Source organism: Prionailurus bengalensis, chromosome D2, assembly GCF_016509475.1.
Source record: "Prionailurus bengalensis isolate Pbe53 chromosome D2, Fcat_Pben_1.1_paternal_pri, whole genome shotgun sequence".
Taxonomy (NCBI): Eukaryota; Metazoa; Chordata; class Mammalia; order Carnivora; family Felidae; genus Prionailurus; species Prionailurus bengalensis.
The window spans coordinates 70,681,664-70,802,100 of record NC_057351.1 but is presented as its reverse complement, the minus strand read 5'-3'; the positions used below and the strand labels follow the sequence as shown (position 1 = coordinate 70,802,100).

Sequence of the window (120,437 nt, the reverse complement as noted above, 5' to 3'; positions counted from 1 at the left end):
CAGAGAAAGATAAATATCTGATTTCACTCAGGTGGAATTTAAGAAACAGATGACACAGGGAAAGGGAAGGAAACATAAGAAAAACAAAGGGAGGCAAGGCATAAGAGACTCAAGTACAGAGAACTGAGGGGTGCTGGAGGGGTGCTGGGTGGGGGGGATGGGCATGAAGGAGGGCACTTGTTGGGATGTGCACTGGGTGTTATATGTAAATGATGAACCACTAAATTCTCCTGAAACCATTATTATGCTACATGTTAACTAGCTTGGATATAAATAAAATTAAAAAAAAAAATAAAGTAGGTCCAGTACAGTATCATGTAAAATGAATCCAGATCTCCAATTGTGAAACTACTTCCATAGACTGTCTTGTTCCCCAAAAGAGACTAATAGCTGAATCCTCATATTAAACTCCATTTACTCTTTGTATTCAAATTTCCAGCACCATGTAAAACCACAGAATCTGAAACTTTCAGACTTTTTTAATGTTCTGACTTGCTTCTCTACTTTTCCACAATGAAAAGGTCAACTTTGTGATTCCATAATTTCTATGTGTATTCTCACTATGGCTAGAATTGACTGAGAAGGAACTAAGCATCCAAGGCTCCAAACATGTACAAATCAGAAAAAGAACTTAGCAAAATAGTGACCATAAGAACACAAGGCTGAAAAGTGAAAGGATTTTGAGCAAAGCAGCATATATTTTTATCTAATAAAAGCACAAGGGCTCAGTTGTTTAAGCATCTGACTTCAGCCCAGGTCATGATCTTGTCGTTTGTGAGTTTGAGCCCCACACTGGGCTCTGCACTCACAAAGCAGAGCCTGCTTGGGGTTCTCTCTCCCCCTCTCCCTCTCAGAATAAACTTAAAAAAAAAAGGCACATCAATATTTGAACTTGTTACATGAAGAAAAATTCCATTTAATCTGGCTGACATACATTACCAGTAAAAGCAAAAAAAACCAAAAAACAAAACAAAACAAAACAAAAAAAAACCCCAAAGACCAAAAAACAAAAACCCAAAAAAACCAAAAAACATTCTTTGAGTTGGTAACCTCTTCTTGGTTAGGAGTCTGATACAAAATTACTAAATCATGGAAAATTTCCCAACAGAAACTTACAGGCTGGCAGGAAAGTCAGCTGGCCCATAATTCTGCACATGTTTTAGGAGCAACTAAGATTCCTTTATGTGCTTCAAGAAAAATGCATACTCTAATTTTTAACTGCATTTGTATTTCAGAAAATGTAAATTCTATCTACAACGAAGTCTAGATGGCTGCAGATTTGGAAGGGTATGGATGTTCTGTAGAAGCAGAAAGAGAAAGTCCCTTCCGCAGCTGAGGAGCGGTTGGGAGCCTGAGGATAGACTCTGAGCCCAAAAGGCCACAGGAAAAGAGATCCGAGTTGGGATGGAGACAGCAGCTCACGATCTCAAGAGTGGACAGGAAAAGAAGAGACAGGACCGAAGCAACAACAAGCCAAGGAACATTTATTAAGTGGAAGAGGCAGATGACGACAGAGCAAGGCATGTTTTATTACCAAGTATTTCAAACATACAGAAAAATCCAAAGAAACTCATGCATCTATCAACTAGATTCATCTGCTAGTAATATGAAGCCATATTTTCTTCAGTGTTACCTTTAAGTCCTAAAAATTTATATTCACAGTAGAAAATCCCTATGTATCTCTTCCCGATATCCCCATGAATGCGGTATGAAACTTCCACGCCAGACTTATTTAGTTGGGAGGAAGAACTTAGAGGGAAAAAAACAAAACTCCCCAACCCAACAGAAGAGTGGCAAAGCAAACAGAAACGGAGGCACAGAAGACAACATTCGCGATGAACACGCGGGGTGCCGTGCTGCCTCTAAGTCTAGCCTTCGTTGTTTCCTTTCTGCTAAGCGTGTATCTCCGGGACAGACTGCTTCTGAAAGAGAAAAATCAACTCTCAATATGCCTTATTAGAGACTCAATCACTCTGCTTAATTTCTAAAGTGCAAGCAAACCAAAGTGTACATTCAAGTCGGATCTGTTGCAGAAATGCACCGCCACAGCACTGTGCACGAGCTGCCGTGGCTTGGACCGCCCTGGACCAAAGCGAAACACAGCTGTGTGCACTCCCCTTCCGATACAGAATGTTACAGTGACTTGTGTGCTGAAGCACTTATTTATCACGTCTGAGCCACAGAGGACAGTCTTCGGTTCCTATCGCCACAGCATTCCTAGTTGGGCGATTTTACAGTTATTTAAAAATTTCTCCAATAAAGACTAAACACTTCAATTTTAAACACATTTTCTCTGTATCTAGGAAAAACATTTTAAAAGAGTGAATATTCGGGGCGCCTGGGGGGCTCAGTCAGTTGAGCGGCCGGCTTCGGCTCAGGTCATGATCTCACAGTCCATGAGTTTGAGTCCCGCGTCGGGCTCTGTGCTGACAGCTTAGAGCCTGGAGCCTGTTTCAGATTCTGTGTCTCCCTCTCTCTGACCCTCCCCCGTTCATGCTCTGTCTCTCTCTGTCTCAAAAATAAATAAACGTTAAAAAAAAATTTTTTTTTAAAAAGTGAATATTCAACTATACTTCCACCACAATGAAGTATGCTTAAGCAATCATGTATGTAATTTTTTCTTTTTTTGTTTCGGTTTATCCATTCATTTTGAGAGACAGAACATGTGCATGGGAGGGACAGAGAGAGACAGAGAGAGAGAGAGGGAGGGAGGGAGGGAGGGAGGGAGGGAAGGAGAGGGAGAGAGAATCACAAGCAGGCTCCGTGCTGTCAGCACAGAGCCCGACGCAGGGCTTGAACTCACGACCAGGAAATCATGACCTGAGCCGAAACCTATAATCAGACACTTAATCAACTGAGCCACCCAGGGTATCCTGTAATTTCTTCTAATATAACTCCTCAGTCTCATGTCCTTCAAAACTGACTGAATCTAAGGACACTGCAGCACAGCAGACAGTAAGCAGCAAGGAGCAGCAGAGAGGGTTCAGCTTTGAGCCTAAGGCCTGGTTTTGTGTGTATCCAGTGCAGCCATTTAACCTCTTTGAGCCTTGGCCTCATCTATAAAGTGGGGTCTTACTCTCTTTCCAGGACTACTGTAATGATTACGTATGCGACTAGATGTTCAAGTGCTTTTTAAATAATACATAAGGCATTATACTATATTCAAAATGTAGATAAAAATATGTATTTATTCCACAGTAAAGGAAAAGCTAGTTCAACTACTAGTCTTTAAATCACATCTTGGTTTTTTGTTTTTTTTAAACAATGTCTTCAATCTATGTAGAAACAAGAGAAAATAGAACTTTCATCTCGTGCGAGTTAGCACTCTCAATATCCTTACAAAAAAAGCCTATTACACAGGTAAAAATGAGATGATTTGGTGCTAGGACTGAATTCCAGAAGTCCATGTCACTGCATGTCTGTAACCCTACAAAATTATCAGGAAATTTAAGATTTGACTTTACGTTTTTTTTAAACTTAAGATCTTAGACTCAAGCACACACGACAGTAGTCAATACTGAAAGCGAGGGCATCAGAAAGGACTGAAGGCTGTAACTGCAATGGCAGATGAGTATTTATTAGAAATAACCCACAACTTGTAAAGAAAATCAACCAGGAGACAAAACTATTGCTCTAGCAGCGATGACACTCCACTCAGAATTCAGCTGTACTTTCTTAGGAGCAGAAACAAAATAACTGTACCTTCCCACACGGAGAAGGAGAGAGCACGTGAACTCACGGACAATCACCAGGCGCTCAGAGGTACCATCCCGTGAGCTACTTGCAAAAAGGTCTGACCCAGGCTGTGCTGTAGCCGACAAGAGTGCACGGAGTCAGAGACCCTTTGCTTTTGGCTGGAATTAGTAGGAAAGACAATTTCATTTTAATCAGAAATTCTAACTGACCTCTGATCACAAGGTACTTCTGAGGGCTACCTTCGAACAAAGCATCCCAGACCAAATAATAATAATAATAATAAAAATCAATCAATCAATCAATGTGGGGAAACTATTGTTCCAAACTCACCAATTATCATTGTTACACACTAGAATCACCACCAGGGAGTAGGCTTTGTTTTGAAATGAAATACACTATCAGTGAAGCCCATTTTCCATTCTTGGCCCTTTAAAACCTCTTCACAAAAAATGCTGAACATTTTTACCGCAACATGCCCAAGCGAGAGTTAATTTCACCCCTAAGACACAAAGAATCTGAGGTAAAGCTTTACCTCACAACAATTTTTACAAGTCCCTCCCCGCCATCAATAATGTAAGCATTCGGAACTGAACAACAGTGAGTGGTTACAACGTGAACACCCCTGGACTCAGTCCCATTAACGGCCAACTTCAGATCAGCAAATAAAACTTGGCAAGGCAACAAACACATTACAACCAGACCTCAAATCATTAGGTCGCAAAATGAAGAACAGCCTCATGACGTGGTTCATGCCATGAGTTCTACCCTGACATGCCTTGAGATGTCCCGTTGGTGGTGACGGAAGTGGTGAAAACATCAAATTTAACTTACTTAACTTCTCAACAATTTTTTCATTTCAATAAATTTATTTTGATTGGTTGGATTGTTTAAGAGGAAGAGAAGAATCTGTTCATGTTTTTCAACCTACGGGTGATAAAGAAATAGTATTACTTCATTTCTAAAAATGTAAGAAGTATAATTTCACTTCAAATAAACTCTACCCACCTGTTTCCGTAACTCTGTGCAACAGCAATTCATCCTACATGTCTTTTCTAGAAGCAAATACAAAAAGCCATCAGATCACACACACCATATGTAACAAAAACACTGACGAAACACTGAAAAACACTGAATTTACACAGCTCTGCCCCTTAGGCATGGGTTGTCACTGTCAAGGACCTAATCAATTACTTCTCATTTGGGCTTTAATATTTTCTACTACTGTGTCCTAGTTTTCACCAAATTAATGCCCTCATCTCTAGGATTTTAGGTCTTTTGCCTATCATATATGGGATAGCTCTTCAGCCGAGGGCAGGCCTATCAAGTAATCCTCTTGTGAGATATCCAGAAGATCCAATCTCAAAAGTGCAAACTCTTCTCACTTTGGTCAGGGTCGAAAGTAAGTTGGAAGTAATTCTGAATGCCAGACATTTCTAAAGCTCTCAGCATCAATGTATCAGCAATGCTGCTGAGCCTAAGCTAAGGAAAATCTGGACCGGGAGGCCTGCTTCCACCCAGTAGGTCCCCGTGCCACTGGATTGACAAAGGACAGGGAGGAGGAAGGGAATGTGACCACGCAGAGTAAGGAAAGACCAGGTCACCTACACTGATTACATTGCTTCTTAATTACACTTACATCTGTCATTAATTAAACTTGAAAACAGATACCTGTATTTAAAGCACTTTGCTTTTTAGATGTGATGTTTTTTGCCAGGCCGTAAGTCACCAGCTTATCAGCTATACTGACAGTACCATTTTCACAGCATTTCTCAACTGACACCATATGGACATTGTTGGTAATTCCTTTTACGGAAAGCATTACACTCTGATTCAGCATGAAATTTTTTAGTAGTTCTATCACTAACTGCGAGCAGTTTCCATTCAATTCTATTAGTCCTGGGGAAAAAACTGAATATTAATCAAGTGCCTTAAAAAAAAAAAAATTTACATACATCTAAAGATAATAAGCAAAGGGATGTCTGAGTGGCTCAACTGGTCAAGTGTCCAACTCTTCGTATCAGCTCAGGTCATGATCTTGCAGTTCATGAGTTCAAGACCCGCCTTGGGATCCATGCTGGCCAGGTGGAGCCTTCTTGGGATTCTCTCTGTCTCTCCCTCTCTGTCCCTCCCCCACTTGTGCTGTCTCTCTCTCTCAAGGTAAATAAATAAAAAGTAATAATAAATAAAATAAGCAAAAGCCTCACTCCAGCTGAGTTTAGGTATGCTTTGATGTACTACTGCTGTTGCATTAAAAAAAAAATCACTCGATAAATATTCATTGATCCCTATTGTTTATCGAGCACTAATCTGAGTCTGGAGGGCACAAAACAGAAAACAGTTGCTTCCAGGGACTTATGTCCTAATGGGAAAGGCAAACAATAATAAAGGTAATTTTCCAACTCTCTCCCTGAGTCAAAACCAAAGCAGACTAGGAGCCAATGAGTGAGCTATTATCTGCTGGGACCGCTGGGTAACAAAATGAGGAGTGAAAGTAAAAAGCTACGTTAGCATTTTTGTTCGCTTTCCTCAAACACCAAAGGAAGGAACTGAATATCAATGCAGATACAGTGCACAGTGAATTAGCCCGAATGGTGTCATCTGAATGTCTCTTGTCTCTAAGAGCCATGACAGAGCAGAGAGGCCCTCAGATAAGGGTCAGAAGGCCCAGTTCTCCCAGGCACTGCCACTTCTAGCTGTGCAACCTGGGGCCAAACACAATAACTGAACAACAATGGGCTAGCAATATAATTTTTGTGAGAATGAAATAAAGAATAGAAGATACGAAACTTTTTTGGTAAACTCTGCTTGATGTTTAGAAATCTGGGCAGTTATTGAAATGCCCATTTGACTCAGACATAGGGCTATAAAACAAAGGGAAAACCACACAGACATCTCAACCGGAAAGTGACTTAACTGCCTACCTTCAAGTGAACATTTAATAATTTGGAAAGGAAGCTCCAGGTGGCTGGTGGAAATTGGCTGCACTCTGGAAAAAGGCAGAGTTTCAATGTTTCCATAGTCTACATAGAGCACTTTCACATAAGCATCTGATGTCCCCAGAACAATGGCACGGTACCAGAAGTCATCATCTGAAAATATAATGCAATCTTAGGTAAGAAGGTACATTCAATGACTCCCTCCCTCCCTCCAGATGGTTATTCAGTTACATTTACATCACTGAAAATTTTTGATTACAGTCCAGATGAAACACAAGCATGACCTCCACTCCTTCCAGAGTCTACTAAAAAGACAACTGCATGATTAAAACGGAAAAAGCACAAAACCACAAGGATAGAGAACAAGACAGAACACAACACCGGAAGCTGGAAAGCAGATGCCTGAATGGAAATGAGGTAGCAGTGCTCAAGCAAAGCTGGCCTGGCCTCGGGGAAGCAAAGAAGCATCTTCATTTGCATCTCAAACCCCCAAGCCTGGACAATCAACCCATTCAAAGGCAGTAGTAAGGATGAAGCTGAACATCAGGCCTGGGTAAAGGAAGTGGACCTCCTTCCCAAGACATCGGAACAGACTTTAGTTTATAAATACATTTACACAGAACACTTATTTCTTAAGTTACTAAAGAGAACGATCTCTTTTATGTTCATGGGTTTTAATAAAGCTTCGAATGCCCTCTTCATTTCCAGCCAACTGCTCCTACTCAAGGGCAGAAGACTAGAGGTTTCTTCTCCTGAGAGGATGAACCAGACTACTGGACTCGGAAGCATGAGGCGGCGCAGAGAAGGAAGTTTGCCAAGAACAATGTCAGGAGAGCTACCCACTCCAAGCAGGAGACACCAGTCCCAAGTGAATGCACTTCAAGATTCTCAACAGCAGGAGTCCTGGTGAAATGGACGGGCCCCATCACCCTACAGTGAAGGCCACCAGAAGCTTCCAATCAGATGCCCCATTGTAAGTGAACAGCAAAGGATCACCAGACATTTGAAGTAAGCCTCCGACACGGTGGAGATCAGAACAAACAGGAACTCTAGGAATTGGGAGAAGACTGAAAATTACAATGATGTTAACATTCCCAGAGAAAACACCTTCCACCCTTGGAATACCAAGACATTATTAAAAACACACACTTGAGAAGACAGACAACAAAGCTACTGAAACTAGAGATGTGGTACCAGAAGTTAAAAACTCAGTAAGCTGGGAAATAAAATTGAGGAACTCTCTTGAAAACAATGAAAAAAAGTGAAAGAGAAAACAGGAAACTTAGCAGAAGAGTTTCAAGTCCAACATTAGAATATTTGGAATTCTTAAGAGAACAGAAAATCAAAGAAGGGAATAAAAAATTTTCAGAAAAATTTCTCAGAACTGAAGCTCACAACTTTCTAGCCTTAAGGGCCCAGCCACTTAGGAGCGCCCAGCACGACAGTGAAAGCCAATACTAAGTCACATCAGGAATTTCAGAACAGGATGAAGACATTCCTACAAGCTCCAGGAAAAAAAAACATACAGTTTGGAGAATCTAAATGATTCTTCTCTCTTGACCAGCAATAGCTACAGCTAAAAAACAGTAAAAGCGGACTGGCCTGTCTGGCTTGGTCAGTAGAACGTGCAATTCTCGGGGCACCTGGGTGGCTCAGTGAGTTAAGCGTCTGACTTCGGCTCAGGTCATGATCTCGCGGTCCGTGAGTTCGAGCCCTGCGTCGGGCTCTGTGCTGACAGCTCAGAGCCTGGAGCCTGCTTCAGATTCTGTGTCTCCCTCTCTCTCTGACCCTCCCCCGTTCATGCTCTGTCTCTGTCTCAAAAATAAATAAACATAAAAAAAAAAATTAAAAAAAAAAAAAAGAACGTGCAACTCTCAATCTTGGGGTTGTAAGTTTGAACCCCATGTTGGGTGTAGAGATTACTAAAAAATAAAAAATAAAAAAAACTCTTAAAAAAAAGAAAAAAAGCAATGCCTTCAAAAATTTAAGGAAAAGATTATTTCCAATCTAGAGTTTTAGATCTAGGCAAGCTATCAATTACTTGTTAGGGTAAAGCCTTTTTCAAACATGGGAGAACATGGGGAGATAAGAGAAAATTCATCTTACGTGTATCTTTTCTCAGCTTCTGAAGGATGGGATATATACCCAAATATTAGGGTAAACCAAACGTAAGGAATTCAGAAAACAAGGTGAGATGAGGGAGGGACAAATTTGGCCAACAAGGTCAGGTAAGAGACAAATCCATGAAACAAAAGGGAATCCATCACCAGCATGATGATGAAGGAAAAATTCCAGGGTGATTGCTCAGCCGTGAAGGACAAGCAGTCTAGATAGGAGGCGCAAAGGCCACAAGAACTGACAATATGATAAAAGCTGATAAAGTACACAAATGTTCACTAAGAGAATTTATACCAATGCAGAGAACTGGAGATAATCAGCGAAAGGATACAGACCACTGGTAACAACAACAACAAAGACTGCAAAAGAGATATGTAACCATGTATCTCATTACATCATGGTTTACTACACAGCTGTGAACAGTGTTTATGTAAAGTTCTAATAAAGTAATAAAGAATACTTATCTAACCAAAAATTACGATAGATTTCTATTAGAAAAAAAGGAAGGAGAATGTAGATCCAGTTGTCATACAAAAGGAAACAAAACTAAATGTAATATGGTTAACTGTAAATTTAAATTTAAAAATGAACACTATGCAGGCAATAGAGCAAAAACACTTTAAATTCATTGCTGACAAGGAGATGATGAATTGGCACTCACAAACTTTTGGCACATATGGACATTTCTTTAAGATACCCAGAGAGCAATATGCTTCTGGGACGTACAAAACAATTGACATCTTTTGACTCAGGAATTCCCAAAATTTCTGCTCAAGAATATTCACTCCAAGTGTTATTTTTATTCCTAAAAGAAATCTGTTAGCATGAAATATTAAAACAACAGGACAATGGTTAAAGTGTCCCTGATTCAACAAGTCAACTTTTCAATGCAGTTATTTATTTTTTTTTTAGCACATTCAGAAAGTTCTATAAACTTGCAACTCCTCCACATATAAATATGATATTATTATGTAAAACTGATTATCTGTAAGTACTGGTAGATACCTACCTATATCCTTACCTAAACATAATTCATGGTTATGGAACAGAACATATGAATTAACAAACAACCCTGCCTTTCTTAATTTCTCTAACAAAATGAAATGTGCACTTCAATAACAAAACACACAAAATTTCACGTAAAAGAGAACAAAATATTTCCCTTTAATATTTTACCTCAAAGACCCTTACTTGTGTATCTGGCACAGCACACATCTCCAATTTTCGGTCGGTAAGACAATCGACTATTCTGAGCACTGCAATATTCTCCCAATTCAGCTGTCAACACACACAGTCTTCCCTGATTTTCTGAAACACAAAAAAGCAATTTCCTGTGAGGAAATTTTCGGTGCTGTTTAGACAGTATACAAAAAGAATGTTAAATCGAATCACTTTAAAGACCCTGTTAACATTTACATGTGAAGAATCCACGAAACCACTAGTGGCCCCGGGTACAGGTGAGCTGCAGTGCTGGGCGGGAGGACGAGGGAAGCCTCCAGAGCGCTCAGTTCCACACCAGCATGGCCATACTCTACAGAAACTCATTGAGTCCCACTTTCACAATTTTCCCATGTAATTTTCAGTTAAGTGTGTTCTAGTTAATAAAACACAGTTCTTCCAATTCATCAGGATTCAATAACCCTACTTTCCACCTACACAGATTAAAGATGATTATTTGTAATGCTGGACATAGATTTAAAAGCCCTTGTTGGTATCACCACAATTTGTCGTCTGACAATTTGGACCTTGAGAGCTTGTTTGGAAGTTCTAGCAGGGGAGCACAGCTACTCGTATACCCTTGACCCAAGAACGGTCCTCCTCTATCGGGGAAGGTCGTCCTCTTTGACCAAGCGTGCAGCTTCGGGAGGGACGCACATGGAGCAGTGAGGGAGGAAGGGGACCCCTGCCTAGCCAGCCAGATCAGCCGAATCAACCCTGGCAATCAATGGGGTGACAGATGTCGAGCCAGATCGCCCTCACATCCTCGTTTGACAATTTGAAACAAAGATTCACTTTTCCAGCCTTCAAGTACCTGCAAATTGTTTTAAATTTGCACTAACTTGCACTAACTCTCTCTCTGACACTACAAGGATAAACTCAAATATGTTGAAAGAGATTCCTTAATATACACTTCCATGAAACAAAGAAGAAAACATTTATACATTACTTTTTTTCAGGATTAGGACCAGTGTAAAACATTTTTCTAAGTCTCTAAACTGTAGTAACACGGATTACAAAGTACACTTTCAACATATCAAATTTTCTTAACATGTTAGCTTTGTAAATACAATTCAAATTAGATAGTATTTTTTTTTGAGAGAGAGAGAAAGACAGAGTACGAGGGGGGAAGGGCAGAGACAGAGTGAGACACAGAATCTGAAGCAGGCTCCAGGCTCTGACTGTCAACACAGAGCCCAACACAGGGCTCGAACTCACAAACCGTGAGATTATGACCTGAGCCAAACCCAAGAGTCAAATGCTTAACCGACTGAGCCACCCAGGCCCCCCATGTTTTTTAATGTTTGTTTATTTTTGAGAGAGAGAGAGAGAGAGGGAGGGAGAGACAGAATGTCAGTGGGGGAGGGGCAGAGAGAGAGAGAGAGAGAGAGAGAGAGAGAGAGAGAATCTGAAGCAGGCTCCAGGCTCTGTCAGCACAGAGCCTGACATGGGGCTCGAACTCACGAACCATGAGATCAGGACCTGAACTGAAGTCAGATGCTTAACCAAGTGAGCCACCCAGCCGCCCCTAGATATCTGTTTTTAAGCAAAAAATTATATAGCAATTAAGGACACGATTTTTTAATATGAAATTTGTTATCAAATTGGTTTCCATACAACACCCAGTGCTCATCCCAACAGGTGGCCTCCTCAATACCCATCACCTACCCTCCCCTCCCTCCCACCCCCCATCAACCCTCAGTTTGTTCTCAGTTTTTAAGAGTCTCATGTTTTGGCTCCCTCGCTCTCTAAACCTTTTTTTTTTTTCCCTTCCCTTCCCCCTTGGTCTTCTGTTAAGTTTCTCAGGATCCACATAAGAGTGAAAACATACGGTATCTGTCTTTCTATGACTTATTTCACTTAGTATAACACTCTCCAGTTCCATCCACATTGCTAATAAAAGGCCATATTTCATTCTTTCTCATTGCCACGTAGTATTCCATTGTGTATATAAACCACAATTTCTTTAAGAGACACGATCTCCTTATAAAAACCTGAAGGTTGGGCAGGTGCTAAATGCAGGGCATTCCCTTCATGTTCACATTTGTGTTTGAGTAACTAAATGTGCCTTAAGTGTTATGACGGTCAATTCTTCCTTAAAACATTGAATAAGACAAAAATCACCAGCCTCCCCTCTCCCTCTTACTTCTTAAGGAATTCTCCAGAGAAGTGTTTTCATTATACAGTTAAAAAGATGCGCATCAATAGGTCTCAAAATTTGGTTTCTTACCTGGCATCTCATTTGGTAGAGCATAAAACAAGTATGGGTTTACGATTTCTAATACGGTTGCTTGCACAGTTTTATTAACTGGCAATTCTATTGTCCTCCACTGCTCAGCTGAAGACATGGCTGAAAACACAGAAAACAGATCTTGCATAAAACAGACTAAACTTGGTATTCTCTCCCAGTTACATATTCATTCAATTTATTCATCAACTGCTGATTATCAACATTCACAAATTCCTAACGTGAAAATCTGTATTTTCACAAAACAATCTATTCAATTTGAGGGATTTTGTATTACAAAAGAGTCCAATCTACTGACCTACTGCACTCCAGTGTTACTTCTGTAGTACATATAATGTAATTATTTTTTTCGTATTTATTTTTGAGAAAGAAAGAGAGTGTGTGTGGCTGGGGGGGTGGGGGGTGCAGAGAGAGGAGGAGACAGAATCTGAAGTAGGCTCCAGGCTCTGAGCTCTCAGCACAGAGCCCGACACGGGGCCCGAACTTGTGAACCATGCTATCGTGACCTGAGTTCAAGTCAGATGCTTAAACAACTGAGCCACCCAGACACCCCTATAATGTAATTCTTAAAACTGGTTGAAACTTTAGGGGACACATAATTATATGGTGCAAAATTACCTGATAAGTGACTACACTAAAAATGAGTATGGTGTTACATAAAACCATGTTTCAATAAATATTTTCATAACCTATTATTAACCTATTTCCACAAAGCATGTATTTCTACAGAAAAACTGCATCATTTGGATAGAAAAACTTTCATAACCTGTAAGAGCAAAGGATACATTAAATAACAAATCAAAGGTTTAAAAATGTTACCTTGAAGCCCCAGGGCATCAATTTGAAGATCATGTTTATTAACAGGCCTATTACTTCTCAAGCCTTTACATGGCGGACTAGTTTTTTAAGACTAGATGTTCTTCAATCAGAACATCACTGATTATTCTGGGGTAAGAAGTGGAGACATCGGTGAGCTCAATTCCCACTCCCTGTCCAGTGATTTCAACCACTCGGGCTTGGAGTTTTATCCCTGCAACACACATCTGAAATCTTGTGATGGCTTCTTTAGTCCAGTGTCTGTTTTTCGGCTCTATATCTGGCAAAGAAGAACGGCATTAAATAGGATTCCATGCCCAAGCTGCATTTTCGCTTCAACGGTGTCTGGGACTGGGTCCTTGTTAAGTACTCCATTCGGGTCAGCCATTTTGGTATCTTTTTTCAACGTTCAATTACATCTCTACATCCCCCATGCCCGAGTTACAGACACTGGCAGGTGTAAACATACCGCTAGGGTTTTGGGTCACTCAGAAACTTTCTTTACTTTCCCCACTAAAGTATCTTTACCTGGCATTTTTCCAACAGGCAAAAATGGGATTATTCTAGAAGCCACCATCGTGTTCTGTTACATACACAATGATGAGTTACACCAATTCTGCTGGTAGGAGATGTCAACCACACACCTTCACTTCTGCGGGCAGTGTTCTAGTGGTTAATTTCAAAATGTTATTTTAAAGTACTTAACCAAAAATTATTTTTCTGATAATTGTGGTTTATACCCTTATTTTTACAATGGTGATCCTCAAACTTGAGTGTGCATCTCAACTCTCTAGAGGGCTCGTTAAAACAGATTTCAGGGGCCCATCCTAGATTTTCCAATTTAGCAGCAGGTCTTGGTTGGGGACAGAGAATCTGTAATTTGAGTAAGTTCTCAAGTTGATGCTGCTGGTCTAGGGGCCACACTTGAAGAAGCATGGACATGAAACATGGTATTAAGAATAATCTGAAACATAGTAAGCAGAAAGAAAACACGCAAAAGGAAAAATAAAAAGCATCTGTGCTTCTAGACATGAGCACTATTAACATTTTGGTATCCAACCTTCCATAATTTTCATGTGTGTATGGAATGACCCACATACACATAATACCGATTTCTTTTATAAAGAAACCTTTGCAATAATAGTAGCTACTGTGGATATGATGCCAGGTAGTGTTTAGTGCTTTATATTTTTTATGTCTTTTATTCTTTTTTTTTATGTTTATTTTTGAGAGACAGTGTGGGTACCAGCATGAGCAGGGGAGGAGCAGAGATGGGGAGAGAGAGAGAATCCCAAGCAGGCTTTGCACTGTCAGCACAGAGCCTGACACGTGGCTCAAGCACATGAACTGTGAGATCATGACCTGAGTTGAAATCAAGAGTCAGATGCTTAACTGACTGAGCCACCCAGGTGCCCCTATGTCTTTTATTCTTAATGACTCCTTGAGGAAGGTACTATTATTTTCCAAGTGAGGAAACAGAAGCACCAGAGAGTTTAATTAATTTGCTTAAATTCTCGCACAGCTAGTAGGGAGCAGAGTTGGTTCCAGAGCCTGTCCTCTTAACCACAATACTATCCTGCATCTCTTATAACTTGTACTCTTCGTATCTGCTACACGTTAATGCCCGGGCAGCAAGGGCAAACACTTAAATCCGCCTGTGCAGGCCGGGGAGCCTTTGTCCTCAGCACCCACTGGCCCCTCACAGCACCATCTGAAGCAGGTGCTGAGGTTTTCAACCCTACAGGTCATCACTGAACCCATCCCCTGCCTAGCTGCCTGCGTTGTTTTGCTGCTATTAACAGCAGTATAAGGAACGTCCTTGTAGGTGAACTTTGTGAGACTCCAAGATCATTTCTTTGGGATAAATTATTACAAGTAAAAATGCTCAGACAAAAGGCAGGACTATTTGAAGCTCCTAAGAAATCCTGCAAAACGTCTTCAAGAGGACATATCAGTTTTCATTCCCATCTCGAGCCCAGAAAAGCAGCTGTTTCCCTCCTTTTAGCATCTACACTCAACACTCTGGCCAGCATCTTCAAAAGTACGTTTCTAAATTTTATAATATGAAGCAAGATCTTCTAGCTCACATGTTAAAATTACAGATGTTAATACTTAAAAGTACATCTACCCTAAGTATTAGAAGACAGTTTTGAAAGCTTATTCTGCACCATACCTGCTAACCAGCACCGTATCCCTTGACACGGAAGTTCTAAAAATTTTGATGGGATCATTTGGAGTTCATCTGCAGTAACTTCTTCCATGTTCCCATAATCCACAAAATGGACTTTAACATTTCCAGCTGGCAAGATTTCCTTGACTAATGCACGATACCAATTACCATCACCTACATTTAACACAAAGTTTGTAACACAGAACATTATTTCCTTTCTATTAACATTTGAAATTTTTATCTCCAAAGAAAAATCCTCTGCGTAAAATAGCTAATAAATCTGCTTTCCTTCTCCAGATGATGCCTCTAGTTTTCATTCAGAAATCCCCAGGAGAGTTATCAAAATTTGTTTTTAGAACACATCCAAATTTTTATAGCACACTTTAACATTAATCTAATATAAATTTAAGATTTCACTCATCACCTATCCAATAAACAGAGCGTGAAAGTGAAGGTAAGACTTAATAACCTTAAATGTTATCTGTCAATCTGGAAGTTTTATAATACTCTCATAACTAATGACAAACTGTTTTACTTGTTATTAGTAAAATCATATAAAAATAGTAGAAAAACTCATACGATGAAATTAAGGGGTGGGGCGCCTGGGTGGCTCAGTCGGTTAAGCGTCCAACTTCTGCTGAGGTCATGATCTCACGGTTCATGAGTTTGAGCCCCACATTGGGCTCTGTGCTGACGGCTCAGAGCCTGGAACCTGCTTCAGATTCTGTGTCCCCCTCTCTCTCCGCCCCACCCCTGCTTGTGCTCTCTGTTGTTCAGAAATGAATAAACATTAAAAAAATTTTTTTTAAGAAATTAAGGAGTCTCATAAAATATACTTCCAAACTAAGTATATACACAGGTGACCAGAAGAAACAATGAACCTGCAGTGAACCATTATCTAACTTACTTTAATATCAGAGATTGTGGAAAGAAAAGCATTTAATGAAATTTAACAAATGGAGGTAAGGAAGTTCCATTTGGAGGTTCCTTGTTACAAACAGAGTATTAGACATGACACTTTCTGCATTCATTTAGTCTTGATTGTGAGAAATACTTGCTTAAACACGGGGAAGAAAATACACATCAAAATATGGGCTCAACATCAGGAAACAAAACTTTCTATCAAAGTCAAGACTGTACCAACTGTAACTTACCTGCAAAAGGAGCACAACACAGTTGCCCTATTTCTGCTTTAAAATCATTGGGCACCTTCTGCTGGCAATATTCTGCTAACGACTTATTCAAATCATTGAGTTTCTTTAAAGCTGAAAATGCAATACACATACAGCATTTAATATTTAAAAAAGCATGCAGAACACAGATTTTTCCTTTTAAGTTGGAAATGTTTTGATCATAAAACCTCAGGTACATTCCCAAACAACTATTAAGTATACCAGATGCTTTTCTCTTTTTCTCATTAAAAAAATTAACTGGGAAAGTAAGTCGTAATTAGTTAAAGCTCTTGGTAATCCCCAACTATGGCATGGTTACCAGAACACCAGAGCACGAACTTGTGCACAGGGCTAAGGACAGAGCATACAAGCCTGTACACAAAGTGACACACAAGCTTATATGTCCTGGAGGAGAACATATAATGAATGACTGAGTGGATGGCACAGACATCTGCTAGGGAAACGCAGAGAGGTGAGCTCTGTGTGCTGCTTTTATAAAGAAATAGGACAGAGAAGGAGAGGTATTCCCAAAGAACCAGAAATGGCCCTGAGGCAAAGTACAAAATTAAGCAACCAAAATTCACCTGGTGGGAGCAGTTTGGCGAAGCAGGGAAGTGGAACGTGAACCATGAAGAACATACCAGCACTGTGCTGGGAAAGTACACACCATGGAGAGCTTTAAATGCTGAGTCAAGGGGTCCTGACACTACACAACAACTTAAGGGAAAGCAGCTGCCTTTTACGCATGTGGCAAAGGCCCCTTCACAGATACGGAAAGTAAACTATAACAAGTCAGAGCTGTCACCTTTCAGTTTAAGAAACACTACTGAAAATGGTGTGGGAAAGGCGTGTGTACGTGTCTGTGGGAATTAGCTTGGCCGGCCCCCTTGGGCGTACTCCAAAGCACGAGCACATGCATCCTTTGACTTAATAATTACACGGGAATTTGCCCGGACAACACACTCACAGAATAAAGCCAGAGAACACAAGGAATGTTTCAATAATAAGAGGTCGGATAAACCCACATAGTGAAACACCACATAACCATGAAAAGGGAAACAGAACAGCAATGCAGCATCCTGGACTAGACCCTGGGATAGAAAAAGGCCATTAGTGGGAGTAGAAAGAAAAAGGACATGTCCCCATCTCAGTTCATGACTAGGTGCCCATGTTGTTCTCTCAGTTGTAACAAACGTACCACAATTCTGTGAGACGTTAACTATGGAGGAAGCTAGCTGAGAGGCGTACGGGAACTCTGCACCATCTCTGCCACTTTTCTGTAAATCTAAAATTATTCCACTATTAGAAGTTTAATTTAAAAGACAAAAAGAGGGGCGCCTGGGTGGCGCAGTCGGTAGAGCGTCCGACTTCAGCCAGGTCACGATCTCGCGGTCCGTGAGTTCGAGCCCCGCGTCAGGCTCTGGGCTGATGGCTCAGAGACTGGAGCCTGTTTCCGATTCTGTGTCTCCCTCTCTCTCTGCCCCTCCCCTGTTCATGCTCTGTCTCTCTCTGTCCCAAAAAAAAATAAATAAACGTTGAAAAAAAATAAAATAAAAGACAAAAGAATGAAGAAAGGACCACGTGGGGACAAAAGCAAAGTGCAAACATCACAGCATTTACCGTGTATGCCTACACAAACAGAGACATATACATTCACACAAGCATATGCATAGACTACTTCTGAAAAGATATTCAGAAAACTCAGAGGGGACTGGGAAACTTCCCACTCTACACTCTTTTTGTAACTTTTGAATTTTGTACCATAGGCTTGTATAATCACCTATAAAAAGTAACTTTAAAATGTTCACGTCTTATGCTATACGAAATAGTGATCTACCTACCAGATAATTCTGAAGGGAAGGATAACAGATCTCACAAATTGGGAGCCAGACGAGCTTAGGCACCTAGTGTCATGTCCTCATTTGGTAGAGAGGAAAACCAAGATTTAGAAAAGCTAAAATTAACGATGCTTACCAGAATAGCTCAAAAGAAAAAGAAGGGAAATACAAGTGTAAGGATGTGGAGCAACTAAAACTCTCAAACTCACAAGCGTCATAATCATCACTTTGCAAACTTTCTGGCCTTCATTGATCAAAGCTGAAAATATACATACCCGTTAGGATAGGGCCACTGATTTCACTCCTGGGAGTATATTAAAAAGAAACGCATACACACGTGCACTAAATTTGGACGGAAATGTTCACACCAGTATCGTTAAACAGATCAGAAGTAGAAACAACCCCCTAAACCTTAAAAAGAACCTTAAAAAGAACCTTAAAAAGAAATAAATCCACAGTACATTCACATGGTGGAACACACCGGGGTAACAAGACACAAGCTACTGCCACACATGGAAATGAAGAACTGATCTCACAACCAATGTGGAAAAAAAAAAAGCAAGGAATACAAGAGCACACATTGTAGGATTCCTTATATAAAGTTCAAAACCAGGAAAAACTAATCTATGCTATTAGAAGGCAGGACAGTATTTACTTTGTTCATTCATTTTTGAAAGAGAGAGAGAGAGAGACAGAGCACAGCAGGGGTGGGGCAGAGAGAGAGGGGGACACAGAATCGGAAACAGGCTCCAGGCTCCGAGCCATCAGCCCAGAGCCCGACGCGGGGCTCGAACTCACGGACCGCGAGATCGTGACCTGGCTCAAGTCGGATGCTTAACCGACTGCGCCCCCCAGGCGCCCCCAGTATTTACCTTTTAAAGAGAGAAAAGGGTAGTAATCAGAGGAGAAACGAAGGAAACTTCTGGATTCTGGGAATGCTTTATTTCCTGACCTAAATGTTGATTATTCAGGGTTTTGACTTTCTGACAATGTGTCATGCAGTACTATTTATGCACTTGTATATATGCGTGCTATGCTTTAATATAATCAACCGTTAAATTTAATTTTCAAAAACAAATTTAGAAGACATTCTTTGAAATCTAACCTGGTTTAAATATAAAGAGAGCTTTCGAAAATAGAAATAATAGCTTAAAATGGAATAAAAGGCAACTATAACCAAATCTTTCTTGGAAGCAGAAATACCTACCCACTTGGCCCTTCTTGTAAAGACAGTAATTTTATTATTCATTAAACTCATCTCCAGTTATTATCTACATCAACGTATTTGTACAAAGAAATCAATGAGAAGAGTCAACTTACCATCCTCTTTAAGCACATGGCAATAAAATTCTCCAGGACTATATATCATGCAGACCACAACATCTACTGTTTGGTCAACAGTAAGTTCAACCCATGTCCACTCCAGTGGATTTAGTTTTGCTTCTACACCTAAGGGAACTGTGAAAATAAATGAACATTTTGCAAAACAAATGGTCAAAGTGGGGATGGGAGGTGGGGTCAGTGAGGTATCTGCATTTGAAGAAGAACTGAATTTCCAGTGACTTTCTTAGTGACTTTAAAGGAAACAATCAGTATTACAACTAGCCATAACTACCTCACTGAATTTTAAATTCATATGTCTGACCCTTCAGCAGCTAGTGACCCATAAATTTTTTTTTCAGCTCTCAAACACACTCATATGTATATAAATGAATGCCTGGATCAAAAAGACAAAGGGCACTTGGGTGGCTCAGTTGGTTAAGCGTCCAACTTCAGCTTAGGTCATGATCTCAGGGTTCATGAGTTCGAGCCCCGCGTCAGGCATTGTGCTGACAGCTCAGAGCCTGGAGCCTGCTTCAGATTCTGTGTCTCCCTCTCTCTCTGCCCCTCCCCTGCTTGTACTCTGTCTTGTTTCTCTCCCTCTCAAAACTAAACAAACATTAGTAATAATAATAATAAAGACAAAAAGACACTTAACGTCAACTTTTTTTTTATTTTTTTTTTTTAACGTTTATTTATTTTTGAGACAGAGAGAGACAGAGCATGAATGGCGGAGGGGCAGAGAGAGAGGGAGACACAGAATCAGAAGCAGGCTCCAGGCTCTGAGCCATCAGCCCAGAGCCCGACACGGGGCTCAAACTCACGGACCGCGAGATCGTGACCTGAGCTGAAGTCGGACGCTCAACCAACTGAGCCACCCAGGCGCCCCAACATCAACTCTTTTTGAAAGTATGAGAAGCCACATATACACACAACTGTCTGAACTCCAGCATGGGCATTATGAAGGAGACATTTTACTTACCACTGGCTTCTTTCACGATGCTGGGTTTATCCGTCAGCACCCCTGTCTCCCCCACAGCAAAGCCGGCATCTATGAGAACTTGGGTAACACTGATGTGAGGTGTCACAGATTTATCTAGAAGCTCCACCAGGGAACTATTTTCCAACTTGTCTGCCACTTTCACCGTGATCATTTTGTTCTGTACAATTTTTTTCATCAGACTAATAGCTTCTGGAGTCCAAATTCCTAATGATGGCTTTACTCCTAACAAATAATTTTTAAAGGAATGTTAAAATATTTCTTATAACAGGCACTTAGAAATTTAGCTCCCAATTTCCATAAAGTTAAACTTAAGGAATCTGACAAACACCAGACCCAGAAAGTCCCACCTGAGCAAAAGGATTCTCTAACCATGAAAATGAAGGCAAAATTACAAAGAGAAAATGGCTATACTTCTATGTAAACAAAACATAATTCCACTGATATGAAATGTCCAGAAAAGCAAATCGCTAAGACAGAAATTAGACTAGTGGTCACCTGGGAAGGTAGGATTAACTATCAATGGGCACAAGAAACCTCATCAGGGTGATGGAAATTTCTACGAGTGGATTATGGTGATGGCTACACAACTCGGTAAATTTACTAAAAAATCACTGAATTGTGTACCTAAGACCAAGAATTTTATGGTATGTAAATTATATCTCAATAAGTTAAGAAAGTCATAAACAAAAGTATAAAACAATGCAGGAAGAAATACGGTCCCTTAGAACGACACAAAAACATCTGTATCACTCACTCCAAAGGCACTTACAAATTAACCCAGAGTTACACCCAGTCTTTTCATAAAATAAGAGCAGGTAACTGAAGAAAAAATGTTCAGCCTCACTGGTAATAAAGTAATTGAAATGATTTCATTTTAACTTATCAGCATGAAATACAGAAGTGTCTACTTGGTGTACCAATTTGTGAAGTAATGGGCTCCCCGCTATATTTCTGGTAGGTGTGTAAATTATTTCTACCCTTTCTAGAAAACAATCGTAATATATATCATACAAAAAGAAACATACCTCCAACACCTCCATTTCACCTACGGAGGTGTCTTGTAACATAACTACATTTGCAACCTATGCCAAGGAAATGCTCTTGGATAGGTTGCAAGATGCAGTTAAAAGAACACTACTCGTAGCATGAACTTGGAAATATCCTTCTGATAATCGTATACTAGTTCAATTACAGTACATTTGAATAAAGAAGCCAATTTACTAACATGGAAAGCAGCCCCGGCTCTTGATGGGATAAATTATATTTACAGTCAAATTTTTCTTAACGTTTATTTATTTTGAGAGAGGGCGAGCAGCCACATGACCACAGGAGGGGCAGAGGGAGAGGGAAAGAGAATCTTAAGCAGGCTCTAGGCTCAGCACGGAGCCCAACACAGGGCTCAATCTCAGGACTGTGAGATCATGACGCAGGCTGAACTCAAGAGTCAGACACTTAAAATGACTGAGCCACCCAGGCGCCTCTACATACAGTAATTTCTAAGCACAATGTTCTTACTGTTTCTATAAGCAGGTTTTGCCCTACTTTATGTCATGAATCCACTTCTATGATGTCAATAATGCAGACTCTATAAATACCAAAAATACTCAATATTATGATACATTAAGTTTTATTTTATTAGAGATAGCAAAGTAGTCCTGTGTATTTCCTAAATGTTCTATTAAGGATTATTTTTTCATTAAGAGAAGTTATATCTTAACACATTCTTTTATCTTCTCATTGGTTTAACTTCATTTCTAATGCTCTTAGGGGTTTTGCTATTTTAAGAATATGGGGACCATAAAAATTTCATACCTGCCAGCACACACTTTATAGCTTGCATTGGCAATTCCAACAACTTTGGAGTTATGGGACAAAGTCTCGTCAAACTAAGGATTTCAAAGTTTCCATAATCTACATATCCGACCAGTACAGACTGCTCAGAAGCATAAGCTAAAACGGAGGCCCGGTACCACTGATCATCCTCTGAAAAAAGGAGAGACTCAGTCTCAAATCATTTTCCAGTACAGATATAAATACAAACTTTCCCTCCCAAATCCGGAGATGGCCATCTGTAGGCTTTAATACAGTATCAAGCTTTACGGAACAACGTATGTTGAGTCAACAGTGCTACTTCTGCCTACTGGAAGCCTTAAACCCCTAAAATCTCATCTTTCTGCAGGTCTTAGACCCCTCACTCACTCCATGGGCTGCCACCACTTACAACCGCTTCATCTGCCCCATAGACAGTTAACTCGCAGGACAGAGTCTTGTGTGTGAAATCACAACGATGCCTTGATCAATGCAGGAACAATTTGCTAAGCATCAAGCGGGGCTAACTTTACAACACCTGGCAGTAGGAGTCAACCAGACTCCACCAACCAAGGAACCAGTTTACGGGAAGGCTGCTAGGCTCTCCCCTCCGGCAGAGACGAACCGAACCCACTTAATACAGCTGTGCCGTGACAGCTCCATGCTTCTAGGCCTCCTGCTACTCCCACTAAAACCGGTAAAGACGTGATCCCGGGAGATTGCACATTCATGTACGGATGTAAATACAATTATCTGCACCAGTCCCCAAAACTAAAGGACTGATAAAACAATAAAAACTTTCTTTACCAACCACCCCCCCCCCCCACTGCAACAGGCCTTCCTCCCTTACGTCACACACTTTGAGTCCATTTAACTGGATGTATTTAAAACTGACTGGTGCACTTTAATACTCAAACTTTGAATGCAGCCAAACAGTGCAAAATGAAGATTGTTTGGGGTTTTTGGTTTTTTTTACTTCATTGTAAGTGAAAAAAAATTCAGGAATACTCTTTCCTCACCTGAGAACTGTGCACAACAGATATCACCAATGGTTGGATAAAAATCTGAGCGTGGAGGCACTTGACCACAGTACTCACTAAGGGACGCCTGAAGTTCAGCAAGCTTATCTGTAGATACAGATCACATCTTAAACAAAAGAAATACAAACCTACACATTATCTTCATTTTCGCATGCTGAGTCTCTTGAAGTGGGTTATACTGATAGGACAATCAAGAAAATTTGCTTACGTCCACTTTGTAGCTGTTGACAAAAGAAGTCTTCTGGGGTCTGAATGTGAGCAACCACACCACAGAACTCATCGCCTACATTCACAGTTAACACTTTGGGGATCAGATCACTTCTGTCTACAACAACTTTGTTTTCAGCTGTCATTTTTCCAACATCTTCAACATCACCTTAACAGAAAACAGAAAAACAAGGCATTTTGGTTTCATTAATCTAATTTTTGCAGTTTTTCAGGCCCAATCAGGCTCCTTCCAACACCTCCAGGCCTTAACACATGCCACTCTTCTTTCCCAGGACACACTCCCAATCCCCCAGCAACCTGATTATTTCCTGCTCAGTGTGCTGTCACGTTGAAAAGGCTTCCCTCCGAATCTGGGTTAGGTGTCCTTCCTAGGTGCTCCCACGGCATTTGCGTGCATATCCTCTATCACACCATTTTATAATCTCTTCTCTAGGTGTCTGTACTAATCACAGAACACCCTCCATGATGGTACCTCCACAGTTCCTCAGTGAAGCAAATACTGCCCAGAAGATGTTTGTTCCTTCCCCTGGATACCCGTGCAACACTTGCCATTATTACTGATGACTCCTTCCTAGAAGCCTTCACCCTCCTATTGCTCTGGCAATTTCTTCCCCATCCTCTATCCACCCATCCCATTGTGGTTTCTCACTTGATGTTGCAGGCCCCAGATCAATCTCCCTATTTTTTCCTCACTCTATACTCCCCCTAAACTACCACCAACACTTATGGTTTCAATCATTAGACCAATAAGTGTTTGGTTTTCTCCTCCAGATGGCAAAGAATTACTGAAAACTTTTCAGCAGAGCTGGCACACCAACACTTGTGTTTTGGGGATATCATATAGGCAATACTGTAAGAATACAGGCAGGAGACAAAAGATAAAGTCACAAGGTTGTTGCAACTATCCACAAATAGTAAGGATTCCTGAGCTAGAAAAAAAGAAAAAAAGATTTAAAAAAAAGTCACATACAAACAATATTTAGAAAGAACCATCAATAAAGACTTGGCAAAGGACAGGAGGCAGGGATAAGGTAGATTTAAAGATAAGTCGATTTGTGTATATGAAAGGATGCATCCAATCACAGCACCATTAACTGGCAATCACCTCTGGGTGAATGAGCAAGAAACAATGAAGTATGTCCACATCCAAAGTAATTTGTAAAGGAACAAAGTGAAGGCGAAAACATTGCAATAAACAATACATAAAACTAAACAATGAGAAAATAAAATGCTGATAGCAAATCTTCTTGGTTCTCTTGTTATACTAAATGAAAAGCCACACACATAATTAAACAAGTAGTAAAAACTTAAGAAACAACATCTTACCAGAACAGAATGTTATATCCCTATTTATTATTTCTAGAATAACCAAATAAGGAGGAAAAATTAAACTAAGGAAATTTTAGCTAAAACCCTTCAACTCAAAGTGTCATATTTAGTACTTCAAAATTTCTAGAATTGTTTTAATGTTTATTTTTGAGACAGAGTGAGGGGGGGAGGGAGAGAGGGGGAGGGAGGGAGAGGGGGGAGGGGGAGAGAGGGAGAGAGGGAGAGAGGGAGAGAGAGAGAGAGAGAACGCACGCGAGCGTGCAGGGAAGGGGCAGAGAGAGACAGAGAGACAGACAGACAGACAGACAGACAGACAGAGAATATGAAGCATGCTCCAGGCTCCTGGCTGACAGCACAGAGTCTGACGTGGGGCTCAAACCCACGAACTGTGAGATCATAACCTGAGCCGAAGTTGGACACTTAACCGACTGAGCCACCCAAGTGCCCCTAGTACTTTAAAAATTTCTGATACCCATCATGTCAAAGATTGATCTGGAAGACAGGGAAGGAAAACAGGCAGGGTAAACTAAAATTAGACAGGATGTACCACTGAATGAAAAAGCATCACCTTTTTTATATAAAGTTCAAAGAATGGTTATCACTTCCATTAAATCTGACACTGCAACAGCTCTGCCCTTTTTTGTTCAGTAGAGAAGACACTTTTCAGTACCCAGAGTCACTATACTGTTCAATATTAATCTGTATACTCACCTGGATCTGCACTCTGTTTCTTAGAATTTTGTCCTTCGGGTTTCAAGCCATATCCCATTTCTATGAGCACATCGTCTAAGAGTTTTCCTAAAAATGTTTAAGAAAATGTACCTCCATTGAGATATTACAGCAAGTATTAGAAGAAAGGCATAAATACACGAGTCACAATCATCTAGAGATGATCTAATGATCTAGAGATTATGGCTATTAATACACTGGTATATTCCTTACCAGCTCAATTTCTAAGTGCAAAATACAGTTTCCAATGCTCAGCCTTAAAAATTGAGACAAAATCCTCATCATCACTTGGCAGAAAATCTAATGAAAGTATTTCACTTCAAAATTCTGGATAACATGAAAGGTTTAGTTACCACCTCGCTGGTATGCTTAGTATGGCCACCATTTAGGAGAAAAAATAAATTTAGTGTTAAAATAGGACTACTTTTTCTCAGACATAAAGTATAGCCAAAACAAGGGTAGCCAGTGTGATATGAACTTCAAGTTCCATAAAATAACATCCAGAAGCCCAAGCTGTTAACATACACAGCAAAGAAAGAAAATAGATTTTATACTTAATTTCACAACAGGATTAAGTCAATTTTCTACCAAGTCACCAAGTGACGCTGGATCTCTAAAAGTAGAAGAGTAATAACTTGAGAAGTCACTTTTCAAACACACAGAAAGCCAGCACAGAAGGACAGGATTCCAAGGTGTTTCCATTTAGTATTCCACTTAAACACTAGGCATTCAAAGTCTCGATACTAAACCAATGCAGTTCTGCGAAGGTTGTTCAAGGAAAAAGCACTCCTGACACAAGCATGGACAAATTCATAAAGAGATTCTTGACTTTTTCCCAATAAATGAGTAGAAATCATGAATAGAGATCATAATGGCTATATCAAAAGGGTAACAGAGTTATCCCCAAACTAAGTATAGATGTAGCTTTTTGGCCCACCCATTTCTAGGAATGTGCGTCAGGTCTTTGACAAACTGCCAACCCCAAGCGCAGGGCCAAAGCCATCTTTTTATCACAACCCGAATGACTTCCGAGTGGAGCTTACTACTTGGCCTCACTTCGTGTTTTTATTTCTTCTCTGTGCAACAAGTAAAGACTAAATAACATATTAAGTGCTCCATCTAAAAAAGAAGACTTAGATCTTACCTGAACTTGGCAGCATAACATCCACAGCAAAGGTAACTACCTCTTCTTTTAAGATGTCGACAATCTTTATAGAGCAGTACTGCTCCATTAACAGTGATTTAATAGTTTTGATACATTCATTGCTCCAATTCCCCTCTGCTGGGGTAACACTGGCCACAAAGCACTTTATGGCCTGAAAGATTTTATGTAAGTTACTAAAAAAAAAAAAGTTACTATTTGAAAACGACTTTTTCTAATTAATAATGTGAATATAATTCATGCTGAAAATATACTGGAAATCTTCAAAAACTAACCAAATAAACAACTTTATAATTATTTGTCTCTTGTGGTACTCTAACCCACAGTGCTTTTCCTTTTGGGACTTCTTGAAGCTCAAAAATTCATGAAAGGATAATAATTATCCCTCACATACATATAAATTCAGGCTGCTTCCACACAATGTAATAAATACAGAAATGATCATTTTAGGGGCCCCTGGAGTGGCTCAGCTGGTTAAGTGTCCAACTCTTGATTTTGGCTCAGGTCATGATCTCAGTGATGAGATCGAGCCCCCACGATGGGGCTGTGTTGGGCGTGAAGCCTGCTAAAGATTCTCTCTCTCCCTGCCCTCTGCCCCTCCTCTGCTTGTGCTCTCTCTCAAAAAAAAAAAAAAAAGATCATTTTAAAAGAACTGATGGATAAGATAGATGTCCCTAAAAATGCGAAGTTTCTCATCTAAGTACTTAAGTAAATAAGGCCTATTAAATGGAGCCAAGAAAGCCAATGATTATCTACTTAGTAAAAGATGAAAAATATACCAGAAGGTGTTTTTTCCTAATAACAATCACAGTATAGAACAAGCAAATACAGTGCCCATCAAAATATTAAAAAGAGCTCCTTTGAGACACTTAGGAGTTTAGAAAGTGAAAAAGACTCACACATGGAGGAAATAAGTCGATGTTTCTATTGAGTTGGTGAATTCTGTTTACTGGAATTATTTCTTCATTTCCATAATCAATATATAAGACTTGTGCCTTCTTCTGCAGCATATCAACATCTCGTATTATTACTCTGTTCCAGGTCTGAAAGTGTAATAGAATGGCGCCCTGCTTCAGAACAGCGTTTCATAACCTTACGCCTGAAAACCCTCAGCCAATCTACAGAACACACAAAGGAAAGGCTACTGGTCTGCTGAGGCACTTGGTAGGTTAATTTTCTAGGAATCTGGCTAAGAAACCCCTAAATTTGTCTTTTTAGGAGACTTTAATAGGCACAACTCTTCCCGGGTTCTTCTAGCCCACAAGACACTAAGACACACTAATGCCTCCGCCGCAGAAATAAACACCATCCAGGACTCACAGTCTGCCAGTCTGTAACTGGCGACTGAGGAGCCTGTAAACAGAGCTGGAGGGGGCAAGGGCAGGAAGGAGGTCACCCGACACACCTGCAATACTGACCGAGGAAGAGAAAGAGGAGTGTGACCAGAGCCTCTTATCAAGCCATCAAATGCATTATTAAAAGCTCTGGTGTCGAGTTTGTATGAGCAAAGTAAATTAAAACATCATCTTAAATCATTCATTTCATCACGGGTTACCTGGTCAACAGTGTACTTGGCAACACAAACTTCCCCCTTAACAGGAATATAATCCTCTTCATGCACCGCATTTGCATAGGTTTCCTTTAAGCACGCGGAAAGTTGGTTCATGTATTCCAAAACTTCTGAAGAATATAACTGCACATAAAAGTCACTCGGGTGCTTGAATTCAGTAACTGTACCCTTTCAAAGACAGAAAAGGTGCAGTAGCTCACTGAGAACACAAGCAAATATGAATTTCTTAAAGTTTTATAGTAAGTTTTTAAAAAGGTTATTAATTACAGTTTTGGCAATCCTTACCAATTTCATCGGTTATATTTTGTAGCTATCTTATAAACTCAAACTGAAAATAGGAAACAAGGAACAAAAAGCTACAGTTCTTTGGATGTCTGTCTATATAAATTAAACAAATACCTTTATCTCCATGGTTTTCCTGAGTTGTAGACTTCTCAAATCAGAAAACATTATTTTATCAGCACAAGTGGCTGTTTCTTTAGTAAGTCCAAGAGGGTAGTGACCCTGGGTTAAAAAACAAACAAACAACAAAAAAAAAACCAAGAAAAAAAAAGTGAGTTATTTACATAAACACATGTTTCAGTGATACCGTGACCACTACTTGCTGGAATTGAGGCAAAAATAGCCTCTTAGGCTTCAACAAGAAAGTAGAGAAATAGCGTGTACTTTCAAGAGCCAAAAAAACCCACTGTCTACAGGCAGTGTACAAAGCACTGGGATCACCTAAGAATCAGGCCATAATGGTGATGATAATGTTGTGTTTATGAAATAAAAAGAGGGGCTTAGCGTTTTAAGTTCGTACTTGCTAACATTTTATAGCAATGATTATTTGAGGAAGTCAGATTTTTTTTTTTTTTTAAAGTAGAAGCTAGGACCAGCTAGAGAAGGCTAAAAATTATCTGTTGACATGAGCTGGACACTGTTAGTATTTTTCAGATTATGAATGATTTAGCCCATAGAGTTATCTAAATGGAAGAGTAGTATTACAGAAAAAATGCTCCTTTGGTCACAGAGCCCTGTATTAGGATGCTGTTACACAAAGCCAGAGAACATGTGCCTGCAGGAACTACAGGAGAAGGGGCTCTCTCAAGAGTTCAATGAAGTTACACTGAGACACAGCATTTCTCAAGTCCTTTGGGGAAAAGAGCCAGGCACACACAATGCTCAAAGACCCCCAACAGTCACCCAATTGATCGTTAAGATGTACAGATTTATTCAACAAGAAATTGTTTTTCAACGTTTTTATTTATTTTTGGGACAGAGAGAGACAGAGCATGAACGGGGGAGGGGCAGAGAGAGAGGGAGACACAGAATCGGAAACAGGCTCCAGGCTCCGAGCCATCAGCCCAGAGCCCGACGCGGGGCTCGAACTCACGGACCGCGAGATCGTGACCTGGCTGAAGTCGGACGCTTAACCGACTGCGCCACCCAGGCGCCCCAACAAGAAATTGTTTTTAAATAAACACTGGTGCAGGGCACCCGGCAAGCTCAGCCAATAGAACACATGACTCTTGATCTCAGGGTCATGGGTTCAAGCCCCTTGGTGCCTCACTGTGAGTGGAGATCACTTAGAAATAAACACTGGTGAAATGTAGAAATAAGGGGTAAATATTTTATTTAGCTTAAGTCCTCTTAATTCAATAAAAGTCATTCAAAGTTTACTCTAAAGGCAAAAGGTTTATCATACCTCATTTTTCACTTCCATGTTCTTAGTTTCAAAAGGTGATTTACTATCTTCACGTTTGTAGAAACTGAAATAAAGCAGCTGATTATAATACTTCTAGTACAGAGCCAATTAAGAGTAGGGGCCACAATGATGTTAAATGCTCAATCAACAGAATCCAGAAAGGGAAAAACAGCTTCTTCCAGAGAGAATCCCAGTAGTAACAAAGCAAAACAGTCCAAGGCTGGCTATGAAATGGTTTACCCTGTACGTGGGCTTGCCGCCTCTTTCAAAGCCACCTAATTAAAAGGGATATATACAGCCACAATCTCCCAAGTCCCAGCTTCCTATCTGCAAAATGGAGATAATCCTCACACGAGACCTCAACAGTTTCGAGGATCAAATGAGGTCATAGATGGAAACTGCTTTGCAAACTGGTAAATACCATGCCAGTAGGATTTTTGTATTTTAAAATCACAATTCGAGAGACATTGTGAGAGCTCTACCTCATCAAAATTCAGGAAAGAATACATGATTACATAAAAGTAAGGCATTCTAAAGCTTTCATCATTACAAACACAAACTCACTTTAAGTTCTAACTGAATATGTACCATCTAATAAAATTATATTCATGAAAACTCAGTCCTAAGTCTGTAGAGCTGTTCATTTCAGATTTGCTTTTATGTTTATGTTATACTTCAATAAAAAGTAACTTCTACCTAGTTGTTGCCTGCTTACCTCATTTGATCGTTACACTATCAAAACAAAAAAACCACCTTAGTTTTAATGAATAAGAAAATCGCGCTTACTTGTACTGAACGGGTTTGCACACGATGCTGTGTGCTGACCAGTCCCTTCTCTGGCATGCTGTGGAGCAGTAGTACGTCTGCTTACACTGTGAGCACCTCAGCGACCCTACAGAACACACCCCACAACCACATCGCCAGTGTTTATTCCAAGTATTTGTTGCTGGGAGCAAGACATTTTCAAAGACCAGACATATCAAACACATTATTCTATTAATCACATCAAGATCACCTGAGGGGCACCCGGGTGGCTCAGCCGGTTAGGTGTCTGACCTCGGCTCAGGTCATGATCTCCCAGTTCATGAATTTGAGCCCTGTGTCGGGCTCTGTGCTGACAGCTCGGAGCCTGGAGCCTGCTTCTGACTCCTTCTCTTTGCCCGTCCCCCACTCGCACTCTCTCTTTTTTTAAAATTCTTTTAAAGATTACTTGAAAAGGATTATGCTGTTTATGATTAGGTGTTAAGATTAAACTTTCAAATCCCTCTCAAATTGCAAATAGGAATGCAAAGATGAATATCAGAGGCAGATAACTAACCTTCCTAAAGTAGAGCCCAGAATACATGTTTTTTTTGTTTTTGTTTTTTTAAATTTTTTTTAATGTTTATTTATTTTTGAGAGAGAGAGAGAGAGACAGAGCATGAACGGGGGAGGGTCAGAGAGAGGGAGACACAGAATCCGAAACAGGCTCCAGGCTCCGAGCTGTCAGCACAGAGCCCGACGCGGGGCTCGAACTCACGGACGGCAAGATCATGACCCGAGCCGAAATCGGCCGCCCAACCGACTGAGCCACCCAGGCGCCCCTAGAATACATGTTGTTAAAAAAGCAATCAAAGGAAACAGAAAATGTGTGGCCATAAGAACATACTTGTGCAAACAGACTGATGTGGCTTATTATCTTGTGCCATTAAAAAAGTACAAAACAAAAAACTAATCAAGAGAATCACACCCAGAAAAACCCAGGAAGTTTTTTAGATAAAGTATTAAAAAATCCTATTAGTGGGGCACCTGGATGGTGTAGTCGGTTAAGCATCTGACTCTTGATTTTGGCTCGGGTCATCATCTCACAGTTCATGAGTTCAAGCCTCACATCAGGCTCTGTGCTGACGGCACGGAGCCTGCTTGGCATTCTCTCTCCCTCTCTCTTCCCCTCCCCCATTCATGCTCATTCTCTCAAATAAACTTTAAAAAAATTTTTTAAATCCTTATTAGTATACAGGCAGAAAAAAAATATGTCATCTAAAAAACCAAGACAAAGCACATTACGAAACAACAATAAAACCTGGCTGACTTCGAATGCCTCTTCTCTAAAAGAGATAGAAAAAAACACAAAGGAGCTAACTATGCAAATAGCCAGTAAGCACATGAAATACTGCTCACTGATCATGGGGGAAATGCAAGGTAAAACCACAATGAGATACCTCTATATACCCAGGAAAAGGGCCAATATTGAAAAGACTGACAACACCAAATAACAAAGATGTGGAGCAACCAGAATTCAGTACCACTAGGAACATAAAATGAAACACCTACTTTGGAAAATGGTTTGGCTGTTTCCTCTAAAGTTCAACATATACCTACCCTTTGACTTAGCAGTTGTACTCCTAGGTATGTACCCAAGAGAGATGAAAACCTATGCTTACACAAGGACTTGTGCAAAAATATGTAGACCGTTCTATTCATAACAGCCAAAGCTAAACACAAGCAATCCAGTGATATAATCATACAAATACTACTTAACAAAAATTACAAAGAACATAGATTAATCTGAAAAATATTATTCTAAATGAAAAAAAAAGCTTTACACAGAGGAGTCAATACTGTAAGATTCCATTTATACGAAATTCACAAGCTAGAAAACTACTTTATGGTGCAAGAACAACTGTGGTTGCCTCTAGCAGTACAGAGACTGGAAGGGATGATGAGGGAATGTTCTAAGAAGACAGAAATATTCTGTATCTTGATAGGGTCTGAGTCTGTGCATGTCAATATTATCACAAACAAAACTATAGAAAATAACAGGTGAAGAAGCATCAAGAGTGCAAAGGTACGGACAAACAAGAACTTTAAGATGTTGGTAGCTGCCGACGGTGAGATGTGTATATGGTACACACACACACACACACACACACACACACACACACACTACTGTTTACATTTAATAAATTTTAAACTTTCCATAATAAAAATATTTTTCAGGGGCACCTAGGTGGCTCAGTCGGTTGAGCGTCCAACTCTTGATTTCGGCCCAGGTCATGAAGTGATCAGTTTAGATCTAGAGCACATGAGATTGAGCCCCACACCAGGCAATGTGCTTAGCTTGGAGCCTGCTTAAGATTCATTCATCCTCTTTCTGTCTCTCTCTCTCCCACTCCCCACCCCTCTCCCTTGCTCCTGCTCTCTCTCCAAAATAATATATATTGTTTTCAAATGTGTGAAAATATAATCCAGACACCAGAGGGAAATATGCTTACCAAACAGGCCACATCGATGGCAAGTTGTTGATCGAAAAGGAGGTCCTAAGGATCTGAAGAGTGCTGAATTATTTATGGACAAGGAATTCCCAACCAACTTGTGCATTTTTTTTTGACTTTGCAGGAGGCACATTATTGCTAGGCTTCTATTAAGAGAAGAGAATAGCAATATTAAAACTTGGTAGTACTTTTTTTTTTTAATACTGTATTTGGGATTTCCTCTTCTGAGAAAGTAAGGTAGATGTACTTTTCCCTATTCCTCCCATTAAGTCCAACTAAAAAACCCTGGACGTTTATGCAAATAAACATAAGCTGACTTTGACAGAAAGCAGCAGACAGGCTAGGAAACTTGGGACCCAGAGAACAAGGCAATGAGTTTCTTGAGTTTTCCTTTTCTCTCATACACCCCAGACAGGGTGCTGGAGAAGCCAGCAACCCAGAAACGCCAAATGGTACAAACAATAAAAGCCCCAACAAAAAGTCTGCTCTCTTTAACCAAATGACCAGGAAACAGGCAGCACAGCAATACAGAAAACGTTCATCAATAACTGCTCTACCCTAAACAAACACCACGGAAAAAAGCTGTGGCCCTGTTCTAGGGTAGGGAGCTGGCACTTCATCCCTGGGGTCTCCCCATGAAGACCACATGGGGAACCTGGACTTCCACCCAGCAGGTACGAGTTCTCCCCCTCACCACCATTATTGGGGAAGTGGAAGAGAAGGCCTTGTGGACAATGAGGACTTCTCACCACCACTCAAGAGTGACGAGGGTCTCCAAACTCTCCCACTGCCTCCAACTCCCCACCCTGGCCCGCTTACTCTCTCCCCACTCTACCTGACTTCCACGTCAGTCCAGAGGCACTCATCACTCCCAGCCATGGAGGAGGTATCCCATGAGGCCCACGAGGAGTCAGGAACTCCCACCCTCACCCAGAAGTAAGGAAGAGCATCCCCTTGAGTGTCAGAGGTTGAGTAGGGAACCTGGACATCTACTCTCACCTGGCAGCACCCACCTTCCTCTGTGTCTGAGGAAGCCAGCTAAAACAAAGTTTAAATAAGATACGGCATTTCATTAACATAACGCCCCAATGTGCCAGGTTCAATAGAAAATACCTTGCCATACTAAAAAACAGGAAAATCACAACTGAATGGGGAAAAAAAAAAGATGTCAACATCAAGATGACAGAGACGTCTATTTGACAAAGACTTTTTTATTTTTATTTTTATTTATTTTTTTTTTTTAATTTTTCAACGTTTATTTATTTTTGGGACAGAGAGACAGTGCATGAATGGGGGAGGGGCAGAGAGAGAGGGAGACACAGAATCGGAAACAGGTTCCAGGCTCTGAGCCATCAGCCCAGAGCCTGACGCGGGGCTCGAACTCACGGGCCGCAAGATCGTGACCTGGCTGAAGTCGGACGCTTAACCGACTGCGCCACCCAGGCGCCCCCTTTTTATTTTTTTTAACGTTTAGTTATTATTGAGAGATAGAGAGAGACAGACTGTCAGCAGGTGAGGGGCAGAGAGAGAGGGAGACACAGAATCCCAAGCAGGCTCCAGGCTCCGAGCTGTCAGCACACAGCCCGATGCTGGGCTCAAACTCACAAACTACGAGATCATGACCTGAGCCGAAGTCAGATGCTTAACCAACTGAACCACCCAGGCACCCCTATTTGACAAAGATTTTATAGCAGTCATAAGTAATAAGCAATTATGAGCACACCTGAAACAAATGAAAAGAGTCTCAGCAAAAAAATGGAAAATATAAAGAAGAACCAAATGGAAGTTCTACAACTGAAGAGTAAAAGAAATATTTTAAATGCAATTAGCAGAATGGAGGGGACAGAGGAAAGAATCCGTAAACTTGAAGACTGAACAATAGAAAATGCCTAATCTGAACATCAGAGAAAAAACCTAGTGGAGAAAAAAAAAACTAAATTAACAGTCTCAAAGACCTATGGAACTATGACAAAATATTTAATATTCATGTCTTCAGAGTCACAGAAGGAGAAAGAAGGCAGAACTGAAGAAGTCCTGGGATGCCTGGGTGGCTCAGTCAGTTAAGCATCTGACTTCAGCTCAGGTCATGATCACAGTTTGTGGGTTTGAGCCCCAGGTCTGGCTCTGTGCTGACAGCTCAGAGCCTGGAACCTGCTTCAGATTCTGTCTCCCTCTCTCTCTGCCTGCCCCCCCAACTCTCTCTCAAAAATAAACAATTAGAACTGAAGAAGTTCTCAAATAAAAAAAATAGGGGCACCTGGGTGGCGCAGTCGGTTAAGCGTCCGACTTCAGCCAGGTCATGATCTCACGGCCCGGGAGTTGGAGCCCCGCGTCAGGCTCTGGGCTGATGGCTCAGAGCCTAGAGCCTGTTTCCGATTCTGTGTCTCCCTCTCTCTCTGCCCCTCCCCCGTTCATGCTCTGTCTCTCTCTGTCCCAAATATAAATAAACGTTGAAAAAAATAAAATGTCCCAAAGTCACATAATTTGGCAAAAGATAAAAATCAACAAAATCAAGAAGGTGAACAAATTCCAAGCCAAATCAAAAAATCCACACAAAGACACATCTTAGTCAAATTCTTCAACCTAAAGACAAAAAAGCTTAGCAGAGAGAGGGAAAGCACATCTTACCTATGGGGAAAAAATAATTCAGATGAGAATAGATTTCTCATCATATACCTGGAGAACAGAAGGAAATAGCACAACATTTCTCAAGTGCTGAAAGAAAAGAACCATTAGCTGAGAAACTTATCTAGGAAAAATATCCTGCAGAAAAGAAGAAATCAAGACATTTTTGAGTGAAAGAGAACTAAGAATTTGTCACCAGCAGACCTATCCTATAAGAATGGCTGGCTAAAGGAAGTTCTCTAAACATAAAGGAAATGATAAAGGAAAGAATGCTGGAACAAAAGAGGAGGAAGAACATATTAAACAAAAATACAGTAAGTACAACAGACTTCTAGAATAGAAGCATTTGTGAAGCAAAACTAAACTGAAAACAGATCATCAGAACTTTAACATCCCTCCCTCAACAAGGAATAAAACTAGACAGAAGATCAGTAAGAAACAGAAGAACTCAAGATCACCAACAACCAACAGATTCTGTTAGACATTTATAGATCATTCTGCCCAACCACAGCAGAATGGACATTGTTTTCAAATGCTAACAGAACGTATACTAAGACCATATACTGGGCCATAAAACAAACTTAAAAGATTTTAAGACATACAGAGGATGGTTTTCAACCAAAGTGGGCTCAAATTTGAAGTAGCAGTAACAAATAATCTGCCAATATTTGAAAATTAAACAATACACTTCTAAAGAACTCATTAATCAAAGAGGAAGTCTCAAAGGAAATAAAAAATGCTGAAAAAAAAAGAAAATATGACAAATCAAAATTTGTACGACACAGTTAAAGCGTTGCCAAGAGGGAAATTTATAGCACTAAGTTCATATGTTAGAAAAGAGGAAAAGTCTTAAATCAATAATCTAAATTCCCATCTTAAGAACCTAAAAACTAAGAAAAATAATGCTCAAAGCAAACAGAAGGAAACAATACAGACAAAAACCAATGAAATTAAAAATAAAAACTTGGGAGAAAAATCAATGAAACTAAACCTGGTTCTTTGAAAAGATCAATAAAATTGATCTCACAAGACTGTTCGAAAACTAAACAAGACAGAAATGATCAGTATCAGGAATGAAACAATGTGTATCTTACTATAGACCATGAAGACAAATATGATAGTGAAATACTTTGAACTCTACACATGTATATCTCATGATGTAGACAAAATGGACCAATTCCTCGCAAATCACAAATCACCACAATAGAACATAATTTGAATAGTCTTATAAATATTAAATAAATTGAAATAATTTTAAAACTCCTAAAAAATAAATCTTCATACTTACCTGGTTTTCACTGGCAAATACTACCAAATGTTTAAAAAATTAACACCCGTCCTATACAACCTCTTTTTCAGAAAGTTAATATTCCCTTTGCTCCCCAACCATACAAAGACAGTAAAAAACAGAAAATTACAAACATTGCTCATAAAAACAGATGTAAAAATCCTTCTCAAAATGATACCAGATGTAATTCAGCAATATATAAAAATAATTATACACCATGACAAAGTGGAGTTCATTCCAGAGATGTAAGGCTGGTTACGTTTATTTCTTTTTTTGAGAGGAAGACAGACAGCACGCAAGCACACACACACACATACGCAGAGGAGTGGCAGAGGAGGAGAGACACAGTCTTAAGCAGGATCCATGCCCAGTGCCCAGCCCAACGCGGGGCTCAGTCTCATGACCCACATCATGACCCATCATGAGACTGTGACCTGAGCCAAAATCAAGAGCCAGATGTTTAACTGAGTCACCCAGGTGCCCCAAAGAATATTTTAAAACATCAACGAAATCCACCAAATTAACAGTCTAAAGGATCAATTATCAATGAATGAAGAAAAAGCATTTAGAAAAACTCCACACCAGGGCACCTGGGTGGCTCAGTCAGTTAAGTGTCCAACTTCGGCTCAGGTCATGATCTCCTGGCTCCTGAGTTAGGGCCTACATAAGATCCTCTGTCTCCCTCCGAAGCCCTGCTTTGGATCCTCTATGTCTGTCTGTCTGTCTCACAAATAAACATTAAAAAAAAATAAAAACTCAACACTGATTCACAATAAAAACCATCAAAAAAGTAGAAATAGAAAATTTCATCAATTTGATAAGGCTCATCTACAAAAAGCCTTCAGCTAACATTACACTTAATAGTAAAAGACTCAATGCTTTCCCACTGAGTTTGGAAATAAAGCAAGATATCCATTGTCTCCACTCTTATTCAACACAGGGTTAGAAGTTCCAGCCAGTGCAATAAAGCAAAAAAAAAAAAAAAAAAAAAAAAGGAAATATAAAGCACATATATTGAAAAGAAATAAAATTGTTCCTCTTTGCAGAAGATAAAATTGCCTGTATAGAAAATACCAAGGTATGTCTAAAAAAAAAAAAAAAAAATCCCTAAAGTGACTTCAGCAAAGTCACAGGATACAAGAGAAACATGCAAAACCATATTTATATATATTAGCCATGAACATGACAACACATGGAAATAAAAAATATAATAGCATTTACAATCACTAAAAAAAAACCACCTAGGTGTAAATATAATAACATGTGCACAGAACTTATAAGCTGAAAACTACGAAATGAAAGAAATCAAAGATCTAAGTAAAAATGAAGAGAGAGATTATATTCATGGACTGGAAGATTCAACACAACAAAGATACCCATAATCCTTAAGTTGATATACAGGTTTAATACAATTCCTATCAAAATCTCAGCAAGACTTTTTGCAGATATGGACAAGATTATCCTAGAATGTATATTGGAAGGCACATGAGCTACATACAAGCTAAAACAATCATGAAAAAAAAAAAAAGCGTGGGGCGGGGGGACGCCTGAGTGGCTCAGTCGGTTAAGTGTCTGTGCAGACAGCTCAGAGCCAGGAGCCTGTTTCAGATTCTGTTTCCTCCTCTCTCTGCACCTCCCCCGCTCGTGCTCTGTCGATCTCTCTCAAAATAAATAAACATTAAAAAAAAAAAAAAGTGGGAGGAATCACAGTACCCAACTTCAAGACTTACTACATAGCTCCAGTACTGTATGGTATCGTGGGAGGAATATATAGATAGGTCAATGGAAAACAAGAGAAAATCCAGAATAGACCCACACAAATATGCCCAATTAACTTTTGATAAAAGTACAAAAGCAATTCAGTGGAGGAAATACATCATTTTTTAACAAATAGGGCTAGAGAAATTAGACATTAAAAAAAAAAAAAAATCAACCTTGACCTAAGTCTCACAACTTTAACTCAAAATGGACCACAAATCTAAATGTAAAACTATAAAACTTTTCGGGAAAAAAAAATTTTTTTTTTCCTGAAGCCCAAGTAGCAAGAGTTTCTAGACTGGACACCAAAAGCATAATCCATAAAAGGAAAAATAGATCAGGACATCATTAAAATTAAAAGCTTTATGGGGCGCCTGGGTGGCGCAGTCGGTTAAGCGTCCGACTTCAGCCAGGTCACGATCTCGCGGTCCGTGAGTTCGAGCCCCGCGTCAGGCTCTGGGCTGATGGCTCAGAGCCTGGAGCCTGCTTCCGATTCTGTGTCTCCCTCTCTCTCTGCCCCTCCCCCGTTCATGCTCTGTCTCTCTCTGTCCCAAATATAAATAAACGTTGAAAAAAAAAATTTTTTTTTAAAAACTTTTGCTCTGCTAAACACCCTTGTAAGAGAATGAAAAGACAAGCTACAGACTGGGAGAGAACATGTGTGAATCACAAGTTTGACAAAAGACTAGAACCTGGGATATATAAAGAGCTTTCAAAACTCAGCAGTTAAAAAAATAAACAATCCATATTAGAAAATGAACAAAAGGTATGAATAAACATTTCACCAAAAAGGATATACACATGGCAAATACGTACGTGAAAAGGTGTTTATCATTAGCCATTAGGGGGAGCACAAAATCACGATGAAATATCACCACATACCTACGAGAATGGGGGCGGTAAAAATACAACCACCACCAAATTCTGGTGGTGATGCTGGATGCAGATTTTCTCAGTGCAAACATACAATGGTATAGCTATGCTAGAAAACACTTTAGTAGTTTCTTAAATATGTGATACTGTATGATCCAGAAATTATACTCCTGGGCCTTTGTCCCAGAGCAAAAATAAACAAAAACAAAAAGCTTATGTTCACATAAACCTTGCATGTGAATATTTAGAACAGTTTTAGCTGGAAGAGTCAAAAACTGTAAACAATACAGATGTACTTCAACATGTGAATGTTAAACCATGGACTACTACTCAGCAATAAAAACAGAATTATGGATACAACAGCTTAGATGAATCTCCAGAGAATTATGCTGAGTGAAAATACCCAATCCCAAGAGGTTACATACTGTAGGACTCCATTTATACAACATCCTTGAAATGACAAAACTGTGGATGTGGATTAGATTTAGTGGTTTCCGTGGATTAAGGAAGTGGTAAGGGCAAGAGCGAAATGGATAGGACCATAAAAAAAGCATGCAAGGGAATGATGGAAATGTTCTGTATCCTGACTCTATCACTGTCAATCTCCTGGTTGTCCTATTATACAAAGTTCTGCAGCAAGTTAGCAAGTTACCACAGGGAAAAACAGGGAAACAGCTACACAGGATCTGTATTATTTCTGCATGTCAACTGCGGAGTTGCATTTACAATTGCATGGTAATCTACAATTACCTAAAAAGAAAGAATTGCTTTTAAAAGGTACTAGGTTAGGGGCGCCTGGGTGGCTCACTCAGTTGAGCGTCCGACTTTGGCTTGGGTGATGATCTCACTGTTTGTTGAGTTAGAGCTCCGCGTCGGGCTCTGTGCTGACAGCTCAGAGCCTGGAGCCTGCTTTGGATTCTGTGTCTCCCTTTCTCTCCGCTCCTCCCCTGCTTGTACCCTGTCTCTCTCTCTCTCTCAAAAATAAATAAACATTAAAAAAATTATAATTAAAAAAAAACAGGTACTAGGTTAAAGAAATGGAAGCTCGACCTTGACTAATACCTGAAAATTGAATAATTCTTCATTAACACAATACAAAGTATGTTTAGAATCTTTTACCCCAACAAAAACACAAAACAGAAAAAAAAAAAAAAGTCCTGACACATCACACTACTACTTACTTCTTTGGGTGGTGAATTGTTTGCAACATTTAATGGTGACACTGAGTTTCCTAGAGAGGGAAAACATAAAAGCCAAATATTACTTTGTTCCTAGAAATGTACAATACCATAATTAGATATTCAAATAAAATTATACCATAATAGCCTTAAAGGTACACTAAACAATCCTACTTTTTCCTAATGATAAAGGATTTGCCTGAAACTTCCTTAAATACCAATCTTCTTACTGTGAACTTTTCTCAATTCACTAAGGCAGCAGTTCTCAGACATTTTTGAACACCAGCCTCATTTACACACTTAGAAATTACTGAGAACCTCAAAGAGATTTTGTTTATATGGCTCATGTCTGTCAATATTTACTAATACTAGAAATTAAGGGGCGCCTGGCTGGTTCAATCAATAAAGCATGTGACTCTTGATCTCAGGGTTGTGAGCTGAAGCCCCACACTGGGGCTTACTTAATTTAAAATTAAAGCTAACTTAATTTAAAAAAATGTAAAAAAAAAAAAAAAAAGAAATTATAATTAGAAATTTTAAACTTTTAAAATTAAAAACATTTAAACATAAATTATTACATGTAGACATGATTGTTTTTATTTTTAAAGCAAATACATTTTCTAAAGCAAAAAAAAAAAATTATGGGTAGCACTGTTTTACATTTTTGCACCCATCTTTAATGTTTGGCTTAATGATAGACTCACACCTGCTTTTGCATTCAATCCACTGTGATATGTTGCTTTGATTGAAGCATATAAAGAAAACCTGGCCTCTCACAGACACATGGTTACAAAAAGAAGTATTTAACGGCCTTCTCAGATAATTATGGATATTTTCCTTTAATATCATGCCAAAACTCAAGGGGTAGGTAGTTTAAGGAGTAGCTGCAAGGTGGAATCTAAAACTTTTTCATAACGTGACACCGAAATCCACTGATTCATCTTGCACCTTGAGTGGATTTATACGTTTGCACTTTGATTCATGAATGCACATTCATTCATACATGTTTAACCTATACGTGACTTCGCAACATCACACACTGGTCATTTGGAAAAGACTGAGAAACTCTGAGTTACGCAGATCTTCCAAATGTGGACGATTTCATTTTACAATAGTGAAAACTTCACGTGTGTTAGTTAACATCCCTCTGCATCTCACGAGGACAGTCTTTATTTTTAAGTATTGAGAAGTTGTCACACAGAGTGGCAGATACAAGCTTCCTGAAATTCTCATTTTTGCTTAAAAGCTCGAATTTTATCATTAGCAACAAAATACTGTCAGGTGTATTCCTTGAGGAGACAGGCTCACTTTGTTCCTTTCTGAGACTGCCACATCTCTAGATCTGAATAACCAGAGTTTGTCATTCTTTTCCAGTAGAAATGATGTTCAAAGAAACAAGTTTCCATACAGCTCAGAACTCAATCACACACACGCTCTTCATACTTCGTTATGAAGCAGAAGCTGGGGATAATTCCCATTTTGTTACTACAAATACCTGTACACAAGGTTCAAGATTTCGTAATAACTCTTACTGCTTTGTCAAGGACGTACTTTAGTAAAACTGGCATTTCCACCTTTGTCTGTCTTAACTACAAGTGCATACCGATGAAAAACTCAGTGAGCACTAACCCAGGCTGGTGTCCCTACGTGGAGCTAACAAGCACCACTGGTTTACTCATCTTTGCTTTTGCACCAGCGTAAAGTCGGCACAACAAAGGCAGCAAATGATTTTTGAGATTCAGAAAATAGTTTCGACCTCTTGGGAAACCCCGTGCCAGAACTACATCACCATAACATTAAAAGATCGTATCTGAGGGGCGCCTGGGTGGCTCAGTAGGTTAAGCATCCGACTTCGGCTCAGGTCATGATCTCACAGTCTGTGGGTTCAAGCCCCGCATCGGGCTCTGTGCTGACAGCTCAGAGCCTGGAGCCTGCTTCCGATTCTGTGTCTCCCTCTCTCTCTGTCCCTCCCCTGCTCATGCTCTGTCTCTCTCTGTCGCAAAAATAAATAAAAAAAAAACATTAAAAAAAAAAAAAAGATCGTATCTGATACACATTCATCCAGGGCCCAGCCTCCTTAAAAACCAGGTTTTTAGGACTGAGGACTAAAGGGGAAAAAAAAAACCAAAAAAAAAAACACACCACCTCATGAAACAATTTAATGTATTAGCTACATTTTTGTGAGCTTTTGTATGCATACAATTTGCATAGTATTTTTAAAATATGGTCAATCTGTAGAGTTCCCATAAAAAGCCAGAGTACAGTATTTCCTTTCTATACTCCTAGTCCTTCAATTGTGGGGGTGGGAGGGGCTCCTCTGGAGATAGACATTCTCTCCTCAGGAATCCTTTTTGTGATGAATCTAGTCAAAGGCAGCTACTTGGCACCTGGTTTTTCCTTCTAGATTAATATTTAAATGCAAATACTACAAGGTGGCCATTTCGTTATTCTGTTAATAGCCCATGGGTGTGTAATTACATACTTGTGATAAGCCAAAGAAACCACCAGAATCAATAAGTATTAAACCTGTAGTTTCCACTTACCTGTTGGCAACGTTTTCCTGTCTCCTTTGGATCCAGTCACCTCTCTGCTGAGGCTATTAGAGTTTGAAGACACTGAATTGTCTTCCTGACTAGCCAAATACTGTTTGGTTTGCTCACTAAGCAAAAAATTGTTCTTTTTATTTCCATTCTCTGGACTTTTCAACCGGAAGTTAGGGTGGTTAGCATGTCCTCCAGGACTTCTTAAAGAATCACATGGTGGAAGCTTGTTTTCATTTTTCTCAAAATTAAATGGCTCTGTCATTTTATAAGTAGATGCCTCCAAATGATTTCTTGACATCATACTACGCGGCAATGCGACATTCACAGAAGTCTACGGGAAGAAGCATATTTACAAGGCAATTTTTAATTACAAAAGTAGAAGCATTGTAGGCCCAGGTGATTTCTTTTTATGTAACAGGTAATGCTCCTGAATGATTCCAAAGCAGAGGTAACTGTGATATCACAGCCTGGCCTAAAGGCAAAAGAAAAAAAACAATTCGATTCTCTATCGATAAGCACAAACTCCCAAGTTTCACACAATTCAACCACAGACAAAAAACTAACAACTCAAGAGACATCAAGAATAATCTCAGAGTTCGACACTGTTCCTTACTTTAAAAAGCTTTTGAAACGATAGAACTTTCACATTTTAAAAGAAATATTTCCAACTCAGTGCATGCAACTTAAAGGTGAAATACAATGAAGGGCATTGTTTTCATCGGGTCATTGCCTACCTTTCTAGAATCCCTCTACTGGCTCCTATTTAGATGGTATGACCTTGTATCTGCTGAGCCCAGCTCCCCAATGGCCACGCCCCTCCGTCCCCGCCTCTCTCATTCCCCAGGTTAGCTCCTTCCTTCCCAGACATCCTTCAGTTTGCTTCAGCTGACCTCCATGCGATCTGTTTTTCTTCCCAAGGCCTCTGCTTTGATCATCTCCAGCTGTGCTTCCATAAACTGTAACTTGTATCTACTGTTTTTCAGGATTATCTGCGTGCATCCTTCTCTGAAAAGAAGGTAGCATATTGTTGCAACGTGCCTCTGAAAAACCTCCATCCAGACCTTATGCTGGCTTGTTGTTTTTCTCTTACTCTTAAAGAATACTAAGTGTCCTCCCCAAGGGAAGTAATAAAAGTGGACAAACAACTTTTCTTTGTGTAGTGAGTTACCACCGCTTGTCTATTGACTGCAGGCAAAACTGCCTATCATCCCAAAACTGCTCAAAAAAAAAAAAAAAGGCCACAAAAAATTAAACTGATATGAGTATCATCTAAATGTTGCTTAACATTGTTTTAAATAGAAGATAAAGAAATAGCAGAAAAGTCCTCCTCTTGGTGTCCTAAAATGCCTATTTCATTTCCTGCTTTAAATTAGGCCTAGCCTAATCCATGACGATAGAGAAAAAATAATGAAATAAAAAGAAACACACAGGCACACTCAAAGGTGGGGAACTCTCTGAGGACCAGATCCTGGAAAGATCCCTAACACAAGGCCTGCAGATAGGCAGTCACAGAGAGAGATGCTGTAGCTGCCAGGGAAAGCACACCTACACCGAAGAAAGTTGGACGCGGTAAGAAATACCGTGGACACTGAGTTACAAAAGAGAAGTAACTGCCAGGGGAAACTGGGTGAGGGTAGGAATACGAAGTAATGCCACACACTCTGTACAAGAAATTTAAAGAATGTGCATTTCCCAGGGTGTGTGGGTGGCGTAGTCAGGTAAGTGTCCAACTGCTAGTTTCGGCTCAGGTCATAATCTCACGGTTCCTGAGTTCGATCCCCATATCGGGTTCCATGCTGACAGTGCAAAGCCTGCTTGGGATTCTCTTTCTCTGCCCTTCCCACATGTGCTCTCTCAAAAAAAACGGATAAACTTATAAAAAAAATGCATTAACACATTAGGGTAACTACTAGAAGAACAAAAACAATACATGAATTTAAAATTACTGAAGAAAAAAATAAAATTACTGAAGAAAAAAAATCTCAGTCTAACAGAAAAAAAAAATTCAAGCATGGTCAGTAGAAAACATCAAATGTGACAGAACCAAATCCAAGTATCAGTGATTGAGTCTCAATTAAAAGAGAAAAAGACTTAGGGAGAAAAAGATCCAGCTAAATGTTATGCATAAGCAGCAGAGATAAAAAACGAAATTATATAGCAATGCTGTAAATAACAGAACTAAAACACATGTTATGCAAACAACCAAAAAAAAAAAAGGTGGAATACTAATATTAATAGCCGATAAAAATAGAACTCAACTTCAAAAATATCGGGAGTGCTGGGGTGCCTGGGTGGCTCAGTCGGTTGAGCAACTGACTTCGGCTCAGGTCATGATCTCACGGTTTGTGAGTTCAAGCCCCACGCTGGGCTCTGTGCTAACAGCTCAGAGCCTGGAGCCTGCTTCAGATTCTGTGTCTCCCTCTCTCTCTGGCCCTCCTCTACTCATGCTCTGTCTCAGAAAAAAATAAACATTAAAAAAAATTTTTTTTTTAATGTCACGAGTGCCTTAGACAGTTGTCAAGATACAGAAAGCAAGTGGTGATATTTTAAATACCACGATGAATACAACCAAAAGCATTCATTTTTCCAATACTGGGCATATACTGGACTAGAAAGGCCACCCCAACGAACTCCAGAAACACTAATGCCATGTTCACTCATCACAGTACACAAACCTCCATCTCAGGTTTTATTTCCCAGGGAATCAGCCTACAACAACTACATTAGAAGATGAAGGGTTCTGGGGCTTTTTGTTTAAAAGTGGTAAAATATCACGAAGAAACTGATAGCAAACATGACTCTCTAAAACAAAAACTTATAAGAAATAGCAAAGAGGCCAGGAAATAAAGATTAACACATAGGTGAAAAATTCAACACCAAAATTTTTAAAAATGTGATAAATAGTAAAAACATTCGGATACTGTAGCAGACACTGTGATTGACCCAGAAAGGCCATCTTCTACCTCCGATTTGTCAGCTGGCACTAGAGACAACACTGGCCATAATCAATCCTCCTGAGGAGAACTTCCCAGAAAGCTCTGTCCTTTCTTGATGAACATGGACAGGTTTGGATAGCAGGAACCTTCACCCCTTTCTTCCTATAACACAATCAGGAAGCTTAAATAAGCAAAAGGAAGAACACACACTCTAAGGTTCGTAGACCTGGAAAGGCAGAGCACCTGGGGTCTCTGGCGATAACCTGGAGTCAGTATGTCAGCTCTGATCTATGCATAGACTTGCTATGGCATCAAATAAACCCATGAGTTTTCTGTTATTTGCAGCACAATTGATAGATACCAATAAAACATGTGAGCAAAAGTCATGAACAGAATGCATAAAAGATGAAGACTGGTTGATAAACATAGGGGTAAAAACATTCAACCTCATTTGTAATAAAAAACAAAAATTGAAATTAAGTAACTTATTTTCTACCCAGCATGAGCGTGATTAAAAAGGACACTCATTACTGCAGGGAATATAAAGTAATATGTTCTTACTGGGAGACAATTTGAATATACATACATACATACACATATGTACATGTATGTATGTCTCTATACATTCTTAAGATATCAATGTATTCTTAAAATTTTTTAATGTTTATTTTTGAGAGAGACAAAACATGGCGGGGGGGGGGGGGGCAGAGAGAGAGGGAGACACAGAATCCAAAGCAGGCTCCAGGCTCTGAGCTATCAGTACAGAGCCTGATGTGGGGTTCGAACTCCTGAACCGTGAGATCATGACCTGAGCCGAAGTCGGACACTCGAGCTACCCAGGCACCCTGAGATATAGATGTTTTCTTAAAAACATTCCTAGTCACTCATCTGGCAACTTTACTTCTAGAAATCATCCCACTAAGATAATCCTAAATAACAAAAATCCTATTTAAAATGATGAAAAATACTGGAGAAAAAAGTTAACTGTGATGCCATTACTAAATAGAATATTAACATTGCCATTTAGGGTCCTAGTTTTAAAAATATTGTGAAATGTGTTAAAACAGCAAATGAAAAATCAGAAACACTGTATATCCAATATAATGACTGGGAAAAAAAACAACCCCTGCATGTAAGCATGATCAATGAAATACATTAAATTTTAAAACAATGAGTGTTGTGTAAAGTAGGTTGACAAAGGAATCTTTTTCACTATATATAATTTTCCGAATTATAAGAATTACTTTTATAGAAAAAAGCATTTTAAAGATTAAAACATCTCTGGGGCATCTCAGAGGCTCGGTTGATTAACCGTCCAACTTCAGCTCAGGTCATGATCTCATGGCTCGGCTGGTGAGTTATACAGCTCAAGCCCTGTATCAGGCTCTGTGCTGATAGCTCAGAGCCTGAAGCCTGCTTCAGACTCTGTCTCCCTCTTTCTCTGCCCTTCCCCCACTCATGCTCTCTCTCAAAAATAAACATCAAAAAAAATGTAAATATTAAAATATCCTTAAAAATTAAAATATTACTATTACATTTTAATTGAGCCTATTTTTCCTAAAGTGTAGTTAATTCTAAACCAAGTAAAGGATCAAGTAATATTTAAACCACAAAAGTAGGGTATAGTCCTCTTCTCAAGACACCAGTGGGACCCTCAATACACAACATGTAACTCCCAAAATAGCCTTTCCTAACTTTGTCATTTAGTAAGGCTGACAGTCAATCCACAGTCAGTTACTTTCCACCCTGTATTACAGTTAGCTATAGACAATTATGTCCGTCTTCTAGGTTATTTTAAGTAGCTTGAGTGCAGGAACCATGTCTTCTTAAAACCATTAACAAAAACCCCCTGATTTCCCATAGCACCTACCATGGTGTTTTGTACAATGAAGTATTCAAAAGATATTTGAATCTTTTGATACAAAACTACTTAAAAGACACTGCTGCACTATTTTCATGACAATCTCGACAGGAAAAATGAAATTCATTATCTGAAATTACATTTGGCAGTCTTAAACAGAGAATTACATCATGTTATGAGGTTTTCTGAAATTTAATAGCAAAACCTCAAGTCTTACATCCACTCTTACAAACTCTAAAAATTAGCCAACAAATTTGACTTCAGGAACAACAGAATCAGTCTTAGACCCAATGTACAAGTGTAAGCAGCAAATAAAAAGGCGAAATATGTAGGTTAGAAAGACACCTCACTTGCCTCACCCTATTCAGGAATTTTCATTCCAACGCCCAGAGCAAATAGTGGTGAAGACCTGTTCTATAACTAGAGGCTTTTAACTTCCTTTAATTTTGGACAGCCAATTGTTCTGCATTCTTTTTTATAAAATAATTCACTCCCCCCCCCCCCCAATTCTGTTGCTGCCCTGTAATCACTACCTTTCAAATATCTGAGATGTCCCACCAGGTCAACTTTCCTCCAGGTCCTTCACCAGCTGATGTAGCACCTTCCGGAGTCCTCACAAGTCTGGACTTTCTCTAGTTCATCAGAAACCTTCATATAGACATGCTTCTTCTAACAGAGCACAGGACTGCAGATGTGAGCCAACAGCAGGGCGGCAGAATCATACTCCGCCTTACTTTGAACACTAACCACTTCCACTCATGCTCTAGCTTTTAGAGCGGTAGCCTGGAATTCTCTGAGTACATGTAAAACCTGCAGTTACCTAAAATCTTGTAGAATTTTTTAAAAAAGTGTTTATTATCGTATTAAAAATGCCTTTTTTGATTTACAATCCTATCGATTCTTCTTTTTTAATTTGAGAGAGAAAGAAAGTGCATGTGTGCACGCAAGTGGGGTAGGTGCAGAGAGAGAGGGAGAAACCGAATCCCAAGCAGGCTCTGTGCTCGATCCCACGAACTGTGAGATCATGACCTGCACTGAAATCAAGAGCCAGACGCCTAACCAACTGAGACACCCAGGTGCCCCTACAGTTCTATCAAGTCTAACACATGTATTTCGACATTAAAAAACACTTGTAAAAAACCTGCAATTATCCCTACTTGGCTTCATGCTGTGTCAATCACTGGGCATGCTCGAATCTGGAGTGGGCAGACACTATTCCATAATGCCATGCTTCCCAACCTCGGGCTACTGACTTCCGGTATACAGGTACAGAGAGGTATCAGACACTGTTGCAAGGGTCATGAGACCTCATAGGCTAATCTTACACAGCTGTAAAACAAGCAGTTTCCCCTATATACAATGTACTATTTTTTACATGCTACTGGTGGCAAGAATTTATAACCATTCCCAAATCCATAGTAATTAGTTATGTATTTCCTTAACCTAACACAAGAGGTTAATTAGGAGGGTCCCCAAATTTATGTTAAAGGAATCACTGATGTAATAAAAGAGCAATGGAATGGAAGTGACTACTGAGAGTTCTACAGGCAAAAATAAGGCCTTAGCTTTGTATTGTAAATTGTGTTCTGGGCTTCATGATTTGACATCAATAAAACATGAAGCTCCCTGAGGGGCAAGCCTTTTCTTTTACTCCCTTGGGATCCCGCTCCCCCCTCTTCCATGTGGCCAGGAGCATCCCAGCATACATCTGCAACCAGTGACAGTAAGCCTTCTCCTTCCTTCCCAGAACACTACAGCCTAGAGGCTAAAGTGAATTTTTACCACTGTGCATTGTCCTTTAATACCAAAAGTACTTGCAACAGATACTGAGCTGTGATTTTCTTTTTCTTCTCTGATGTTTGCTTTTGTTTTCCCCACGCATTCAGAGAGAATGGCTACTCAAAGGAAACGCTCGGTTTTAAAGCTGTGAAACCCAATGGTTCAGCAGAACACAAGTTTTAAATGTAAGCGGGTCAGACCCAAATCTGAGCAAAGGCTCATCGTCCTCTTTCAGCTATGCTATGTCAACCCCAATCACTTCATCTTCTTAGGATTCAGTTTCTGCAAAACGCGGCCAACCTTACTCACTTCCTCATAACACTTACCCATGAGGATTAAGTTTGAGAATGTGTGTTAAGACTTAGCACCGTGGCCGGTGCTCACAAAGTGCGTAAAAGGCAGCTATGATCTCGACTTTACTTTTATACCACTCCCACCAAGAACTTTTTCTACTCATGAGTAACTATTTTGCCCACTGAAGTAATCTGAGGTTTAAAGTATTCCTATGTCCTTATTCCTCCAGCTGAGTGAGGCGGACCTGGGCAGGTGAACTAACTTGCCAACCATCCCCTCCCCACACCCCCGCGCGCCAGAGCGAGCACCCTTGCACAGCGGAGATGAAAAATCCAGGTCTGATTCCTAGACCGTGCCGCTTCGCATTCAATACCCTTAGACCTCAATAAGGAAACTAGAAGCACCTTCTCACACTCCAGAGGCCAACCAAGCCAGCGTATTCATAGCAAGGACTCAAGTGCTAACTGTGATTGGCGTCCAGCAGACACGCTACAAACCCTCACCAAAGGAACCAGGGCTGGCTCGCCCGTATCCTGCTAAAGCCATGGCGCATCTACGTTCCCTACAGAAGGCAGGAAGTAGGGGGGAAAGTCTAGGCAGCGTTAAATGTCGTTTGCACAGGCAGCTTCGGGCTAAACGAAAGCAGTGACTGAATCCACAAACTAGTTTCTTTTGGCGACCAGAGAAAACAGCTCCTCGAATGGGATCCCAGGGGACGTTCACATTTTGGAGGCTCACGCCCGGAAGTACTATTTTCTAAACGTACGGCAGAGCCCCCCCTCCCCCCCACTTTGCTCGGGGGGGCTCAAGTCTCACGTCTCTCGCCCCTCCCCCACCACAACCTCCAACCCTAAACCTGCCCTTCCCAGCCAAGGCTCCGAGGGCCCCAACACCCTTCCATCCTCTCTCCACTGCCAGGCCCCTGGTGCCCGCTCAACGCCCGACCTCAACGCCTGACCCTAACGTCCAGCGCCCAACGTCCGGTCCCCAACGACTGAAGCCCCGAAGGCCTCACGCACTCCCTTTTCGCTCCGCCACGCGCCTGGGAACCCTGACCTGGTAGGAGGCAAAAGGGCCGCCGACCCGACCCGTCTCTGACGCCCGGCCGTGGTGGCGGCCGCCGGTGCCCGGGAACCCCGCCGCCCAGGTGCGCTTCCGGCATTCACCTCATCTCCGAAGTCCGGCTCGGCGCCAGAGCGGCGCCTGCGCAGTCCCCGCGCACGTGCGCCCCGCGACGCCCCCGCGCGCCCTCCGTGCGCTGGGGAAGCAGAGCTCTGGTCTCCCGGGCACGTCATTGTGCTTCGGTGCCGCGTGCTCACGAAGTTCTTCTGCGAAGACGCCGTAGCTATTGCAGCTGCTTCTAGAAATGTGGCCCTGCGAACGCGGACGGCGAATTTTGAGCGCAAAGACGCAAACCGACTCCCTAAAGGTCCCTTGGGTCGCACTAACCACTTAAAGTCTTGCAAGGTTTTTCAAATTAGTCCGCTACCTCTGCCTGGTCTTGGAAACTAAACACAGGTGGTCACTTTTTTCTTCCCCCCCAAGTGCACCTGGTTATGTGTTGGTGCTACTTAAATACTTAGAAAACTTTGTGGGGGGGCGGACTAGGGGCCTTTCAAAAAAATTAAGAAACCTGGTACCCGCCTGTAGTGATCACCAAGTTTGAACATTGCCAATTCACGGTGGATCTTGTCTGCATCTGTACCCCTCACACACTCCTGTTGTTCGGAAGCAAATCCTGACTTGTATCTTTTTTTCCTTTGTAATGGATTTTTTTAAAATTTGTTATTTTTGAGAGACAGCGCGCTAATGGGGGAGGAGCAGAGAGACAATGTGGAACTCAGGAACAATGAGATCATGACCTGTGCCGAAGTTGGTCCCTTAACCGACTGAGCCACCCAGGTGCCCCATAATGGATTTTTTTTTTTAGAACAGTTTTAGATTTACAGAATAAGTTGAGAAGCTAGTAGTTTCTCACATTAACCACACCCGGTTTCCCCTTAGTAGGACACATTAGCTACAATTAAGGAACAAACATTGATACATTGTTACTAAAGTCCAGGGTTTATTTAGATTTCCTCAGTTTTTACCTACTGTCCTTTTTCTGAGCCAGAATTCCATTCAGGATACCACATTTTTACATTTCGTTGTCATATCACCTTAGGCTCTTCTAGGTTATGGCAGTTTTTCCGACTTTCCCTGTTTTGATGACCTTGATAGTTTCCAGGAGTGAGTACTTGTTAGGCTTCTTGTAAGATTCCCCCACTGTCAGTTTCATGTTTCTCTCATGATAAGACTGGAGTTAATAGGTTTTTGGAAAGAAGGCTACAGAGGGAAAGTGCCATTCATATTGCATCATACCAAGTGTACATCCTTGGATGTGATTCATGACAGTTGATGCTTTCCACCTGTAGAGTGCAAGATCGCGTCCCTCAGGTCAAATTGTGATGTAATCAGGAAAGCAGCCAAGGGTATTGCAGCTAACGCCAGGTATCACCGAAACCAATATAGACTGGAAGTACCGAGGGGTAATAATCTGTAAGGCCTGGAAGAATCAGGAGCTGATAATCACTAGCACTAAAAGATACCTGCAAAGGCCCAAGATTGATTAAACTTCTCTTAAAAGGGAGCATTTCTGCAGCAAACTGCCAGACTCTCTGGGTGTTGACCTTTCCTCATCTGACCGCCTGCTGCCCAAGGCTCTGCCTGAGTGATCTCTAAACATAATAGAGACCCTCAACTTTTTGAACATATTAAGCAGTAGGTGCCTAGAGCTGGCCCAGAACCTACCAAGTCTTCATCTTAACTGTGTGCTCACACACTGACTTTGTTTTGTTCATTAACTTCTTATCCTTATCGTATCTCGTTTGTTGCATGACTTTATATCATACATGGTGTGATGTGGAAGCCAAATTAAACGCATAGAGATCTCATTGAGTTTAGAATCCTGAATCTCCTTTACGGTTACATTAATCTTGCTTTATGATGGAATAAAACTGACATTGTAGAAAGACACAATTCATACATACCTTTATAACATGCTTGCGACCCCCCCCCCCCCGACTGGTGGTGTTCCTCAGGTTTCTGTACTCTAAAGTTACTTTTGTTTTCCCTCTTTTGCATATTGTACACTTTGGAAGGAAGTCATTATACACCACCTACACCTAAGAAAGAGGAGTTATGCTTCCCCTCTTTAAGGACTCTCAGCACAGAGACCAATGTGGGACTCAATCCCACATATTGAGGGATCATGACTCAAGCTGAAAGCGAGAATCAGACGCTTAATCTACTGAGCCACCCAGGTGGCCCACTAATAATTTCTTAATATCATAAAATTTGTACTTAAAATTTCCAGCATCTCACATGATTTTTAATAATTATGTTCAAATCAGGTTCCAAACAAGATCCTCTATTTGTATTCAGTACTATACTTTAAAAAGAGATTTCCTTTTTTTTTAATTTAGTTTATTTTTTCTAACTTGTTTTGAGAGAGAAATAGCAAATGAGGGAAGGGCAGAGAGAGGGAGATAGACTCCTAAGCAGGTTCCATGCTATCAACGCAGAGCCCGACACAGGGCTGGAACTCATGAACCATGAGACCATGCATGAACAGAGCCGAAGAGTTGGACGCCTAACCAACTGAGCCACCAAGGCACCCCAAAAGAGATTTCCTTTTAATGATTTTCTTGCAATTTATATATTGAAGTTATGGCGGGGCCACCTGGGTGGCTCCATCAGTTGAGTGTCTGACTTCAGCTCAAGTCATGATCTCACAGTTTGTGGATTCAAGCCCTGTGTCTGGCTCTGTGCTAAACACTTGCTCAGAGCCTGGGGCCTGCTTCGGATTCTGTGTCTCCTTCTCTCTCTGCCCCTCCCCAGCTCACACTCTGTCTCACTCTGTCTCTCAAAAATAAATAAATGTAAAAACAAACAAACAAAAAAATGAAGTAATGGCAGTTTTTCTTAGATTCAATTTTGAGCACATCTCCTCTGGTAAGCATACTTCACAGGTGGTATTGTGTTCCTCTATTGCATCACATCAGAAGACACTTATTATCTAGTTGTGTCTCTTTGAGAAATACTAAAATTGATCTATCAGGTTCAAGTGTTGTCAGCCCCATCCATCTACTGTAAAGTTTTCCACTGGCTTTTCTTCTAATGATTTTAAACTCATTGATGATCATTAACTAGGTCCATTATTTCATCAGGCCTAGAAAAATGGGAAAAATCTATCTTCTGCATTTATTATCCGTTATTCTGTGAAGAACTTTCCCACACTATTTGAGATTCAGTTTGTAACAGGAAAGTTAGGATGTTTGATTTCTTTTATCAGTTTTCAGAATGTGATGATTCTTTGGCATCTTCCAAAGGTGGCCAAATGATGTTTTAGAAAATCAACACACATTAATTTTGGACATAGATGTATCAATCAGTTGCTGCTACCATTTTTGAATGCTTAATTGTCCTTTGACCAATGTGCATACCTTTGAATGCCCACCCCCTGTCCCCGAGTCTTTGACACAACTCCTATTATCTTCACTTTCTTCTTTGCTTTCTGATACAACCAACATGTCTTAGACTTTACTGTACTTTTCCTGCCCCAGACTTAGAAACAGTCCTTGATATCCAAGAGGAGCCCAGGTGACTCTTGGTGGGAAATTATATTTACCAATGATGGAGAATAAGAGTGTGCATTGTGTTGATCGTTGTTTCAGGCCTTTTCAGTGGACAGACTTTTAATGAAAAAACAAAAAATACCATGAGTTCATACTGATATTTCCAAATTCAAATTTAGGTTTGCATAATTTTTACTTAATTTCTTTGATTATGTATTGTATTTCCTTTCTCCAATACTCAAAATCTTGGTTTCAAGAAACGTAATTACTTTAATGCTTACTATTAATATGCATATTTCAGAAATAACGATATGAATGTTACTACTGACAATATGAGCTGTGAAAAAGGCCTAAATTTTTATTTTCTCTTGAAATAATATATCTCACTAGGAATGTTTGGTTGACTATTTTAAAGTTAAATCATTTCTTCACCGTTAAAACACTTTTAACTGCAGTGTGTTTCAGTGCACTATTTTCATTTAAGGAAGGAGGTGCTATTTCCTGTTGAAAAGGAAAGAGGAACAGAGTTACACAATGTTGAATTTTTTAGTGATTTCCACCCCAGTAGTTAGTATCAAAGAAGCTTAACAGAACAGGAACAAGCTTTGCTTTACAAACTCTAACATCGACAACTTGTCACAATGAACTATTTTCACTCATAAGTTGTGAATAAGGAGTCCTAAACCAAAGAACATCACTTCACTGGACAGTATAGGTTTGCAAAACCTCCACAAACTGTTCACCTTACTTACCTGGACCTGTTTAAGCAACTATTCAATACACTTTTCCCCCCAATACACTTTTGTTGCTAATATTTGAGCACCTCCCGCATGTCACTCCCCACGCTGCCTATAAGGACACCTGGCAGGCCGGATAGGACACTTCTTGCACTCAAGGCGCTCACAGCCTGGTGCCAGAGACGAACGCACCAAGAGTTTATTATTAAACAATGGCAATGAGTGCCACCCTGTACACACGAACGCGGTGTTATGGAAACCCCCAGAATCTCTCCCACGGATGAATCGTCGACGGGCAGTAGGCTGCTTCTGCTGATTCCTCCTAGGTCAGGTGCAAGGTTTGCGCATCAGAGCTGGGAAGTCACAATTTCAAATTCTCTTTTATTGCTTTATGCCCGTGACTAATATGAGAAGAGTCAAAAGGTGAGGTGAGCTTATATCCAATGAGCGCGTCCCACAGAAAGAAAGAGCAGGCTTGGGTCATAAGTGGCGCGAGACACAGGACAGGACTAGCAGGATCGCTGGCTAGCCAAGTCAGTTGGGGCGTAGGTGCCGAGTCTGAGCGCCGGTCTCAGCGCTTCAAGTGCAGGAGGCGGTGCTGCCCTGGCCCCGCCCACTGCAGGCAGGTTACACTGGCCCCGAGGTGCGTCGCGTCACACCGCCCGCGCCTCCCTGATTGGCTCCTCTAGAGAGCCCCGCCCCCTCAGCTGTAGTGGGGCCGGCTTCAGCGTCGCCGCCATCTTTGTTGATGTGTCAGCTCCGCGGGGGCTTGAGGAAACCGAGAAGGAGGGAGCGCGGCGTCGGTGTTGTCCCTTTTCTCTGTCTCCTCGCACCTCATGGTCTGCCGGTCCCCACTATGGAGAAATTAGGTCCTGAGCCGGAGCTTCAGCGGCCTCGGTAGGGGTGCGGCCTGAGGCTCGGAGAAGTGGGGTGAGTGCTTGACGGGTGCCCGAAGCGGACCGGGAGTCGTGGTGGCGGCGCGGCGGGACTGCCCACCTCCCTCGCGGCTCTGCGGGGCCCGGGTCGGCCGTCCGCCTGGCCTCTCGGGGACAGTGGAGGCAGGCGAGCGCTAGGGGGACAGAGTTAGGAGTCCCTTCCTCTCCCTGCCTTCTTCCCTGGGTCCCGGGCCGACTTGGAGAGACGGCGGCCCAGAGACCGGTGGGGGTCCTGGAGCCGTGCCTCCTGAGTGGTGCCTGGAGAGCAGTCGAATTTGGGCCGATTGCCTGGTCTCCCAGGGCGAACTGCAGCTAAGCCCCACCTGCTTGACGATTTTTTCATAGACTCAATCGCCTATTTCTCTTTTCGTCTCCAAGTTGACTTATGTTTACTGTTGTGGCGACTTTTTATCGTCCTGTAAACACTTGCGTTACTATGATTTTAAGTAACTTAAGATTTTTGGGGATTTTGGATGTGAAAGATACTGTTCTTGGTTTTTATGTTGCCTTTCTGCCAAGGACATCCAAGGCGTTTGCTAAACCTTGGCTGGTAAGGATATTTCAGATTTGTGTTTATCAAACTTGTAACACGGGAAAGGCTCTTCTACATGTTTCCTAGTACCAAGCCTAGGGGACAGCGCAGGTGTAATTAATGCTTAGCTGTAGCAATTTAACAGCTGTGGCTAACATTCACATCTTGGTTTTGTTTAAAGAGACCTGGATTTGGAGTCGGAGCATCAGGATTAGAATCTGCCCGTTTCTCTTGTTAGTCTTGTTACCTGTGGGAATTAGTTTAGTAAAAATAATGGCATACGGTACCAAGGCATTTGACAGTTTTCTCCGTGTGTGTGTGTGTGTTTGATGTTCCCTTGATGCCTAGTGTTTTTACTTCTTTCAAAATGATAGGCTGGAAGTTTTTGTAAGAAAAGTATGCAGCAGATCGGTGCACCAGTATTTCAAGAGCTGTGCTGGTAATCATTAAAAAAAGACTCAAGTGTATAGGTATGCTAATTGTGGGTGTAGCCTTACCAACTACAGGCTACACCTTCGTATTAGCCAGAGTTGATCTTGTGGGGAAAATTAAGGTTCAAGAGACATTGATAGTGAAACTGAACTATCTCCTTGTCAATAAAGTATACTATTCTCTGTGCACCTGCTTTTCAACTCTTTATTCATCATTACAGAAATAGAAAAGGGTGATGATTGGCCTCATTTTTTTCCTTTCCTTTTTGGTCTTTTTATTTTAAATTCAGTGAAATTACTGAGTAATTCACAAATCTTACAAAGAATTAAAACTCCTTTTTACAGTGTAATAGGCCAACATGTAAATACTGAAGAATCTACCTGGAAATGTCTGGCTTGTGCCTATATTCTTGTTTTTCCCTGGAAATGCATGGATTGTGTTTCTGTTGATATTATTCATTTTTAACACCTTGTCAAATTCAGAATACCAGCATATAAACCTCGAGATTACTTTAAACAGTGGAGGTTCAGAGAATGTCATTGGTGTTTCAGAGTTTTAACCACTAACATGAAGGGAGTAGTGTAGCCCAGTAGCTACTCTTAACCTTTTAGTTCCTTCACCCATAAATGCAAGACTTGGCCTTTAGTGCTATTCGATGACAGCATTCCTGATGGCTGTTGCTTAGTACACTTTTTACAGCTACGTGCTGACATCTCAAAGTGAAGGTAACTGTACTGTATATTCAGTCTTTACAAAGAGATAATAGGTGGAAGCGGCCTTATTTACAGGCCTTATTTAGAAAAATCATCTTTCCCTTTGAAGAATGACTAATCTGCATTAGTTTTCCAAATTCTTCTAACAGGTTCATGTTAATGTAAGAATCTTTGGTCTCAAGTTTTGTTTTGTTTTTTTTCTTTCAGTAAAATTTGGATTTTTCTTTTATCCCTTATCTCTAGCTTTAAATAATAAAGCTAAATTTTGCATTTCTCAACAACATTCATTGGGCTTAGGATATTGCAATGTTACATTTAGTATTCATTTCAGGGCAACACTAGGAGCATTGATCATTTGATTTTGAAATCATTTGTAATCTCATGATTTCAGACTTCTTTGAACTTATTTATTAGCTACTGAGATTTTAAAAATCTATTTGGGCTGAGGTGCCTGCGTGGGTCAGTCAGTTAAGCATCTGCTCAGGTCACGATCTCACGGTTTGTGAATTCAAGTCCTGCCCCGAGATCTGTGCTGACAGCTCAGAGCTGGAGCCTGCTTTGGATTCTGTGTTTCCATCTCTCTCTGTCTCTCCCCCCCTTTGTTGTCTCTGTCAAAAGTAAACATTAAAAAAAATATTTAGGCTAAAAAGTAAACAAAAGGAATGATATTGGGATGGAGGGGCAATAGATACAAAGTATCAATTAAACCTGGCAAAGGAAAATACTGATTGGATTGTGAGTATATTTGTCATTAGGGCACATGAATTGGTAATCTACTATAGGGATGATTATGTAGTTAGTACTAATGAATAATTTTTTTAGTGAACCATATCATACCATGTTAACTGAGCCCAGGCCAAAGGTGGTTTCAAAATTTAAACATTAACCAGAACGACTTAATATAAGGCAGACTTACCACTTACTTTTAACTTTATTAGTCGTCTTTTTTGAAGAAGGAACTATATAGGTCAGTCATTTTTCTTCCTCCCACCCTTCTTTTAATTTTCAGATTTGGAAAAAATTAGCTGAAAACTTTTTACACTTTCTGAGACTCAGTAAAGTTTAAATAGCTCTCTACAGATAGCTTCAAACTAAGATTTCTATATTAAAAACTTTCTGCTTTAAAACTTATTATTAGAGTTACATAAAATTGTATGGGTCTAAGATACTAAACTGATAATATAACATATGACTTAATAACGTGATAGATTATATGGCTACTTAACCTCTTTTTCCTGGAATCTTGATGGATCATAATTTCTCTTTCTCCTGTTATCCTGTCACAAGGTTTGGTATTATTTGGGGGACTCTTGCTGCATCTATTGCCCTGAGTCTGTCCTAATGTTTTCTTTTGTGATACAATGCACATAACCCTAAAATGTGCTCTGCCCTGAGTCTTGGATGCAAAGCTAAACAAACCCCACAAGGATACTGACCTTGGCTTCATACTCTTCAAGCTGTAGACTTAAGGCAACTTTAAAAATATTGTGCTATGTTTCACATAAAGGAAACTCAAAGTTTCCTTTATTAAAGTTAAATTTTTACTTACAAGTTTAACTAGAATGTGACTACTGGGGGTGCCTGGGTGGTTCAGTTTAAGTGTCCGACTTAAGCTTAGGTCATGATCTTGCACTTTGTGAGTTCAAGCCCTGTGTCTGGCTCTGTGCTGCCAGTTCAGACCCTGGAGTCTGCTTCAGATTCTGTGTCTACCTCTCTGTCTCTGTCCCATCCCCTGCTTGCACTCTGTCTCTCTCTCATTCAAAAATAAACATTAAAAAAAAAAAGTTAAAAAAAGAATGTGACTACTGTACAAAATATTTCTCCTTTTTGATAGAACTTATCTAGAGTTTTTTGAAATATCTTAGTTTTTAATCTTTTTTGTTTTTAATCTTTTAAAAGTAGAATTTGATTTGCCTTCTGTGAACTTCAGCGTGTGGTATTTTCATCATGTGAAAAAAGGTTTTCATGTTTTTTACACACGTTCCTTTCTGTCCTGTTAGTTTATTCTGTGTTTAAAAACTTTATCCAGGAAAGTGTTTGTATTTTAAAGGTAACATCCATCAAAAACCAGTTACTCGGGTTACTTGAGGATTGTGATCAGATTATGTTGGACTATGGATGCATCTTTGATGTTATTTATTGCTTCTGATTTTAATTGACTTATCAGAACCTTCTTAGAACTGGTCATATAAATTATTTTGTTCGTGGTGCTTTCAATGTGTATTTAGGAAATATGTGAAAAACCTTTCAATGTACTTTGCCTTCAAAGGACAATAAACCATTATATTTAAGAATAGGAGTGCTCTCACAGACTCAACTTGCTTGTCTTAGTGGATGTTATCTAAGAAATATACAGCTAGTATTACTTGAGACTCAAATGGTATAGTTTGTAATTTAAAACTGTGTAGTTTGTTGTAAATATTTATGCTGAACTGAGCCAGATTTTTCTGTTGAATTTAAAACACTTATGCATGTCTTCTATAGCTTCTGAGGGAACACTGACAGATGTTCATATTAAAATGCTATAAACAAAAAGAGTAAAAGATTTAACACAGAGCTTTTATATATATTGGTCCACTATACCAAAATGTAAATTCCCTAAGGGATGGATGTTTTCTTCACTGCCATGTACTCAACACACAGAACAGTATGTGCACATAATGCGTGCTCAGTCGGTACGTACCTGGTGAATGAATTAATAGTTTGGAATTGTATTTGTGACTTGGTACTTTTGTATGAGGCTTGTTTGATAACCTATTACCAAATATATGTGGATTGGATTCATTTGTTTTTGCGTTATATTGAGTAGGCTTAAGGTTTTTTTTATTGTTTATATTGCTAATTACTAAGAAAACAAGTACTAGTACTAAAAGTTCTTAAAGACAGTGTTTTTATTTGTAAGGCTCTTATATGGAAGTAATTTTGTAGAAATGAGAGGGTTTTTTTCATTAAAAAATAAAACAGGGACACCTGGGTGGCTCAGTCAGTTAGGCATCTGACTTCAGCTCAGGTCATGATCTCACAGTTCATGAGTTCGGGCCCCGCGTCAGGCTCTGTGCTGTCAGCTCAGAGCCTGGAGCCTGCTTCAGATTCTGTGTCTCCCTCTCTCTCTGGCCCTCCCTCACTTGCACTCCGTCTCTCAAAAATGAATAAGTGTTAGGGGCGCCTGGGTGGCGCAGTCGGTTAGGCGTCCGACTTCAGCCAGGTCATGATCTCGCGGTCCGTGAGTTCGAGCCCCGCGTCAGGCTCTGGGCGGATGGCTCGGAGCCTGGAGCCTGTTTCCGACTCTGTGCCTCCCTCTCTCTCTGCCCCTCCCCCGTTCATGCTCTGTCTCTCTCTGTCCCAAAAATAAGTAAAAAAACGTTGAAAAAAAAAAAAAAGAAAAAAAAAATTAAAAAAAAAAAATGAATAAGTGTTAATAAATAAATAAAACAAAGGTAGATAATGGTTGGCTTTAAGGCAAGTAAAAAATGTTTCTTGACCAGTTGCCTACAGCTGATGAGCTCCAGTAAGAGCGAAACCAATTCTCACTCCTGAAACAGTATTGAAGTGTGAATTGGTCCTGTAGTACTGTGTCAGAAACAGAACCAACTCGGGGGGGGGGGGGGGGGGGGGGCGGGGGGAGGAAGCTTCAACTGAGGAATTTTGTGACTGCTAAGGTTTAAATACAGCATTTTCCCCTAATGAGTAAGAGTTGCTAAAAAGTCAGATAACCTGTGTTATTTTGAACTCAAAAAAAGGAATAGATACTGTAATTGTAATCACTATATCTTTATATGTGAGTGTAGATTGGATTTGTACGAGCACTTCTTAATTAAAACAATTTTGTAAACCTGTGTCTAACTGCTCTTAGTCTATTGGATCCTCAGTAATTTCAATGACAATTCCCCTATCCCCAAAGAAAAAACTTGGACAGCAACCACACTGGCCTACATCTGTGTTGCCAACTGGAGGCCCGCAAGAGGACTCAGCTGACTGGTTCCCCCCCCCCCCCCCCCCCCCAGTTATCTGGTTAATTGTGGACATAATCAAGCTCATTGTACATAATCTTGTACAGTTACTTAATCTTTGCTTGATGGCTTTATTACATATATACACATAGATTTTTCTCAACACCTCTCCTTTTGTTGTGAAAGTAGTATTCATTTGAGCATCAGAAAATTAAGTTTGCAAACTAAGTGGTTACCAGATGTCAATTTATGTGAAAGGTCAGGGGCATATAGTGAACAACAATATAGAAAGTACTTGTCTTTTGAGGTTAAACTAAGCTTCCTTTAATTTATGGAAGGGTAATATGTAAAACAGTCTAAGCTGAGGTAATCATACAAACAGACTTATTTTTTTTCACTTAGATAAATATTGAGAGTGAGACAATATTTGTTCTGCGCTGTTCGTATAATATTACAAGTCTCAGATCATTGTATAAACTCAGTGGATCCCACCCTCATTGAGAACTGAACAACATTTAACATTTGCAAGAATAAATGTAAATATAGTAAAGAGTGTATGTTAGATTATTCATTATTACCATTATTATATTGCTTGGGATTTAAGAAGTTTGATTCACTTCAGAGTGAAGTTCCTCCTTGAAAGTACAAAGCTCATTTAAAAAGCTAGAGACTGTCCAGAAATGTCATTGGGAAGGCAGGGACTATGTGCTTGATGAGTATATACAAATGCAGTATGTTTTCATTTACATGAGAGATTATTTCTGTACTTACAATGAGAGAGAATTTGGAGGAAGATGTGGATTTAGAATTGGTCCTTTAAATGTAGTTAGACTCCGAATAGACTGAAAGGAAGGACATTTTCCATGGCAAAGCCATGGAAATGTTAATGTGTAGATTGAAGGAATCTTGAGTAGACTGGTCAGGGTGGTAGATTATAGTGAGGTCCTAGGATTTTAGGAATGTGTTGAGAGATAAGATTGGACAAGTAGTATGACTGGTTTACTGAGGAGGAATCACATTCTGAGGTATAAACGTGGTTTTAGTTTTTATTCTTAGGTCTGTAATCATCCTCTGTAAAACACCCCCATCCTTTTTACTTCCCTCTGAAGTACAGTCCCTTGTATGGGTTTGATGTTGTATCTTTCTGCCACTTTTCATTATCAGAGAAAACTTATTCCAGAAATTAAGATAGGTTTCAATTACTTAAGAAACAAAACAAGCCACAAAAAACATTACAAACTCCTTATTCTACCCGAAGAAAGGATAAAGGTGTTAAGTTTCCAGCTGCTTGAATTAAAGAAGAGGTAATTTGACTCTAAAATATGTCCCCTTTTTTTTCTCTAGCTAGCCCTTTTGTAGTTGGCCGAAGACCAGCCAGTCGAGGCAGAATTCTTATTATAAGAACCTCCAAAGAGGAAAGAGATATCCCTGGTCTTAATCTGGTTCATCTGGTTGCATTTGGTGGTAGTCTCTGTGGAAGTTATGATATGTGTGGATCTTCTAGGGTCAGTGTTGTAGCTCCCTGATCCCTTCTGCCATCGAGGGCCGGCTCCCTTCACAGGGCAGCTCCTGTTCCCTTTTGGCAGAGCTATTGTAGTACATGCTTCAACCCCTTTTCTGGATTGGGTGATACTTGACCTAGTGCTGTCTCAAGTCACTTGCACTTTTTATTAAGCTCTTTATTTTTTTACTTGGAGTTGCAGGGAAGACAATAGGAATGGAGTAAGACTGAGAAATCAACATTTCAAGTGTTAAGGTATGAAGTGATTACACCTGAATTGGGTTGCAGGTAGGGGACAGTGGCAGTAGAAAGGAAAGGTATAATTGGAGGAGACATGAAGTTGGTGAAAGAATATGAGAGCAAAGGAAGGGAAGGAGTCATGACTAAGAAAAATGATACCATTGACAGAAATCGAAAGGATTAGCTGGGAGTGCTCAATTATAGGAGCTACAATTTTGATTGGAGATTTTTAAACCGTTGTCAGTTTGAGGCTGTGGTGGAATATCCATTTGAAATGCCTACATTCAGATGGAGATTTTAATACCTGTACAGAGATAGAGTGAAGGCAAACAGGAATTCATTATCTGTAACTCAAGAATACTGGACTGAAAGTAACTCATGTGGATATCTGCTAGGAGTTGTTGGTTCAAATTTTCAAAGTGGATGAATTCTAGGAGGGAAAAAAGGGTGAAGACTGAACCCAGGAGAATATGAAAGCTGGATAAAAGGATACTCAGTATTTGCTTAGTGCTTTTCTCTTGACAAAGCTTTTCTCTTGACTGTTCTCTAATGATAAAACTTACTTGCACTGTGCTGGAGAGTCACAATGCCTTTGTATTACTTAACTCATTTAAATAGATTCTTTATCTGTTATCTGTTATTTTGGTCAGCTCTGACTTCACCTTCAGTTGCTATAACATTGGTTATGATGATTAAAACCACTTCATTAGTTTTTAAATTGATTTCTAAATTAATACTTCAAATTCAGCAGCAACACATTCACAAATTATATCTCACAGTGACTTACTTTAGGGAGAACTATACAGGTGGCTAATGCCCCTGTGTGAGAATTATTTTATCTTAGATTTTAGAATACAGCATGCTTATGAGGCCTTTATAACTTACTGCATTAATTTGTATTGTGTAAACCAAGCCTTTAATGCTAGTGTGGGCTTTGTCTTCGTTATATATGCAGCAAGAAAATGATAATTTCTATTTGGTGCTTTGGAAATACGTTATACAGATAGGTAATGTGTAGGATTAAGGCCAGCGTCTGTGCTAGTTGATGCCTCAAAGGACAGTCGAAACTAAAAAACAGAGTACTTAACAAACTGGTCCTCTTTTCTTAGAATTATTCTTCCCCATTTTCTACACTCCTAGAAGAATGTTCCTCAAATACAGTACTAGTTTTATTAGATCACTTCTGTACTTTAATGCAATACTCGAGAATCTACTGTGTGCTAGAAACTGTAGTATAATCAAGTATACAAGTCCATCATGATTTATGGTGTCATAAAATTCATTCTTGCATATCATTCCCAGGTTCCACCTGACAGTCTCTTATCATTTTTCAGAATCCCTGACCAATGCTTCCATCACAGACCGACGTGAATATATATCTTTCTGTTATTCAAAAATTTTATATTTTTGTTTTCCATAAATACACCTTCCATCTGGAATGCTTTCCTAGTTTGTGTCAAAACTATGATCTGCCCCCTTTTTTATCCAATCTTATATGACACTGGTAGCTCACCTACTCTATACATGCTTTGTTGATGTGTGACGAAAAGAAGTTGATGGTTCTTTTTCATCAAGATTGCTGAAATATTTTATATTTATCTGTCTTAGGATAATTTTTGAAATTGACTAATTTTCAGAAAATAACTAAAATAGTAACCCTCATAAACAGCATAAAAATGTATTCTAGTTGTTGAATTCGTTTTGTCAATGTTTCTTTTATGACCCGGGCAGTGCATATGGGCTCCGTTTGAGTTGCATTGAGCATTGTTTATTCTTGATGAGAATGTTTGAAAATCACCATGGTACTTCCTGGATTTTTGCCTGGATGAAAAACAAATTCCCGCCAGGGATATTTAACATCCAGCTTTAGGAGCCTGGGCTATAGATAGAGTTTTATAGATAGGGTTTTCCTTGTCAGTAAATTGTTATCATCGTTAGTGTGAGTTGTTTTATAATCTTTCTCTTCTAGTGAAATATTCCTTCAATATTTTCTGATAGATTCTTGAGAGTGTCTTTTGCCTCTCATGGAACTGAAGGAATTCTAAACAATTCAGTTGAATTCTAACAATTTAAACTTGTGTATTTTATACCCAACATCTCATAGAGGTGATTAAGGAATGCAAACTGTACCTGAAGTGAAGTTGTGTGACTGAATTAAAGGAGGAAAGGAGAGTAAGATTTGTAGCACCCTCCTGGTTGTGGCACACTTGGATTGCCTGTCTTATTTGTTGTGGGTTTTTTTCCCCCTTTCAAAGAGTTATTACTGGTAAATTTGTGGCCTTAATTATTTCATATCATGGAGTGTATGCAAATACATATGAGGTCATGGTTTACAAAACTTTTTAAATTTTTTACAATTTTGATGTTTTCGCTTTTTTAGATGTAAAACGAAGACCAGGAACAGATTTGAAGCAGTGCAGAGTGAAGTGGTGCCAGTCAGCATGTCAGAGGCAGAGCACATAGCCTCCATTTCCTCTGATAAAAATATCGGGAAAACATTTGAATTAAAGGAAGACTCCTGCAACTTGTTGTCTGGTGATGACAGCAGCAGCTTAGAAAATGAGTCTACGCTGCCATCATTAAACTTTGATAAAACTTTATGTCAGCCTAATGAACACAATCAGATTGAAGCACGGGAAAACTATATTCAGGATCATGGTGGAGGTGAGGATTCTTGTGCTAAAACAGACATATGCCCAGAAAATTCTGAACAACTAGCTAATTTTCCTGGTGGAGGTTTTACAGAGCAAGCTTCGAAAACAAATGAAACTGAGCAGACAGTGACACAGATATTGGCGGAATTGAGGTCATCTACATTTACAGAAGCAGCAAATCAAAAGACTTATTCAGAAAGTCCTTACGATACAGACTGCACCAAGAAACTTATTTCAAAAATAAAGAATGTTTCGGCGTCAGAGGATTTGTTGGAAGAAATAGAATCTGAGCTTTTATCTACAGAGTTTGCAGAAGAACACCGAGTTCCAAATGGAATGAATAAGGGACAACATGCATTAGCTATGTTTGAAAAATGTGTGCAGGAGAAGTATTTACAACAGGAGCACACCATAAAGAAGTAAGGTTTTAACATTTGCGTGCCCCCCCCCCCCCCCCCCCCCCCCCCACCGGTTAGGATTAAAGATTGAATTCTTCAAAGGAAAGTATCATCTTGGAATTCCATAATAGTCATGCACGTTGCAGTTCATCAACAAATATGTGCTGAATAATTGAGCAAATGTCAAGTTTGTCTAGTTACTTAATATATGCCTAAAGGAATAAATATTAATGTGAATTCATTAACGATCTAGAAATATTTATAAAGACAAGTTTTTTCAGTTTTGAAAGAATGTAGAGCATAATATTGTTAAAACTATGAGAAATTCAAAAGGAAACAAGAAGTCATGCAATTAAAAAAGATTTTCTTAAAATTCCCATCGTAAATCCATTGGTTTTAAAAATTAAAATTTAGAGAATTGCTTAGTTATCAGTAATTAAGAACATAGTTATTTTTAGACTTCTCTTGGATTGATAGTTAATTTCTATTTTAATGATGGTTTAATTTTATTTCATCTTAATATTGTCCTGTATTTTTATTCTAGATTTTTTTATTTAAGTGATGCAAATGTTTAGACAGTCTTTTATAACCTTTAAGAAAGGAAACCTTCTTAACCTTCACTAAAATACAGACCGATTCTCTTTTTTTAAAATGATACTTAAAAAAAATTTGGAATGGGAGATATATATGTAAAGAAAGGAGTGGAAGCAGTCTATATACTAGAGGAGGGTGACAGAAAAAAATATAATCCAAATATTGCTAGATAGGTAACTGGCTTTTAATGATCTCTTGCTTCCACTGTTTACTCTTCTAGATTTTTTTTTTTTTTTTAAGTTTATGTTGAGGGAGAGAGAGGGAGGAGGAGCAGAGAGAAAGGGAGAGTGAGAATCCCAAGCAGGCTCTGCCCTGGGGCTTGATCCCACACCCATGAGATCATGACCTGAGCCTTAACCAACTGAGCCACCCAGATGCCCCTCTTCTAGATTTTCTTCCTCAGTGGATCAGTCTTCCCCAAACCAGCTTACCCTTCATTGGTTTATCCAGTGAACTCGAATCTCTTAAGCATCCAAAGCCCTTCTTTTTTTCTATTTTCAATTTTTATTTTAGATTGTGACAAAATACACATAAGATTTACCATCTTAAATATTTGTTTTAAATGTTTATTTTGAGAGACAGAGGGAGTGTGCACAAGTGGGGGAGGAGCAGAGAGAAAGAAGGAGAGAAAGAATCGCAAGCAGGCTCTGCACTGTCAACACAGAACCCAACGCGGGGGCTCTATCTCCTAAACCATGAGATCATGACCTGAGCTGAAATCAAGAGTCAGATGCTCAACTGACTGAGCCACCCAGGCGTCCCCATCTTAACTATTTTTAAGCATACAGTTCAGTAGTGTTAGGTTTATTGTTGTGCAACCAGTCTCCATAGCTTTTTCATCTTTCAAATGTGAAACCCATACCCAAATGTGAAAAGCATACCCATTCAGCAACTCCCTATTCTCCTGCCCTCAGCCCCTGACAACCACTGTTCTACTTTCTGTTTCTAAAATTTATCCATGATACTTTATATAAAGTGAAATCATAGTATTTGTCTTTTTGCAGTTGGCTTATTTCACTTAGCGGGTGTCCTCAAGGGTCATCCGTATTGTAGCATCTGTCAGAAATGCCTTCCTTTTTATGTGTGAATATTTTATGTATATACCATATTTTGCTTATCCATTTGTCTGTCAGTGGACATTTGGGTTGCTTCCACATTTTGGCTATTGTGAATAATAGTACTGTGAACATGAGTGTACAAATTCTTCTTGAGACTCAAGTCTTCTCTTAAAAAAAAATTTTTTTTTTTTAACGTTTATTCATTTTTTGAGAGACAGAGAGGGACAGAGTGGGAGCAGGGGAGGGGCAAAGAGAGAGGGAGCCACAGAATTTGAAGCAGGCTCCAGACTCTGAGCTGTCAGCCCAGAGCCTGATGTGGGGCTCGAGCTCACGAACTGCAAGATCATGACCTGAGCTGAAGTCGGATGCTTAACCAACTGAGCCACCCAGGTACCCCGAAACTCAAGTTTCTTCTTAATACTACCCTAAAACTGGGGCGCCTGGGTGGCCCAGTCAGTTAAGTGTTCAACTCTTGATTTCGGCTTAGGTCATGATGTCATGGTTTGAGAGGTTAAGCCCTGTGTCAGGCTCTGTGCTGACAGCACGGAGCCTGCTTGGGATTTTCTTTCTCCCTCTCTCTCTGGCCCTTTCGTACTGTTTCTCTCTCTCAAATAAATAAACTTAAAAATACTACCCTTGGGGTGCCTGGGTATGGCTGCTTCTCATATCCTTACTGGACTGCTGCTATTATGAATAAACTATATGCTTTTGTGCTTAGACCTTCAGTGCTTTTACCATTGTTGATTTTTAGGGTAACTTAATTTCCTTTTGTACTGTTCTTTCAGACCCTTTTTATTTTTTTAATTTTATTTTTTATTTAAAAAAATTTACATCCAAATTTGTTAGCGTATCATGCAACAATGATTTCAGGAGTAGATTCCTTAGTGCCCCTTCCCCATTTAGCCCATCCCCCCTCCCACAACCCCTCCGGTAACCCTCAGTTTGTTCTCCATATTTATGAGTCTCTTCTGTCTTGTCCCCCTCCCTGTTTTTATATTATTTTTGTTTCCCTTCCCTTATGTTCATCTGTTTTGTCTCTTAAAGTCCTCATATGAGTGAAGTCATACGATTTTTGTCTTTTTCTGAGTAATTTCACTTAGCATTATACCCTCCAGTTCCATCCACATAGTTGCAAATGGCAAGATTTCACTCTTTTTGATTGCTGAGTAATACTCCATTGTATATACATACCACATCTTCTTTATCCATTCATCCATCGATGGACATTTGGGCTCTTTCCATACTTTGGCTGTTGATAGTGCTGTTAGAAACATGGGGGTGCATGTGTCCCTTGGAAACAGCACACCTGTATCCCTTGGATAAATGCCTAGTAGTGCAATTTCAGATCCTTTTTTTGAGATTGTCTCTGATGTGTCTTCCCACTTTGCTCAGATCTGGACTCTTCACTTTAATGCCCCTCTTGTAAATTGTGAGCTGTTGTACATTAAATAATAATAACAGCAAATACACGCTGTTGATTATATGCCTGGCATTTACATATATTAACTCATGGAATCACAATTCTCTGTCGTATGAACTATTCCCATTTTTCAGATGAGGTACCCGAAGCGCAGAGAGATTAAGTCAAGGTCACATGCTAGTAGATGCCAGAGTTAAAATCTGAGCCTAGTTACTTTGGCTTCAGAAGATTTTTTTAATGTGGTTATCTGAAATGAACTAGTTGTATTAAATTTATCTAAAAATATTAGGAATACAGTAGAAAATTCTTTTTGCCCCATCCTGTCTGAACAGTGGCCGCGCAGTAGACTGGGGTAAGCACAGTTGTGGTCAGAGGCCTGCTGTTGGAGAGTCCCCCTTCCACTTGCAAACTCTGTTTTGTGGTTCATATCAACCTTTCTGAACCAAACATTTTTCATGTCTGTGAGGGGGATGATATCTGATGGAATTGTTTGTACACATTAAGACATTTAAAAATACTAGATATTATTTTTAACTAAGTTCATCTTTGTTATACACATAATTTATTATTATTATATTTTTTTAACATTTATTTAGTTTTGAGCGAGGGACAGAGCATGAGTGGGGTCGGGCAGAGAGAGAGAGGGAGACACAGAATTTGAAGCAGGCTCTGGGCTCTGAGCTGTCCGCACAGAGCCCGATGCGGGTCTTGAACTCATGAACCATGAGATCATGACCTGAGCCGAAGTCAGACGCTTAACCAACTGAGCCACCCAGGCGCCCCTCACATGATATTTTAAATTCCAAAGAAAATGCTTTGTGACTCGGCTTAGCTCTAGAACAACTATTTTTTTTTTCTTTCGTCTTCATTTAATATTCTATAAAGAAAATTACTTTTCAGTTCCTTTGGTTTAAATTTTCCTGAATCAATCTATTTCCAAATGTCTTTGTTTACACATCCTTGTCTCTATTTTCTAACATCAGTATATTGTCCAAGGTCCCAACCAGAATTCTTAGGAACAGTTGTGCATCGGATGTGACAATTGGAGGGTTTGCTGCTCTTCACTTCTGCCTCGGTAAATTGTTTACTTGTGAACTATAGCCAGGATTCTTGTGTTGCAGGTAGTTTTCTGCAACAACTTGAATGTGTACCTAAACAAATAAATAATCTAAGTTAAACCACTGTGCCAAAAAGGCTTGAATAAACTTGCATGCTACATTCTTTTCCTTCCCAAACATTTGTGTGAATTGCTTCCTCACTGTATACCTGTGCTCTTCAGAGAGGCCTACCCTGCCTTATCTAAAATCGCTGCTCGAGTTGCTCTCTGCCCTCATGCCCTCCTTTACTTTTCTTAAGAGGATGGGATCACTTCCTGACATTTTATTATATGTTGTTTATTTTCATTTTCTCCCTTTGAATGTAAACACCGTGAGGGTGGAGATAGTTTGCTGACATACTTCTAGCACATAGAACGGTATAGGGGGGCTCCTGGGTGGCTCCATTAAGTGTCTGACTCTTGGTTTCAGCTCAGGTCACAATCTCACGGTTTGTGCATTCAACCCCCATATAGGGCTCTGTGCTGACAATGTGGAGCCTGCTTGGGATTCTCTCTCCCTCCCCCCCCCCCCCCACCCGCCACTCCCTTGCTTGCTCTCTCAAAATAAATAAATAAACTTAAAAAAAAAAATAGTATAGGTACATAGTAGGTACCCAGTAAGCATTTGTTGAGTAAATGAGCAAACTTCAAAGTAGGAGAAAGGCTTGGGCTGTGGAATTAGACCTGTAGCCAAATCTCAGTTCAACCACATGCTAGTTATATGACCTGGAACAAGTGCTAGGCTTCAGGTTTTTATTTTTTTGTTTTTTTCCATAAGACATAATAATTTCACAGACTTAATAATTTCATAATCCTGAACATTAAATGAAATAATGCACTTAAAAATTAACTTAGTAATTGAGTAGTTAATGTTAAGTAATAGCTGTTGCTATTCTAGGGGTGCCTCAGTGGCTCAGTCAGTTAAACATATGACTCCTGATTTCAGCTCGAGTCATGATCTCATGATTTGTGAGTTCGAGCCCCTCATGGGGGCTTGAGATTCTCTCCTTCTCTCTGCCCCTCCCCTGCTCACGGTCTCTCTCTTAAATAAAACTTTAAAAAAAACTTTGAGAAAATCTAAAATATTAGTTCTTAACTTCCTTAGAGGTCTTATTTTATAGTTCTGAGTTTGCAAGGTTTTGTTTATATTTTTCTAGGGGACTCAATGAAATTTCTGCTTCAACTTCTGTATTTTGTTTTACATATTTTTTATTTTATTTTTTAAATTTTTTTATTAAAAAAATTTTTTTAATGTTTATTTTTGAAGGAGAGACAGTGTGGGTGAGGGAGGGGCAGAGAGGGAGAGGGAGACATGGAATCTGAGGCACGTTCCAAGCTCTGAGCTGTCAGCACAGAGCCCGATGCGGGTCTCGAACTCACAAACTGCCAGATCATGACCTGAGCCAAAGTCGGACGCTTAACCGACTGAGCCACCCAGGCGCCCCTATTTTATATATTTTTTATTTTATTTCAACTTCTTCTGTAACTATTATTAGAATATCACTGAAATTTTCTTAAAATAAAAAGCAAGATTTTTCACCCTCAGCATTGTGGACATTTGGGGACATCATTCTCTGTTGGTGGTGGGGCTGTACTGCATTATAAAATGTTTAGCAGCATCCCTGATCTCCACCCGAAAGAATCCAGTAGCAACCCCCCACCCCTGATGGGTGACCAAAAATGTCTCCAGGCAGATGTCTGGAAGGGCTTTGCCCTGGATTATGAACCACTGATCTGGAGGAGTTCAAATACTGAAGGGATGAAGTGCATATTTGAGATACCCAAAGAAGTAAACTTAAAAGAATTTGGTTTTCTTTATAGGACTATATTTCACTTGATTTGAAATATACAAATTTCTAGCAAGAAGGTAATAGCCTGACCTCTAGATAATTTTTTTTTTAAAGTATAATGTATAATGAAAGGATTACTTAGGAATGTTGATGTATTTATCATAAGCACCTGTAATCTGCAGATAGATTCTGTTTCACATCTCCAGTTTTAATTATGCTTTACTTATACCACCCTTTTTATATTTAGGTTAATTAAAGAAAATAAGAAGCATCAGGAGCTCATCTTAGACATTTGTTCAGAAAAAGACAATTTAAGAGAAGAATTAAAAAAAAGAACAGAAACAGAGAAGCAGCATATGAACACAATTAAACAGGTAAAAAGACAAAAGTCTTTAAAGACTATACTTCAATTTATAAAGTAAATACATTCCTGAAAATTTGTGTATAAATTGAAATTCTTTAAGCTAAATTGTATTTTAAATGCAGAGGATTGATTGGTATATAAAGCATTCTTTTTTATGAAGTGGAAATTATAGCCTGATTTTTTTTCTCTTATGTAAATTTAAATTCTTACAAGACATGTGAGTGTATTCTATATATAATAGAGATCAGAGGAAAAAAAGGATTCAATTTGGTAGTAAGAAAGACTATTACCAATTAAGGGTGGAAGTAATATATACCTTAATGTTAGTATGTGGCATTAGAATATTTTTAAGCTTATAGTTTAAGATGATTCCATTCTCAGTATTATTGTGAACTATACTGTGAAGATTGGCTCTCCTGCTTCAGATTTTATCTGGCTAGCTGGCTTCTCCAGTTTGTCTTTCCTCTTTTTCTTTCCTTTAAAAAATTTTTTTAATGAACTCTGATGCACAGATTAGCAAATTGAATATTCAGACCAGTAGCAAAGCTGAGCTGCTCTTTATCTTTCTGAGCTGCTTCCCACCCCCCCCCCCCCCCCCCCCCCCCCCCCCCCCCCCCCCCCCCCCCCCCCCCCCCCCCCCCGTGGACAGGATTAGAAGCATTTTAGCCTTAAAAGTCTTTCCTTTTGTCTCATCCTTCACCAAAAACTATATAATGAAAATAATAGTAAACAATTCATAATAATAAAAAATTAAACCAAGATTCATTTGCTTATGTTTTGGTATACTTAGTGCATTATTACAAAGTGATTGTATTTGTACATTTTACTTAATCATTATTTTTATATGCTTTAGAGCTACACCACATGCAAACCAAACTTAGAATTTTAAAGTACGAGGGAGTCTTAATAAAGGGCTGAAGCCACATGTTGGTAGGCAGGTCACTGCTGATGACCAGAAACTTCAGATTGAATAGATGGGAGAGAACCAGAGTTGTTCATTTCATGAACTTGTTATTAGCCACATATAGCCACTGAGCACTTGAAAGATAGCTAGTCCAAATTAAGAAATGCTATAAGGTAAAACAGACACTTAATTTTGAAGACTTAGTATAAAAAAGAAGTAAAATCTCTCAACTTTCCATGTTGATTATGTGTCAAAGTGACAATACTTTGGATACATTAAATTTAATATTTCAGTTTTTGCTTTTTAAAATGTGTCTACTAGAAAATATAAATTATACTATGGCTTGTATTCTATTGGACAGTGTCACTCTAGGTAATTTTGTCATAAGGAAAATTAGTGCACGTGTTCCATAAGCTAACATTTAGGGATTTTTTTTCAACAGCTTTATTGAGATATAATTTACATACCATACAGTTCACCCACTTCAGATGTACAGTTTAATGGTTTTTAGTTGTACATCTTTTACCACCACAGTAAACTATTTTATCACCTCCCAAAGAAACCCCATACCCATTAGTAGTCACTCTTTATTTCCCTCTGAACTCCTTCCTTCCCCGAGCCCTAGGGAACAACAATCTACTTTCTATGTGTTTATCTCTTCTGCGAGTTTCATATATATGGAGGGATGTAACATGTGGCCTTTGTGTCTGACTTCTTTCAACATGTTTTCAAGGTTTCATCCAAGTTGTAGCATGTTATCAGTTCTTCATTTCTCTTAATGGCTGAATAATATTCCATCGCATAGATATATAGCATTTTGTTTGTCCTTTTATCAGCTGATGGATATTTGAGTTGTTTCTACTATTTGGATGTTAAGATAATGCTGCTATGAACATTCATGTACAGGTTTTTATGTGATCAATTATATGCTTTCATTTCCCTTGGCTGTATACTTGGGAGTGGAATTGTTGGGTCATATGATAATTCTATATTTAAGTTTTTGAGGAGCTGCCAGACTGTTTTCCAATGTGGCTGCACTATTTTGCATTCCTACCTGCAATGTATGAGAGTTCACTTTCTCCACATTCTTGCCAATGCTTGTTGTTACTGGACTTTTTGTTTTGTTTTTGTTTATTTAATGTTTGTTTATTTTGAGAGGGAGAGAAAGAGCATGAGCCAGGGAGGGGCAGAGAGAGAATCCCAAGCAGGCTCCTGCTGTCAGCACAGAACCCAACACTTGGCTGGATTTCATGACCATGAGATCATGACCTAAGACAAAATCAAAAGTCTGACACTTAACTGATTGACCCACCCAGGCATCCCTGGACTTCTTAATTATAGCCATCCTAATAGGTGTGAAGCAGTATCTCATGGGTTTGATTAGCATTTCCTTAATGACCAATGAAGTTGAACATCTTGTATATTTCTGGAGAAATACCTATTTAAATTCTCTGCCCATTAAAAAAGATTTTTTTTAGTTGTCGAGTTGTAATAGTTCTTTTATATTCTGAGTAATAAACCTATATCAGATATATGGCTTATAAATATTTTCTCCCATTTTTTGAATTGTGTTTTCACTTTTTTTTTCTTTTAAGATCTTAATTTTTTTTTTTTAATTTTTTTTTCAACATTTATTTATTTTTGGGACAGAGAGAGACAGAGCATGAACGGGGGAGGGGCAGAGAGAGAGGGAGACACAGAATCGGAAACAGGCTCCAGGCCCTGAGCCATCAGCCCAGAGCCCGACGCGGGGCTCGAACCCACAGACCGCGAGATCGTGACCTGGCTGAAGTCGGACGCTCAACCGACTGTGCCACCCAGGCGCCCCATAAGATCTTAATTTTTTTAAGTAATCTCTACACCCAGTGTGGGACCCAAACTCACAATCCTGAGATTGAGAGTCATGTGCTCCTCTGACTGAACCAGCCAGGTGCCCCCTTTTTTCACTTTTCTTGATAGTATACTTGAAACACAAAAGCTTTCAAATTTGATGATGTCCAATTTATCTATTTTTGTGTATGCGTGTGCATTTGGTGTCATATGCAAGATTCCATTGCCAAATCCAAGATCGTGAAGATTTACCCCTATGTTTTCCTTTAAGGGTTTTATAATTTGGCTTTTATATTTAAGTTTTAATTCATTTTGGGGCACCTGGGTGGCTCAGGCGATTAAGTGTCCGACTTCAGCTCAAGTTATGATCTCGCGGTTCCTGGGTTGAAGCCCCGCATTGGGCTCCGTGCTGAACACTTGCTCAGAGCCTGGAGCCTGCTTCAGATTCTGTGTCTCCTTCTCTCTCTGCCCCTCCCCAGCTTGCACTCTCACTCTCTCAAAAATAAATAAATGTAAAAAAAAATTAATAAAGGTTTTCATTTTGAGTTAGTTTTTGTGCATAGTATCATGTAAGGGTTCAGCTTTATTCTTTGTGGCTATTCTGTCATCTCAGAATCATCTGTTGAAAAGACTGTTCTTTGTTCTTCTTCCATTGAATAGTTTCGGCATCTTTGTTGAAGATTGTTTGATATATGGGTTTATTTCTCGAACCTTAATTCTGTTTCATTGATCTCTTTGTCTTTTGTTCCAGTAGTACCAACACTACCTTGGTTACTGTTATTTTGTAGTAAATTTTAAAATGGAGAAATGTGAGTTCTTAAACTTTGTTCTTTTTCTTTCTTTCTTTAAAGTTTATTTATTTATTTTGAGAGAGTGCCAGCAGGGGAGGGGCAAAGAGAGAGAAAGAGAGATCCCAAGTGGACTCCACACTGTCAGCACACGGCTGGACAGGGGCTCAATCCCACGACTGCAAGTTCACAACCTGAATGGATATCAAGAGTTGGACATTTAACCAACTGAGCCATCCAAGAACCCCTGTTCTTCTTTTTCAAGATTGTTTGGCTGTTCTTAATTCCTTACATTTCCATATGAATTTTACTCTCATGTTGTCAATTTCTACAGTGAAGCCAAGTGGGCTTCTGATAGAAATTGCCTTGGATCTGTAGATTCATTTGGGGTGTTTTACCATCTTAACAATAGTAGGTCTTCTACTTACATGGATGTCTTTCCATTTATTTAGATCTTTAATTTCTTTAAACAGTGTTTTGTAGTTTTCATAGTGTAAGTTTGTACTTTCATTAAATTTATTCCTAGAGTATTTATTCTTTCTGGTGCTATTGTAGATGAAATTATTTCCTTAATTTCATTTTCAAGTTGTTAATTACAACTGTATAGAAGCATTTAATTTTTGTATATTATGTCCTGTAACCTGCCGAATTCATTATTCTAGAAGGTTTTTTGGTGAATTTCTTAGGATTTTTTGAATATAAGATCACGTCATCTGCAAATAGAGAGTTTTACTTAATCCTTTCCAATCTGAGTGGCTTTTATTTCTTACCTAATTGCCCTCCCTGCCTAGACCTTCTAATATGGTATTGAATAAAAGTAGCAAGAATGAATATCCTTCTCTTTTTCCTGATCTTAGGGAGAAGGCTTTCAGCCTTTCACCATTAAGTACAAAGCTAGCTGTGGGTTTTTAACAGATGCTCTTTATCAGGTTGAAGAAGTACCTTTTTATTCCTACTTTGTTTAGTGTTTTGTGTTGTTGTTTTTTATTTTGCTCAGTGTTTTTTTGTCATGAACAAGTATTGAATTTTATCAAATGCTTTTTGTGTATTTATTGAAGTGATCATGTGTTTTTGTTCTATTGATATGGTACATTACATTAGTTGATATCTGGGTGTATAATGCCAGCCTTGCATTACTAGGATAAATCCCTCTGGGCCATAGTGTATAATTCTTTTTGTATATTACAGAATTGGTTTGGTAGTATTATATTTTCCGTTGACTGAGGATTTTGGTATCTACAGTGATAAGAGATACTGGTCTTATAGCCCTTTTTCTTGTCATTTCTCTGGTTTTGGTGTCAGAGTAGTACTGACCTTATAGAATGAGTTGGGAAGTGTTTCTTCTGTTTTGGGGAAGAGTTTGTGAATAATTGGTATTCCTTAAATGTTTGGTAGAATTTATCTGTGTAGTCTCCTCGGCTTGAATATTTCTTAGTGGGCAGGTTTTTGTTTGTTTTTTTTACTAATTCAGTCTCTTTACTTATTATAGGTCTCTTCAGATTTTGTTTTTTTTCTGTTCTTAAGCCAGTTTTGGTAGTTTGTGGCTTTCTAAGAATTATCCATTTAGTTCATCTAAGTTAAATTGGCCATAGTATTCATTCATACTGTTTTATTTCTGTTACTTCTGTAAGATCTGTGTGCCCCTCTTTCATTTCCATTTGAGAAGACCCCCGCCCCCCACCAGCTTCTTTTTGGTCAGTCTCCCTAAAGGTTTGTCAATTTTGTTAATCTTTTCAAAGAATCATTTTGTTGAATTTTCAGTTTTTCTATTTTCTATTTCATTAATTTTCATTCTAATATTTATTTCTTTCCTATTGCTGGCTTTATTTAGGTTTTGTTTCCTTTTCTTTTTCCAGTGTCTTAAGATAGAAATTTAGATTATTAATTTAGGATCTTCTATTTTATTTTATTTTATTTTATTTTATTTCATTTCATTTCATTTCATTTCATTTCATTTCATTTTAATTTAATTTAATTTTATTTTATTTTATTATTTTATTTTATTTTAATGTTTATTTTTGAGAGAGAGAACATGTGTGCACGCAGGGGAGGGGCAGAGAGAGGGGAAGACCAAGAATCCCAAACAGGCTGTGCACTGTCAGCGGAGAGCCTGATACAGGGCTTGATCACACGAACTGCGAGACCATGACCTTGAGCTGAAATCAAGAGTTAGACGCTTAACAGACTGATCCACCCAGGCGCCTCTTTTATTTTTTTAAGATTTTATTTTTAAAATTTTTTTTTTTTCAACGTTTATTTATTTTTGGGACAGAGAGAGACAGAGCATGAACGGGGGAGGGGCAGAGAGAGAGGGAGACACAGAATCGGAAACAGGCTCCAGGCTCCGAGCCATCAGCCCAGAGCCGGACGCGGGGCTCGAACTCACGGACCGCGAGATCGTGACCTGGCTGAAGTCGGACGCTTAACCGACTGCGCCACCCAGGCGCCCCTTAAGATTTTATTTTTAAGTAATCTCTACACCCAACGTGGGGCTCAGACACACAACCCCTTGATCAAGAGTTGCACACTTTACTGACTAAACCAGCCAGGCTCCCTGAGATCTTTCTTTTTTATTAATAGGGGTGTTTATAGCTATAATCTTCCCTCTAAAGACTGCTTTAGATACAACCCTAAAGTTTTGGTATGTTGTGTCTTTATTTTCATTCACCACCTTGTATTTTCTAATTTTCCTTATGATTTCTTCCATTAGTTATTGAGGTGTTAATTTTTACATATTTGTGATTTTCTCAGATTACTTGGCTGTTATTGACTCTAGTTTCATTCCATTTTGGTTGAAGAACATGCTTTATATGATTTCAGTCTTTCACGTTTATAGAGGTTTGTTTTATGACCTAGCATATGTTCAGTACTGGAGAAAGTTCCATGCATACTTGATGAGCATGTGTATTCTTCTCTGGTTGGGTGGAATGTTGTATAAATGTGTTAGATCCAGTTCTATAATTTTGCTCGTCTCCTATTTCCTTGTGAATCCTCTGTATACTTCTGTCCATTATTGAAGTATTGAAGTTTCCAACTATCAATTGCCTTCTTCATTTCTGTCAGTTTTTGGTTCATGTATTTTGGTGCTATGTTATTAGGTACATATATACTTAGAATTATTATAGATTGTCCATTTAACCATCATGAAATATTCCTCTTTATCTCTGGTAACGTTTGTTTTTTTTTTTAGTTTATTTTGCATCTTAGTATATCCACCCCTCTTATGGTTGTTTGCAAGCTGTATCTTTTTACATCCTTTTCTTTTAGTCTGAATCTTTGAATTTAAAATCCCTCTTATAGATAGCATATTGTTGGATCTTGTTTTTTTATTCCAGTATGATAATCTCTGCCTTTTGATGTGATTATTTAACACAATCTCACTTAATGTTGTTATTGACAGTGGATTTCTGTCTGCCATTTTTTCCCTATATGTATCATGTCTATTTTGTTCCCGTTCTCCCCTTACTGCTTTCTTATGCATTAAGTAAATATGTAACATTTAAATTTCTTTCATATTTTCACTATATTTTTTTATTTCCTTAGTGATTGTTCTGGAGCTTACTATATACATCTTACCAGAATCTGTGTCAGCTTTATACTTACTTACTTCTAATGAGATTTAGAATTATCGCTAACATTTACTTTTGATTTCTGTGTTTGATATATTCATTACTTCCTCTGTGTTCCTTTTCATTGTTTATATTTATTTAAAGTGTTGGTGGCCTACTTGGTATAGCTATGAAAATAACTGGAAATAATTTTCTTTTCAGTTAGAATCAAGAATAGAGGAACTTAGTAAAGAAGTTAAAGCTTCCAAAGATAAACTAGTAGCTCAAGACATTGCAGCTAAAAATGCAGTTCAGCAGTTACATAAAGAGATGGCCCATCGAATGGAACAGGTATTTTGCAAATCAATATCATTATTAACTTCATATTCTGGTGACTCTTTCTTGTTTATTATAAACTAACTTGTTAGACTGTTTTGAGTATCAGTGGTATCTTAAGAATAGGTAATTGATCTTTTTAAAAAATGCTAAAGCAATGCATAAATACATGCTAACTACAAAAATATTTTTAAAATTAAGGAAGTATATAGAAAAAAAAGTGAAAGTCCTCCTTCATTTGTACTTCTCTCTTCCTGCCCCCAATCCCTTTATATCCCACTCCTTGTTCTGTAGTAATTATTAATATTTTGGTTATGTATCTTACCACATACATAGGTATGTCACACAAGCTTATGTGTATGTATTCATATACTTATTCCTCCTACTTTTATTTTTATGTTTTATTTATTTTTGAGAGAGAGAGACAGCGTGAGCAGGGGAGGGATAGAGAGAGGGGGAGATACAGAATCTGAAGACAGGCTCCAGGCTCTGAGCTGTCAGCACAGAGCCCAACGTGGGGCTCAAACTCACAAACTGTGAGATCATGATATGAGCCAAAGTCGGATGCTTAGCTGACTGAGCCACTCAGGTGCCCCCTGATTCCTCCTACTTGATTGGAATCTTACTGTATATCTTTTTGGGGGGTTTCCTACTTAATTCATTTTGGTAATCTTTTTGAGCTGGTATATATGGATTTCAGAAGAGATCATTTTAAGTATTGTTTTTGTGTTATTATTGCCTGCACTCTTAAGTATAGGATCTTAGTCATCTTCATTTCTCTATTCATAAAACCTAGCATAATGCCTAACAATTGGTCCTTATGGTGAATTGAATCAGAAAGTGTTACCTGCCTGCTAACACTGTCAGTGAGATGGATCCTGTTCTTTCTGCCCTAAAGCTACTATCATAGGTAGCTTTCTGGAAGAACTTCAGCAAACAGTTGGTCCTCAACCTTTATTTCTGTGATTCTTTACAATATGATGATTTAAAATCTATGCTCTCAGCTCTCAAACTTTTTGTACTAATTGAAGAGAAATATAGAGGATGAGACCTTAAGAATTTGTTGGTTTTGGTAGACTCAAACGTAACTGATAATTAGAACCACGAAGCTTTTTCAAAAATGTATTCTTTAGAGTTTATTATATTTTCAAATAAAAACAAAATAGTAGTTGGATATATACAATAACAATTCAAACAGTAAAAAATGAGGCTTCTTCCAAACATTTTCTCCCATTTTCCCCCTTCCCAGAGGTAACCATTGATGCCAGTTTCCTGTGTATTTTCCCCAAATGTTTTTTGCCTAGACAAGCATGTGTGTATTCTCCTTCCTTCCATCCCCCCTTTTTAAAATAATTGGCAACATGCTGCATTCACTACTATGTAATTGTTCTCTCTATAATGATGAAAACTATAGGTGAAGTTATTAACATTAGCTAATGTATTGAGATTTAGCTATGGGCCAGGCCACGTTCAAAGCACTTTACAACTTATTTAATCTTCACAACAACCCTACGAAGTGGGTATTATGGTGTAGATTTTGGAATTCGTTTCATTTAAATATTTATAGATCTGCTTCATTCCTTTTTACCCCTACCTTTTCCTGTCAACTTTTTGAAAATTTTTAAGCCTGTAGAAAAGATGAAAGAATAGTAAAATGAACACTATTTTATCCTTCATGTAGAGTCACCAAACCTGGTTAAATTTTATTTAGAAGTAGATTCCCAGCATGAGTGTGCACCTGTTTACGCACACACAGTACATTCCCCAGTTTAATTTTCCAGCTTGAGGTTTCTCCATTTCTCGGACTGCAGGTAGAATGAATACGAACCTCAAACTTCCAAGAGGGTAGGCTTATATTATAAATTCTCAAGGACTTACAGCATGTTCCCTTTATACCCCCATTCCTGGATTGGGAAATGTCCACAGGGCAATGAAGAATTCAGGCCTAGCATACCATTCTGGATTCCTGCTTCCCTTAGCTTCTTGGGCCCTGGGGGTTTCTCCTACTTTGTTGTGAGCTCAACTGTTTATTAAAAGAATATTTGTTGTATTTCATCTAAATTTTTGGTGTTTTAGATGGGGATGGTTTATCTACCATATTTTGAGACCAGAACATCTTACATTTTATCTTAATTTTAACTGGCTATTGAATCCTATTGATTATCTTATTCATGCTTTCTATGTGTTTATCCAAGTCAGTGATAAATATCTTAAACTGGTCAAATCCAAAGACTTACTGGCTCCTCTTCCTTTATCTGTACCCTAAATGGACAGACTTTTTGCGGAAGCTTAAGCAATAGTTACTGTATGATCTTGTTTAATACTTCCAACAGTCCTGGGAAGTAGGTGCTGCCATCATCTGGGTTGAGACCTAGAAATGTGAACACTCAGCACCCCACATTATTCCTTCGCAGCTGATCCACGGATGACCGAGTAACAGGACATCCCTCGCATAGTCAAGAACCTCATAATATTTGACTTTATTTTAATTGTCTTTTTTCTGGTTTTTCTGCTTCCCATCTCTCAATTTCAGCGAAGCTACCATCCTGCCACCAGTTATCTTACTAATTTGTTTAATAAAAGGTTTGATTTATAAATCCTTTGGCTTCCCATTGCCTGTAGGATAAAATCTCAACTCATTAGCATGATAAGAGAAGCCCTTCTTCCTTTGAAGATTTAATCTCTAATTAAATCTGTTTCATAACCACTTCCCCCCACCCCAGTCCAACCAACATGCTAAATTTAAATCCTCCAAAATGTCGATATCCTCAAAAAAATTATGCTATTTTATACAACTAGGCATTTGCGCTTTTGTTCATGTTATATGTATATATGTTGTTTATATAACGTGTAAACATTTTGTTTATATGTTATTCATACCTAGATAATGAGCTTTTCTGGGACAGAAGCCACAACTTGTTCTTTGTGTTTCCAAAAGCTAATACATTATCTGAACATCAACTTATGAAACTAGACTTCTTTTTAAGTTGATATTATCATTAATTGCTTTTCCTAAGAACAGTTATTCAGTTATCTAAAAATATAGCTAATTCCGTTAACCAGTTCCAGCACAGTTTTCTCAGTCCTTGTCCACAATTACATCGTGAAATCCTCAGGGATCTCTGACATTCCTATTCCAATATTTCCCTTAATTTTTCCTGAAAATTAACAGGTTATTTCAGTGGGGGGGCGGGGCCCAATTGGACAATTTTGAAAAGTATTCGTATAGTATTCTGAGTGTCTACTAGATGTGCTTATCAGCTATAGCAGAACTTCATGAAACGTTCTTTGTCATGTACTTTTCATCAGACCATGGTAGCTTTACCTACATTCTCTTTAACGTTATATCTTCTTCAATTCAGTTATAGTATCAGTTGGTATTTACCACTAGATGCCAATGAAAAGCCCTAAAGTTTAAGGTTTCATCTTTTATAACATAAATATGTGTTCCATCATATTTGCAAGCTATGAGTGTAAATTTACTTAAATGAAGGGCTATCTGTAGAAGTTTTCATTGCATGAAACTTCAGAATATGGAGTACTGGCTTATATTAACAGAATTTTGAGAGTATATAGATATCACAATCCAATTAGGTATTTTTTTTTTTAACGTTTATTTATTTTTGAGACAGAGAGACACAGAGCATGAATGGGGGAGGTCAGAGGGAGGGAGACACAGAATCTGAAACAGGCTCCAGGCTCTGAGCTGTCAGCACAGAGCCCGACATGGGGCTCGAACTCACAGACCGCGAGATCATGACCTGAGCCGAAGTTGGCCGCTTAACCGACTGAGCCACCCAGGCGCCCCTAGATATTTTTTTAATAAGTGAAAAACTTTAGAAAAGTTTTTCATATACAAGAAATCAGATGATCATTCATTAGCCTACAGTTAGCAAGGGAGCTAAGATTTTTAGATTTTAGGAATTGTCAGGCATATAGTCAGGGTCCTGGCAGAAAACAGAAACTGCCGATTTGAGAATGTAATGAAAGGACTCTTTACAAAAAAGTATGCACAAGGTTTAGGGGACCCAAAGGAAAATGCGGGGTCTTGAGATGCTAGAGGAGCCACTGTTACTCTTTGGGCTAAAGGAATAAGGAGAGGGAGCAGGTAATGCAACTCAGAAGGGTTAGTTGTATAGTGTGGACACCTGACACAGACAGTGGCCTTCCGCGAACCTGTGGTGACTCTGGAGGAGCCAGATCTCACTCTTTGCCTGTAGTTCTGATCTGCCTAATGCCTCCCGTTGACTGAACCCAGCTGGAAGTATGAGGGCAAGGGAACTTACTGATTCGGTCCATGACAGTCATCTTCCCAAAGCACAGGGTGGGATAGGAAAGAGTGGAAGAGTGGATCTGGAGGAGTAAACGGGAAACCGTAACTATGTCAGCCAAAGTAAAAGGAAGAGGAAAGAGTAAAAGCAAATAGTAGTGATAGTAATTTATTGGCTGTATCTTTTTTCTATAATTCTGAATTTTTCCTTTCATTTAAAAATTTCATGACACAGGCCTGAGAATGTTGTGCAAAAAAACCCCAAAAAATACATTGGTGATATTGTAGAAAAATTTTATCTTATTATTTTTTTGTTATTTAAAATTATTTTTAAAGTTTATTTATTTTGAGAGAGAGCATAAGCAGGGGAGGGGCGGGGGGCGGGGAGGGGGGGGACAGAGGATCTGAAGCAGGCTCTGTGCTGACAGCAGAGAGCCCTACATGGGACTTGAAATCACGAACCATGAGATCATGACCTGAGCCAAAGTCAGATGTTTAACTGACTGAGCCACCCAGGCACCCCTATTATTTTTTTAATATTTGTTCTTGAGAGGGAGGGAGAGAGAAGGGGATGGGCAGAGAGCAAGGGAGATAGCGGATCTGATCTGTTGTCAGGGCAGAGTCAGATGTGGGGCTCGAGCTCATGAACTGTGAAATCATGACCAGAGCCAAAGTTGGATGCTTAACCCACTGAGTCACTCGGGTGCCCCAAGTATTACTTATTTTGATTGATTTTGATTTTGTTTTGCAAAAAAAGTTTTATTAATGCTGGATATTTTTTCAAAGGCCAACAAAAAATGTGAAGAGGCACGCCAGGAAAAAGAAGCAATGGTAATGAAGTATGTAAGAGGCGAGAAGGAATCTTTAGACCTTCGAAAGGAAAAAGAGATACTTGAAAGAAAGCTCAGAGATGCAAATAAAGAATCCGAGAAAAACACTAACAAAATTAAGCAGCTCTCTCAGGAGAAAGGACGGTTGCACCAGCTGTATGAGACAAAGGTATAACTTGGTGCTGTTGTACCTTAGTTGAAATGTATTCTTTTTGCTTTTCTTTAATCAAATAATCATAACTTAATGTGGTTAAGTCACTATTAAACATAAAGTGGTTTTTGTTAGTTTGCCTTCTAAGAATCTCATTACTTGTCTGCGAAAAGTCTTTGCTGGGAAAAAATGAGATTGACACATGTTTATCAAATAACATTTTCTTGACAGGTATTTTTTTAAAGTCCTCTTTTAATATCTATATGTTGAAGAAATGAGAGTTCTGCTTCAAAACATTTTATTTTGGTAAAATATATACATAGTATGATCAAGATGTAAACAATTTTTCAGCCAGAAGTATACAATTTGACTGAATCTCAATGTAACAGTTATTCATCATAGAATAGAATTTATATTTTTCTTGTAGAAAATCATGTTCTTCTTAGATGCTGCCCCAAAAGATTTAATTACTGAGCTTTTTAGAGTCCTTGCTGTTAACTAGCTGCCTCATGGCATGGTCTTATTTCTAGTGGATTATCATTTCTCGATGATGAATGTTATTTTTTTTATAAATTAACTTTTAGTTCAGAAATGTTGTCATTGTTCTCAGGAATTCTGGAAAAATTTAATTTGTATTTTGCCTGAATGCCAGCCAGTTGAGAAGAATCATGAAGGTGTACTTGTACTTGCAACGTATCTAGTTGGTTAAAATGTAAATGTTAATCATCTTATGTCTATTAATTTGATTTAGGGTTTTACTACTCTCTTAATCATTTGAACTTTAAATTAGGTTTACGGCTTGTAGGTTATAATATGCTAGCCCCTGAAATACAGTGTTAATTGCACTGATTATTTTGATGAGGCATAAAAGATACACAAAGAGTTGGTTGATTGTTTAAGTGAAAAATATGACCTAGTGATATTGTTTTAGGAAAGTGAAACTACTAGACTCACCAGAGAAATGGACAAATTAAAAGAAGATATCAACTCTCATGTCATAAAAGTAAAATGGGCACAAAACAAATTAAAAGCAGAAATGGATTCACACAAGGTAAGTACTGTAATGCAATGGAAAAATTATTAAAACCAGTTTTAAGAGCAAATGCAATAATAGTTAATGAGGCATAAAGCTTAATTTAGTGACTTCTGTGGAGTAGGTCGGGCCTAAATATTTGGTAATTGTGAAAAGGTATTTCCTTGCATGCTTTACATATTAAATTACACTATTAAATTTTATCATAAATTTTAAAAATATTAAACTTTGTCATTCATTGTTTATAAATCCAAAATTGATTTTGTTCTTTAAGCATTTTTTGATATCTATATTTAATATTAAACATTGTCAGAAATTTAGGGGAAAGAAGGGAGTCTGTGGGTTATTTATAAAAATTAAAAGTAAACTCTGAAAATTTTAAAGGGATGTCAGTGATGCTAAGATTCTTATAATCAAGAAATATAAATTCTTGTTTATGTGGTGCCTGGGCGACTCAGTCGGTTGAACATCTGACTCTTGACTTCAACTCAGGTCATAATCTCAGAGTTGTGGGATTGAGCCCCATGTGTGCCACCAAGTGTGGAGCCTGCTTAATGTTCTCTCTCTCCCTCTGTCCCCTGCCCCTCCCCAGCTTATATGCACCCTTGTGCAATCCCACTCGCTCTCTCAAAAATAAAAGAAAATAGAGGCACCTGGGTGGCTCAATTGGTTAAGTGTCGGACTTCGGCTCAGGTCATGATCTCGCGGTTCGGGAGTTCGAGCCCTGTGTTGGGCTCTGTGCTGACACCTGGGAGCCTGGAACCTGCTTCAGATTCTGTGTCTGTCTCTGTCTCTGTCTCTGTCTCTGTCTCTGTCTCTCTCTCTCTCTCTCTCTCTCTCTGCCCCTCCCCGACGTGTGTGCATGCACATGCATGCTCTCTCTCTCAAAAATGAACATTTAATACAATTTTTTAATTAAAAAATAAATATAAATTTTTATTTTAATAAGAGTATAATAAAGATTTTAAGAATGTTTCCATATCTGTTTACTATGAATATAATTGCATTGGTATTATGCCTAATGAGTATCATTTAAAAAAAACTAATATAATGATAAGTGATCCTAAAGGCTGGTATGTGATGCCATGATTTTAAGCACCAACTGAACTGGTATAAGAGTTAATAAAAATCTGAAGATGATAGATGTGAAGTAAAAGAACAACTTCAAAATAGGATTTAAACTGAAGAGCGGTATTATTTATAACAATTGCCAAGTTTTCAAAAATAAGATTAATGATATTGTTTAAAACCATAATCATAGGTTATCTCACTAAATAATTCTAAGTAGAACTGTTAATAACCTTTGGATATTTGCATATAATATTGTCAGAGAAAACTGTTGGGAGAAGTGTTGACGGTGGTGACAGAATAGAGAATGGCAGCTGTCCTCGAGTTCTGAGCTAAATGCTGATCCGCACAGGAGTGTTGACGAGCTACACAGGCAGAGAAGGAATTAGGATCGGAAATCCTTGCCGTTCACACAGGCAGGGCTGTAAATCATTTAAAATTTCCCTTTACTTTCAGTTACAGAATGAAGAATTAAAATTCCAAATCCTACATCATGATAATGATTTCCAAACTATCCAAATTGCTTCAAGATCTGAATATAATAGTGGGTCATATCTAATATCTGTGGCACTTTTCTCCTCATTATCTCTAGCCCTAAGGGATGGGATGCTGAAACCTATTAGAATACTAGCATTGGAGCGTGAAAAGTGAAAGGCTAACATTTGGTCTTCTGTGACCATATGTGTTAAAAAATTGGTAATAATAGATATTTAATGGCAGCTTTGAGGTGAGATGAAACCAGATACTTTGTAAGTAGGTTAGAGAATTAGTTTAAGGCTGACATAATGAGGTCACGTGGTATGGATTGCTAGAAAACGAAAATAAGCATATTGACCTAGTATGTGGAAATTAGAAATTAACCAGTTTTTTTTTTTAAGGCATTTATTAACCAGCAGGTGTTTAACTGGGCCTTCCTCTGTGCACAGCACTGTATGAAATAATATGGATGCTGTAAAAGCCATGGAGGACACAGTAATTGCTTTGAGAGAGTGTCTGGAATGGGATCCTGGTTACCTGTTATACGTATTTACCTAGTAGATGTGAGGTGGCATCTCTAGATCAAAGGATGCAAAGATTTAATGACCGTCTAGGCAGTATAGGCCACCTTTTAAATTGTGAACAAGAGCCAGGACTCTTGTAAGTTTTTCTCCAGGCACCCTTTCCAATTTCTAGTTTCTGCCCACCCAGTCCTAGGTATTAATATTGAAGTTCTGGATGTTACTGGATTCACTGTGATCATTAACCGCTGAGCAGGCCTCCAGAGGTATTACCAGAAACTAAGTCTTAGTTAGATCGGATAGCTCCTTCATCAGTAGAATTATCAATTGGATCAGACAATAGAAATAGTTTCACTTATTCCTTTTCTGAAACTCCTTTGGAAGTTAAATTGAAACGTGTTTTTAACGCCTAGCTTCTAAAAACAAAAGCCTTTTATTTTTAGTGTAGTGAAGGACTTTCCCCACAGTGTACCTCATATAATCGTTCACCTACCTGGTTGCTACCTATTTACCTACTTGGTCCCAGGATAAAATAATCTCACTGGAGCATAGATGTTGTCAGTGATAACTTCATTCTTGTATGGTTTAACTTATAAAGCCCACTAATTAGAAGCTAGTGCTCACTTTTAATTAGCTTTACTGTTACCTCACATAGTAGAAGTATATGTTCAGTTCTGTAACTCTTCTATAATTTGTTGCATTATGGAGTAACAGGGTTCAGTTTAGCCTCCCACCTTAAAAAACTTAATTAAAAAAAAAAAGAAAATATATGAAATGAAGGTTTTTAGGTTTGGGACAACAAAGGCAGCACAGGACAGTGATCCCTGAGAGAAGGGAATCAAGCAAGATGGAGAATTTCCAGGTTGCTGCAAAGAAGAAGAACCCAGACAGATCCCAGCAAGTCTCCATGAATTGAGGAGACAAAGTTTGAAGTATGGGAAACAGGGTAGAGTACCAGAGAAGAGAAAGATTTGGAGATTTGCACTGTGTTCCCTTCAATTCTTCATTCAGCTCAGTACTAATCAGTATATGTGTATGAGAAAGAGGTGGAGAAAGAACTATCAGAAAGGAGTAGGGGTGACAATTCCTGGGGCTCATAAGAGTGGTTCACGTTTCCCCCAACCAAGAGAGAGTGCTCTTAACATACAGGGCATCCAGTGGTCCTCAGAAGGGTGTTGCTTTAGCAGTGGGGACTAATTAGCCCGAATTCAAAGTCTGTTATGGACCCATCTTACAAAGCTTTGAAAGAAAACCTCAAATCAAATTGTTTCAAATAACCATGTCCCAGAAGAAAGCCCAAAATACTTGAACTCAGAAGTCTCTAGGATCTACAAACTTAAAACTGACAGTGTCTGGTATCCAATAAAAAATTACCAGACATGCAAAGAAGCAGGAAAATATAGCCTATAATGAGAAGTAAAGAAAAATCAATTGGTGGAAACAAAGCCAGAAATGACCTAGGTGAAAGAAGTAGGTAAGGATGTTAAAACAGCTGTTATAAAAATATACTCCATATATTCAAGAAGGTAAATAAAAGCATGAGTATGTTAAAAGTAGAGACATGAAAGGTGAAATGGATGTAACGTCTGAGATGAAAAATACGGTGGGCAGAATTAACAAGATTAGATACTATAGAAGACAAGATTGGTGGACTCGAAAAACATGAAACTTTAAAAGCTATGCTAGTGACTCCTAGATTTGTAACTTGGACACAGAATTCCAGATTCATATAGTCCAATGGCTGTTTGGCATCTGACATCTGGGATGACTCACAGGCATCTTCAACTGAACATGTCTAAAACTCCGTGGATAATGTGCCCGCCCTCCATTGCTTCCCTTCTCAGTAGATGGCAGTCCAGTCTTCTAGTTGCCCAGGCGCAAAACCTGAGGATTGTCCTTGAATTCTCAGTCACCGCATCCAGTCCTTTAGCGACTCTTCTTGCTCACTTCTTTCAGGTCTTTACCCATCTGTCACCTCTCAGTGTCACTTTCCCTGGCTCTCTCAACATTCATGCCTCCCTTCAGACTTGCTTGTGCCCTTTATTTTTACTCCCTAACACTTGTCACTATCTAATATAACGTAGTTTTACTTATGTATTTTATGTATTATTTATGATCATCACTAGAATACCAGCTTTATGAGAGTAGAGATTTTAACTGTCTTCCAGTAAGATTTCCCCAAAGCTTAGAACAGTGCCTCACATGGCAGTGTGAACACAGAATGAGTGACTGCATCAGTGAAGCATAATACCTTAACCAAACTTATTTTATTCGATTATTTATTTAATAATGATTTAGCATTATAGGAATCTCTCAATTGCTGTTTTTTGAGTGGAGTACCTACTGTGTGCCTAGCTATTTCAGTTATTGATGATATGAAAGTGGGGAAAAAATATATGAACGATTTTTCTCTCCCCTCCCCTCTTCAAGCTAATACTCTGATACTAAAAAAAAACAAACAAGGTTTGAAAAATTCTCCAAATAATTTGTATTTTAGAAGTGATACTGAGTTTTTTTAAATTTTTTTTTTAATGTTTATTTATTTTTGAGACAGAGACAGAGCATGAATGGGGGAGGGTCAGAGAGGGAGGGAGACACAGAATCTGAAGCAGGCTCCAGGCTCTGAGCTGTCAGCACAAAGCCTGATGCGGGGCTTGAACTCATGGACCATGAGATCATGACCTGAGCTGAAGTCGGACGCTTAACCGACTGAGCCACCCAGGCGCCCCGAAGTGATGCTGAGTTTTAATCCAAACCAAGTTTTTACTAGAAGACCAGCAACTGGAAGTATCTAGCTAAGTACTTAATTGTATGAGAGATTATAATAAAAAATGACATGAGAGAAGCGGTGTGTGAAGATAGGTGCAATTTAGGTGGTTCAAAAGACGAAGAGAAAGACGTTCAAAGTGGAGGAACAACAAGAAAAAAGGAAAAATGGGAGATGAGTATTTGATGTTTAGCAAGACTGGCCTACCTACAGCAGAAAGTTTATATTAGTGATTCCTTGTTGATTCAGCAAATATACTTGAACAATACGCATGTGGCAAGTACTAAGCCGGGGGTTGTCCAGAAGCTGTGTACTCAAAGGGGGGAACACGAAAGCTACAGTACGGCGTATACATTGTTATACCCTATGATGCCCCGGATTCTGTCTATGGGAAGGCAGAATAGCATCTACCCCCTTCGGAATAGCAGCTACCAGGAGGTCATACCTAAACCCTCGTCTCAAATCCACAGGATAGCCCAGACCATGGGACTGGATGGGTGCTCTGAAGGAGAACTTTGGAAAATGAGCTGCAGAGCAGGGCTGTATCTGAAAAATTGCCACAGGAAGCAGGAAGCCAGTTGAGGATACAGAGAAGGCAACAGCAAAGAGGGAAAAAACAGTATATTGTCTTGTAGTAGAAACAGAGGAAGGCTATCCAAAGAGTCAGAAGGGGTCAGAACTGGAGCAGGTAAGTCAAGAATTAAAAATGAGAGAAAGTAGTTGGATTTGGTAAGAGTAGTCCGTCCAAACCTTCAGAATTGCTATTTCAGGAGAGTGGTTAGGAACAGAAACCAAATCACAGCGTGGATGTGTAAGACAGTTTCGAATAGATACCATGGCTGTGAAACAACTGTCTTTTGTGTGTGCGCAAAGAGCTGTTTAACGCTGTGTTCGTCTTGGCTTATCATGTTAGTTACTTGTAGCGATTTACTTAAAACTCTGTCAAATTTAACTTGATTTTATGGCTATCAGTTAACTGCCTAGGCCGCTTTATTTGTTGTCAGAAGCATAAAGTGTTATTTCTAGAAAATATGTGACCCCTCAGTGGCAGTGCCAAGACAAGAACTTTCTCTACTCTGATCATTGTTCTTACCGTTCATCACGTTACTGTGCTCAACCTTGTCGCTGTCTGTGAGGGACAATGTTTTCCTTCCCCAGTGTAGGGAAGAACCCAGTTCTCCCTGCTGTGTCTTTCTTCCCTGTGAATCTCCTTTACTTTTACACAAGACACTTGACCTCTGACACTTCTGGTCCACCAGATGTGTGGAGGTTTTCCCTCCCTGCAAGTAATTCTCTGTGAATACCACCTAGGTGTCCTACAGTTTCACTCGACTCTGACACATCTCCCTGGAGGTAGCATCGGATCCCACAGGTTAAGGGTTCGGTCTTACAAGAATGCCCACCACCCCCTGCCACATACATACTTCAGATGTTATCACCTGTGCTTATGACCACCCAGCTATAGATCAGAAGTTGCAGCCACCCCCTCCTTGGGTTGGAAATTTTCCTTAAAGAACTCAGAGAAATACATGTTTGCTGTATTATAAAGGGTATGATAAAGGACACAGATGAACAACCAGATGAAGAGCTGTGTAGGGTGGGGTCTGGAAGGGTCCCAGGCGCAGGAACTTCCATCCCCATGGAGTTGGCGGGCGTCACCCTCTCAGTGTGGTCGTACTTGCCAGCGTGGAAGCTCTCTGAACCCCATACTTTGGGATTTTATGGAGGCTTTGTTACGTAGGCATGATGGATCGTCAACTCCATCTTCAAGCTTTCTTTGGGGGCTAAAAATTCCTGGCTTCTAATCATGACATGGTCTTTTTGGTGACCAGCTCTCATCCAGGAGCCCACCTAGAGTTGTCTCATTAGAACAAAAGACACTCCTGTCACTCAGGAAGTTACAGGGGTTTCAAGAGCTCTATGTCAGGAGCAGAGGCCAAAAGCAGTATTGCAGTGGGTTGCCTGGGTGGCTCAGTCAGTTAAATGTCCGACTCTTGATCTCAGCTCAGGTCTTACTTTCAGGGTTGTGAGTTCAAGCCCTGCGTTGGGCTCCACGCCCAAACACACACACACACACACACACACACACACACACACACACACACACAAACAATATTGCAACAAGAAATGCTCCTAGTGTTCTTATCACTTAGGATATTACAAGGGTTTTAGGAGTTTTGTGTCAAAGACCAAGGCAGAGACCACTATGTATTTTTTTCTTGTCTCACACTGTCTTTTGTCAATGCAGGAAACCAAAGATAAACTCAAAGAAACAACAACAAAGTTAACTCAAGCAAAGGAAGAAGCAGATCAGATAAGGAAAAATTGTCAGGATATGATAAAAACGTATCAGGTATGCTTAACTTTTCAAATAGATTAGTAACAAAATTGCACCAAATATCAGTACTCGTTTTGTATCTACAGTGTTGGTAGTGTGGAATGGATTTGGTAGGACAGTTAAATAAATTGCAGACTATTTCCTGTGTTAAAGTACTTGCAGCTTAAATAGAGATCTTATTAGGGAAGTTTTAACCAAATAAAAACATTAGAAAATGTCAGAAGAATGAAGAGTACCGGAAACGTATAACATAAAACCTACTCTGTGTTATGTTACATATCTTAAGTGCTATTCTTGTTCGTGCAGAATTGACATCTTAAAAACCTTTCAGTGCAATCCTTTTTAGTATGTAAGGTATGCATTTCACAATCAGTAAACAATGGCAAAAGCTGTCACGTTCCAAAGCATAAAACTTTAAAAGTTAAGTCATACTTTTTTCATTTCTTTTCCATTAGGAGTCAGAAGAAATTAAATCAAATGAGCTGGATGCCAAGCTTAGAGTCACAAAAGGAGAACTTGAAAAACAGATGCAAGAAAAATCCGACCAGCTAGAGGTGAGTGGCTTTGCTCTTTTCATACCGTGGATTGTGTAATAAATACAGAGGGAGAGAAATAATAAATAATGTTATAGTAAATGTAATAAGAGAATAATAAGGCCTTTTCGAAGGAACACGCAGTAACGTTTAGATCTTGTGTGGTACATAATGATTTGTGGTTTCTTTTAAACTTTTTAAAAGATGCATCATGCCAAAATAAAAGAACTGGAAGATCTGAAGAGGACATTTAAGGAGGGCATGGATGAACTACGAACACTGAGAACAAAGGTAATTAAATCTTTAGTCATTTCAGAGGAAGGGTCAATATCTTTAATTTGGGACTCATTCTGATTTTCCAAGTGTTGGAGAAAGGATATTTATATAGAAATGTTTCAAAATGAAAGAACTCAGAAGAGTAGAATGTCGATTTCCTAGCAACGAAGGTGAGTCTCTTATTGAAATGAAAATGTCTTCCACTTTAGTCCCTTTGAACTATTTGCCACACATTGCTGTTTTACGGCACATTTGCTGTTTCTGTAACTTCTCGGGCCTCTAATGTAAGGCAGTCTTGTGAGCGAATTAATTGGAAAGAAAGTTGGACTTTAGAACTGTGAGTGACAAAAAATAATAGACTTCATATTTCTCCCATGTAGTCTTGTACAGTGTTAATTTCTAACAATCTAGTATAGTCTTTATTGGAAGAATAGTATCCCTTTTGATATGGATGTGAAAGATCATTGAATTCCATTTATTTATTTAGAAATAGGCTTTTAAGTAACGACCTGGAATTTGCCATCACTTAATAGTTTTCAAAGTGCCTTTCATGTGCATTCCATTTGTTCTCTGTGCCAGTTTTTTGAGGTAAGTAGGCAAGGTATACGGTTTTCAGGTGAGGAAATGGAGATTCAGCAAAAACAATGTGACAAGCGAAACTCCCGAGACTAAATCATAAGAAATCTGAGACTGAGTCCTAGGACTCTCAACATCCCGTTGTATTTTCTTCACATTAATTAGTTCCGCTCCAGAATTTAGCTTGGATTATTATTATTATTATTTTTTTTTTTTTGGGACAGAGAGAGACAGAGCATGAACGGGGGAGGGGCAGAGAGAGAGGGAGACACAGAATCGGAAACAGGCTCCAGGCTCAGAGCCAACAGCCCAGAGCCTGACGCGGGGCTCGAACTCACGGACCGCGAGATCGTGACCTGGCTGAAGTCGGACGCTTAACCGACTGCGCCACCCAGGCGCCCCTAGCTTGGATTATTAATATGTAATCACTATTTGAAGTAATTAAGGAACAAGAAAATATTGTTTGTACGCTAACTTGGTTATGATTTTTGATAGGTGAAATGTCTAGAAGATGAACGATTAAGAACAGAAGATGAGTTATCAAAATATAAGGAAATTATTAATCGCCAGAAAGCTGAAATTCAGAATTTATTGGACAGAGTGAAAATTGCGGATCAGATACAGGAGCAGCATCAAAGGTATAAACTTCACAACTTTTCTTTATGCTAATCAATAGGCTCTTCTGTCTCAAGATTGTGTTCTTAAATGCCATTACTGCATTAAGCAAGAATGATTTTTACAATTTGACTAGTGAAAAACTTTTAAATTCCTGTCTTTGTTTGAACTTTTTTGGATTATCTTTGAAGTTCCTATCATGGCTTCTAAAAATTAAAGTGTATATACCCTCAATATTGGAAATAGCAATTTATAAGACAGAATGATTTTTAGTTTCTTTATCCATTCTTTAACTTTCAAATTATGTTACCTACTTTTTCTTCTCAAAGGTAGATACGTACATATACCTGTATCTTTGTGTGTGTGTGTAGTGCAGAGTCAGGAGCTGACCTTATTCCTTGACCTCTTGCAAAACCTTTTAGCTAGACTCTACTCGTGACATGACCTGGCAGAGCGTGGATTCAGCTTGAATCCAAATACCTTCTTTTTCATACCTTACCCATATCTGCTGCTGAGCGTTGCTAAAAATTCTCACCATCATCAGGGTTGATGCTGTGATAAATCCATGGTTAGTTAGTAACCTCAACTGGAAATGATAATGATGTCCCTAGTCATAGCCTCTCCCCGACCTGGAAGCATCTATTCCTGCTTTGTTCACACATCTGGTCTCCCTCCCCTTGATATTTACGCTTAGCAGGCAATTACCTCTCATTTACGTCACAAAAGAAATGGGAGCTAACAAGTTCTTGATCTGTCCTGTGAACTCGCCAGCCTTTGCAACCTTTCTTTCTTTTCCTTTTGTTGTTATGGAAGAAATGTTCCTGTTCCCCCCTGAATTGAGCTTTTCTCTCGACTTCTGTGGATCCCATGCTCTCCTGCTTCTCTTATCCTTTATTTCTTACCCCTCTCTAAATTTTTTGTCTTTCTGCACTTAAATTTTGTATATTAAAAACATTAAAATTCCTATGACTCCCCTACCCTTTTCCTGTCCTTCACAACTGAGCATCTTCGTAGAATCATCTATACGCATCCTCCACGCCCTTGCTTCCTTTGTTCTTTTTCTCTACGTCCTTCTAGGTTCTACCCCCAACCTCCCATTAAAAAGGAGGCATTAGCAAATGCCTCCTTAAATCTAGCACACGCTTCTCAGACTAAGCCTTGCTTGAGTTTTCAGTATTTTTACAATTTTACTTACTTATTTTGAGAGAGAGAGGGAGAGTATGAGTGCCGGAGGTACAGAGAGGGAGAAAGCGAATCTCAACAAGGCTCCACATCTAGCACAGAGCCCAACACGGGGCTTGATTTCCTGAACTCAGCGAGATCGTGACCAGCCGGAGTCAAGAGTTGACAGTTAACTGACCAAGCCACCTAGGAGCCCTGAATTTTCAGTATTAAGACCATTAAGCCCCTTATCTTTCTTGACGTGCTCTGTTCTTTGGTTTCATTTCCTATCTGCTTTCCTGGTGTTCCTCCCCACTTTGTGGCCACTCGTTTTCTCCTTTCCTCGGCAGCCTTCTCTTTGTCATAAAACTCTTCTGTTGTTACTTTATCATACCCCCGAGTGAGCCTTACCATTCCCATACCATACTGCAGGACCTTCCAGATACTGTCTTCAGCCCTTTTTGTTGAGCTCCAGACACACAAGTATCACAGGCGCCTCACACTTTAATGTGTCCCAAACTGATTCATCTATCCTGTCCATAAATACACTCCTCTTCTGTTCCTGAGGTGAATGATGCGTGTAGCACCCACGTGACTTTCCAGCCCAGGAACCTGGGGCGGCTCCTTGGCTCTTCTCTCCTTCCCCTCACACATCTAACCAGAAACAGAGTGTTAGTGAGTATCCTTCACGTCGTGTATTTTTTACGTTCCCACCACTGCTATCATTGTCCTTTCATCTGGAAAACTGCCACAACTTCTAAACTGTCTTTTTTTTAGTTTGGTGGGGTTTTTTGTTTGTTTGTTTTTGTTTTGCTTCCCTTTGAATCCATTTCCTACACTGTGGCCAGCATAATCTTTTTAAAATGGAAATCTCACAAGCTTTCAGTGATTTCCCATTGGCTCAAACTGCCCTGTGAGCTCCGATGCCTTAGCATGGCTTGGAAGATCAGTAGCCACCTTGCTTCTCCCTCTGTGCCTTCTCTTTTTTCAGCACAATTGCTTACAAATGTTGAGTGTCTCCCGTGTTCAATGCTGGGGATATAATGCTGTCGCTGTCCCCATCAGTGTTGAAGCAACAAACAAATCATTCAGTCGTTCCCTCCCCAGATTTAGCACATACTGTTTCTTCTACCAAAAACATATATATATTTTTTAATATGAAATGTATTGTCAAATTGGTTTCCATACAACACCCAGTGCTCATCCCGACAGGTGCCCTCCTCAATGCCCATCGCCTACTTTCCCCTCCCTCCCACCCCCCCTCAACCCTCAGTTTGTTCTCAGTTTTTAAGAGTCTCTTATGGTTTGGCTCCCTCCCTCTCTAACTTTTTTTTTTTTCCCTTCCCCTCCCCCTTGGTCTTCTGTTAAGTTTCTCAGGATCCACATAAGAGTGAAAACATATGGTATCTGTCTTTCTCTGTAGGACTTATTTCACCCAAGAACATATTTTGACGTCTCGGTCACTCCTACTTTTCCTTTAAGTCAGGAATTAGCGAACTGTGGCCCGAGAGCCAAATCCAGCCCGCTACCTTTTTTTGTAAATAATTTTTTTGTTTTGGAACACAGCTGCTCTCATTCCGTTATGGGCTGTCCGAGGCTGCTTTCACACCACGGTACCAGGGAACAACAGTCGCCACAGGGCCATGTGCCCTAGAAGCTTAAATTGTTTACTGTCTGGACTTTTTGCAGGAAAAGTTTGCTAACCTTTACTTTAAGTATTCGTTTAAACATCACTTATATGAGGTGAGGCAACCCACTCTGCGCTTTCATCACACATAGTTTCCTTACTTGAATGAAAGCCCTTTGAAAGCAAGCCCGTGTCGGTCTTGCTCACTTACACTCCCAGCTCTTAGTTCCTAGCACATATCAGGTAGTCATACAAATCCAAATAAATAATTTGGATGAATGCGTAAAAGTACCTTCATAAAACATTTTATTTGATGAAAACTCCCAAACCATTAACTTAATGTATTTTAATAGTTTTTTTTTCCCCTAAATATAAACTTTGTTTTTTAGAGGTAAACAAGAAATTGAAAATTTGAAGGAAGAAGTGGAAAGTCTCAATTCTTTGATTAATGACCTACAAAAAGACATCGAAGGCAGTAGGAAAAGAGAATCTGAGCTACTGCTGTTTACAGAAAAGCTCACTAGTAAGAATGCACAGCTCCAGTCTGAATCCAATTCTTTGCAGTCACAATTGGATAAGCTTTCCTGTAGTGAAAGTCAGTTACAAAGCCAATGTGAACAAATGAAACAGACAAATACTAATTTGGTAAGTATAAATTTACATTTAACTTTTATTTATTTATTTATTTATTTATTTTAAATTTTTTATGTTTATTATTTATTTTTGAGAGAGAGAGAGAGAGAGAGAGAGAGAGAGAGTGTGTGAGCAGGCGAGAGGCAGAGAGAGAGGGAGACACAGAATCGGAAGCAGGCTCCAGGCTCCGAGCTGTCAGCACAGAGCCTGACGCGGGGCTCGAACCCACGAGCTGTGAGATCATGACCTGAGCCGAAGTCGGACACTCAACCGACTGAGCTGCCCAGGCGCCCCTACATTTAACTTTTAAAGCAACATAGCAAGAAGCACAAATTTTCCTACTAGCATAAACCCACTGGTAGTTGAGTTAAACTCTTTTTTTGTATTGGCATTGACTTTCTGGCAATTTCAAATGCTGTGCAAAGTAACAGTTTTTCTTTCCAACTTGTTCAAAGTGTCCTTTTTCCTTCCTAATTTATAATAAAATGTCTCCCTAAAATGCTTATGAAAAAGTATTTCACTTTTGAAAATAAGAAAACCATGGTTTTTTGGGGGCGCCTGGGTGGCTCAGTCAGTTGGGTGGCCGACTTCGGCTCAGGTCATGTTCTCATGGTTTGTGAGTTCAAGCCCCGCGTCGGGCTCTGTGCTGACAGCTCAGAGCCTGGAGCCTGCTTTCAATCCTGTGTCTTCCTGTCTCTGGCCCTCCCCTGCTCACGCTCTGACTCTCTCTCTCAAAAATAAATAAATATTGCGGCGCCTGGGTGGCGCAGTCGGTTAAGCGTCCGACTTCAGCCAGGTCACAATCTCACTGTCCGTGAGTTTGAGCCCCGCGTCAGGCTCTGGGCTGATGGCTCAGCGCCTGGAACCTGTTTCCGATTCTGTGTCTCCCTCTCTCTCTGCCCCTCCCCCGTTCATGCTCTGTCTCTCTCTGTCCCAAAAATAAATAAAAAACGGAGAAAAAAAAATTTAAAAAAAAATAAAATAAAATAAATAAAATAAATAAATAAACATTAAAAAAAATTAAAAAAGAAAACCATGGTTTTTGTCATTCCTAATTGGAATTACTGTATATTTTTAAAAGTTATTTCAAATTTCTATATGTTTATAGTTTAAAAATGGTTTAATATTTCTGTGTTATGAAAGTATCTTCAAGTTACTCATAAAAATAATTTGAGATTTTAGTCCAAAATACAGAGAACATCAGTCATATGCTCTTTTGGATGTATGAAATGGCAAATGTGTTAATATGCCCCCTGCATTCCTCTATGAGGAATTTGGAGAGCTCAGGAAACAGAACCTGGTAAGAAGCGGTTCTGGAAGAATCTACCATCATTTACCATCAGGGACCTTGTATTTTCAGGATTTTGAATTGTGAGCAATAATGGAAACAGGTATTAAAACTGGTGTATTCTGGGGGTGCCTGGGTGGCGCAGTCGGTTAAGCGTCCGACTTCAGCCAGGTCACGATCTCGCGGTCCGTGAGTCCGAGCTCCGCCGTCAGGCTCTGGGCTGATGGCTCAGAGCCTGGAGCCTGTTTCCGATTCTGTGTCTCCCTCTCTCTCTGCCCCTCCCCCGTTCATGCTCTGTCTCTCTCTGTCCCAAAAATAAATAAACGTTGGAAAAAAAATTAAAAAAAAAAAAAAACTGGTGTATTTTGTTTTATCCTTTTTAATATTTAGGAAAGTAGATTGTTGAAAGAGGAGGAACTGCGGAGAGAGGAGGTCCAGACCCTGCAAGCGGAACTCACCTGTAGACAAACAGAAGTTAAAGCACTGAGCACCCAGGTCGAAGAACTAAAAGATGAATTAGTCACTCAGAGACGTAAACATGCCTCCAGTGTCAAGGATCTTATCAAACAACTCCAGCAAGGTACCAATTTCTCACCCACTTAGACCTTAATATTGTTTCTTTTAGTCATTAAGGATTTATAGAAAAAAATCTACTTTGCATTAGGTTCTACCACTTTGATTAGAACTCTGTGTTCTTTTTAATGTATTGACGTTCATAAACCAAATCACTAAACCTCTTATAGTTCCACAAATAGTCTATAACATCCTCTATGTAAAGGGCACTTATTCGCAGAATCCCAAAACGTGACAATTGGGAATGTACCTTAGGGAAGTAGTGTCTAAACTTTTTTGACCACATGCTCCTATCAGTAAAAAGTAGTTAAGCATTTGTTCTCCAATTTATGTATACTTATTTATAAATTTTAAACATGTATTATTCTACATTACAAATGTAAATTTTAAAAGATCAGACGAAATACAAGTATAAATGGAAATTCTAATATTTTCTCCCTATACATGCTATGAGTTGTTTTGTTTAGCGTCTAGGTACCTGTACCTCCCCTCATAGACCTCTTAGAGATCACTGAACCCTAACCCTTCATCTTAGAGGAGACCGAGACCCAGATACGTTCTGAATTACCCGAACACAACAACTAGGACTAGAACCCAGATTTCTTTTCATCTAAAAATTCATGCAGTTATTTGGAGTCTATGCTATATGCTTGGATAAAAGATGAATAAGATATGTATTCTGACTTCCTAATCTCTACTATTCCTCACTACTTTGTGGTAAAATATGGTAAAATATAGTAATAAGATAAAAGAGTTTTAGCATTTACTTAATATATTCAGGTATTTGCCTTAAGGATTATTCAGTTTGTGTTTATAGATATAATTGAAGGGAAATCTTTGGCATCACAGAGATCATCTAAATTCGTCAGGATTCTGAAAGTTAGGTCACTGTACCTACATGATATCATCATAGTGTTGTCTCTATATATTTTGTATTTGACCTGTACGTTTCTACATATCATTTTATATGAATGACTACTGTAGCTCTCCTGTCTGAAGTATGTATTCAAGAAATTTCTCTTGATGTTTAAGCCATTTTTGCCTAAGTGATTTTAGCAATTAAGATCAGAGATAGTGGGGGCGAATGGTCATGAGAATTGTCACAGGCAATCCATTTCTTTTTCCTATAGCACGAAGAAAATTAGATCAGATTGAGAATGGAAACTATGATAAAGAAGTCAGCAGCATGGGGAGTCGTTCTAGTTCATCAGGTAAAAATCTCAGGCTTCAGATGTTACCTAGTGACTGACTAAAAAGAAGTAGCTTCTTTGGTGTGTTAAAAGGTATTGATATGCTTTTTTTTTTTTCTTCTCCATTTTGAGTTATAAAAAGTTGTAGCATTTCCAGTTAAATATTTACATTCTCATCACCGTCCAGGGTTTCAAGTTTGCCACGGGATTCTGGATTGTCTGTCTCCCTACCTCCTTTTTTACCTGCTGCTTCTTTATTGTGTGTAACAATTTCCTCATTTTTCAATTTAGATTTGTATCCATCCATATAGAGAGATTGGGTATAATACCGTCTCCCTCTCCCTCTCCCTCTCTCTTTCTCTCTTTTTTTCCTTTTATATTTTAACACCTGAAAACTAATGAAATGATGATCATTATCAGATTTTTATATATGTGTATTTTATTTTTTAAAAAATTTTTAACGTTTATTTATTTTTAAGAAAGAGAGACAGAGTATGAGTGGGGGAGGAGCAGAGAGAGAGAGAGAGAGAGGGAGACACAGAATCTGAAGCAGGCTCCAGGCTCTGAGCTGACAGCATAGAGCCTGACGCAGGGCTTGAACTCGCAAACTGTGAGATCATGACCTGAGCCGAAGTCAGATGCTTAACGGACTGAGCCACCCAAGTGCTTCTATATATGTGTATTTTAAAATTTTTTAGCTTTTCTTATGATAAATATGCCAAAAATTATGATTGATACCATCGTGGAAATGATAATTAGCAAAAAAAAAATCAGTATATTTGTCATTTTGGAATGCCAGGAACCATGCTAAGCACTTCAAGCATATTATTGACTCTGCAGAATAGTCGTGTGAGGTAAGTGTTATAATTCACATTTTAGAGATGAGGAAACTAAGATTCCGAATGGTTCCATGACTTGCTCCGAATTCACAGCGACAGAACTCTCAGCCTCTAGAGTCCTTTCGTGCCATTACACTACACTCCCTCTCAGGAGTAGTACCTTACAGGGAGAATCAGCTGTTCCAGTAATGGGAAAATCATGTAGTAGAAAGAACATGGGTTTGAAATTACACATACGTATTTAGAACCTGGTCTGTCACTTATTAGTGTGCAACCTCGAATAAGATCTATTCCTTGTCTTCAGTCTACAAAATGGAGTTGAAAAGGCTTATGTTTGTAGTATAAAAAGGATCAGAAATTTTTCTCAACTGATGTTGATAAAAATAATAGCTAACACTTAGTGCTTATTATATGCACTGTTCCAAACACTTTCACATACATTAGCTCATTTATTTTTTTTTTTTAATTTTTTTCTCAATGTTTTTTATTTATTTTTGGGACAGAGAGAGACAGAGCATGAACGGGGGAGGGGCAGAGAGAGAGGGAGACACAGAATTGGAAACAGGCTCCAGGCGCTGAGCCATCAGCCCAGAGCCTGACGCGGGGCTCGAACTCACGGACCGCGAGATCGTGACCTAGCTGAAGTCGGATGCTTAACCGACTGCGCCACCCAGGCGCCCCTACATTAGCTCATTTAAATAAAGATAACAATCCTATGAAGTAAATAATAACATTATTCCCATTTTAAGATGAAATGACCGAGGCACAGAGAGTTAAATGACGTGGCCAAAGTCACAGAGCTACAAAGTGGAGGAGTGGGATTTGTACCTAAGGAGACTGGCTTCCGAGCTGAACCCACTGGTATATTCTCTCTTCTCTCTCTGTGTCTGCCTTTGGCTCCTCGTTTCACTTCAGGCTTGTTATTGTGACTTTTTCTGAGTTTCTTGTTTCTCTCTTGCCACTTCCTCATCCTGTTGCTGAGAGACATAATAGGCCCTTTGGTACTTCTGACATCCATGTATTCAATAGCAAGAGCTCAGGCCAGGTAGGACTTGTGTTCTGTGCCCAGCTGTGTTAGAGTGACTATTTGAAAACAATACTAGAGGAAATAATATGTGCTATTAGAGATGACTTTAGACTAAGCACAGCATCTAAACTGATTTTTTTTTTTGTCTTCAGGGTCCCTCAATGCTCGAAGCAGTGCAGAAGATCGATCTCCAGAAAATACTGGGTCATCAGTAGCTGTGGATAACTTTCCAGAAGTAGATAAGGCCATGTTGATTGAGAGGATAGTAAGGCTACAGAAAGCACATGCTCGGAAAAATGAAAAGATAGAATTTATGGAGGATCATATCAAACAATTGGTAGAAGAAATTAGGAAAAAAACAAAGTATGTATTATTATGATAACACAGTCTGTGTTTGAAATACCGTTATTTGTATGGTAAAGTTACTGTTTTCAGAACTAATTATAACAAGAGCCCATCTTTCAAAAAATATTTGTTAATTTCCCAGTCTTATATTGATCACTTAACTATGTTCTAGGTTTTGGGAATACAGAAAAACCTAGTTTTTCTGTAAAACAAAAAAAGAAAAAACAGGTCGTTAAGGTGATACAGAGAGTTCAGTGGATGTTGATTTTTCTTTTAAAATTTTTTTAAGTTTATTTATTTTGAGAGGGAGACAATGTGAGCAGGCTAGGGGCAGAGAGAGAGAAAGAATCCCAAGCAGGCTCTGCACTGTCAATACAGAGCCTGACACGGGGCTTGAACCCACAAAACCGTGAGATCATGACCTGAGCCGAAACGGAGAGTCGGACGCTTAACCAACCTAGCCACCCAGACGCCTCAGATGTTAATTTTTTTAAGATACTAAAATAACTTTGCATTTAAAAAGAATACTCTGCTTCACTTTCAGTTTTCATGACTGTGGCTCTAAGAGATAATACGGGGTTGTGGGTTATTGTTCCTGTCGGGTAGGATATAGTGGGTAATTTATTGGGCACCTGCCAAGTACAAGATTCTGTGCCTGTGACTTAATGAAATTTCATTGATTTCTTACAACTGAGTGACCTATACGTTAACTGGTGGTGCTCAGGTCAAATCACTAAATGTTCCAGAGTCACCACTCATCTAGTAAGTGACCAAAAGCTGGAGATCTGGGCCCAGCTCTGACTGACTCCAGAGCCTGTGCTGTGCCAGAGTCCTCTTACAAATGTCATATCTTTTAAGTAAGAGGTTTTATATATGTACCCATGCCTTTTTAATTTTAATTTTGAAATAATTTTAGTCTTAGAGAAAATTTTGCCCATGACTTAAAAAAAAAAAAAAAGGATAAAGTTCTGAGTTTAATAACAGAAAAATAGAAAATGCTAACTAAAAATGGAGCAATAAAGAAATTACTCAAAAGTATTTTGATTAAAGTAATAAAGAAATTGAAAAGCATTGTTTGTATATCGTTAATATAAATACCATGCTGAACAAAAATGGGATTAAGAAACTACTGAATGAGAAAAGTTCCCTTATTTTCTAGTATATTTCTTTTTAACCTAATAGATACTTGTTTTATGCTAATCATCTTTATGCTTATGATTAGCCAACTCCTGTAAATTCTAATGTTTTTAATTCTGCAAGTATATAACTGACAGTGTCATTTTATTTTACAGAATAATTCAGAGTTACATTTTACGGGAAGAATCAGGCACACTTTCTTCAGAGGCATCTGATTTTAACAAAGTCCATTTAAGTAGACGGGGAGGCATTATGGCATCTTTATATACATCCCATCCAGCTGATAGTGGATTAACATTGGAACTCTCTTTGGAGATCAACAGAAAATTACAGGCTGTTTTAGAGGATACATTACTAAAAAATATTACATTGAAGGTATTTATATTTTTCATTTACTTACCAACCAGCAAGCATGGCGTAATGAGGCCTCTTTCATTGCGTGAGCTGGCATGTAAATGACCAATTTTGTAATGCAAGGTAGCCATTTGACCCAGAGATCAAATTTCTGTATTTTTCTTAATGAAAAAGGAAGAGCAAAACATCAGCTTCACTATTGGACAGACAGTTGTTTATTTTGCGGTGGGCCGCCTCTGACCTCTATTATAGTTAGTTATGATTGATCACTGAGGCTTTAAGATTGAGGTGTGTCTTTTCTAATGTACATTCTAGCTCTACTTTTTGCAGATATTACCTGACCTGACTGTTCTGTTTGTGCCGTGTTTGGGCCTCCATAGTCAGTAACGGATTTTAAAGAATGTTTTTATTTAATTAATTGTTATCATTCTTTAATTTTAGAGAGTGCACAAGCAGGGGAGAGAGGGAGAGAGAGAGAATCTTAGGCTCTACGTTCAGCACAGAACCTGATGTGGGGCTCAGTCCCATGACCCTGGGATCATGACCTGAGCCAAAATCACTCAGACGCTCAACTGACTGAACCACCCAGGTGTCCCTAAAACAGAACATTTTAAATCTAGTAATAATTTTGTGCACCAAAGTTTACTGTCGCTTCAGTAAAAAGACAGATTCTGAAATGTATAGGACTCCTTTACTGAAAACCACTGTGCTCCTGGCCAGTGTCACCGAGCATTTAAAACTCATCCTCACCCTTTTGGTTTCAAAATTTGAGCAAAAACAGTACAAACTGAATCTTTATACTTATGCTACCTAATAATTCTGTTTTCTTTCCCCCTTTTTCTAACCGGTGAAGGAAAATCTACAAACACTTGGAGCAGAAATTGAGCGTCTTATTAAACATCAGCATGAACTCGAACAGAGAACAAAGAAACCCTAACGCAAAGCTCTCATTCACTAAACAGACAAAAGCCACATAAGGAGCAGGTGCCACTGCCCATTATTGTTGGAAACTTTTCCCTGCTTTGTGTGTCAGTAAAAAATTGTTTTGCTTCATCTGTATGAAAAAGTATCCTTTTACAATATGAATGCATTGCTGTGTATACTGTAAGAGCAAAAGCTTTGATGAAATTTGTTTTTGTATAGTGACAGCCTGTCCCTGAATCCGAACAACCGAAATTGCTAATGGTCATACAAAGTGCTGAACATTACTACAAGGGCTTTTGAAAACCCCTTCTCCTTATTTCTTCCTTTTAAAATATATAATGTCAAAAATGATTCAGCTTTTAAAATTCTGCATGAAAGGACACGTGTTCATCATTCCGTAATGTGCTGTTTCTCCAACATGAAGAAAACTAAAGTGATAAAGATCATATTTGACCTTCCAGTATCCATCCCATTTGGTTGTGTCACAGGGATGCCAGTGAGTCTTAACTTCCTGTCATTTTAATGGACGCTAATAGGAAAGCCAGCTCTTGGTCGCCAGCAATAATCAGCCATTGAATGTCTCCATCAGGTTTCCTTCTCTGTGCTAGGTACGTTTTGTCAGATTCAAGTTGTTTGAGTTCATAGTTGAGTTTTTTTAGTCTTCAGTTACACAAAATCTGATTTTAAATAACACACTCACTTAGAAAATCTCTGCGGACTTCAGTTGTATTTTAAAATGTGAAGTAGATTATTCATTAAAACACAGAGATGAATAATGAATTCTTTGAAGCTGAAATACTTTAGTTTTACTGACATCAAGTGTTAAGAAAAATGTGTAAGGCTTTTATGAAGAACCAGTTCCCCAGAGAATCCAGCGTATGACTCTGTTAACCATGTCATTTGAGCACCATGCTTGACCATTGATATAATTATGTATTCCAGCAGAGTGATCTTACAGTCCCCAAATGTGATGTGTTTCAGTATATTTATTTAAAATACAAAATAATTACATCTCTGTAGCCAAGGGAAATTTAGAGCCAAATTTGTGTAGCCTGTTGGATTTTTACAATATTTATTTAAAATACGCGCTTCCATGTCACCAGTCCATGGTATCGGTGCTTCTACATCATTGAATTTTGTTCCCTCTTCTTGTAATTTGTCACCTATTATCATTTCTGTGTGTGGTTTTTCACATTTCATTACATTCAGGTCATCTCTACGATAGGATACCTTGGCTGACATGCAGATGTTGCCACAAGTGTCACTCTTGTTTTGGATTTTTGCATCCTTTTTTCTCCCCTTAAGAGAAGTAAGCTTTGGGATGATGAAAAAGCCTTTCAGAAGTTATATGGCTCTGAAAGTTGGGCTTACGGTGGCAATGTCCCGTTAATGTGTTTTAACATTTTTTTTATATCAACATTGTTTAAAAGGATCATATGCTTAATTTTTACTAAGGATTCAATGTAGTGTCTTATTTTTTCTGTGTATCGAGGTGTCTTGTCATCCAAAAACAAAATCTTTTCAGCATGGAAATAGAAGTTCAAAAACATTTTTAAAATAGCTGTGACAAGTGTCAGTCTTACCATAATGTGTCTTGTTATTTTTACCAATAATAATTTATCAAAATAAAAGAAGAGGGTGAGTGCAATCAAATCTGAATTATTTTCCCCTTTGTTTCTAGACATACTATTGATATTCCTATAGACTACTTAGAGTAGCCAACAAAACTACATTTTTATGGCTGCTTATGTGATAGAGATTCATACACTACAATATTTGTTTTTTCCTTCCAAGACACAAAGTATATGAATGGAGGCCAAACAGTGATCAGATCTAGAGTGTCCTATGTCTATACACTTTTTAAGAATATATACATTTATTACATACAAAAATAAAATATTCCAATATTAACACTTGTGCCACCATTTGGGAAAATTGAATGGTGAAGCAACTTTAGAAGAAAGCTGTCATAAATCATGTTCTGACTTATTGTTACTTACCCCCCCCCCCCCCGCCATAAATATAAGAAACTATGGAAAACTTTTGAAGAGAATGCTTTATCTTCTTTTTTTCCTTCAGTTTCTATTGTATCTTCACTTTCTATTGTGGATTAGAACCAAAGTAATATATGAAAATGTGCATATATCACATCTTTATACGAACTCACAAAAAGCTCCTGGTGTGAGGGTTTAGGGATTTAGAGAGTCTTTTACTATAGTGAATATATGGAGAGAAGAGTGGAGTGTCCAAAAAAGGAAAATGGCCTGAATAAACCTGAGATCTGGGGGAATATTTATTTTAGATGTTCATTATTCATTGTACATATCAAAGGCTACACTGATAGTTAGCACTGCTTTGGTTTCTTTGAACAGGAAATTATTTTGTGTGTGTGTCTTATCTGTATATGCTTACTAGGCCTTCGTTTTGAAGTGAGTTCTTACTGTGGCTCCCTTTTTCGCATACTATTTCCCTTTAGCCTATTAAGTGTTCAGGATTGAAAACAGTGGGTTTGAGCAAAGAAATGGGTTTGAACTTCGGTATTTTGGTTTTTCTTTTAACTTTCTATCTTTGACGCCATTTAAAGTGATTTATCTTGCATTATTTTATCAGGCTACCAGCATGTTATTTATTCATTAAAAAAAAAAACCCACCTGTATTGAAAGTCTGCTATTGTGCTATTGCCTGGCACCGTCCAGGGTATTGTGATTTTACTGGTGAACAGACCGGGCAGGACTGTTGCTGTCCCCATGGAGCTGAGGTCTAGGGACAATGGCAGGGAAGGCACCAGAAGCAGCTCTTTGAGCCTCTGCAGCTCCCAGCCAGCTGCCGTAGGAAGAGGATTAATCCAGTTGTGCAAGTAGTGGCCCAGAAGTCTCGCCGTGGCATGAAACTTCCGGAGATGAGTCCTTGCTCTGGGGTAGGCTGAGAGGTTTGCACGTCCTCTGCCATAGTTTGGTGTTTACTTCTTCTTTAGGAAAAAAGAAGAAAAAATCCAAAGAGCATAGACAAGTATTTGATTTTTGCCATTTTAGTAAATTATTAATGCCTACTTGATGCTCATAAAAGTGAATCTAATCACGTTTTCATGCGTGTTCCTAAACTTTGTTTCACAGCATATTCTTTTCTAAAGATTTTCTTCATAAAAGTTTAGATCAAGATTTACCAAGACATTAAAAAACCGTCAATGTTGTAAATGTTATATATATGCTACTGTGGTGAAAATACTTTTCTCAATCATGTTACTCGGTATGGTTAGTTGGCCTTATGAATGTTGACTCTACTAGCCTGTTTTTCGATATCCTTTTTAAAAAACAAAACAATCTTCTTTTGACACTGAGATTGTTCATTTTTAACACCAGTTGGTGGCACTAGAAACCTGAAATTTCTCAAGGCTCTGAACAAGAGCAAATAATTGAAAACGTATCCAAACATGAAGAATTTTCAGGAAAATAAATGAAAAATATAATTGTATATTAAAGATGTATTTTCTGGTATGAATTCTTTTTTAAAATGCATATGCCTGTCCATTTTGATGACAATGATAAAACTTGTTTATCTTCCAAAAGTGTGTATATATATATATACATATATATGTGTGTATATATATATGTATGTGTGTGTGTGCATTGTACAGATAATCTTTAATTTGATTACACTGTTCATTTTGTAAATATGTTTCTGTATAAAATGAAGCTTTTCAAGAGAATTCTATGTATATATTGTACTTATTAAATAGGTAATGCCTGTTTACCAAGTTGTATTTTATAGCATCTTTGATTATTTATTTACATACACCACTTGCTAAACAGACTGATTCTCCAGACTGTTGGCAAGGCTGATTCAAATTGCTTGAATTTTCTTTTTTAAACTCCACTAGGAGGTTTTGCTTACCACAGTTCTCTTTATTATACCAATTATTATTAGAAGTCAATGAATAGTAAGCAGTTTAAATTGAATGCCAGGTTCTGTTTTAAATTTGTGTTTATATCATTGGTAGCAAAACTTGGCCTTTTACAAAAGGCAAATTTTCACATGCCTGTCTTCACATAGACATTTTCACATGCCTGTGTGAAAATTTCTCATTGAACTGGACGAGCCAGTAATATATTCACATTTTCACCAAACTATGTAACTTGCCCAAATTATCTAGCTTTAATAATAAAGCTCTAATATGTTCAATAAAAAGATACGGAAACGGCATTAATTTCATGAAGTTAATGTGTGTGTGTGTGGTGGGTATTTCACATCACACCGTGTTGTTTTCCATACACTTAAATTATGCCACGGACCTGAATGACTTTACTACTGGAAAGAATCCCCTGAAATCAGGATCCTTGGAATAAAGGGAAAATTAATAGAATAGAGGAAGCTTGCATGATGTCCTCAATGGTCTCTTTTTTGGTAGCCTAGGGATTTGTTTTGTGAAAGGAATGTATACGTGGAAGAGAATGAGCGAGGGAAAGAGATACTAGCTGTGGTGGGTGGGGGGGTTTGTTTTTTTTGTTTTGGCTTGTAGTTCTTAACTGTCAGTTTGAGCCTCATCAGTGAAGAGATTGGAAAGACCATTCCACTGAACTTCTATCCATGCTGGATTTTTTTCTTTTAAAAAAAAATTGTTAACGTTTTATTTATTTTTGAAAGAGAGAGAGCATGAGCAGGGGAGGAGCAGAGAGAGAGGAAGACATAGAATTTGAAGCAGGCTCCAGGCTCTGAGCTGTCAGCACAGAGCCCAATGCGGGGCTTGAACTCACAAACTGTGAGATCATGACCTGAGCCGAAGTCGGACGCTTAACCGACTGAGCCACCCGGGCTCCCCTTGGGTTTTTTCTTAATAACTCTGCTCCAATCCGTGAATGTAGAATGAGTACACACTCCTTTAGGACCAGAAGCTAAAGAGGATGCCTCTAGTTGACAAATGCCAATGCTGTTTTAATGATTCTCTCTGAGAACAGTGTGACCAGACTTGATGTTCCTGCCCCTGTAGAGATGCACTGTTAACCTATGTTATATTTAAGAAACTTGATTTTTTTTTAAGCGTGCATTTAAGAAGTATTCTATTTCTGAGGAATTTTCAGCCTTGTTTTACTTTTTGATTGTCCGAAGGCCATGCTGTTGGCTAGACTATCTGTCTGCTCCTAATTGCACTCCAAAACACACACACACACACACACACACACGCACACACACACACACACAAGGAATAGGATGTCATTACATTCCAGAGAAGAATCTCTACCATTTAGCACATTGCCAAAGTAGTTCTGTAAATTTAGGACCCACTGAAATAAACAAAACAGAACAAAAAACTTACCGATAGTCAACTTCTACTTGCGTTAACTTGGGAAATACATTAAATATTAGAATGGCTTTCCACATCATTTCGCTACGCAGTTTTTTTGTTTTGTTTTTTTGGTTTTTTTAATGACTAAGGCGCAGGGCAGTAAGTCGTGTGTGTGTGTGTGTGTTCTCAGCACCCTCCTACTTTGCTTGTTTCAGGAAATACCAGTTAAACTTGCACACTACTTGTTTCTTAGGTTCTTTTTATGAGCTCTGACTAGGTGAGACAACCCCAAATGCCCATCACCCCTGCTGTCCTTCCTCCAGGTCTGCCCTGCTTCTGCCCACCCAGACCCCCAGTAGATTCCATCTCCCCCAAACCCAGGTAACCAGGAAACCCTTGCCAAGGGAGGGTGCCGCCTTGGGCTCAGAACTACCTTCTCTCTGGATTTTGTGTTTTGTTCTTGTGCATTTGAGACAAGGTTGGAGGGAGACCCTGCTGGGACAAGCAGGCCAGAAAGAGTCTTTCCCCAGCATCCTGACAGAATTCAGAACTCATTTTCTCATAGAAATCCCATTTTATTTAAATTTTTTTTAAAGTGTATTTATTTTGGGAGAGAGTGGGGGCAGGGGCAGAGAGAGAGGGAGACAGAGGATCCAAAGTGAGCTCAGTGCTGATGGCAGCCAGCCCGATGCGGGGCTTGAACTCACGAACCTCGAGATCATGACCTGAGCCAGAGTTGGATGCTCAACTGACTGAGCCCCCCCAGGTGCCCCCTAAAATCCTATTTTAAATAGTACTTTACTCGAAGTTTATGTGTAAAGTGGCCTTTGTGTGCTTGCCTGAAATATTTATTACGTTTTTTCTTTACTTTTATGAGGTTCAGTGCCTTCTAAGCTCCAAGGCACCAACTTCCAAAAAAAAGTTGAAGCCGAGGCCGGGAGACAGCTCTGTGGCGGGAGGACGTTCCACACGCTCAAGCTCCCGGTGCCCCCTGAGGGATCGGACGATCCAGTCTCACGAAGGGTTATGAAGTTGTCGTGGTCGATCTAGCATCTCGGGTGCCAAATCCCAAGCCGTCGAGCACAAATGTCGCCGATGGATTTTACAGATCGGACTCTACTGTGGGGATGATGTAGTTCCACTGCAGCAACCACTGGTCACAGAGCAGAAGAAACTCTTGGCGAGGTTCTGGGCGCTTTCAAAGCCGTGGAGATCACTTGAACACTCCTCCCACGCAGATGATTTGTGGTGGGTTTTTGTTTTTTTAATGTTTATTTGAGAGACAGAGAGCATGAGCAGGGAAGGAACAGAGAGAGAGAGAGACAGACTCCGAAGCAGGCTCCAGGCTCCGAGCTGTCAGCACAGAGCCGGACACAGGGCTTGAACTCACAGACCGTGAGATCATGACCTGAGCTGAAGTTGGGTGCTTAATCCACTGAACCACCCGTGCGCCCCATGATTTGTGTTTTGATGGAAGTCAGGCTGTTTGCTGTCGCCAATTCAAAGCCGTTACGCTCCACAAGACACACATATAAAGCCATTTTTTCACCATTTCCTAGATTTTCTTCCTGCCTTTGGACTCATTGAATATTTTGTATGAAGCACAGATTCCAGAGTGGAAAGAGCACTTGAAGGGAGAACATCTAGTCCCAGAATGACCGGACCTTCAGGTTCCACAGACCAGTAAAATTTCAAAAACAGAATTCGGGGCTTGTCGACTTTTATTTTGCTAAGTGAAGATCAAAAAGAATGAGCATTTATCACCATAATATCCTAAAAGACAAGATGATTTACCACTAAAAAAAAAAAAAAAACCCAAAAAAAACAGTGGTTGCAACGTTCAAACTTTGAACTGTGCGTAGCCCTTTGAAACACTGTGTGTATGTTTGTGTGTGTGTGTGTGTGTGTGTTTCTTGCTGTAGCCCGGGTTGCAAGCCTCTCGGCCACTGCAGCCCCTCAGTGGAAGGTGAGGAAGAAGGCTGGTGAGTGAGTGGAGGTGATCTGCCTGAGGTCACACACTGTCACACACCTTCGGAAGCCTCTTCTACGCAGGCACCGACGACTCTGACGGTGCCCGAATCATAATCCCCACAGCCTCCTGGTTGCACACGTCCCTGGAACCGAATGAACTCAGGAGGCTCCGAAGGTGGACCGTGTGTGGAATATTGACGTATTGCCTCTCAGATCCCAGTGCATTCCTCAGTATCCGCTCTGTGACAAACCAGAGAATCCCCTCAGCCTTTTCTCCTTTCAAGTGAGCGCGGTGTTAAGTTTCCTCGGTAGAGGGCCATGGCGGCACGTTACCGGAGGAGGAGGCTTCTGGAAGTTTCTGTCAGGGGCTGGAGGTCCGCTGAGGACATCCAGGGGAGCCTGCCCCAGCCATCCCTCTGCAACTTTGCAGCACTTGGTGCTAACCTTTCCGTGGCCTTCTCGACGTGGAAACTGCAGCCCCCACATGGCTACAGACCGTTGTTCGTGGTCCAGAGAGTCACACACAGAATCGCCACTGAACGTTCACACCCCTGTCTGCTGACTATTTCCCGGCCAGCGCTGCAGAGGGTAGCCTATTCACTGCTCACCAGCCAACTCCAGACCAGCTCCGGGCTGGCCAAACCAGCTAACCTCTCTGCTACCCGGTGGGCTGAAACCCCTCCAAGTTTGTGCTTCCTCGGGACCTCTCTCTCAGCCTTTGTGTACCACACAGAGTTTCTTATGGTTACTCTTTTATCATAGGTAATAATTCTTTGTATTAAGCTCTGACTTAACCTACTGTGTTGTTTCTCTCTCCTGATTGGCCCAGACTGCTACTAAGGTGAGAGTGACCTAAGTCGTTCAACCTCCTGCAAAGGCACAAAGATAAGACTTTGATCTTTGACACTCAGAAACTGAATGTTTAACCAACTAAAAGTATCATTTCTTCTCATTGTGTTATTTAACAATTCATACAGTATCATGTGCAAAGCACCATGGGAGGTAAGACGAATTCCCTACTTGGGACAAGGCGGCAAGAGCCCAGCACCCTATGATGGCATGGATGGTGGTGGGAAAGGACCAGATTTGTGCCGGAAGAGACAGCGTCATCTGAGGAGGACCCTCATGGATGTCACATGTGAACTTACGGAAGGAAAGCTGGACGGGACGCCCCGATGGAAGAAGCCTCCATGCCATTTGCTCAGGGCAGTCTGGGTATGCCAGCGGTGGTAACAGAAGACGTGTAGAAGAAATAGCTAGTGGTTCTATTTGGCTCAAGCTTGGTCTGGATCATGCTTTTGGCACAAAAAGGCGGAGTCTATTTTGCAATGGCAACCTTTATGTTCAGCAAGCAATGGTAAGACCCATAGACACGGAAGAGATCTTCGGAAGTTATCCAACAGCATCCAGGCGGTGAACAGCCTTGAATGCCACACACAGAAACTGACTACTGGGTTTGCCAGAAAAGTTGCTTCAATAGAAGACCACAGGCCGGTGTCCCATCCACACAAGTATATTGACTATCTGGTCATTATATTAATAACAACAACAACAACAACAACAAAACCCTTTTATTGAGCTATAGCCATAAGGCTTCCAGAAAAGTCTACATGTCCCGAGTATACAGTTTAATAAATTGTTATAAACTGAACACAGCTGTGGAACCAACACCCAGTGCTTTCTTTGTCCCGATTGGATCCCGACCGACACACCCCAAACCCCTCCTCGTGCTCTCAGTCATTACCCATCCTGGAAGGATGAGAGTTCTCTTAACTTCTAGTAGCATTGACTTATTTTACCTCACTTTTTGTGACTCGATAGAAGATGGACTGATATAGTAGTGTTCTTGTGAGTCAGCAGTTTGTTTGTAAGCATCATCCCCGCTGTCAGGTATTATCGTGGGTCATTAATTCTCTTTGCTCTGTAGTATTTCATTGTGTGGATATATCACCGTTTATCCATCTAATACTGATGAGCTTTGGGGGAGTTTCTAGCTGGGGGCCTACTTGGAGAAACAAAGCTGCTATACAGCATTCTGTACACGTCTATGGCAAAGCGAATGGATGTGTATTTAGTGCACGTATGCCTAGATACACAAATGTCTACTTTTGGTAGAAACTACTGGACGTTCCCAGAGCAGTTGTACCATTTGGACACCCACTAGCTGTGCATAAGAGTTCCCGTGGCTCTATTCTATATCCTAGCAAACGAGGGGACACTGCCATGTGTGGGCTCCTCAGAGTGGGTGATTCGGCAGATGAAGTCTCTGAAAACCATGTTCTTAAGAAATGATTGAAAAGAATAAGGTCTTTTTGAACCTGGACAGGGAAGATTCTGTGGGAGATAAGAGCACTGTCTCCAGAGAGCTAAAGAGTTGCCGGGTAAAAAGGGATGGGACTGGTCTCTAGGGATCCAACACAAACCAGCAATCCTGCTGGGTTCAGGGACCTTCCCAGGACTTATCACTGGTAGGTAGGGCAGTACGTAATTCCAAGTTGGCCTGTCTTCAAAACCCATGTCCTATTTTTTTAATGCCCAAATATCAGTTTTATTTTTTTAAACAACTCAAAGTAATATCAACATATAAAAATTGTATATATGTAAGGTGTATAACTTGATGCTTCGATATATGTATACGTTGTAAAAGCGTCACCCTAATCAAACTAAATAGCTTACCCATCACGACATGGTTGTCGTGTGTGTGTGTGTGTATGAGAGAGAGAGAGAGAGAGAGGTTTAAGATCTATCCTCTTAGCAAATTCCAACTATACAATATGGTTAACTATTGTCCCTATGCTATACATGGCGATTATCTCATCAGAACTTATTCATCCTAAATAACGGAAATTTTGCACCTTTTTTTTCTTTTTAAAAAATATTTATTCTTGAGAGAGAGCATGAGTGGGGGAGAGGCAGAGAGAGAAGGGGACAGGGGATCTGAAGCGGGCTCCACACTGACAGCCGAGAGCCCGATGCGGGGCTCGAACTCACAAACTTTGAGATCATGACGCGAGCTGAAGTTGGACGCTTAACCGACTGGGCCCCCCGGGCACCCCGCAGCTTTGCGCCCTTTGGCCAATATCTCCTCATTTCCTTCTCCCTGCCTGCCGCTGGCAACCATCACTTTAGACTCCACGTGGAAGTGGAGTCATGCGGTATTTTCTTTCCGTGTCTGGCTTATTTCAATCAGCTGATTGTACTCCAGCTTCCTCGATTTTGTCGCAAATGGGAAGATCTCCTTTTTTAAGGCTCAACAATATTCCACTGACGTTTACATTTTCTTTATTCCATCTGTACATCCGCGGATATTTAGATTATTTCCACACCTCCCCTTTGTGAGTAATGCTGCGGTGAACACGGAATCCTGATTTCATTTTCCTTGGATGTATCCCCAGAAGAGAGATCGCTGGTTCCCATGGTAGTTCTATTTCTAACTTCTTGAGGAGCCTCCAAAGTGCTTCCCGATTTATTATACCAAGTTACATTCCCACCAACGATGTACAAGTCCTCCCTTTTATCCACATCCCTACCAACACTTCTCTTTTGTCCTTTTGATACTAACCATTCTAACAGGTATGAGGTGATATCTCATTGTGGTTTTGATTCACATCTCCCTGACGTTTAGTGACGTTGAGCACCTTTTCGTGTGCCTGTTGTTAGCATTCCTTTGGTATGACTCCACAAAGCCTACGCTCTTTCAACACGACTCGTTTCCCAAAGTCTGAAGGAAGTCTCTAACATCAAATATATGCTTTAGTTCATAAAACTTAAACTGGGAAAGTGAGCATGGAAACCTTACATGACTTTGGTGGGAACTGGTGGTTTAGGAAGGCAGGGTGGCATCCCTACGAGGCTCTGGAGTCCAGTCACTTACCCACTCACGGAAAATATATTTCCCAAGTGCCGGCCAAGTGCCTGGCACCGATTTAGACACACGGAGACTGCAGTGAAAGCGAGGTTTCCTCTGCCAATGGGTACAGCTTACAATCCAGTGGGTTTGGGAGTGAGAAAGAAGGCAGAAAATAAGTAAGAGAATAGATGATTTCCGAGTATGAGAAATCTTTGCAATAGGATACACGTGGGTTCAAATTCTTAACATTGTGACTTTGGACTTTGGACTTCTATCCACCCGAAGCCCCAGTTTTTGTACCTCTAAAAACACTTAAAACGGGGACACCTGGGTGGCTCAGTCCATTAAGTGTCCAACTTTGGCTCAGGTCATGATCTCATGGTTCGCAAGTTTGAGTCCCCGCATCCGGCTCTGCACTGTCAGGAAGGAGCCTACGTGGAATTCTCTCTCTCCCTCTCGCTGCCCCTCCCCCACTTGTGGGCGCCCGCGCGTGCGCGCACACGCTCTCTCTCCTTCTTTCTCTAAATAAATAAACTTTATTTAAAAAAAAAAACCCTATATGTTTGCTGTGCAGATGAAAGGAATTTATTATATAAAGCATATAGCATGGGGCCTGCTAGACTGAGTAAGCCCGCAATAAGCTGTTATGAAATAAGCGATCAATTACACATTTCTTCCAACGTACCATAGAAATCTATACCCCCTTGCTTTTTCACACTTCATTTCCATTTCTTCTTTTACATTTATTTATTTATTTATGTATTTATTTTCAGAGAGCACAGGCAAGTGGGGGAGGGGGCAGAGAGAGAGAGAGAAGGGGAAGGAGAGAAAAAGAATCCCAAGCAGTCTCCACACTGTCCTTGTTGAGTTGAAGTTGGATGCTTAAGCCGACCGAGCCACCCAGGTGCCCCTCATTTCAATGTCTAAGATCTGATTAATCTGTCCTATAGACAGGAAGTATTGGCTACGTTATTTATTATGTATAAATCACCTATAACAGTGCTCGGCAAATATTATGCACTATATGTGTTTATCAAGGGACTAAATGTATGCATGAATGAACGAATAAAGTCTACCCTGGATATAGTTCACTGACTCCTCCTCACATCAGGAGAGCCTTGATGCAATTTTGCATCCTTTTTCCAACGAACCTTGTATTTCCAACCTTATATAATCATGCCCACTGCTCTTCAGTTCATTCAACAAATATTTACTGAACACGTCTGGCACTGTTCTAGATACTGGGAATACCAGCAGTGGACATTTTTAGTAGAGATTAAAATATTAGCTTGAAGCAATAAATTCAGGCTAAGGGTAATTTCAAAATAATTTGAGAAATTATTTCAAAATATTTTGCTCCAAAGACAGGAATTTGTTTTTTCTAAGTTTAGCTGGAAACGAGTTGTCACCCGATATTAAGTGGAGTGCTTGTTTAAGCCGTGAAATTCTAGTCACTGACTGGGCATACCAAGAAACTGTGAGCTCTGGGGTGCCTGCGTGGCTCAGTCAGTTGGGTGTCTGACTTCAGCTCAGGTCATGATCTCATGGTTTGTGGGTTCGAGCCCCACGCCAGGCTCTGGGCTGACAGCTCAGAACCTGGAGCCTGCTTCAGATTCTGTGTCTCCCTCTCTCTCTGCCTCTCCCCCACTTGTGTTCTGTCTGTCTCTCTATCAAAAATAAAATTAAAAAAATGAAAGGAAGAAAGAAAGAAAGAAAGAAAGAAAGGAAAAAAGAAGGAAAGAAAGAAACTGTGAGCTCTAAGTGCTCAGTGTTTCCAATGTAGTTGTGAGTGGGGATATGGGGAAATGAAGATAGAATGTGAATAAGGTAACAACCAAGATGACTTGGGTCTAGACTGCGGGGACCTA

At 39.5% G+C, this 120,437-nt stretch overlaps 2 protein-coding genes across 2 annotated transcripts; one reads left to right on the top strand and one right to left on the bottom strand.

Annotated features, from left to right (window-relative positions):
* Positions 1-1,509: 1,509 nt before the first annotated feature.
* Positions 1,510-52,000, bottom strand: TDRD1 (tudor domain containing 1). The gene is given in 28 exon segments (XM_043597605.1): positions 1,510-1,922; positions 4,528-4,620; positions 4,702-4,748; positions 5,365-5,592; positions 6,618-6,785; positions 9,942-10,058; positions 12,199-12,318; positions 13,036-13,120; positions 13,122-13,312; positions 15,206-15,376; positions 16,357-16,467; positions 19,533-19,670; positions 20,515-20,757; positions 22,348-22,518; positions 23,364-23,471; positions 23,593-23,760; positions 25,653-25,739; positions 26,815-26,986; positions 27,732-27,875; positions 28,388-28,570; positions 28,802-28,906; positions 30,090-30,153; positions 30,876-30,981; positions 33,344-33,455; positions 33,457-33,489; positions 41,069-41,118; positions 43,609-43,939; positions 51,645-52,000. Coding segments are annotated over 27 exon segments (3,675 nt in total). The 5' UTR covers positions 51,774-52,000; the 3' UTR covers positions 1,510-1,922.
* A 4,546-nt stretch (positions 52,001-56,546) lies between these two features.
* CCDC186 (coiled-coil domain containing 186) lies at positions 56,547-111,667 on the top strand. Its single transcript, XM_043597603.1, has 16 exons — positions 56,547-56,728; positions 66,515-67,207; positions 73,392-73,518; positions 80,801-80,929; positions 85,971-86,183; positions 87,097-87,216; positions 94,280-94,384; positions 94,825-94,923; positions 95,107-95,193; positions 96,250-96,392; positions 99,547-99,802; positions 101,469-101,658; positions 102,782-102,862; positions 104,860-105,070; positions 106,345-106,564; positions 107,397-111,667. The coding sequence occupies exons 1-16, from the start codon at positions 56,580-56,582 to the stop codon at positions 107,478-107,480; spliced, it is 2,907 nt and encodes a 968-aa protein (XP_043453538.1). The 5' UTR covers positions 56,547-56,579; the 3' UTR covers positions 107,481-111,667.
* Positions 111,668-120,437: the final 8,770 nt, after the last annotated feature.

Coding starts and splice junctions, on each gene's coding strand:
- CCDC186 (XM_043597603.1), top strand. CDS start 56,580: ATGTGTCAGCTCCGCGGGGGCTTGAGGAAACCGAGAAGGAGGGAGCGC. Junction 56,729..66,514: donor CCGGAGCTTCAGCGGCCTCG/GTAGGGGTGCGG, acceptor TCGCTTTTTTAG/ATGTAAAACGAAGACCAGGA. Junction 67,208..73,391: donor CAGGAGCACACCATAAAGAA/GTAAGGTTTTAA, acceptor TTTTATATTTAG/GTTAATTAAAGAAAATAAGA.